Raw genomic sequence first — 142,347 nt, 5'->3', positions numbered from 1 at the left:
TCCACAAGAAGAGGAAGGGGAGGGCAGCTAGGTGGCACAGTAGATAGAGCACTGGGCCTGGATTCAGGAGGACCTGAGTTCAAATCCAGCCTCAGACACTTGACACTAGCTGTGTGACCTTGGGCAAGTCACTTAACCCTCATTGCCCAAACCCCCCCAGAAAAAAGAAGAAGAGGAAGGGGAGAAGGTCATTTAGCCACAGAACCATAAATGAGTGACAAGCTCTTACTCTGTGCTTCTTATCTCCCTCACAGAATGCTGCCGCCATGTGATTTCTTTTGTTGGCCTTGGTATCTATTCCCAGTGCCCAGAAGAGTGCCTGTTCATTGACTAGGAGAGGGTAAGGTTAGAGTTAGAAATGGAACTGGGTGACTGGCAGTGTAGATAGAGAGCCAGCTGGGCCTGGAGTCTGGAAGAAGTAGCCTTAGGCACTTCATGACCAAGAGATCCCAGGGCAAGTCATTTAACCTCTGTAAGTGTCAGTTTCCTCAAATGTAAAATGGAAATGATAATAGGATAATTAGGAGATAATTAAGAAAGGGAGAGCCCTGGAATTAAGAGGATTTAGAGAAAGTTTTCTCTAGAAAATAGGATTTTAGTGGACTCTTAAAGGAAGCTGGGGAGGTCAGTGGAGGGAGCGGAGCAGGGAGAGCCTTTCAGGCTTGGGGGGTAAAACAATCAGAGAAAATGCCCCCAGCCATGGAGTGCTTTGTCTGTAGAACAGCCCGGGGGCAGGTGTCTTTAGATCCTAGAGTCCGGAAGAAGAGGGAGGCCTGAGACTGGAAAGGAAGGAGGGGGCCAGGTTAGGGGCTTTGAACACCAAATAGAAGGTTTTGTATTTGATGCTGGCGGTGACAGGGGTATGCGTGTGTAGGGGGTGGTGCGACATAGTCGGACCTGTGCCTTAGGGAAATTACTTTAGTGTCTGAATGGAGGACGGATTGGACTGGGGAGAGATGAGGCAGGCAGACCCTCAGCAACTATTGCAATGGGCCAGGTGGGAGGTGATGAGGGTCTGCACGAGGGCGGGGAAGGGCGCCTATGGGAGAGATTTTTTTTTTTTTTAGTGAGGCAATGGGGGTTAAGTGACTTGCCCAGGGTCACACAGCTAGTAAGTGTTAAGTGTCTGAGGCCAGATTTGAACTCAGGTACTCCTGATTCCAGGTCCGGTGCTCTATCCAGGGAGAGATGTTGTAAAGGTGAAATGGAAAGGCTTTGGCAACATCTTAGCTATGGAGGGTGAGAGAGTGAGGAGTTCAGAATGACTCCTGGGCTGGTAGCCTGAAGGACTGGGGGAGATGGGGCTGCCTCTATTGTAAAAGGGAAGGGGGCAGCTAGGTGGCACAGTGGATAGAGCACCTGGATTCAGGAGGACATGAGTTCAAATCCAGCCCCAGACACTTGACACTTACTAGCTGTGTGACCCTGGGCAAGTCACTTAACTCCAATTGCCTCATCAAAAAACAAAAGGGAATGTAAGACAAAGGAGAGTTGGGGGGGGGGGAATAAGGAGCTCTTTTTTTGGACATGTTGAGTTCAAGATGTCTACTGGATGTCCTCTTCACCTGGTTGTATCCAGTTCTTGGCCTTTAGAGCTGGAAGACACCTTGGCAGTCACAGAAGCAGATCCCCCTATTTTACAAATGGGGAAACTGAGGCCCAGAGAGGGAAAGTGACTTGTCCCTGGTGAGTCACAATTCAAATCCTTCAACTCTAGGCTTCTTTGATCCAGCCGCCATCTTGCATTACCTATTTTACTTGGTTTGTCTCACCAGGAACCAGCATTTCTTTGGTTTTTGAAGCCAGAGGGGACTTTTTAGATCATCTCGGCCATTCCTTTCATTTCCCTGGGAAACTGAGCCCCAGAGAAGGGAAGAGATTTACTTTTTCTGGGTCTCAGTTTTGCTAATTATAAAATGAAAGGTTTGGCCTACACAGTCTCTGAGGTCCTTTCCAGCCCTGACATCCTATGATTCTAGAATGGCTGAGAAATTGGGGAAAAGGAAATGCTTAATGTCAGCTTGGAATTTTAAGCAAAATTCTTCAAATGATCCAATTGTGTGTAACTGAGAGGTGACTGTACAGGATACAAATATACTTCTGGCTCTTTGACTGACTCACCGAGTGACCATGGGCAAATCTGGCCTTCCATACACGTTTCCCATTTATAGAATGAGAGGCTCAGACTAGAAGATCTCAGAGGATCTTTCTGACTCTAATATTCCCTGTTCTAAGCTCCCTCCCAGCTCTGACATTCTCTGTTCTAAGCTCCCTCCCAGCTCTGACATTCTCTGTTCTAAGCTCCCTCCCAGCTCTAAACATTCTCTGTTTTAATATTCCTCCTAGTTTTATCATCCTATTCTAAGACCCTCCTTTCTTCTAACAGTCTAGGCCTTCCCAGCATTCTCTGTTATGTTTCCTCCTAGCTCTGACATTCTATGATTCACTATTCCTTGGTCACAGACGGGGGCTCAAACATTTTCATTTTATGAAAAATTGTATATTATATATGAGGCAGCACAGTGGTTACAAGCCCTGGACTTGGAGGACCTGAGTTCAAATGTAACCTCAGACACTAGCTATGTTACCCTGGCCAAATCATTTTACATCTCTTTGGTTCCTCATCTGTAAAAAATGGGTTGTTGTGATAGTGGCAAATAGCTTCAAAAACTTGATTCCTGGAATTGCTTTGTGTGTGTGTGTGTGTGTGTGTGTGTGTGTGTGTGTGTGAATGAGTGTTAAGTGACTTGCCCAGGGTCATATAGCTAGTAAGTGTCAAGTGTCTAAGGCTGGGTTTGAACTCAGGTCTTCCTGAATCCAGGGCCAGTGCTTTATCCACTGCACCACTAGCTGCCCCCCAGAATTGCCTCTTGCAGAAGGCTCCTCCAAAGAGGGAAAAGGGCTGCAGTCTTGTGAAGGCCCCAGGCCCAGGGGGGTGGCATTTAGGGGGCAGGGGGTGGCTTTGCTGCTGCATCCCTGAGAGCCAAGCCTGGAAAAAACCTTCCATGTTTGTGTGAGTCTTCCCACACCATTCTGATACAAGCAAAGTCCCCATCCTTTTCTTTTTTTTTTTTTGGTGAAGCAACTGGGGTTAAGTTACTTGCCTGGGGTCACACAGTTAGTAAGTGTTAGGTGTCTGAGGCCAGATTTGAACTCAGGTACTCCTGAATCCAGGGCCGGTGCTTTATCCACTGAACCACCTAGCTGCCCCCTCCCCATCCTTTTCAAAGAAGAAACCCCAAAGGAAGGAGAGCTGAGAGCAGAAGTGCCCCTGTCAGCAGCCATATCATCCAAGCAGGTTCCAGGCTCACCCAGAACATGACCCAGCTCCACAGCTTTGTGTCAAGCAGCTGTCATATTTCATCGCTTTGCTCTCCCTCCTGTCTGAGATATGGGCTTACTGCCCAGCTGGGGAACGTTTCCTCCTAGGCCCTCCCAGGACCCAAAATGCTTTCTGCTTCCGAGCAGCACAGAAGCCTTGATTAACCCCTTTGTGGGGCCAATGGTCTCTGCCCTGGGTCAGGAAGCCAGCCTCTCTCTCTCCCCATCACTATCTCTGAGATCTGAAGTCACAGTGGGAAGAGAGATTTGGACTCAGGAGAAACTCTCTGAGGCAGTGTGGTTCTATAGCTTGTTTTTTTTTTTTTTTCAATGAGGGTTAAGTGACTTGCCCAGGGTCACAGAGCTAGTAAGTGTCAAGTGTCTGAGGCTGGATTTGAACTCAGGTCCTCCTGAATCCAGGGCCGGTGCTTTATTCACTGCACCCCCTAGCTGCCCTGGTTCTATAGCTTTGGAACCAGAAGACCTGGGTCCTAATGACCCAGGGTGATCTGGGGTAAATCACTTCCTTTCCCCAAGCCTCAATTTCCTCAGTTGTAAAATGGGAAGAGTGAGGTTTGTACTCCCTACTTTGTGTGTGTGTGTGTGTGTGTGAGAGAGAGAGAGACAGAGAAACAGAGACAGAGACAGACAGACAGACAAAGAGAGAAAGAGAAAGACAGAGACAGACAGACAGACAGAAAGAGAGAGACAGACAGACAGAAAGAGAGAGACAGAGAGACAGAGAGAGAAGTGCTTTGAGAACCTGGCAGCATTACAGGCCACCACTCTGCTCTCCTCAGAAAGATGGGTTACTGAGCTAGAGTTCGATCTATCTGTTCCCTTAAATATTACTAGCTTATAATGTGCTAGTGTGACATGATTGCACATGTATAATCTATATCTGATTGCTTACCATCTCAGGGAGGAGAGGGAGGGAGGGATAGAATTTGGAACTCCAAAATTAAAAAAGGTAAAAATTTGTTTGAACATTTAATTGGGGAAAAATAAAGTAGATATGTACAAATTAAAAATATGAAATGAGGGCAGCTAGGTGGTGCAGTGGATAGAGCACCGGCTCTGGAGTCAGGAGTACCTGAGTTCAAATTCGGCCTCAGACACTTAACAGTTACTAGCTGTGTGACCCTGGGCAAGTCACTTAACCCCAATTGCCTCACTAAAAAAAAAAAAAAAAGAAAGAAATGAAATATTCCTGGTTTAGGGAATAATGTTGAGTTCAAGCTAACTTTTGGTGGCTTTGTCATTTGGGGGAGGCCTAAGCTCTATATCCAAGGCTAGACCCCTTTCCCATCAAATACCGGTTCCACAAGGAATGCACACAGAGAATAGCCCAAATTACAGCAAAACAGAAATCAGTGAAGGTACGTACACATAGGAGACTATACAGACTGAAGGCAAGAGAACTCAACCGAGAGAGAGAGTTCTAGATCTCACCCAAGGGGAAATTCCCCAGAGGCTCGACTGTAGCAAGCTGGGGGTTGGGAGACAATGGAGACTTCTGCCTCTTCTCAAGTCTTCCCAGAATTGTTTCCTTTAGCAACCTGAAGTGGGGCTGGTCTCTTCCATCTTCCTTCTTGGAGCTGAAAGTCAGAAGTACCCTAAGCGACCCAGTGCTGGAGAATCTCCCAAGGGGACCCGTGAAGGTCGGCTCTCTCTCCCTCTCCCCAACTCTGCCCCCCCCCTCCACAAAGGAGAGGGCATTCATCTCCACCAACAAGGACAAGGATTACATGACCCCACAGGATTTGGATTGAGATTAGAGGAGATGACCTTTGGAGTCCCTTTCAAATCTGGGAGTAGTCTGGGGGGTGGAGGGAAAGTTCTAAGGTTAAGGAGGATCGGGGAGGGTTTCTTGCAGAAGGGGAGTCTTGGGCTAAGACTGTAGGGAAGCCAAGAGGCAGAAGTGAGTTCCAGACATGGTAAAGGGCCAGTGAAAATGCATCGAGTTGGAAGTTGGGACTATCTTGTTCAAGGAACAGCCAGTAGGCCAGTGTCGCTGGATGGAAGAGTACAGACTGAAGAGTAAGAAGACTTGGGAAGGGGTGGGGGCTAGGTTACGAAGGGCTTTGAATGCCAAACAAAGGATGTTGATTTGATCCTAGAGGTTATAGGGAGTCATTGAATAAGATGTTGATCCAGGCAGACCCATGATTGAGAAGATCAAATCTGGCCACTGAGCGGAGGATGCATTGGAATGGGAAGAAACTTGGGGCAGGCTGACCAGCCAACAGTCCACTGCAATAGTCCACATGAGAAGATGAGAACCCACACCAGGCTGGTGGTGGTGTCAGAGGAGAGAAGGGGAGTGCAGGAGAGAGATCCCTGGGAAGTTAGAAGCAACAGGACCAGGCAGCTGATTGTATATGGGGGGGAGAGAAAGGAAGGTGTTCAGAATGACACCTAGGCTTGGAGCCTGGATGCCTTGACAGAAATAGGGAAAGTAGGAAGAAGGGAAGGGGTTTTTTGGAGAGGAGGGGGAATAATGGGTTCAGTTTGGGACATGTTGAATTGAAGATGTCTATGGGACATCAAGTTTGAGATGTCCAGTAGGCGGTTGGAGATGAAACCGATGGTCAGATGAAAGGAGATCTGAGAGTCATCTGCACAGAGATGACAGAGGAGGACATCAAGTGAAATAGTGTAAAGGTTAGAGCCAGGAGGAAGCCTACACCCCCTCTTCTCTGTTCCCAGGTCTGGTATTCTATGTTCTAGCATTTTGAGTCTTTCCCAATTTTAAGGGTCTATGTTTGAAGATCTTCCCAGTTCCAATATTTTTTTGTTCTAAGGCCCCATTCAGGTTCTGACATTCTCTATTCTAAGGTCCCTCCCGGCTCTGACATCCCCTGTCACTCAGGCCATTTCCAGTCTATGTTGGGAGGCCACATGGCCCAATTCATGGGTTCTAAACATTTCTTGCATTATGAACCCAACTAGCAGTCAGTTGAAGACTGGATGCCTTCTCAGGGTAGTGGTTTAATTTCCTAGGTTCATAATGGAGGGAAATGCAAAATTTCAGTTAGAGTTTTGTGAAAATGTTTATTTTTTCCATCCAAATTCACGTACCCCTTGAAATGTGTCTACAAGCCCAAATCAAGAGTCCCTAGCCCACTGGATGTTCCACTGACTGGTTCGAATTGTTCTTGTGTGATCATGGCCAAGTGGTTTGTCTTGTCTAAGCCTCAGTTTCCTACTCTGCAACACGGGAGTAACATTACTTGCACTACATTACCACTCTGCCAAACAGCTGTGAGGAGTGGGGGGCTTTGCCACTTCAGGGAGCCAGGGAAATGGGAGTGGCTGGGCTCCCTGCACCTGTGTGCTGCTCCCACTGGGACTCTCAGGTTTTCCCCTGGTGCTCAGGTGACCTGGAAGTCAGCAGTATAGACAGAAGTCTATGGAGACAGTGGTGTAAAGTCAGAGCCTTGCCTGCCACCACCCCCACATTTCCATCTAGAGCGTTTCTGTGTTTGGAGAGAGAATCAAGAGGATGCGAATGGGGCATGGCACGTGGAAGCCCTGTCCAATGTGAATGGAAGCTTCCAATAGAAAGAGAAGACAAGCCTGTTGTGAGGAAGCGTGAGAAGAGGGAACCCAACAGGCTGCTTGCCTTTCCCTGGTTTCCTGTTTATAAGACGGCTGCAACCTCTGCCTCTGGATGTTTTCAAACCAGCAGCTGAACCATATATATACATGAAGGAGAGTCCTGAATTCTGGCTGGGGCTGGTTGGAGGAAGGATCCAGGACTGGGGGGGCTCTCTGTCCCCTTCCTCCCTGCCTTCTTCTCTTCTCCCAGCCTTCTGACCATGGCCCCTTGGTTTTTTGTTTGGATGGAGAGAGAGAGAGAGAGAGAGAAGGAGGGAGAGAGAGAAAGAGAGAGAGGGAGGGAGGGAGAGAGAGCAAGAGAGAGAGAGAGAGAGAGGGAGGGAGGGAGGGAGGGAAGGAGGGAGAGAGAAAGAGAGAGAGGGAGGGAGAGAGAGAAAGAGAGAGAGAGAGAGGGAGGGAGGGAGGGAGGGAGGGAAGGAGGGAGAGAGAGAGAAAGAAAGAGAGGGAGGGAGGGAGAGAGAGAAAGAGAGAGAGAGACCCCTATAGTATAGAATTTTTTTTTATTAAGCACAGAGAGACACAGCAATCTGCTTGTAGATACTGTATGTGCATAATTAATAAAATCTCATTATTTATTTATAAAGAGATACATGAACTGAAGAATTAGGGATATCCCCATTATGCATAATGGGGGGGGGAGCACGGCAAAGACTTTGGGAAGCTAGATCCTTCTTAGGGTAGGGAAAAGAAATTGCACTGTGGCCAGTGTTTGCGGCCAGCAGGGAGCAAGGAGCAGGAACCAGAGCCTGCCCAGGGCCGAGCACCGGCATTCAGTTCTGGGGGCTCCTGGTAGCGCAGTTTTCCCGCTTTCCGCACTCTGGGAATGCAATGATGGCGGAAAGCAGATCCCTAACCCCTTCTGTCTGGGGGCTGTGACCCAAGAGAAAGCAAACTTCAGGCTTCAAGAAGCCCCATCTTGGGAGCGTCTTTTTTTCATACTAAATTAGTGACGTAGGTAATAGAGCCATAGCGCATAGAACCGGAACGAGGTGGAACGCAGAATATGCGAACTGGAGGGGGGGGGCTCAGAGCAGAGAAAGCTGTGGGTTCTAGGTCCGGGGGAGGCAGAGAGACCTTAGAACCCAGAATGTTGCAGCTGGAATGGGGCCTCAGCATACAGAATGGTGCAGCAAGAAGTCAGTTGGAAGGACAGAGCCCAAAAAAACAGTGTGCAGAATGTCCGATCCAGAAGAGACCTTAGAAAACTGATGCTAGAACATAGACTGTTTATGAGAGTTGCAAGGGATCTCCAAACTCATCTGGTCCACACTCCCCATCTCACCTTCCCAAGGCCCGCCGAGAAGCTAAGTTATTTGCCCAAGGTTACCAGAGCTAGACAGAGGCTGGGGTGAGGGTGCGGGGGTGGGGTCGGGTGAAGAGCCCAAGTCTCATCTCTCAAGCAAACTGCACAATTAATCTGGGGGTCCAATGGTTGGCAATGCAAGTTTTGCCCTTGGATACAGCAAAGTCGGCCACCTGGGGGGGGGTAGTGCTAATTGACAGCATCAGTAACGACCTCTTTATATCTTTATATCAGGAGACCAGCGAATCTGGGGGCCGAGGTGGGGGTGGTGCCACGGTTAGACTTCAAGCTTGGCTTCTTCTCCCCCCCGTCCCCGCCCCCCTTCTATTCTTTATACAGGACTTTAAAAGAGTAAACAAGCTTTTTTAAAACAGCCCCCATCCACCCCCACCCGGGCTGGGAAAAGAAGGGCTCTTTATTTTGCCAAGAAGTGCAGAGTTGCGCCCGCCGGCGCCGGGGGGTGGGGGGCTGCGGAGGCGCGATCGGGGGCCCGCCGGGGGCTGGGGGGGGGCGTCTCTGCGGTGCGTGGAGCCCCAAATGATTTCAGCAGCTCTCGTCTCGCAGCGGAGCCGAGCAGAGCCCAGCGAGGCAGGGGAGGGAGGGCGGGCGTGCGGGCGGCAGCGAGGGATGGGATGGAGGGGGAGGGGGGTGGCGGGGAGGCGAAGGGGCATCTTGAAACCGCCCGCGGGCCGCTGCTGATTGGCCGAGCGCGCGGTCTCGGCGTTCCATCCAGGCTGCCCCCCTCCCCCCGGCGCGGTCCACCCCGGAAGGAATTTCCTGCTCTTGCGGCCCCATTGTTGTCCATCCCCACCGCCTCCTCCTCCTCCTCCTCCTCCTCTCCTCTTCTTCTTCCTCCTCCTCCTCCTCCTTCTCCTCCCCCTCCTCCTCTTTCACGTCTTCGTCCTCCTCCTCCTCCTCCTCCTCCTCCTCCTCCGTCTCCTTCCCCCTCCCCCTCTATCTCCATCCTCTCCCTCCTCCTCCATCCTCCTCCATCCTTTTCTCCCCTCCCCCTCCCTCTCCTCCTCCTTCCTTTTCTTCCCTCCTCTTCCCCCCTCCTCTGATCGAGTAACCATAGTATCCAAACGGGGTCCGGGCGCGCACCTCCCTCTCCCCCTAGCCGGGCGCCCCCTCCCCTCTCGCCCGCCCCAGCCATGTGTCTGCAGCCAGCGGAGCGATCATGACTTCATCGGACACAGGGGAACGGGCAGGAGGCGGGGGGGGGGGGGGGGGGGGGGGGGGGGGGGGAGGGGGGCCAGGGTCTGGGGAGCTTCTGGCGGCCCCCGAGCCGAGATGTTTTCAATTACACGGGGAGGGGGCGGCGCAGATGAGGAGGGAGTGAGCGTGTGTGCGTGTGTGTGTGTGTGTGTGTGTGTGTGTGTGTGTGTGAGAGTGAGTGAGGTGGGCAGGGGGGCTTGAACATCTTTTCTATTCGAGGCTGACAAAACTTCACCAGGGTTCCTCCCTCCCCCTAATGCAAGTTTGTTGCTTATAACTGGGGAGGGGGCGGCTGACAGAACGCATTCTCTCTCTCTCTGTTCCCCACTTCGACCAAGGACAGAACTCTCTGTACCTTGTCCATAGCTAGAGAGAGAGAGGGAGGGAGGGAGAGAGCGAGAGAGAGAGAGAGAGAGCGAGAGAGAGAGAGCGAGAGAGAGAGAGAGAGAGAGAGAGAGAGAGAGAGAGAGAGAGAGAGAGAGCGAGAGCGAGAGAGCGCGAGAGCATTAGCTCTGTGCTGGGGTGTTTCTGTGAGTGTACTGGGGTGTGTGCCTTCCCCAGAGCACTATTGAAGGGCTCTTTTCCTCCCCTCATCTTCCTGCTCCTTCCCGCAGTCAGAACTCCTCCTGTCCCCCCCCCCATATAAAGCTCCTTCCTCCCCAAAGCATTAGCTGAGTCTTCTCCCTAAAGGGCAGAACTGCCGGCTTCTGGCCTCTCCAAACAGCGGAACCACGTCCACCTCCCCGTCAACAGCAGAACCCCCAGAACTCCCTACATCTCCCCTCCACCGAGGCAGAACTTTCCGTGCCCTCCTCCCCCCTCCCCAGGGCGCAGACTGGTGCCTCCTCCGTGGCCCAGCTCTCTAGGTCTTCTTGTCCCCCAACCTAAGAATTCGTTGTCCCTTGCCCCCAGCTGCTTAGCTGCCACAACCCCGTGTGCTCTCTCCAAATCAATGAACGCCTTGAGTCTCTGCTCCCCCGCCCCTGACTCTCAGTGTCCCCCAGCTCCCCAGCAGGACACCTGGAGTCGTTTGTCTCCCGTCCCTGAAGCAGGACACCCGGTCTCTGCGGCGCTTCCCCAGCCGGACACTTCGTGTGTACTAATTCCAGGAGCAAATGTGCCAACGTGCCACCCCCAACAACGTACAGTTGCCCAACCCCAGGATCTGCAGAACAATTCTCCCCGTGTTTCTTCCTCTCAGCCTACCCAGCAATGAATGCCCCAAATGTGTCCCTTCCCGGCGGCAGAACACTGTCCCCCTCCCCAGCCCCAACAGTGGGAGCCGAGCCCCTCGTCTCTATCCCCATGCCAGCAACAGAAGCCTGTTGTGTGGAGCTCCTTCCCCCCTCACCCCAGCAGCTGCGGGGACAGTCCCTGAGCTAGGAGAGGAGACAGACCGAGACTCCTACGGTGGACTGGGGCACCGGGGTCCCCCAGTGCTGGCCCCCTTGGGAGTCTCTCAAGCCCCTTAGATCCATGCGGAGTACAAGATTCCCCTGCCAGGGCACTCTGTGTGTGGTGGGGAGTCTCAGATCCTTCTGAGGAAGATGCAAGAGGATGGCCCTGAGCTGGACAGTGTGGAGGGAATCTGGCTGGGAGGAAGCTATCTCAGACCAAGGAGAGGGAAAGAGAGGGCAGCTTCCTTCCTCCTTCCTCCTTCCTCGTTCTCCACTCCTACTCCCTTCCCTAGGGCTTTACCCAGAGAGGTTGGGAGGCTAAGCAGCTAAGGACACTGGGTTGGCCAAAAGCTGCTTCTGTCCTAGTGTGGGCTCTCACAGAAGAGCTTAAGTAGCCTTGGGATGCTGAAGGGGGTGAGGGGTATGTGGGGCTGGTGGCAAGAAAGAGAAGTCCAGGGCTGAGAAACCTCAGAGCAACAACGCCCCCTGGAGGCAGGCCGGGACAAAGCCGGCTCTGCAGGGTCGGGGTGGGGTGGGGTGGGGTGATGGGGAGGAAGTCAGTGGCTCTCTCAGGCGGAGAGAAGACTTGAGGATTTTGAACTGGAGGGAACTTGGGAAATCATCTAGCCCAACCACTTCATTTGACGGTAGAGGAGACTGAGGTCCGTTAAGGGCACAATGACTTGGCCAAAGGTAGAGCTGGAACTCGTGGATCCTCTCCTGCTGGACAAGTGTCCCTCTTTGCCCCCGAAGCCACAGAGCTTGGGGAAATACCCTGACCACCTCCTTCTGCAAACCAGCACGTGAGCTGGAAGTGACCTTCAGGGTCAGTCTCCTCCAAGAACCTCATTCGGCTGGGATCCAAATCCAGATTCTGACTAAATCCGCAGCACTAGATGCATTGGAGGGGGCTTGAAGCCCAGGCATGCTCCAGAATCTGTTCCAGCCCAGGAATGGCTGCATTGCCAACCTCTTGAGGCTGGATTGCCATGGTATATATAATAGACAAGTTGTCCTGGATTAGGGGTCAACAGATCTGGGTTCAAATCCTGCCTTTGCCCCTAGTACCCGTGTGACTTGAAGTGAATCGCTACTTCATTCTTGGCCTTGGTTTCCTCCTTTGTCAAATGAGGGAATTGGAACAGATGATCCCTGAGGTCTCTTCCCTAAACCCTCTGATCTTCCTTTCTTTCTCCCTTTCTGGCGTGGGTTCCTGTTGGCTTCCCTCCTCTCTCTCAGCCCCCTCCACCCCAGTCTCAGATGGCCTGCCTCCCCACCCCTCCTTGTTTCCTAGGCTCTCACAGCCTGCCCCTCCCTGCTCAAGGCCAGGCTTCTAGCCGACTGACTTCAGGGAGCTCCTCGGAGCTGAGCCAGCCAAGCAGAGAGGAGAGCTGGTCCCCTGGGAGCAGGGAGGGAGGGGACTTGGGGGGAGCTGCTGATCCTGCCTGGTAGCTGAGGCTGTTGTCTCCCCTCGGCTACCTTCCCTGGCTCAGAATCCTCCACCTTTCTCTTCATATCGTTTGGAGGCTTTGCTAGAAAATGCTATCTCCTGGGCTGGGGGTGGGGGGTGGGGCGGGGAAGGGGGTACCAGGTGACTGAGGATGCTTGTGGGGGCTGGGATGTGATCCCAAGTTTTCCCCTAGCCCTCCCCCCCAAAATCCCTTGGGTATCAGTTTCTTGTTTGGAAACTAGATGCTGCCTAAGGTCTCTCCCAGCTATGTTAGTCTTAAGTCTCTTTATGCCTCAGACCCTCCATGGGCCTAGATTTCCCCATATCAAGTGTGAGGGGATTGGTCTAGATGAAGGATACTTCCCCCCAGGGTGCATAGAGCCAAATGGATCTCAGGGGCTCCATGAAATTGGATGGGGGAAAATGACAGCTTTGTTTTCACTAACTTCTAACTGAAAGTTAGCATTTCCTCCAATTGTTTAGAATCATGCTTCTGAGAAGGGGCCCATGGACTTCCCCAGACTGACTGCCAAAGGTTGTCTAAGATGCAAAAAAAAAAAAGAGTAAAGAATACCTGCTCTAAATGATCTCTTGAATCTTTTCTCTTCCCTTGGTATAGAAGGGAAGGTTATATCTTCCACCTGGGGTGTATCCTCAGTCTTATCTTCTATGAGAGAACCTGGATCCTGTTCCCAGCTGCCTCAGTTTACCTACCTGGGAAATAAGAGATGAAAGTTTTCTCCAGGGGAAAAAGAAGTATCGTGCTTTGAGATCCTTCTTATCCTTAAACCTTCACTTGGCCCTTCATCCTTTATATTCCTCCCTCTCCTTTTACAGCAAATGTCCTAGAAAAAAGCTCTCCACAGTCTTTCCCTCTTCTTCTTTACACCACCATTTCCTGACCCCTTGTAATCTGATTTCTGTTCTCATCACTCAGATGAAACAGCTTTCTCCAAGGCCATCAGTGATCTCTTTATTGCTAAATCCAATGGCCTTGTACACTCTTGCATTATTGGTGGAGCTGTGAATTAGTTCGGCCACTCTGGAAAGCAATTTTATAACCATGTCTCAAAAGACATTAAATTACACATACCACCATTAAATCAAAGAAAGAGAAAGTGCCCATATGGTCAAAAATATTTAGAGCATCGCTTTTTGGATTGGCAAAGTTACTAGAAGTTTAAGGAGCACCCATCGATTGGGGAACATCTGAACAAGGGTATATGAATGTAATGGGATATGACTGTTGTAAGAAATGATGAAGAGGACTCCGAGTTGCAGAGCAACCTGGGATGTCTTGTGTGATAGAATGCAGAAGGAAGTGAACAGAATCAGGAAGGAGATCAGTTCATCCATACAATAACAACATTAGAAGGACAAACAACTTAGAAAGTCTCTTATAAGAATTCTGATGAATGCAGTGACCAACCAGGATTCTAAAGGACCAATGATGAAGCATATCCTTCATCTCCCAACGGAAAGGCGATGGACTCAAGCTACAGGATGAAGCATTTTCTTTTTTCTTTTTCAAGTTAGGAAGGGTGGGGTACAGATAGGAATATGAGAGAAAGAAAAGAAAGAAGGAAGAAAAAGGAAGGAAAAAGATTGAAAAGAGTCATTGAAACATTGTTGTTGTTGGTGGTGGTTTTGTTGTTGTTGTTGTTGTTTTTGGTTTTGGTTTTGCATGGGGCAATGAGGGTTAAGTGACTTGCCCAGGGTCACACAGCTAGTAAGTGTCAAGTGTCTGAGGCTGGATTTGAACTCAGGTTCTCCTGGATCTAGGGCCGGTTCTTTATATCCATTGCCCCACCTAGCTGCCCCCCAAACATTGCTTTTAAAATATACAGAAGAGAAGGAATCACAGACCAGCAGAATAGCTTTGAAAATTATAGGTTGAATTTATTATACACTTAAAAAGAAAGTCAAGCATCTGGACCTTCATGTATGACTGCTACTATGTACATGAAATTTTAAATTTTATTTGGCATTTAAGTTCAGGATAAAAAAAATTAAAACTAGGGGTCAGCTAGGTGGTGCAGTGGATAAAGTAGCAGCCCTGGCAAAAGTAAATAAATTTTAAAAATTAAAACTAAGAAAACCATAAAACCCAATGTCCTTTTCTTTTTTCTTTCTTTCTTTCTTTCTTCATTCATTTCTTCATTTGTTTATTTTTTTTTTCCCCAATGTCCTTTTCTTAGTCCTCATCTTTCTCTGCAGTATTTCTCACTGTCGACTGCCCTTTGGTCTTGGACACTTACCTCTCTGGGTCTCTTGATTCTGCTTTCTTGGGGTTTTCTTCTTACCCATCGCCCAGTTCTTCCCTGGTCCCTTTGAAGGTTCACTGTCCATGTCCCCTCATCCTCCATTCATGGGTGTGCCCCAGGACTCTGGCTGTGTCCATTCCCCTGTCTGAGAAACCCTAGTGGCTCCCATTGTTTTTTAGGGTCAAATACAAAGTCCCCTGTTCAATGGCTAAGTCATCTTCTAGCCTGACCCCACGCCCCTTTCTGGGATGCTCCTGCTTTGACACTCTATGCCCTAACCAAACTCCAGTGCTTGGTGGTTCTCATAACATAGCATTTCATTTCCTCTCTGATTTTGCTCTCCCGTCTCTGCTTCTTGGAACCCCTGGATCCCTTCAAGACTCAGCTCAAGGGTCCCCTCCTTCAAGAGGATCTTCCTTGATTGCCAAAGTTGTTAATTCCATCCCTCCCTGTCACTGTATATTCTGTGAATAGCATCTTTATTTGTTCATATCGGATTGTAGATTTAGAACTGGAGAAAACCTTGGAAGCCATCAAGTGGAACCCTTTTACAGATAAGGAAACTGAGGCACAGCCATTCAGTGACATACTCAGGGTCATGCAGCTAGTGTGTCTGAATCAGACCTCTTGATGCCAAGTCCCCTGTCCTGTTCTCCATTGCACAATTCCTTTCTAGCACGTTTTAGCCCTAGAGTAGAATATAAATGGGGCAAGCATTCAACAGGTACCACTTTCTACCCCAAGGCCCCTCCCAGTTCCCTTCCACCCCTAATATTCTGTGCTCTAAGGTCCCTCCCAACTCTGACATTTTATATGGTGAGTTTATGTTCTACCCTTTCCCAGCTCTGATCTTGTACTTTTGGTTGATCTTGAGCTTGGCAACGGAAAGGATAATTAGCCGGCATACATACCCCGAGCTCCCTGGGTTCTGGCAAACAGGGCTTGGGTCACTGTGGCCCAGTCCAGAGCTCTGTGACTGACCACTGTGAGGCTGAAGTACACCCTCTGAAAAGCTTGTCCAGAATCCAGGGCTGCCAGGTGCCCGGGGTGGTGAGCCAGGCCCAGTTTGGGTAGGCAGGCGGGAGTTATCAGAGGTGTGAGTGGGAGGGCAGAAAGGGGGCAGAGGGTTCAGCTAGGGGTGAGGGGATAGTGAGGCTGGGAGCTGGTAGAGCTTCCTTCTGAGGGGAGAGCACAGAAGGACCCAGGGGAAAAGAACAGCTTTTGTTGATAGGTCGATAGGATCAGATATAGAGCCGGTGTGGGGCTAGGCAGTGTCAGAAAAAGCAAGTTACACTCCCAGTGGAGGGGATGAACTGACTGATGGAAGAGAGAAGGTCACCTCTCACTGCACATAGATAAGTGCAATCGAAGGAGGGGCTGTGGAGAGCCCCCCTCCCCACCCCCCAGTGGAATGTAAGCTCTTAGAGGGCAGGCACTGACTTTTTCTTTGTTTGTTTTAGTCTTGTCAGCAGAGCCGGGCCTGTACCTAGTCCAGAATTTAATAAATGCTGATTGGATTAGATTCTGTTGGAGTCAGAAGTCTGGAGCTGGAATCTCTGCTCTGCCTCTTATTAGATTTATGAGTCACTCCCAGTCCAGGCCTCAGTTTCCTCTTCTGAAAAGTTAGCACTGGGTGACCTTTCTGAGCTCCCTGATTCTTTCTGAGCCTTTTTTCTTTTCTCCAACAATGAGGATAATTATCCAGACCTGCCACCCTCACTGGGTCATCCTAAGGACTAGGCATATGGGTGGGTGCTATCATTATTTCATTTAAGTTTTGCTCCATCGTACATACTGGTTTCACCCAGGAAGTCGGTGGCTCTGGGGTCCCAGTGCAGGGGCTCATCACCTCACCCCTGCTTGGTCTATCCATCCTCCATTCAGCTGCCAAATTATCTTCATGTCTGACCGCATCTCCTTCTTGGCTTGCCAGTTGTTTTTTTTTTGGGGGGGGGGCGGGATAATGAGGGTTAAGTGACTTGCTCAGGGTCACACAGCTAGTAAGTGTCAAGTGTCTGAGGCTGGATTTGAACTCAGGTGACTCCAGGGCCGGTGCTCTATCCACTGCACCACCTAGCTGCTAGTCTTCTTATGCCTCACTGCCCACCATGTCCTCTTCCGCCCAGAGACCCTTACTCCTGGCCATGTGACTTGAACAAGACACTCCATCTCCTGCCTCTTGGCATTTGCCCTGGTTGTGTCCTCTGCCTGGAGCGCTCTTCCTCCTCATCTCCACCTCCCAGCTAAAATCCCATCTGCTACAAAAAGCCTTTTCAGATTTTCCGTTAATGTCCGTGCCTTCCCTCTGTGATTATCTCCCATTACCCTATCCAGCTCTTGTTTGTACCGCATGCTATACATGCTGTGTCCCTGAGAGCAGGGACTATTTTTGCCTGTTTTTGTGTCTCCAGCACTTCATACATACAGTGACTGGCGCATAACGCATACTTAGTAAATGCCTGTTGACTGACTGATTGAAGGCTCTTCCCGAATCATGAAGCCCTGCGATCCCACCAAGCTGTACAGGCTTGTGGTCCTGTGCCTGGATCTGTGTGCTCCGGGGGTCCGAGGCATAGCTGGGTTAAGCAGGGTTGGCCCCTGGGGGAATGATGTTTTTAGCTATAGCTGCTCCTGATGTCTGTGTGAGAAGGTGTAGGGGTGGGGGTGGCTGGGAGCCTCACTGGTGTGGGGCAGGGGGCGTCCAGGGGCATCAACTCTAGCCTCTCCCTGCGCGTGGCAGTCAGTCTCTGAATACCTCCCAGGACGGACAGCTCTCTCCCTCTGGAGGCAGCACAAGGCAGCTGGCCACAGCTCCCATGGAAGGGGGGTCTCAAGCCTCAGTTGGTCTTTTGTCATCTTTTCCCCAATTGCTCCCCATTGTTCTGTCCCTCGGGGCCAATCAGGACCAAGCTTCCCCACCTGACAGTCCTTCAGATGATCATGGAAGACTTGATCTCATCCTTCCTAAACATTTTCTGCTCCACCCTGACTCACCCCAGTTCTTTCAATGACCCCTGGGCTGGCATGACCCCTGGGCTTCCATTAACCCCGAGTTTTCTCTCTTTCTCCCACTGGATTTGGCTGGTGCCCCAGCTCCCTTCCATGGTTTCCTGTTCTTTCCATCTCCCCTCTCTCTTTTCCTCTCCCCTCCTCTTTCCTTCCTTCCCCTCTTCTCTTCTCCCTCTCCTAACCTCTTCCTCTCTTCTCCCTTCATCTCCTTTCGATTCCCTCTCCTCCCTTCTCCCCCTCTCCTTCTCTCCCCTCCCCTCCTTTTCTTCTCTCTCTTTCCTCTCCCCTCCTCTCTTTTCCCTCTTCCTTATCTGTTTTCCTCCTCTCCTCACTCCTTCTCCTCTCTAATGTCTCCTTCCCTCCTCTCCTTCCTCTTCCTCTTCCCTCTCTAAAACCCTCTCCCTCCCCCTCACCCCCTCCCTTCTCTCTTCCTTTCCTCCTCTAACCTTCCCTCCCCTCCATCCTCCCCTCCCCTCCTTGCCTTTCCTCCTCTCTTCTCTTCCTCTCCTTCCCTCTCTCTTTCCCCCCTCCTTCCCCTTCCCTTTCCCTTTCTCCCTCCCCCTCTTTTCCCCAGCCCTGAGCCTGGGTAGGTGCCTTTTCTCTCAGGGCCATCCCCCCAATTAGAGCTGAGGGAAGGGGGAGGGAGGAGGGCTTCCTCTGGGGGCCGCAGAGCAGGCTGGGTGGGTGTCGTGCCTGTCTGGGGTTGCCTCCTCTCCCTAGCCTTGCTCCCAACTCCACAGCTTCCGAGCTTGCTGGGTGGGCTCTCCTGCCCAGCCATGGGCCTGGAAGCTTCTGAGGCTGCTTCCCCTCCCTCAGTCTCCCACAGGAGCTGCCTGCCTCCCCAGCTCCCTTGGACGTGGTGTCTGAATTGAGGAAATTAGGTAAATACTGAGGGCGGAGTTGACAAATAGATGACTTGGTAATTGAATTTGTTTCCCCCTGGCTTCCCTGGTAGAGAGAAGGAGAAATGAGCCCCCAGCAGCCAGGCTGGGGCCTCCTTGCAGGGATTCATCCAAAGGGATGAGGAACTGCCGCCCCCCCCCCCCAGCCCCCAGCAGGTGTCCACAGGTGGACTGTGCTTTGGGGGCCAGTTCTCAGACGGAGACCAGAGGGCTTCTCTCACGATGGAAGTGGCATAGTGCCCTGCGTGCTGCCCCTCCCCTTCCCTCCTCCCTTCTAGCTTCTCCTTTTTCTTCTGGTGTGCCCCCAGCTCACCCCCTCCCCATCCTGAGCTCTACTCCAGGGCTTTGGCTGTTAGCTGATCCCTATGAAGGAGTGAGTTGATCCCCATCCACTGTTGCCCTTCCCAGCAAAGGGAGGTGGGATTGAGCAATTTGGAGTCTCAGGTCCTGGGTTTGAATCTGGATCCTGTCTCTGTGACCTTGGCCAAGTCATTTGTTCACTCAGATGACCTTGGAGCTTCCTTCTAGTTCTTGCTCTATGATCTGTACCCTCTAGGGATCTGTTTTCTCATCTGTAAAATGATGAGTTTGGGCCCCCTCCTGCCCTAAATGCTGTGGTCCACACCCTCTTCAACATCCTTGGTCCCACTCCAGGACCTTGCCCTCAGAGAGTGGTCAGCTAATCTCAATGAAATAGGGAGGTGATCTTTGCCATAAGCTGAGACCTCTTCCAAGGAGATGGTAGAAGACTGAGAAAAGGATCATGGGATTTAGGGCAGGAAAGGGGCCTAAGAGGAGCCTCAGGGATTTAGATTTAGATTTATTCTTTTTTTTTTTTTTGTGGGGCAATGAGGGTTAAATGACTTGCTCAGGGTCACACAGCTAGGAAGTGTCAAGTGTCTGAGGTCGGATTTGAACTCAGGTCCTCCTGAATCTAGGGCCGGTGCTTTATCCACTGTACCACCTAGCTGCCTTTTTTTTTTGGCCTCAGGGATTCTTCACCTTGGCTGTACCCTGGACCTGTGGGCTGGAAGGCTGGGGACCCCTTCTCAGAACAAGGTTTCAAAATACATAAGATAAAATGTGCAGGATTGTGAAAGAAGCCAATTGTACAGAAATTCAGAAATTGAAATGTTTTTTAGAAGCCAAGTTAAGTCCCAGGTTAAGACCATCTAGTGGGCATTTACAGATGAGGAAAAGGAGGTCCTTCCCCAAGGTCACAGGTAGTAAGTGGCAGAGCAGAGAGCCACACCCATATTCTCTTATTTAAGATCCAAGACAGTTTTCATACACCAGGACACTTTCAAGACTAAAAAGAATTCATGTCCAGCAGTAAAATTTCAGCTCTTCTTGGTGGTATATCTGTGTGGAGTAGGGGGCTCCTCACTCACTGTCTGACCTTGGGTAAGCAGGTCATCCTTTCTGATGCCCCCTCAGTATAATGAAAGGGTTACACTGGGTGATCTTTAAGGTCATTTTAATGACAGCCTTCTAGAGGTGGCTTGTCAGCTCCTAGGGGAGAGAGGGATTGGAAATATGCCATGAAAGGCAGGAGAGTGCCTTGTTTATTTGAATATCTCCCTGACATCAGCCTTCTGGAAGTTCTAGGAGAGCTACCTCCCCTGGTGTGGAGGGTAACCTCATGCAGACTTTCATATCAATCAATCACTGAGCATTTTAAAAATGCCTACTGTGTGTCAGGCACCGTGCTAAGTGCTTTACAAATATTATCTTGTTCAATCCTCACAGGTCCTGTTATCATCCTTGTTTACAGTTGAAGAAACTGAGGCAAACAGAGGTGAAATGACTTGTCCTCAGGTCACATCTCTAGTAAGTATCCGAGACCAGATCTGAACTCAGGGTTTCTTGACTTCAGGCCCAGAGCTCTATTTACTGTGTCACCTAAGGGGCAGCTAGGTGGTGCAGTGGATAGAGCACCGGCCCTGGATTCAGGAGGACCTGAGTTCAAATCTGGCCTCAGACACTTAACACTTACTAGCTGTGTGACCCTGGGCAAGTCACTTAACCCCCATTGCCCCCCCCCCTCACAAAAAAATACTGTGTCACCTAGTTGAACAAAAATAGTAAAAATATCAGACTGGACCAGATTTACATAGAGATTGGCACTGGAGGAAATATGATTGTGAGGTAATTGAGGGTTCAATATATGACATTTGAAGGAGTGGAAGAGACCAAAGACATGGAAGCAATCTTGGATCTTTTTTTTTCCTTTGGTGAGGCAATTGGGGTTAAGTGACTTGCCCAGGGTCACACAGCTAGTAAGTGTTAAGTGGCTAAGGCTGGATTTGAACTCAGGTCCTCCTGACTCCAGGGCCGGTGCTCTATCCACTGCGCCACCTAGCCGCCCCGGATCTTTTAATGAACAAAACAAAAGTCTAGAGAAAACATCAACAACCATCACCTGGAATGCCAACTCTCCAGAATATTTGTGCAAGTCACTTGTACAATTGGGCTGTCATAATTGCTGTTCAATAATGGACTGCGTCTTAACTATTGCTCAATTGACTGCAAATAAGCATAGAGAAAATAAAATGACATCATGCCCACTGCTCATGGATGATGAGAAAGTGTTTGATTGGTTAAGCAGAGTATCCCTTTAGGACACCCTTCCAAGAAGGTTCCTCCCATCTATATATTGAAGCCAGTCGGGATTCCTTGGAGGATATAATGACAAAAATAATCCTAATCAATGACCTTCTGCTCATAAATGTCAAATGAGGCAGAAAACAGGGAGATGTGTGCTGGCCAAAGGCATTTGACACATAGTGATAAGAGATCCAACAAAGAGTCTAGATTGAAAGGGGATGCTCTGTGGATGGGGCAGTCCTCCTGGTATTCCTTTTTTGTAGATGACATGGTACTGATTGCATCAAATCCCAGAAGAGATCTGTCACCTTTCAAAAGAGTTTGGCCTGACCACCCACACAGGAAAGATCAAGTGGATGAAGAATGTCCGTTACTCAGATTATACAACACATTTGGACGGACAGGCTGTAGAGTTCACCCTTCAGTATGAATATCTACTGCATATACATACTGTAACGTACTGAGACAGTAAAGGAGGCCTAGAATTGAACAGCAGCAGGAGGGAATGGATTGGATTTCCTTAAGGAAACTGCCAACTGTTTTGAGGATCTCAAACTTCCCATGGAAACAAAGGGTAGATAAATGGAAGAGGGACATGGAGTACAACAGTCTCTGAGAAACTGAAAAATTAATATGACACAAAGGACAATGGAGAGATACCCGGTGGGTGTGAGCTGGCTATAACACGGAGCTAATGAGGATCTTCAAAGAAGTAAAAATGTTATTAGGGAAATGTATGACTGGATGAAAAGATACATTGGTTTTGTGGTAAGAATGAGTCATGACAGAAATGTTAGGAGAAAGAGAAGAAGGTCTCCTGCATATTGGGTGGACCCCATTGGAGGCTCTACATGAAGACCTAGACGAGAATCACTCAGGATGAGAGGACCGGGATGGTTGGTGATCTAGAATGTTGGAGGGAATGCCCACCCCACCCCCACCCCCACTATCCAGACCTGGGCTTTCATTGCTATAGGGAATATCTGGTGTGGAAATTCCCTCTATCAGTGCAACTCTGCCCTTCATAGTCAGACAGTGACTTGTAGCACTGAGAGAGAGGCTGAATGACTGGCTCAGGCCACACAGCCCGAGTGTGTCAGACTTTGGACACAGTACTTGGCCCCAGCTCTTCCTGACTCTGAGGACCTTTCTCTCTGCATTATTTCATGCTACCTCTCATCATCATCGCAATAATTTTCATATCATTGCAATCATCTTATTGATGTGAGTTATTATTATTATTTTTTTTAATTTATTTTATTTTTTTTTGGTGAGGCAATTGGGGTTAAGTGACTTGCCCAGGGTCACACAGCTAGTAGGTGTCAAGTGTCTGAGACTGGATTTGAACTCAGGTCCTCCTGAATCCAGGGCCAGTGCTCTATCCACTGCGCCACCTAGCTGCCCCCCCCGAGTTATTATTATTACTACTATTGTTTTGAGGTGACTCATCCCAAAGTGAATTGGGTGCTGGAGGTTCTTCCTCTCTCTAGTGGGGTCCCGACCACTTGGTGATGATGCTGTTGAAGGGATTCTTGGCCAGGGTTAGGTTAGATGACATGGAGTCCCTTCCAATTCTGAGGCTCTGTGATGCTGTGTACTGATGAAACATGGGCATTAGATGGTTGATGCTTAAAAAAATGGGTGGCAGATTTGGCCTCAGTAGAAGGAATAAGCCTTCTAATAATTAGAGTTGTCCTATAATGGGATAGAGTTCCTTGGAAGATAGTGAGCTTCCTGTTGTTAGAAGTATTCAAGGTGAGGCTCGATGGTCATTTTTGGTCATTTTTGATTCCTGTATTGGGTTTCACTAGATGAACTATGTGACCTTGAACATGTTACTTAAATGTCATGACCTGTTTCTATTCTGTACAATGTCTGATAGGATCAGAGGCATTGATTAGCATTGGAAATGATCTTGTAGATCATAAAATTTCAACTTCTCCTTTTCTAGACAAGGAAATAAGGGATAGAGAGATGAAGGGACTTGACCCAGGTAACATAGGCAGTAAGCAGGTGAGCCAGGATTTGAACCCAGGTCCTGTGACTCCAAATCTAACTGTATTGTCAATATAAGAGGCTGCTCTCTATGTGCTCTGTGTCCTGGGGTCCTGAGAGACCTCTGACAGCTCTGATTCTGAGATTCTAGGATGCTATGGATGAATTTAGTTACAATGGAGATGTATGGATCTATGTTAGGACCCAGGAAGAGCCTGACCCCAGTGTCCACTCAAGGGTAGTGATGTCCCATGGACTCAGTTGGATAGACAGACTTTTGAGAGAGGCAGTGTAGCATGGTGGATAGAGCTCTGGACTTGGAGTTAGGAGGACCTGTGCTTAAATCCAGGCACTTTGTGGCTGTGTGGCCCTGGGCAAGTCACTTCCCCAGGCTGTTTCCTCATCTGTGAAATGGGGACAGTAATAGCACCCATACATACCCCTTACAGGGTTATGGTGAAAGGCCACTGAGACGTGTGTAATGTACCTCTCCTCACTCCATCTTCAAGGTTTCCGATGCCATTGTGTCATTGCCTAGAGGGGCTCGGCCCACTGTTACCACCGGCTAATTGAAGGGATGAAGGCTTGGAGGGGGAGCTGGGCCCCTGTCAGCTCAAGGCCAACTTTGCCAGGAGGCTTCCTTCTTCAGCCCCAGCAGACCAGGTGCTGCCAGGGTGTGGGCCTCCATCCCCACTGATGCTTAGCTAATGCTGCTGACTCCCTAGCCGGGTGATTTATTAGGCTAATGTTCTCGCACATTTTTTACTCTTTCCTAATGACTCTTTTCCACCAGGGGATGCCTGGGAAATGCTTCTTATTCTTGCTCATTGGGGAGGGCCGGGAGGCATGCTGGGAGGTTCCCTAGGTTGGGGAGATGGGATGGTGGCCTCTCTCTCTCTCTCTCTCTCTCTGCCTCTGTCTCTCTCTGTCTGTCTCTTTCCCCCCTCTCTTTCTCTATCTCTTCTCTTTCTCCTCCCTCTCTCTCTCCCTCTTGCTCTCTCTTTCTCTCTCTCTCTCTTTCTCTCATCTCTCTCTCTCTCTCTCTCTCTCTCTCTCCCCCCTCTCTTTATCTATCTCTTCTCTCTCTCTCTTTCTCTCTCTCTTATCTCTTCCTCTCCCTCTCTCTCTCTCTCTCTCTCTCTCTCTCTCTCTCTCTCTCTCTCTCTCTCTCTCTCTTTCCCCCTCCCTCCCAGAGAGGGCCAGGGACCCAGGGTGGGTGGGAGCTGGTGCCTGATGGGAAGGGGCTGGAGGGAGGTCAGCCCCAGTTGAGCAGGAAATATAAAAGGAAGGCCCCAGGCAGGCCCCATATGGTCCTGTTTAACCATCACCCCCTTCTGGGTGATGGGTGGGAGGGAAGGAAGCAAAGCAAGATGACGGACACAGAATGACCTAATTGCAGGCTTCCTGAGTCGGGCCTAGGAGAGAGGCTCCTGGGGAGGAAGTAGCAGCTTTCAGGTTGGGGCAGGGAGGGGGGAGGGGGGAGACTGGCTCCAGTCTTGGGGGAAGGGAGCAGAGATGAAGTCTTTGCCTGACCCCTTCCCTAACTGTCTAAACATCTGGATGCTCTTAGGGAGGCAGGTTGGGGTTCCACCCTCCCCCCCCCCCCCGCCCCAGGGGCTGCAAGAGGAGAGAGAAAGTCCCTGGGGAACGGGAAGGACATTGAACTTGGGGCTGGATCTGATGTGGGCCAGCCGTGGGACTCTGGGAAGGCACCAGGACTCAGTTTTCTCAGCAGTAAAATGAAAGGGACAGTCGGGGCATTCTCTAGGGCTGAAGAACCAGCAGCATGTTGGGCAGAAGGGCCCTGACCTGGCCTGGGAGTAGGGACATCTGGGCTTGAGTTCTGGCTCTAGCACTGAAGAACTTGGCTGTGTGACCTTAGACAAGTCATTTTCCTTTTCTAGGCCTCAGTTTCCCCATCTCTGGGGGATCTTTAGGGTCTCCTCCAGCACTAATGTTGTCCCAGGCCTTGCCTCCTTTCCTAGCCTATGAGCTGTTTGAGGGTTTTGTCTAATCAGGGCACTTTGGCTTGCAGGGGATGGGGGAGGGGGTGTAGACAGACCCAAGTTACCTTCCTGAGGCCTGAGAAGTTCTGACTTCTCTTCTTGTCTGACCCCCTGAGCTCCCCCAACCCCCTCCCCTCCAAGAATCAGTCTGAACCTAGAACTAGAACGTAAGCTCCCTGAGGACCAGTATTGTTTTTGCTCTTTCTTTGCCTTGAACAGTGCCTGGCACACAGCGGTTGTTTGTCCTTCATTCTCAAAAAGGACCATGACAGATGTCATGATTTGCACTGAATTGGATTTAAGGGAGGCAGGGCTATGCAGGGCCACCAGCCTCACTCTCTCCTCTGGAGCCATCTGGGTCCAGGGGCAAGATATACATCAGGACGACTGGAGATGGCCCCAGATGTTTAAGGCAATTGGGGTTAGGTGACTTGCCCAGGGTCACACAGCTGGTAAGTGCCTGAGGTCAGATTTGAACTCAGGCCCTCCAAACTTCAGGTCCAGTGCTCTATCCACTGTGCCACCTAGCTGCCCCAGCCTGGCACACATAAACTTGGGGAGGAGGGGAATGAGGACAATAAGAGCCTGAGTCCATGCCCCACAAAGGGTGGGTTGTTTTAAGGTCTCTGCAAGGTTTGGCACACCCTGATAAGACCTGGTGCCCCCGGGGCACAGCCACCTCCTCCAACGGTAGCCTCACCATGGTGGTGGAGTGAGTCTGTTTGGAAAGTTGACCTTCCCTAGCTGGATAAGAACTCTAACACCATCTAGAGCAGGAGGCCATGGCTGGAAACTCCCCAAATACCCACAGAGGCCACCATAAGGCCTTTGAGATTTTTTTTTCAACAAACATTTGTTTTATTTTTTTCCAGTTACATGTAAGGGTAGTTTTCAACATTCATTTTCTTCTTTTTTTTGTTTTTTGTTTTGTTTTTTAGTGAGGCAGTTGGGGTTAAGTGACTTGCCCAGGGTCACACAGCTAGTAAAGTGTTAAGTGTTTGATCCTGAATTTGAACTCAGGTACTCCTGACTCCAGGGTCAGTGCTCTATCCACTGTGCCACCTAGCTGCCCCATAACATTCGTTTTCTTTTCTTTTTTCTTTCTTTCTTTCTTTCTTTCTTTCTTTCTTTCTTTCTTTCTTTCTTTCTTTCTTTCTTTCTTTCTTTCTTTCTTTCTTTTTTGCGTGGGGCAATGGGGGTCAAGTGACTTGCCCAGGGTCACACAGCTAGGAAGTGTCAAGTGTCTGAGGCCGGATTTGAATTCAGGTCCTCCTGACTCCAGGACCGGTGCTTTATCCACTGTGCCACCTAGCTGCCCCAACATTCATTTTCATAAGATTTAGAGTTCCAAATTTTTCTCCCTCCCTCCCTTTCCTTCCCCCTCCACAAGACAGCAAGCAGTCTGGTATAGGTTATATATGTTCAATGCACAAGTGCTCTTCTCAGTTCTTTCTATGGGGGTGGATAGTAAGCTTCATCATTAGTCCCTTGGGATTGTCTTGGATCATTGCATTGCTGAGAGTAGTCATTTACCATGAGCACATCGAACAATACTGCTGTCACTATGCACAATGTCCTCCCAGCTCTGCTCATTTCACTATACATCAGTTCATATGAGTCTTTCCAGGTTTTTCTGGGATCATCCTGTTTGTCATTTCCTATAGCACAATACCATTCCACTACAATCATATACCACAGCTTCTTCAGTCATTCCTCAACTGATGGACATTCCCTTGATTCCCACTTCTTAGCCACCACAAAGAGATGCTATAAATATTTTTTGTACAATTTTCCCCCTTTTCTCTTTTTCTTTTTGGTGAGGCAATTGGGGTTAAGTGACTTGTCCAGGGTCACACAGTTGGATTTGAACTCAGGTCCTCCTGACTCCAGGGCCGGTGCTCTATCCACTGTGCCACCTAGTTGCCCCCCCCCTTTTCTCTTTTTCACGATTTACTGTTGTTAACTGTTTCCCTCCATCCTATTCCCTTCCCCATGATATTGACTCTATTATCTGTCTTCTTTCACCCTATCCCCATGAGGGGGTTTTTAATGTTCCCCCAAGTTAATGCTCTAAGCCTTCACCAGTCTTGCATTAGGCATCTGGGCCCTTGAATGCCCTGGCCTTGGACACAGTGCACCTGGGCTCAGATCACAGACAGGCCAGGAGCCTCCTGCCTTTGGGACCTTTGGCAATCAGCCAGTCAGATTCCTGTGCTACACTGTGCTAAGTGCTGGGGATACAAGATAGACTCGGCCTCTGAGCTCTTTGCTCCTCTGTAAAAAGAGGCATCTGGACTGTTCAGCCTCTGGGGCCCCTTCCCCCGTAGATCTAGGAACTGAGGGGGTTTGGCTTGGAAAAGAGAAGTCCCAGGGGGGCAACATCACAGCTGTCTTTGAGAATCTCAAGGGGGCAGGGAAGGAAACAAGTATTTCTATAACACCTACTATGTGCCAAGCCCTGGGCTAAGTGATTTTTTTTTTTTGCAGGGCAATGGGGGTTAAATGACTTGCCCAGGGTCACACAGCCAGTAAGTGTCAAGTGTCTGAGGCTGGATTTGAACTCAGGTCCTCCTGAATCCAGGGCTGGTGCTTTATCCACTGTGCCACCTAGCTGCCCCCTGCTAAGTGCTTTTTTAATCTTCACAATGGGGGGGGGGCCGAGGAGAGAGGTGTTAATTATTATCCCCATTTCACAGTTGAGGAAACTGAGGCAAACAGAAGTTAAATGACTTGGCCAAGGTCACACAGCTAGTGTCTGAGGCCCCATTTGAACTCTGGCTCCACAGGGTAGGATTAGGAACAATGAGGGAAAATTAATGATAATTTAGTGCCAGGAAAAGCTTGCTAACAGTTAGAAGTTCCCACAAGGGGAATGGTATGCCTTGAGAGGCACTGGCTTTCTTCTCACTGGAGATCTTGGTGGAAAGTCTGGTGGTTGGGGCGGTCATAGAGAGGATTCCTTTGCAGTTATTGGTTAGGCTTGAGACTCCAGGGCTGTTTTCTTCTCCAGGGTGAGGCTCTGGGGATTCTCTCTGCCTCTGTTTCCGTCTTTTTTTCTCTGTCTGCCTCAATCTCTCTCATTCTCTCTTCTTCCTCCTTCTCTCATTGTTTCTGGTCAAAGAAGCTCCTTCCCTCTCCCTTCTGGCTTTTCTCTCCTTGCTCCTCCTTTCTCTATTCTCTGTCTCTCTTTGTGTGTCTCTTTGTCTCTCTCTGCTTCTGTCTTTGACCCTCTCTGTCTCTGTGTCTCTCCCTCCTCCTTTCTCTTACTTAGAAATCCAAACAATTATTCAGGCATATAGGTTGGGGAAGAGGGAGGATGTCTGAGGCTGAGTCCTAGTCTGGTGCTGCAGAGGGGTAGGGGATCAGAGGGAGAATGGGGAACTAGGCAGGACAGTGGGAAGGGAAGGGAAAAGAGGCATCTGTGGATCAGGTGACAAGGACTTGGGCAATGAATGGGTGCATCCCAGGGAGCCCCATGGCAGACAGGGAGCTGGTAGGGGAAACGCTCCTATTCTTCAGCCTCTCCCCAGTAGCCAATTGGATGATCAGTTGTCTGAGTCAAGAACACTCTGCCAGGAAAGGGCTCCCTCTCCTGACTGCTCCCCAAAGACCTGCCCTCTGTCACTGGTGCTCACCAGACATGGGACAGGGTCCTGGCACCTCTCCCTGGGTACTGGGCAGGAACACCGGGAGCCACAGGATGCTAGGTCTAGAGCTTGAATGGGCCTTAAAGGGTGTCTTGTTTCCCCCCCTCCTCATTTTTATAGTTAAGGAAACTGAGGCCCATAGAGGGTGACATAGTTTCTGGGTAAGATTTGAACCTGGGTCTTTCTGACTCCAGGTCCAGCCCTCAGCCTCCTCTACTGTGCTATACTCATCTGTCACTTGGCTCACTTGAGGCATCTCCCTCCCAGCCTTCAGAAGGGCCCTCTTTGGGAGGGTGAGACTCTCCACAACACACTTGCTTTTCTCCTTAGAATGGGAGCTTCTTTTGTTTTTCTATTTTATTTTTATTTTTAATTTTTCTCAATTACATGAAAAGATATTTTTTGAGTTCCAAATTTTTATCTCACCTTTCCTTCCCTCTGCCCTCCTAAGGCCAGCAAGTAATTTGATATGTTATACATTACAATCATGTTAAACATATTTCCACATTAATCAGAACAAAAGGGGAAAAAATGCAAGAAAGAATAAACAAGAACAATAACAAAAAAGCAACAACTAAAGTGAAAATAGTATGCTTCAGTCTGCATTCAGACTCCATAGTTCTTTTTCTGAATGTGGAGATCATTTTCCACCATAAGTCTTTTGGCATTGTCTTGGATCATTGCACTGCTGAGAAGAGCTAAGTCTATCACAGTTCATCATTACACAACATTGCTGTTACTGTGTACAATGTTCTCTTGGTTCTGCTTACTTCACTCAGCATCAGTCCACTTAAATCTTTTCAGGTTTTTCTGAAATCTGCCTGCTCATCATTTCTTATAGCATGATAGTATTCCATCACAGTCACATACCACAACTCATTCAGCCATTCCGCAGTTGATGAGCATCCCCTCAATTTCTAATTCTTTGACAACATGAAAAGAGTAGCTATAAATATTTTTGTACATGTGGGTCCTTTTCCCTTTTTTATGATCTCTTTGGGATATAGACCTAGTAGTGGTATTATTGGGTCAAATGGTATGCACAGTTTTAAAGCCTTTTGGGTATGGTTCCAAATTGCTCTCCAGAATGGTTGGATCAGTTCACAGCTCCACCAACAGTGCCTTAGTGTTCCAATTTCCCCACATCTTCTCCAACATTTATCATTTTCCTTTTTTTTTTTGTCATATTACAAATATGAGGTGGTACCTCAGAGTAGTTTTTTTTAGGTTATATATGTACAATCACATTAAACACATTTCTGCATTAGTCATCTTGTGAAAGAAGAATCAGAGCATAAGGGAAAAACCTCAAAAAAGAAGGGAAAGGGGCGGCTAGGTGGTGCAGTGGATAGAGCACCGGCCCTGGATTCAGGAGTACCTGAGTTCAAATCCAGCCTCAGACACTTAATACTTACTAGCTGTGTGACCCTGGGCAAGTCACTTAACCCCCATTGTCTCACTAAAAAAAAAAACAAAAAAAACCAAACAAGCCCCAAAGTAGAAATAGTATGGTTCAATCTGCATTCATAATCCACAGTTCTTTTTTCTGGATGTTGAGAACATTTTCTATCATGAGTTCTTTGAAACGGTTTTGGATCATTGCACTGCTGGGAAGAGCCAAGTCTATCCCCATTGTTCATCACAGTCATTACAAAGCATTTCCCCCAATAGCAGGTGTACACTCCCCTCTCTACAATGTCAGTCCCTGGGAGAATGGGCTCTGACTTAATTCAGATTGGTTACTCTAAAGCATTGCCCTTGCTTGATAGACAAGCCATTTGTCTAGGTTGGGCTATCTCTGGAGCCCAGTGTAGACAATGGCAAACTTCAGTGTGGACACCAGTTCCTGGTTCTCCCAGGACTCCCTATTTCAATGTCTTAAGGCTCAGAGGTGTAGAGATTTACAATGCTCTTTGACATAAGAGGAGGAAAAATAAAGAGGCAAACCCCAGCCATCTCTGTATTTATAGTCACGAGCCAGTCAGGAGGTTGGGGAGAGTGGCTGCTGCAGCTGTGGATACCTCTCTCCCACCTGGAGGCTGACAGAAGTTATTGCCTAATCACCCCCAGGAAAACGAGAGACTTCTTGGCTCCCATTGTATATATGCCCAATGCCGTCTCAGCAGCCAAATGAAAACTCTTTCCTCACATTCAATAAGCAGAAAGGAGACAGTCACAGAATACCTATATGTGCCCTGGATTTGGGGGCAAGGACCTTCTATCACGTCTCATCATGTATTATTTTTTAAATCTCACTTGATCTCCACTACCACCTTACATCTATTTGTTCCTTCTTAATTGTTGTTGTTGAGTCGTTTCAGTCACGTCTGACTCTTGATGATCCCACCTTGGGTTTTCTTGGCAAAGATGCTGGAGGGGTTGGCCATTTCCTTTTCCAGCACCACCCCCCCTTTTTTTTGCGGGGCAATGAGGGTTAAGTGACTTGCCCAGGGTCACACAGCTAGTAAGTGTCAAGTGTCTGAGGCCAGATTTGAACTCAGGTCCTCCTGAATCCAGGGCCAGTGCTTTCTCCACTGTGCCACCTAGCTGCCCCTCTCTAGCCCATTTTACAGATGAGTAAACTGAGGCAGACAGGGTGAAGTGACTTGCCCAGGGTCACACAGGTAGTAAATGTCTGAAGCCAGATTTGAACTCAGGATGATGAGTCTTCCTAGCTGCCTCCTTTAAGAAGCAGACTCACTGTGCTATGTGGGGATTTCATGAGCCTTGTGCTCACAAGGACTGGGTTTTCATTTGTGGCTCTCCTTCCTGTTTAAAACATTTTCCATCCTTGGGAAATCAGTCAGGGTGCGTTTGGGGCACATTGTCTATCTCCCAATCCAGAACATATCTCTCAGGTCCCGGGGAGGTTTAAACATTATCCCTTCTCTTGCCTTCCCAGTGCCACACAGGAGAGAGTCTCAGACAATTAATATGGCACAAATACACAAAGAAAATCCTTTCTATTGGATTCCTATATGAAACCTGGTCTCCAGAGAGCCTCCCAGGCCACCAAGAGCTTTCCATGAAGAGATATAAGGTCACCTAGGGTCATTTCTGGCTCAGGTGTTTGCAAACCAGCTCCAGGTCCTGGGGGTGGGGGTGGGGGGTGGTGCTGGAACATTTCACCCTCTCCTCCTCCCATCTCTGCGTCCCACCACTCACCTCCTGGGTCAGTCCATTCCACTTTTGAAGACCTCTAATTGTTAACCCAGATTTGCTTCTCTACGACTCTTTCCCCACCCCCACCCTGCCTATAGCTATAGCTGGTCCCCCCCACTCCCCAACCTTCTCTTTCCAGGCTAAATTTCCTCGGGTCATAGACTTCATTTAGTCTGACTCCCTCATTTTACAGAAGAGGAAACTGAGGCCCAGAGAGGACAAGTCGTTGTCTTTGTTTCTCTTTTGCCCTTGAATTCCCCACACTTAGCACCAGTGCCTGCCTGGTATATACTAGGTGCTTAATAAATGCTTCTTGATTGTGCAGTATGGCATGTCATAATTGTGTTTCAAAAATAGCTCTCGGGGCAGCTAGGTGGCACAGTGGATAGAGCACCGGCCCTGGATTCAGGAGGACCTGAGTTCAAATCCGGTATCAGACACTTAACACTTACTAGCTGTGTGACCCTGAGCAAGCCACTTAACCCCAATTGCCTCACTTAAAAAAAAAAATAGCTCTCCTGTTCTCTCTGAGTCTTCTCTTCTCCAGGATAACCATCTCCAGGCCACAGAGATCCTTGAGACCCTTGAGTCCAATCTTATTTGACAGCTGAGGAAACCAAAGAACAGGGAGGTTCAGTGACTTGCTTGGGGTCACAGGGCTAGTAGGTCTTTAAAGTAGAATCTGAACCCAGGTCTTTCTGAATCCAAGTCCAGCGCCCTACTCCCTCCACCATGCTGTTTCACTTTCCCTGAACCTTCTCTCCTCCAGGCTAAACATTTCTTGTCTCTTCAACAGGGATTGTTCCACATCTACTCTGGTCCAGACAAACTGTCCTTTTTGTTGTTCTTCTGCAGTGACCCTTCATTTCCCACCTCCATACTTTTTTTCAGGCTGTTCCCCTGTCTGGAATGGGCTCACTCCTCACCTCCACCTCCTGGAACCCATGGTTCCCTTTCATTCCCACCCCTACCCCCATCAACTCCCTTTTCACTTCCAAATTCTCTCTCCTTTCAGCCCCTCCCCCACTCATTGAGAAGACAAGAAATGAGACAAATGGTTTCCTCTAAGACTCAGCTCAGCTGCCTTCTACGTGAAACCTCTCCTGATCCCTCCCGCTGCCCATGCCCTGACCCTCCTTGGGTTTATTTTGCATGTACTTTTGTGATAGACTTGTAAGTACCTGTTGCCTCCCGCAATGAAATGTAAGCCCTTTGAGGCCAGGGACTGTTCAATATTTGTCTTTGTATTCCCATCGCCTAGCACAGGGCCTGGCTGTGTTTGTTGTTACTAAGTGTTTGTTGATTGGTTTACTCTCCATGCAATATGTTATTTCTTCTTTCTTCATGTTACAGGCTCTTGTGACACATTTGTTGCTGCTGTTGCATTGTCTATAAAACTTGAAATTAAAGGGTGTGAATGAAATGTTCTCTCTGTGCTCTTCATTCCATAAGCCTTTGGATAGAGTAGAAAGAACACAGGCATCAGCAGCTCTGATTTAAAGCTGGAGGAGACACACTTACCAGTCCAAACTCACCTCGAGGCCACTTTCCCAACTCTCCCTGGATTCTATTGAGTAACCACGAGGGTCTAGGTTTTTCGTCCCTTCATTCATGAACCCCCATCAGTGTGTTTTCCATGAATATCAGTCAGTCAGACTTCAGTAAGCTGTTGAAAAAGGGTATTTTACCAAGAACAGAACTTACAAAAACATTCTCCCTTTACGTGGGTTTACTCTCTCCCCTAGTACACAGGAGGGCTTGGGGAAATTGAGCTTAAGCTCATTATGCCAGTGGGGCACACATGTCACGAAAATGTGTGGCCAAAGAGCAAATTCACAATTCCTGGTGCATTATGGATCGGAAGTCCTTTCTTGAGAACATAGCTTTCACTTTTCTCAGGTCACATTCCTCGAAGCAACTCATTCCCTTTGTTAGCTATACTTTTGGATCTGTGTTTGTTTGGTTTCTGTGTATCTCTCTGCTTCCAGGTATAGTCTCTTCTTTCTCAGTTGTTAGCCCTAAGTATGTCTCTCAGCTTGAGAGTTGTTTTTATTTGTTTGTTTTTTGGTGGGGCAATGAGGGTTAAGTGACTTGCTCAGGGTCACACAACTAGTAAGTGTCAAGTGTGTGAGGCTGGATTTGAACTCAGGTCTTCCCGAATCCAGGGTCAGTGTATCCACTGTACCACCTAGCTGCCCCCTCAGCTTGAGAGTTGGATATCATCTTTCCTTCTCACCCTTTCTTTCCAGTGACAGTCAGTGGAGGTGGAGGGAAGGAGAGGGAGATAGTTTATCTCCCATCCCTTTCCTATACTTTATCAGGATCTGGAACCTTGAGCCCTTTACCACTGCACTGAATAACTCCTAAAATTTCTCTCAATATTTCTTTTCTTTTCTTTTTTTGCAGGGCAATGAGGGTTAAGTGACTTGCCCAGGGTCACACAGCTAGTAAGTGTCAAATGTCTGAGGCCAGATTTGAACTCAGGTCCTCCTGAATCCAGGGCCAGTGCTTTATCCACTGCGCCATCTAGCTGCCTCTTCTCTCAATATTTAAAGCCCTCAAGGATATGGTTAGCTTATTTGATTAGCCAATCACCCTGTTCCTTTTTTTTTTTTTTTGGTGAGGCAATGGGGGTTAAGTGATTTGCCCAGGGTCACACAGCCAGTAAGTGTTAAGTGTCTGAAGGTCAGATTTGAACTTGGGTCCTCCTGACTCGAGGGCCGGTGCTTTATCCACTGTGTCATCTAGCTGTCCTGTACCCTGCTCCCTTGATCCAATTAAAGAGGAGTTCCCATCTGATAAAGGGTTCACAAGGTCTAGACAATCTTACTGACACATTTAAAAAACCTGGTTCTGTATGTTGATTGATTGAAGTAAGGGTTTGGAATCCCCTTTCTTATGTTCCCTCCCCAGATAAACATTTGCCATCCCCAGTAAATCAACTGGAGTGCATTTGGCAAAGTCTATAGTCCCAAACCCTAAATAGGTCTCTAATGACTTAAAAAGCTTTATGCATGATTCTCATAAGAGATCTCATAACAATCCATATGGCACAGTTCACAAACAATTGGGAAATTAATCTTCTTCCATACTTCCAAAATAGAGGGTGACACAACTTAACAAACAGATATCATTTTATAAAATTCTCATAGGTTACTGGCTGCTTTGGTGCTTGCAAAGGCTTTCCCCATTAAAAAAAAATTGGAGAAAGAAAAAGCAAAAGATAATCAATTCTCCTTCCTTAGAACAAAAGGCTGGTCCCTGCAGAGCTCCCAGAACAGTTGGGGCCCTTCCCTTAGGGATTAAGGAGCTGGGGTCAACTGGAAGTCACTCTCTGACTCTTCAGGTGAGAAACTAAACCAATGGGGATTGATGTTTATGTAGCCACCCTGATCCACTGGCATGAGGCTGGGAAGCTCCTCTGTCTGGGCTTCATTGAGGATCCAGGGCTACAATAAATCAGCATTAGGTCTAGGGGTAATGGGAACACTTTCTTTCTCCCTCTTATACTAAAAGACTCTCTCATTCTCTGGACTCACATTCACAGACTAGTTCAATCATAGAAAAATTTCTTTGTATCCTAGCAACACAGGACACCCCAAATTTCTCCAGGAATCCAACTAGAGGTCCAAATTTATCCTGCACTAGGACTAGTAAACCAGCAGAAAAAGAAAACATACATAGAAAAGTCTCAAAGAAGTTTGTGTGTCGTGGTGTGCTGGAGCCAGCTGGTAAGAGAGCCGGTAGTTAAATTTTCAGTGTGAGCATTTCTAAGTCAAAAATTGGCAGACTACAAATTGGGGTTTGATTTATTGTTTTGTTGTTTGTCTAGACCAGGGAAGGCAAACTATAGCCTAAGGCTAAATATAATTGCTGTCTCTTTCTGTACAACCCTGGAGCCAAGAATAGTCTTTATTCATGATTTCATTTTATTCTTGATACTAGGGGCCTCACTTTTCTTAAGGGTTGTACAAGGGCTGGATTTGGCCCATGAGCCATAGTTTGCCGACCCTTGGTTGGTGGTAGAAAAAATGTTAATAATATGATTAAAGTGTGTCCTGTGTAAAAAAACAAAATTAGAGAGCTAGTTGTTAAACATTTGCTATCAGATCTAAAAAAGATATAGCACTTGGGGCTGATTACTCTGGGTTTGTAAGTCAGCAGGCATACCTTACCCTGTTGTCTACAAGGACCTTATGTACCCATATCACAATAAGGGGAGCAGTCTAGATTCTCTTCAAAGAAAAAGAAGAACATTTATGTGCTCTGTGCAGCTAAATTAAATGGTTGGGTGATCTTGAACAAATGGTTTCCATAATACAATAAATATTAACATTTAAGGATTCAAACAAAAAAAAAAGTTATCCTAAAGAAACTGGTCTGACTTGTAAGAAAACACGCAGGAAAGCAGAGTGTCCAATTATAGTCTAAAATAAAAGAGAAAAGAACGTTCATTTCCCCGTAATGGCTCCCTCTCTAAAACTAGAGTATCAAGAACAAGTGTGCTTGATGGAGAGCCTTTCCAATGGGTCCTCTCTCTACATCATCTCAGAAGGTGCAACGTTTCTCTGGGCTCCTTCCTTAATTCTCACTCATAATGGCGGGTTGGGTCCTCAGAGGGATGACTCCCTTGGGTTCTCAGGTAAGGTTGGTTTGGGTGTGTTGGGTTGGATTTGTGTGTAGGGTGGTTGCCTGCCTATGACAAGAATAAAAGAATAAAAAAGGAGAAGAAAAAAACATATTGAAGAAGTTTGACATTATATGTAGTGTTGCTCACCCTTAGTCCTCCACCTCTGTAGAGAAATTGGAGATAGGCCAGGAAAATGCTTTGTAAACCTTAGAGCACATGGGAGTTTATACTCGTTTTAATGGGGGAGGGGGTACTCTATAAAGAGAAGCAGATAGTCCCTGGGAGAGCAGGTTTGATAGGAAGAGATCCCTGTGCTAAGATGAGGAAGTCCTTCTCTCCCTTTGTCAAGTCCTCATGAAGTCCCCTTAGGTGTAGCTCTCTCCTGGGCCCTGAGGGTCAATGCCTCTGTAGGGTCCACAGACAGTGCTTCCCTTTACTGATGTTGTTGTTCAGTCGTTTCAGTCCTGTCTGACTCTCTGACCCCACTTGGGGTTTATTTGGCAAATATACTAGTGTAGTTTGCCATTTCCTTTTCCAGCTCATTTTACAGATAAGGAAACTGAGGCAAATAGGGTGAAGTGACTTGCGCAAGGTCACACAGCTGAAGCTGGATTTGAACACGTGAAGACTTCAGGCCTGGTACTCTATGCACTATAGCGCCACCTAGCTGCCCTCTCTTTACCATATGATTCTGGTAATGGTCATGTGGTAGTCTACGTTGGAAAACCACCCGTTAGCTAATCAATAGTCCAAGACTCCTTGGGATCTGGGCAGGACGGATCAGTTCACTTTGATCAGCCCAGCAGACTACACACACACACACACACACACACACACACACACACACACACACACACACCCCTTTCCTTTCTTCTCTGGTATCATGACTGTATGGGCTATTGGACCCAGTGCAGATACCATTAACCCATAGCTTCTAGAGATTGTCTCTGAGGTCTGCAGAACTCTCCTGGTCAGGCATCAATGAGCTGGATCTCAAGAGGTGCTCTGTGGGCACATTCCACATCCCATTTATACAATGAGAAAACAAGTGTCCTTGAGCTGAACTTCCTGCCTCAACTGTCTCCTGGAACTGGGGAATGCCCCAGGTCAAATTTCCCGGGATCCATTTTGGAGGTTGAGGAGAGTGTGCTCCCAGGTCATCAGCCAATGCCAGCCTCCATGTGGGTGGGGTAGGGGGGCACTTACTGGTGCTCCATTTGAATGAGGAAACTGAGTCAGACAGGTAGTGAGTGGAAGAGCCTGTATTCAAATCCAGGCCTTGTGACTACAGGTGTCACCCATACTGCGCCTGACTCTGATACTTCCTAGTCAAGGGGCCCTGAGAAAGCCACTTCTCTCTAAGCCTTAGTTTACTTATGTGTGAAATGAGGATAAACATACTTCTATTCTTGGCTGTCCTGATGGTTAAGAACCCACCCTATCTAGCAGGGCCCAGACAGGAACATTCTTTGTCAGTTCTCCTCCCCTACTTCGGGAACCGAGATCAGATCTGTTATGGGCACTGTCCCTTTTATAGGCTTTTTTTTTTTTTTTTGCAGGGCAATTGGGGTTAAGTGACTTGCCCAGGGTCACACAGCTAGTAAGTGTTAAGTGTCTGAGGCCGGATTTGAATTCAGGTCCTCCTGACTCCAGGGCCAGTGCTCTATCCACTGCACCATCTAGCTGCCCCTTTTATAGGCTATATTGAACAGGATGCTCTATTAACCAATCTTACCCTGACCATCGAGAGACTCTCGAATGAAACAGCAGCTGGGCTAGAAGATTTACAAGAATCCCTTGATACCCCAGCTGAAGGTAGGGTGTGTATGGTTCAGAATACATCTTGCTGTGTATATATTAACAATTCAAGGAAAGTTGAGACCAAATGCAGAATCTCCATGATGTCTCTCACTGGAGGAAGGACACTCGTGGACAGCTTTTCACTCCTCAATCGGGCTTCTGGGGTTCTTGGCTCTTTTCTTGGTTAACCCCCTTTATTTTGATAGTGTTATTAGTCCTTGTTCTTTTAATTTTTGGTCCTTGTCTTTTTAACCTCTTTCTAAAGTTTGTCTCAAGCAGACTCAAGACTTTTAACCTCATGGCAGCTACTACTCCTGCTTACACGCCTCTGCACCCCCTGGACCAGGCCCATAAAGACTTCTACTCTGCACCCACTGAGCTAGGGACAGCTCTACAACCATGTTCAGCCTGAAGCAGTTACAGAAGATAGACCTTTGACCCCTTTCCTTAGATATAGAGAAGTGGGGAATGTTATGGGCCTGGGGTACCCCAGAAGTTTTCTGAGGGAAATCAAGGACCCTTCCTTGAAACTAAACTAAAAGGGCAGCTAGGTGGTATAGTGGATAGAGCACTGGCCCTGGAGTCAGGAGGACCCGAGTTCAAATCTGGCCTCAGACACTTGACACTTACTAGCTGTGTGACCTTGGGCAAGTCACATAACCCCAATTGCCTCACAAAAAAAAAAAAAAAGAAAAAGAAAAAAAAGAAACTAAACTAAAGGACAGACACACCTAGAGAGATAAGCAGCACTGGATCTGGACTGAGAAAACTCCAGGACCACCCCCCTTCATTCCAGTCTCCCCCACCCCTCAATGAGATAATCCTGTTAGGTGTGGGACAGAACAACCGCCCCTCACCAGACTTCTTCCAACCCACCACCCAATAAGGGACATTTCACCCTCACTCGGGTGCTTGCGCCATCTAGGGCCTATAAAAGGGTATTCCCCAGTCTGGTTGGGGGAGGAAAAAGTTTTAAACTTTCCTCCCAGACAGTTTCTCTTGTACCAAATAAAATTGTTCTTTTATTTCTAACTAGGATGTGCATGAGAGTATAATTCTTTCAGTAAATCTCATCAACATATTGAAAAAGTCCAACATTATATGTAGTGTTGCTCACCCATAATCCCCCACCTCTGCAGAAAAATAGGAGACAGGCCAGGAAAATGCTTTGTAAACCTTAGAGCACAATAGAAATGGGAGCTATAATTAAAACTTCAGCAAACACTTAGCAAGACAGCAGACCCTCGTTTAAGGCCTGTGCTGGGCCCTTGAGGGAGATGCGAAGTTAGGGAAGACAAAGTCTTTACCTTGTCAGAATCTGGGTTTTTTTTTTTTTTGGTGGGGCATTGAGGGTTAAGTGACTTGCCCAGGGTCACACAGCTAGTAGGTATCAAGTGTCTGAGGCTGGATTTGAACTCAGGTTCTCCTGAATCCAGGGCCAGTGCTTTATCCACTGTGCCACCTAGCTGCCCTACGTTGTCAGAATCTTGCAGAGAGTACAGCACACTCCCATGGACACTTCTTGGTTCTCTCTGGTCCAGGCTCCTAAGATGGGGGAGTGAGGAGAGAGATTCAGTGTGTGGGTTGCCATGTTGCTAACAGGCCTTGGAAAATGCAGATGGCCAACAGTCTGTGCAGGAAGGTAATGAATGGCCTTCCTCGCCCCTGCCATGACATCATTAGGCTACAATGGCCCCTGGGCCCCGTGCCCGCTGATAGATCAGGGTAGCAGACTGGTGGACATGGTGCTTCTGGGAAATCATTGCCATTTGTCAGCCTTCGGAGGACAGCATCCCGTGGGCTCGGGCCCAGTCCTCGGCTCCTCCAGTTTGAGGGCATGACAGATTCAGAGGTGTTGGCTACAGTCCCAAGGCCCGGGTCTGGGTGGAGGGGGGAAGGAGGGGGTTAAGCACTGTCCTCTGGACACTTCTTTTACTTATTACCTTGGCCGGTGGGGAAAACCAGCCCCAGCCCCCTTGTTTGGGAAGCCGCCAAGAGGATAATGGATCCTGAGGCCCATGCCTCTGGTGTGCTGGAAAAGGGGGTGGGTGGGTATGTCCAACAGGGCTCTTGAGAAGGCCAGGATGACCGGCTGGATGGCATCGAAATAACCCAACACTAATACCAAAGCCCAAGAGCCCTGAGATCCAGTTCCCTCACTACCACTAATTTACCGCGTGACTTCGACAACATCACTGGTGGCATGGCAGACTGGGCCAAGGGCAGATAAGAGGAAAGCTCACCTGCCAGAGCTTGGGGACCCAGAGATAGAGTCCAAATTTCTGATGGGGTAGAGATGGTTGAGAGGACAGATGTGGTGAGGAGGCTACTTAATACATTTTGTTTTGTTTTTTTGCAGGGCAATGGGGGTTAAGTGACTTGCCCAGGGTCACACAGCTAGTAAGTGTCAAGTGTCTGAGGACGGATTTGAACTCAGGTCCTCCTGAATCCAGGGCCGGTGCTTTATCCACTGCACCACCTAGCCGTCCCCCTTAGTAAATATTTGCTTGACTTTTGCCAAAGGCAGGGTGTTGCCCCTGGATTTGGAGGGAGAAGTCATAAATTCAAATCCTGCCTTTGTTAATTACTGTGTGACCTTGGGCAAGGCACTTGAGCTCCCTGGTCCTCACACTCCTTAGATATGTAAAAGGCTATAACTATGCTGCCCTTTTTCGTTCTAACATCCATATTCCAAGGTCCCCACCTTCCCAATGTCTACTACTTTCTCTCCTCTCACTCTCTTTTTAACCCCTTACAATCCTGCTTCTGATCTTATCATTCCCCCAAAATGGCTCTCTCCAAAGTTATTTTAGCTGCCAGATCCAATGGTCTTTTCTCAATCCTCATTCTCCTTGACCTCTCTGAAGCCTTTGACACTGTCAATCACTCTCTCCTCCTGAATACCCTCTTCTCTTTAGATTTTCAGGACACCCTCTCTCCTGGTTCTCCTCCAACTTCTTCAACTGCTCCTTCTCTGTCCTCTTTGCTGGATCCTTCACCAGCTCACACCCTCTAACCATAGGTGTCCCTCAGGGCTCTGGGGTCCTCTTCTCTTCTCCTTAAATACCACTTCACTTGGTGATCTCATCAGTTCCCATGGATTTAATTCTCATTTCTATGAAAATTTACCTTTCCAGCTCTAACCTTTCTGCTGACTTCTCATCTCCGATTGCCTTTCAACCATCTTAAAGAGATGGCCACTAGACACCTTTTTTTTTGTTTTTGTTTGGTGAGGCAGTTGGGGTTAAGTGACTTGCCCAGGGTCACCCAGCTAGTAAACGTTAAGTGTCTGAGGCCGAATTTGAACTCAGGTCCTCCTGACTCCAGGGCCAGTGCTCTATCCGCTGCGCCACCTAGCTGCCCTTTCACTAGATATCTTAAAGGCAACATGTCCAAAACCAAACTCATTATTCCCCCCCTCCCCCCCAACTCTTCTCCACCTCCTACTTTTTTTTTTAAATCCGTAGAAGGAAGCACCATCCTCCCATACCCTCAGGCTCACAACTCAGGAGTCCTCCTGGACTGCTCACTATCTCTCACCCTCCACCCTCATATCCAAGCTGTAGCCACTGCTTGTTGATGTTATCTTTGCAGCATTTCTCCAATATGCTTCTTTCCCTCCTCTGACACTGTTACCACCCTCAAATTGGACCACTGTGATAGCCTGATGGTGGGCCTACCTGCCTCAGTCTCTCCCCACTCCAGTCTATCCTCCATTTAGCCCCAACATGATTTTCCTAAAGCACACATTCAACCATGAAGTTTCCCTACTCAATAAGCTCCAATGGCTTTCTATCACATTCAGCCCTTCCCAGTCTACCTCCCCAGTCTTCTTATACCTTACTCCCCAACACATACTCTTCGATCTAGTGATGCTGGCTCTTGGTTGTTCCACCAAGATGAAACATCTTTGGGCATTTTCTCTGGTCAACCCCGAAGCCTACAGTTCTCTCTTATGCACTGACTACTGCCTTGCTTCCTTTAAGTCTCAACTAAAATCCCACCTTCTTCAACAAGCTTCTGCATTTCTAGAGTCCAGAATAAGCCCTTCTCCCCTCATGGCTCAAACTGTCTGAAACCGCTGCTTTCCTTGGGTGGTTGTCTTTCCAATCAATCCTCGGATGCTTCTTTTCTGTTGGCTGCCATCATTCCAGTGGCCATTCCTCCCACCTCTGGTTGGACCACACCACTGATTCTAGTTGCTGGTGGCTCCATTGATGGCTCTGATGGATCTCACCACCTTCAAAGTCACCTCCTGGAGAATCCCATCTCTGAATACTCATTCATTTAAGATCAAGAAAGGATATTCATAAAATTATCAGAGGCACCATGGGTTCAGGAGAACATTGGCAGCCTGGTGGAGGGATGCAGATTGCTGCAACTCACTCACCTGGAACCCTTCTTAACTCTGTCACTTTCGGGAAGGAAGGAAAGTGAGGAGGGCAGATCCTTTTTATGCTGTTGGTTCTTCTAGCTCTGTAGCCAACTGTGAGCACACTGTACCAGTCCCTCAATCACATGCGGCAGGAAAGTGGCTTCTCAAAGTTCCTCATTTGGGATTGTGACCACCAGGAAATATCCATGCACGTTCCTTATAAGCCCATGGAGGGCAAAACTAAGCGCGGCCAAGGATGGGGCCCTTCTTGGTCACCCCGCCCCAAGCTGTTTTACTTTGTTATAAGGCAGGGTTCAATATGGGCTGGGGGAAGTGCTCTTTTTCCAGAATTGACTCTAACAAACAGCCCAAAGGCATCAGTAAACTGTATTTTAAAAGTAAACACAATGCACCCCTGGGTCTTAAGCTCATTATGTGTTTTTTTTTTTCAAATGGCTGACAATGGAGGCCTCTCAAGGCAGGGTCTTTGACCCAGAAAGGCACAGTGTGGGTTACTGAAGAAGAAATCTGAAGAAGGGGACCCACTGCCAAATGAGATGGGCCCTTCAAGTGGCTCTGTGGTAGGCAGGGTCTGTTCTGTGAAGAGCCAACTAGGCTTCTCCAGAAACTACTCAGGAGCCAGCAACACAGGCTGGAGGAAAGCAGATTCCACTGAAGCATGGCCAAGGTCATGAGGGGACAGCCCATGAATGGGGCCTAAGATCGAGGACCAGGGAGAAGAGACAAGGGAGAACATGCTCGGCATCCGAGGCTAGGGAGGCGGCCACCATGTGGATAAGGGAGACAGTGACTCTGCCCAACAACCCAAGAGGGTTGAGCTCAGCCCTGAGAGGAGCATCTGGCTCTTCAGAAGAGCAGCAGGATGGGTAATGAAAGCAGCTTGGGCTGGGATCAGAGGGCAGGAATGGAATAGAATGAAGGAAGGAGCTTCAATTGGACGGACACATAAGAAGCGTTCACCTTGTGCCCAGCACCACGAGGGTGTAAGGAGCAGGAGATGCAAAGGTGACAATGAAAGGACCTTGGTCTTCCCGGGACTCACCTTCTCCCAGGGGCTTCCAACAGGCTTCCAGTGAAGGAGGACCAGCAGTGTTGCTCAGTGGTTAGAGAGCCAGCGTCAGAGTCCAAGTCCTGGGTTTTAGGCCTGCCTCTGATGCAGGCAGTCTCTTCTTCTCCCAGCCCCTTGGACACCTTGCAGGGCAGGTTTTGATCTGTGTTATCATCTAGTTATTAGGACCTCCCTGCAGCAGTGATATTCGAGGTCCCAACAACAAAAAGATGGAGAAGGGAGAGAGTGTGGGCAAGTCACAACCTCTCTGGGCCTCAGTTTCCTCGTCTGCAAAGTGGAAATTATATCTATCGGGCAACTAACCTTTATTAAGCTCCTCCTCTGGGCCAGTGACATCTGTGATAGAATCTAAGGCCCCCAAGAGCAGGGACTGTTTCTTTTTGGTGCTCGGGTCTCTGGTAGGTGCTAAATAAATGCCTATGGATGGATAAACTGACTGCCTGCCTCCTGAAATTGTCATGATGCTCAATGAGATGATGCGTGTGAAGGGCTTTGCAAAACTTAAAGTCTTATAGAAATGCCATTTACTATCATTAACATTAATTTATCGTTAGTCATATTAATTGGTGGCATGAATTAACTGAGCTTTGAAGGAAAATCATACTGTGGGAGCCTACGTCTAGAGCCATAAGGAACCTCATGGACAACTAGGTGGTGCAGGAGGGAGAATACAAGGACTAGAGTCAGGAAGACCTGAGTTCAAATCTGACCTCAGACACTCACTAGCTGTGTATGGCCCTGGGCAAGTCACTTTACCCTGTTTGCCTCAGTTTCCTCATCTGTAAAATGGGCTGGAGAAGGAAATGGCAAACCCCTCTGGTGTCTCTGCCAATAAAACCACAAATGAGGTCACGGGGAGTCAGACACAATTGAAAAGATTGAACAACAATGAGTCTTCAGAGGACATGAGTCCAACCCCCTCATTTTACATAAAAGGAAACTGAGGCTTAGGGAGGTTGTAACATGCCCAAGGTCACAGGGGAGCAATTATCAGAAGTGAAATTTGAAGCAGATCTTTTGACTTCAAAGCCTCTACTTTTTCATAGATTCATAGGTCTTGAGCTGAGCCAGAAAGGACTGGAGAGCCCCTTGTGAGGGAAAAATCCATCCTCTTTTCAATAATTCTCAGGAACTCAGCAGCGAGGTGACAAAGGCTTTATTTTCTTCTCATGAGAAGGAGGCACCCTAGTGTGCAGCTAGTGGGTGCCCCAAAAGGGGGCTCGCAGGCCCTGTTTTATACCCTAGTCCCTAACTCGAATGGACCTTCCCCTTTTTCATCACTGGTGGGGTTACAATCTAGCTAATCGGAATGCAGTATTCCCACCCCTCTTCCTTGTATGGGCATGACTCAGGAGTGGACCTTATACTTCCTTATATGGACACAACTCTGGAGCGGACCTTATTGAGACCAGGGCTCCTTGAACCATGTGACCTTGCTAACCTGAGGGGGAGGAGGGGATCTGAGACCTTTGTCCTACAAACAGGTCAGGGGAGTATGACTGACTGTTATGTCCACATTGAGAAGAGACAACTACCCATTTCTCACACCCCTCAACTCCAACCTCTTCATTTTACAGATGAAGAAATCGAGGCATGAAGAAGTTAAGGGACTTGATTAAGGTCACATAGCTAGGAGGTATCTGAGGCAGAATTTGAACCCAGGTTCTCTTGACTCCATGTCCAGTACCCTAGGCACTACTTCCTGTTGCCTCTTTCCACTTAATCACACTGAGATAAAGATCCTTAGGAATGAAGATGGAGATGAAGAGGGAGTGCACATTTGGGGGGGGGGCTCATGGAAATGCATGACAGTAGGAGATGGTCTGTGGGGTTTAGGGAAGGGCTCATCCTGCAGGGAGCAAGAGGAAGTAATATGAAATAAGGCTGGAAAGGGAGGTGGGAGCCTGATTGTTGAGGGCTTCCTATATCAGCCTGAAGAGCCCATGTTTTATCCTGCAGGTCAAAGGGAGCCAGTGAAGGCTTTGGAGCAGAGGAGTAACACAATCAACTCTGTATCATGGGAAGATTATTTTGGTAGCTGTGTGTCAGATGACCTGGAGAAGGGAGAGAGGCAGGAAGGCTAATTAGATGATTATTGCAATCACCAGGCCTTGTGAGTGCAGAGAAGGGGACAGATGGCCTCACATCTACAGGGTTTGGTAGTAGATTGACTATAAGGGAGAGAAGGGTTAAGGATGACCCTGAGGTGGGGAAATGCTGATATTCTCAGCAGAATAGGGAAGTCTGAAGGAGGGAAGGGTTTCTGAGGAAGACAACACGTTGACTTTGGGATCCCTATGGGACATCTACCTAGTGATTTCCAACAGGTAATTTGTGGTGTAGTGTTGGAGCTCAGGAGAGAGATTGGAGCTGGATGTAGGATCATTATGCATTCTGCTGCAGAGAGAAGATAATTGAACCCATGGAGACCCGGTGAGATGACTAAGGGAGAGTGAGCCCAGGAGAGAGCCTTGGGGCACACCCACTCTTAAGGGATAAGAAATGGATAATGATCCAGCAAAGGAGACTGAGGAGGAGCCATCACAGGGGTAATTGGGGAACAAAGTCAAGAAAGGTATGTCCAGGAGGAGAGGGTGGTCAGCAGCATCAAAAGCAAGAAAGAAGAGGACTGAGAAAAGGCTTTTGTACTGAACAGTTAAAAGATCACTGGTGCGATGAAAAAATTCTTTCCACCTCTAGAGAGTGAAAGGAGGAACTCTGAGTGCAAACTGAAGTATGATTTTTCTCACTTTTTATATTTTTCTTGCCTTTTTTGGCAATATGGCTAATATAGAAATATGTTTTGCATGATTTCACATGTAAAATTGATATTATATTGCTTGTCTTCTCAGTGGATGGTAGAGGAGTAGGAGGGAGGGAGAGAATTTGGAATTCACAATTTAAAAAGAATGTTTAAAATTAGTATTCAATTAAAAAGAAAAAAAAATTGATCAATTTGATTAATTTCACTTGAGTGATAGGATTGGACCAGACCACAAAGGGTTGAAGAGCCATGGGTGTTGAAGTAGAATAGACATGGGGGAGGGGCAGTTAGGTGGTGCAGTGGGTAGAGCACCAGCCCTGGAGTCAGGAGGACCTGAGTTCAAATCCGACCTCAGACACTTAATGCTTACTAGCTGTGTGACCTTGGGCAAGTCACTTAACCCCAATTGTCCCACCAAAACAAAACAGAAACAAAAAGAATAGACATGGGGGAGCTTGAGAGAATGGGCGGGGGTTTCCAATGAATACTTGAACCTGTGGTTATACCTGTCAGGCTTTGTAAGCTATTGGGAAGGCTAGAGAGTGTGAGAATATTATTAGAGAGCATGGGTTCCAGCATCCAGAAGTTACCTCACAATTCATGGACTGCCTTCAAGTCATGTCAATCAATGGACTTGAATGCTACCAGCCAATTAGCTTGGAGCTGTGTGTGGGAACCTCCCTTCTTCCTGTCCTACAGGGGGCTTCTGCTTGAGGAGACTCAGGATCACACTCTTTCATTTGGGAACAAGCTCATGGTGACAGAAGAAGCAGGCCAGGGTAGACAGGTTTTCTCTCTCTCTTCCACATAGGTCTGGTCTAGGGCTTTTCCATTCTTTCAGAGACATGTGCTCTCTCTCTCTCTCTTTATCAACTTCTAATATACTTTAATAAATGCTTAAAAGCCTAAACTGTTGCTGAATTTATAAGTAAACCTTAGCTAGTTCTGCCCCCACACTTGGTGGGGTGGGCAGGTAAGGACACACACATTAGATTTTACTCATCACCATAGTAAGAGGTTGAAGATGAGAAAATAGAGTTGATCAATAGGGCAAACTCTGGGGGGAGAAGGAAGGAAAGGCCCAAGGAGAAGGGCCTTGGAACAAAGGAGATGAGGACAGAAAATTGTATAGGTTGTCTTTGAGAGGGTGTTCACTGTGAACGGCCTTGTTCTTGATATTAACAGAGGAAGTGAAGTCTTCAGAGGGGGTGTGCTGGTGGAAGCTAGGGGAGAAGGTTTGGAACAGTTGTTGCAGAGAATGTAAAGAACTGAATGAATACAGAGAAGTGTGGGAAGACTTATGTGATCTGATGCAAAATGAAGTAAGCAGAGCCAAGCATACACAACTACAATGATGTAAATGGGAAAGAATGACCTCAAAGCAATCCTGCTAGAATGCAGCAGAATTACTGCGGTCAAGCCTGGTCCCAAAGAAGAGGGATGAGATGGCACCTCCCCAACTTAGCAGCAGGAGTAGGAACTCATGGGTGTGGAGCATTGCATAAAATGTCAGATTTTTCTGGACATGTTGATTAGTTGTTTTTTGGGGGAGGCGGGACAATGAGGGTTAAGTGACTTGCCCAAGGTCACACGGCTAGTAAGTGTCAAGTGTCTGAGGTCGGATTTGAACTCAAGTCCTCCTGCTTTATCCACTGCGCCACCTAGCTTCTCCCATGTTGATTAGTTTTGCTATTTTTTTCTTTGTTGTAAAGGATGGTGCTCTCAAAGGTGTACCTTGGGAAATGTAGGTGATGTAAAAGCAAAAGATATCAATAAAAAATATTTTTAAAAAACCAACCATGGAAGACTGAAAAAGGGATTGCCATGCAATAGTGAGGGCCCAGATGAAATTAGGCAGCATATGTTTGCACAATTGCTTACCTTCTAGCAGCCGCACTCAGCAGCAAATGAATAGGAGTGGGGAAGGTAGAAGGTAGGATTGATCCAGGGCTCAGCACTGGCTAGGCAAGAGAGGCCTTTGGATAAGGGAACAGATGTTTCCAGAGTAGAGGGCACAGTGAGGTTGAACTGGTCAACAGTAGTGTCAAAACAACGAAGAGAAGAAAGTGAAGCAAAAACAGGGGTCTTGGACTAGGAGGAGAGGGAGGGATGGTGGGACTGGAAGTTGTGGTGAAAGTGAAAAATAGATTTAGGAGAAATGAATCAGAGGGAGAGCTGGAAGGAAAGGTGAGACTAGATGTCCTCTGAGGTCTCTTCCAGCTCCTTTCTGGTCCTCCAAGACTCCTCTGCCTCTGTAATCCCAAGTGATTAGGCCAAAAGAGAGAATCTCAGAGCCCATGATTGTGCAAATGGAAAATGAAAGAAATACAAATAAACTGTTATTTGTATGATGCTCTAATACTTTGTATGTATCTCATTTGATCTGCACAATATACGTGGGGTAGGCGGTATAAGTATTGGACCCATTTTGCAGATGAAAAAACTAAGATTGAGTCAATTTGATTATGAGTCCCATAATATGGTAGAAGTACTAGAGGCAGGATTTGAATGCAGATCTCTGTGAAACTCAAGCCCACTGGTCTGTCCCTAACACCATGAGCCTTGGGTGATGGTGAAGTCTAGGCGCTGCCTGCTACACTGTGGGTAAGCCAAGATGGACATTTTGAGTTTTAAGGGGGTTGATAAATTTTTTTTTTATTTTTGTTTTGTTTTCAGGGCAATGGGGGTTAAGTGACTTGCCCAGGGTCACACAGCTAGTAAGTGTCAAGTGTCTGAGGCCGGATTTGAACTCAGGTACTCCTGAATCTAGGGCCGGTGCTTTATCCACTGCGCCACCTAGATGCCCCCCCCCCCGGGTTGATAAATTATTAAAGGAGGCTGGGGTATTTGAAGGGATGTCAGTGTGTGTTTTGAAGTCCCCAAGAAGGAAGACAGGGGCTGGGGTGGGGAGGAAGACTTGGATCCTGGTCCTGAACAATTTGAGGTAGGAAAGAATGTGACCCAAGAGCTGACAGCTCCCTTGAGCCAGGATCCGAGTTAGGCCGTGTAGGTAGATGGAGTAAACTTCCCAGGTGGAAATGTTCCTCAGTGGTGACAATGGGGGTGACAGGGTAGGGTCTGGCAGGGGCCTTGGGGAGCAAGGTGGGCTGTTGGATCTTCCTTCTGGTCCCATGTTTCCCCTGGCCTGCATGGGGGAGGGTAGATCCTTTGGAGGGAGCCAGTTTTACATGAGCCATGGAATTCCAAGGCCTTGGAGGGGCCCGTTACGGACTGTGGCTCTGCAGTTGGGCAAGATCTCGGCATTATTCTGGGCCAAGGCTGGTTCAAGCCAGCCTGGTGATTCAGCTTAGGATGGGAATGCTATGAAATGCTGGTGGACCATGAAATGCAATAAAAATAACTCCACTTGTCATAAAAAAGGATGCACTTTACTAAAAACAAGTGCAGCTCTCCTCATCCATGTTTGCCAAGGCAGCAACCTGATCCCCAGGCAATAAGAAACCCTGCCCAAACTCCCCATAGGCTGGTCTTTTTATAGCCAACCAAGTCCCTAGGACTTCCTCCTTACCTCCTTAAAGGGAAACCACCCCGGCCCATGGAAAAGACAGACTATGTCTACCACAAAAGGTGGTCTAGTTCATCTTCTCCTTTAGAGAAAAAACAGACCTACCCAAGGTCACTCATGGGATGAAAGATTTGAACCCAGATCTTCTGACTCCATATTTCTGCTCTGGGATGCTGCCTCCTGTCGGGAGACCTGGTCCTGGAGCCTGACTCCCAGGCTGCCTCGATGCTGGACAAGTCACCTTCCCAAACCCTGATGCTAATCCTCTTACAGTTGTAAACTTTTTGCAAGGTGGATGGGACGTTAACTCCTGGAAAGCAGGGGCAATTTCATCTTTGCCTTTGTGTTGGCACCACCTGACACTGATCCCGGGCTCACAGAAGGAATTTAACAAAAGTTTGTTGATTGACTGAGTGTCACATCCATGCATGTCTCTCCAGAGTCCAGCACAGGGCTTTGGATGCGGTAACTGAATGTGAGAACTGAATGGAAAAGATGAATAGAGGCTGCACTAGGTGGCCTCCAAGACTGTGCTTCCCCATCTTGTTCAGTTGATTTTCTGAAACCAAACAAAAGACTTGACCTTGATCTCTGTGACATTTCATCTTCATTTGACTGGCCACTCTAGCTTCTCCTCCATCTTTTAAAGTCCTAATTGTCATCTAGGCTGTGGTCTGTAGAACCCTAGGTGCACCTTGAGCAAATCTTAATCCTCTGCTAGTTGCTTCTACCCTGGTTGTGCAAATTAGCCTGGGCTACTGCTTGTAACTCTCCAAATGGGAGAAGGGAGCGACAAGTAATGACTCCTGTTGGCTCCTCTGACTGTTTACAAAGAGACCTTTCCTTTCATCTAAGTTGTTGATTTAAAAAACAACAACCTGTTCAAGAATGATTGCTTGCCATTTGGACTGAATCTACCTCTGCCGCCATCTTTGTTTTTTGTTTCATAGTAATCCAAGAGTGGGATGGGACCTGAGCACAGTCCCTACCTGAAGTGTTGTTTTTGTTCCCCTCTTCCTATTCTCAAAGAATTCGTCTTCAATCTCTCACAATGGAGTAGAAAGGATGCTGGATTCAACATTAAGAAACCCTTGGCTCTAATCACAGTTTTGCTATCTACTTGCTCTGTGTGACCTTGGGTAAATCCCTCCTCAATCCCTCTGAACCAGTTTCTCCATCTCCAAAATGGGATTTTGTCTCAAAAGACTCTCCTAACTCCAGTTCTGTGATCATGGTTTTTTTCTTTTTTAGGACCCATGAGGGTGTTTGTCATTGAGAAAGGAGGCACAAGAGGCAGCAGTGAGGTTGGGAAAAGAGTATTCTCTGGATCTGTGGAAATCCCATCTCTACCTTGAACTGCTGTGTGATCCAGGGTAAGTTACTCTCCTTTTCTGAGTCTACCTCCCCTTATTCATAAAATGGGGATGATAATGCTTACACTGTCTACTTCATAAGGCTGTTGTAAGGCTCAAATGAGATAATGTGTGTGAAGGACTCTCTGTGAGCTGTAAAACTATAGAAACACCAGCTGTGATTACTTGAAAGAGGCTCCCTAGAAATGCTTGGGGAGCAGATTGCTTCTTAAGGCCCCCTCCCAGCCCATCCCCAATCTCTCTGCAGGAAGCACTTCTGAGACTTGACCCACCCAGGGCACCGCCTCCAGGGAGATGGAGGAAAGGCAGGATTTTTTTTTTTTTTTTTTGGTGGGGCTAGTGTCTGGGTGTTGGCTGTCCCCCTTGGGCTTTGCTTAGGGACTAATGCTTGTGACTTCAAGCTCCATTAGCACAGAGCTCTGATGGGGGCTCCCAGGGGGTGTATTTCCCAGCTCTCACACTGAGGGACTCCATTCGTTCATCTGGGGGTATGGCAGCCAGTGCTGGCTCGATGAGCACAGCCGGGCATGATGCCTCCTGCACCAACACACAGCTCCCTTCCTGGTGCTCATCCATCACCGTATGTCTGTGTCTTTTACAGTTCTTTGGTGCATGGTGCTCAGAGGGTGGATAATTAGCTAAATGAATTAATTGACATTCATACTTGTAATTAGTAAATGGTTACAAGCAGCTATTCTCCTTGGGATGCCTAAAATTTCTAGGGGAGGAATGTTAAAATACTGGAAGATCATTAGGAATCAATAAGGAGTAGCTAGCATTTAGATAGTGCTTTGAAGGCTTACAAAGCCCTTTACAGATGTTATCTTGTTGGGTCTTCATAGCTAATAAGGAAGAGGGAAGGCAGAGTCTCAGCTTAGAGGCTTAGAGGTCAGTTTGTCCAATTCCTCCTTCCTTTCCCACACTCCCTTCCTCATCCTCCACCCTTCCTTTGGTTTCCCATGCCTTTTCTCTGCTCTGCCTTCTCTCTTTTATTTCCTGATTTCTCTCCCTCTTTTCATTTCTTTTCCCTCCCTCCCTTTACTCCCCCTATATCTCCCTCTCTCCCTCCCTCCTTCCTTCCTTCCTTCCTTCCTTCCTTCCTTCCTTCCTTCCTTCCTTCCTTCCTTCCTTCCTTCCTTCCTTCCTTCCTTCCTTCCTTCCTTCCTTCCCTCCTTCCTTCCTCTTTCTTTCCTTCCTTCCTCTCTTTCTTCGCTCCCTCCCTTCCTCCCTCCCTCCCTCCCTCCCTTCCTCCCTTCCTTCCTTCCTTCCTTCCTTCCTTCCTTCCTTCCTTCCTTCCTTCCTTCCTTCCTTCCTTCCTTCCTTCCTTCCTTCCCTCTCTTTTCCTTCCATTCCAGGTTCCCACACATCTCTGATACCAATGGCCACTTCCTAGATTCAGTGTGCTGTTTTAGGTGAGCATTTATTTAAGTGTGGATTGAGTCTCCACCAATGGTTCGTCATCCCAGACCATACCAAATGACATGAATTCAAAAGTTAAAAGACATTTAATTTAAACAGGACAGCATAGTAAATAGCAAGGAACTAAAGCAGTAAACAATCCTTATATCTAAATACAAAGAGTGGTTGCCACTCTCCATTATATCCAGGGGATGGTGATGCTTTTAAAAAAAATCTTTTTTTTTTTTCCATTTTTAAAGATTCTGAACTTAACAAATACTAAATTAAATGCACATTTCCATGTACATTGGTCAAAAGGAGATTTTATATATAGAACTACAAATAACTGTTATTTATGCTTGTTTTTCTTTTAAGGAATGTTACAAATTCAACATGTAACTTTCAAAGCTGTCTTGCTTGTTTGTGATTCCTTCTGTTATTTTATTTTTTTTTTGGTGGGGGAGGGAGATTGAGAACCCTATCACTGACACTCCTCACCCTCCCACTTCTTCCCTCTCAGTGAAAAGAAAAGAAAAACCAAACTCCTTGTAAGAAAATTACAGAGTCAAGGAAACAAAATCCCCAAATTTTCTATGCACAAAAATGCATGTCTTATTCTGTGACTTGAGTCTCTCACCCCTCTGTTAAGATACTTTATCATTGGTACTTTTGAATTGTGGTTGGTTATTGTGCTGATCACAATTCTTATATGAGTGTTTCAAAATTGTTTGTCTTTACAATGTTACAATTTTCTTTTCTTATTACAATTGTTCTCCTGGTTTTACTCACTTCACTTTGCATCAGTTCATTTAAGACTCCTAAGGTTTTTCTGAAACCATCATGCCTTTTAAAATTTCTCACAGTGCAATAATATTTTATTACATTCATATACTATAATTTGTTCAGAAAATCCCCAATTGATGGGCACTCCCTTCATTTACAATTCTTTGCAACTACAAGAGTCACTATAAATATTTTTGTATGGTTGGATCCTTTTTCTTTTTTCTGATTCCCTTGGAATATAGGATCATTAGTGGTGTTGCTAAGTGAACAGTTTAGTAACTTTGAATGGTTTAAAATTGCTTTCTAGAATGGCTGAACCAATTCAAGCTCTACTAACAGTGCATTGATATGCCTGTTCTCCCAGAGTCTCTCCAACAATTGCTTTCTTTTTGTTATTTTTGCCAATCTAATAGTGTGAAGTAGAACTTCAAAGGTATGATGTTTCATTTATCTAATTAGGTATGATTTGGAGCATTTTTTAAAAAAGCATGGTCATTGATAGTTTGTGTTTCCTTCTATAATCCAACAAGTATCTATGAAATAAACACCTGTTATGTGCCATGCTAGATGTGTTAGTTGTTGGAAACACAAAGACAAAGATGAAACAGTTCCTGCCTTCAAAAAGCTTACATTCTATTGGGAGAGACAAGCATATGCATATATAGGCATAAACAAAATATATACAAGGTAATTCTTTATCAGGAGGGGGTGGGGGTGGGAGGTCAGGGAAGACCTGATGGAAAAGGTGGTTCTTGAATTTATTCTTGAAGGAAATCAGGAATGCTAAAGCAAGGGTGAAGAAGAAATCTATTCCAAGCATTGGGGGTAGGGAGGGGGCACAGCTAGAAGCAAAAGCATGGAAATGCTTATTATATTTGGAATGTCCTCAAAATGCAATGAAGCCAGCCTATGCTACCCCCTCAGTGCCTTCACTCATGTCCCATCTTGGACACCATTCCCCCAGTCCCTCAGGCTCATAGGATAGGGGTCATTCTGGACTCTCCCCTATATCCAAGATTTGCCAAAGCCTTTCACTTCTACATTTCTCACAGCCTCCTCTCTTCTGATGCTGCCACTACCTTGGTGCATCACCTCACCCTTTTACTATTCCAACAGCTACTGATGGGTCTGTTTGCCTCCAGTGTCTCCCCACTCCAAACCATCCTCCACTCAGCCACCAAAGTGATTTCCTTAAATCACAATCCAATCATGTCACTTCCCTTCTCAGCAAACTTCCTATGGCCTCGGGCTTCAAATACAAAGTTTTGTTTGGCCTTCAAAGCCTTTCCTAACCTGGCCCCTCCTACCTTTCTAGTCTTCTTATACTTTACTCCGGGCAGGCAGTCTCTCTTCTATCCGGAATCAGCCTCCTGGCTCTTCTACAAACCCTCCATCTCCAGGCTTTGGCCGTTCTCTCTCCCTGTCCCTCATGCCTGGAATGCTCCCCCTCCTGCTCTCTGACCACCGTTATCTGTGGCTTCTAAGTCCCAACTAAAACGATCCTCTTCGCCAAGCCTTTCTCAACCCCTCTTAATTATTTCCTATTCATCTTGTATATAACTTGTTTGCATGTTGTCTTCCCCATTAAATTGTAAGCTCCTTGAGGGCAGCAATGGGCTTTTGCCTCTTTTTATATCCCCTGGCGCATAGTAGGCACTTAATGAATAATTATCAACTGATTGATTGAAAGATGGGAGATCGAATGCCATGTATGACAAACAAGATGATCAGTTTTTGTGAAAAGTAGAAGGAAGGAAAGGGAATAATGTGTCACAAGGCACAAGTTGGAGCCAGGTTATGAAGAGCTTTGAACAACCAAAAGGACAGTTTATAGTTGGTGATGGAGGTGATGGGGAGCCACTGTAGGTAAATTGTGGACTTGGGGTTATTATCTGTGCTTTGGCAGCTGTGTCCAAGCATGGATTGGGATGGGGAGAACTTTGAGACAGGAGGACTAGGAAGCTATAAGGCTCACACCTGGGGTTGAGGTAATGAGAGCCTGACCTAGGGTGGTGCCTGTGAAGACAAAGAGGAGGGGCTAGTTTCAGTCAATGCTGTGGAGGTAGAAATGATAAGATGGGCTATGGGGGTGAGTGAGAGTGAGGAGTTGGGGATGGTGCTCTTGGTTGATTAAGAGTATGGTGGTACTCTCATCAGTAACAGGGAAGCATGGAAGAGGGAGGTGTTGGGGGAAAGAGGATGAGCTCTGTTTTGGTCATGTTGGGTCTGAGATGTCCAAAGGACACCCAGTTGGACGTGTCCAGTAAGCAATTATTTGGTGATGTGGGACTGATGCTCAACGGGAGACTGGGATGGATATGGGAGCCATACTGGAGATGATCATTGAGGACCCTGGAGATGAGGAGGTCATCAAGAGACTAAGAGAGAGGGGGCAGCTAGGTGGCACAGTGGATAAAACACCGGCCCTGGATTCAGGAGGACCTGAGTTCAAATCCGGCCTCAAACACTTGACACTTACTAGCTGTGTGACCCTGGGCAAGTCACTTAACCCTCATTGCCCTGCAAAAAAATAAAAAGAGAGACTAAGAGAAAGGTCTAGGGCAGAGCCTCAGGTGAAAGCTGAAGCCTATTCTCCTAGGACCCAGTATGTGGGGGATCAGTAATGCTAGAAGCAGGCATTTACATAGCACTTGAAGGTCTGTAGTCACTTGAGGTATATTATCTCTTCTGATGCTCAGGGTAACCCTGTGAGGTCAGTACTATAAATATTATTATATCCACTTAATAGATTAGGAAACCGAGGGCTCACCCAAAAAAGGGGCTCACCTACAGTCTGAACTTCCACTCCCAAGATTCCAAGTCTTTGGCTTTGAAGCAGGCTCTGGAGTTGGAAGGGACCTTGAAGGACATTCAGTCCAACCCTCTCATTTTTTTAAAAAGTATTTTATGGGGGCAGCTAGGTGGTGCAGTGGATAAAGCACCAGCCCTGGATTCAGGAGGACCTGAGTTCAAATCTGGCCTCAGACACTTGACACTTACTAGCTGTGTGACCCTGGGCAAGTCACTGAACCCTCATTGCCCTGCCCCCCCCAAAAGTATTTTATTATTTTCCAGTTACATATAAGGATAGTTTTCAACATTTGTTTTCACAGGATTTTTAGTTCCAATTTTTTTCTCCCACCCTCCCTTCCCTCCCTCCTCCCCAAGATGGAAAGCAGTCTGACATAGGTTGTATATGTACAATCACATTAAACATATTTCTACATTAGTTATCTTGTGAAAGAAGAATCAGAGCACAAAGGAAAAACCTCAAAAAAAGAAGTGTAAGGGCTAAAATTCTAGTTGTACTATCTAAAATCTAATGAGTGGTTGCCAATAAATTATAAGCTTTAGCAAGAGTATTTAAGTGTTTAGGTATTTATTAAAGAACATTAGGATCAGAGAGAAAGGTAAAAATCTAACTATTTCCAAGAGACCCTGTCATCCAACCTGTCACGGCGAGGTCAGGAACCAAAAGAGGAAGAAGCCCTCCGCCAGCATCTGCTTCCTACTTCGTGTGTCCTCCTCCCAGAAACGGGAGGCTCCTCAAGTTGATTGGCTGGTAGCTTTGATAGGCAGTACCCACAAGGAAATGTCACTTCCTGACGCCAAGGAACTGACCACATGGCTTGCCCTCAGATGCCTTCTCCTCATGGTGGAGCTTTCCTACAGTAGCTCTCCAGCAGGTGGTGTCACTCTAGTCATTACAGAAGGAACAAAAAACCAGTCCAAAAGTAGAAACAGTATGGTTCATTTTGCTTTCATAATTCACAATCCTTTTTTTCTGGATGTTGAGAACATTTTCTATCATGAGTTCTTTGAAACTGCTTTGGATCACTGCACTGCTGAGAAGAGCCAAATCTATCCCCATTGCTCATCACACAATGTTGCTGTTACTGTGTACAGTGTTCTCCTGGTTCTGCTCCTCTCAGTCAGCATTAGTTCATGTAAGTCCTTCCAGGTTTCTCTAAATTCCTCCTGCTCATCATTTCTTATAGCACGATAGTATTCTATTACATTCATATACCACAACTTGTTTAGCTATTCCCCTATTGATGGGCATTCTCTCGATTTCCAATTCTTTGCTACCACAAAGAGAGCTGCTATAAATATTTTTGTATATGTGGGTCCTTTATCCTTTTCTATGGTCTCTTTGGGATACAGACCTAGCAGTGGTACCACTGGGTCAAAGGATATGAACAGTCCTATAGCCCTTTGGGCATAGTTACAAATTGCTCTCCATAATGGTTGGATCAGTTCACAGCTCCACCAACAGTGCATTAGTGTTCCAATTTTTCAACAGCTTCTCCAACATTTATTATTTTTCTTTTTTGTCATATTAGCCAACTGATAGGTGTCAGGTGGTATTTAATTTGCATTTCTCTGATCAATAGTGATTTAGAGCATTTTTTCATATGGCAATAGAAAGCTTTGACTCCTTCATCAGAAAACTGCCTGTTCATATCCTTTGACCATTTCTCAATTGGGGAATGACTTGCATCCTTATAAATTTGATTTAGTTCCTGATATATTTTAGAAATGAGGCCTTTATCAGAAATGCTGGCTGTAAGAATTGTTTCCCAGTTTCCTGCCTCCCTTCTAATTTTGGCTGCATTGCTTCTGTTTGTACAAAAACTTTTAAATTTAATGCAATCAAAGTCTTCCATCTTGAACTTCATAATATTCTCTATCTCTTGTTTAGTCATAAATTGTTTTCCTCTCCATGGATCTGAGAGGATAAACTATTCCTTCCTCTCCTAATTTATCTATGGTATCACCCTTTGTGTCTAAGTCTTGAACCCATTTTGACCTTATTTTTGTATAAGGTGTAAGGTGCAACCCTCTCATTTTTCAGAGGAGGAAACTGAGGCACAGAGGATCACACAGGTAAGTGACAGAGGTAAGTTCACATCTTACTACTCCCCAGTCCAGCACTGTATAGATACTCTTAGTGGCAACTTGTGGTGAAGTAGATGGAGCCCTGGGCCTGGAGACAGGAAGACCAGAGTTCAAATCCAGCCTCAAACACTCACTAGCTGTAAGTCACTTCACCCTGTTTGCCTCAGTTTCCCTATCTGTGAAATGGGCAAAATAATAGCATCTATCTCACAGGGTTGTCATGGTGATTACAAAAAGAGCACTCAGACCTCAGTGTCTTTTCCGAATACACAATCCATTCTTTGTTGTTGTTCACTCATTTCAGTTGGGTCTAACTCTCTGTGACACCATTTGGGACGGTCAGTCTCCAGCTCATTTTACACAGGAGGAAACTGAGGCAAACAGGGGGAAGTGACTTTTCCAGGGTCACACAGCTAGTGAGTGTCTGAGGCGAGATTTGAACTCAGGAAGATGAGTCTTCCTGACTCCAGGCCCTGGTCTCTGTGCACTCTGGCGCCCCCTAGCCGCCCTGCATTATTGGACAGTTCCAATTGTTAAGAAGCCTCGGGTTCATATTTGGCCTCTGTTATTTGCTTGTTGTCTTGCATCTATCTAAGTCTGTTTCTTCCCCTATAAAATGGATATCATAGCAACTGTTGTACCTCCTCTGTTGGGTTGTTTTGGGCTTCACATGAGATAACTATAAAGTATTTTTCTTTTTTTTGTTTTTGTGTGAGGCAATTGGGGTTAAGTGACTTGCCCAAGGTCACACAGCTAGTAAGTGTCAAGTGTCTGAGGCTGGATTTGAACTCAGGTCCTCCTGACTCCAGGGCAGGTGCTCTATTCACTGCGCCACTTAGCTGCCCCTAAAGTTTTTTTCTAACATGTAAGCGCCAGAGAAATGTCAGTTATTGTTATAATGATGAGCCCAAATTTGCTTCCCAGGATTTTTCTCTGTTTCCCTCCTACCCTTCCCCCATGGGCCCTCTGCTCCCTCCACCACCTCATGCCCCTCTAAGATCGCTTCCAGGGGGCTGCTAGGTGGCTCAGTGGATAAAGAACTCAGGTCCTCCTGACTCCAGGGCTGATGCTCTATCCCCTGTGCCACCTAGCTGCCCCCCAGGTATATGGTTTTGTTTTTTAAATTAATGGATTTCCTTTGTTTTTACATTATTTACAATTCTCAGAGACAGCCATCCCAAGGTGAAACAACATAACCAGCCAAAGGATTGGGAAAAATCTCACATTCTTTTCAGGTTCCAGTCATTGTAGTTCCTCCCTCTGCAAAGAAGCAGAGGCACAGGGGCAGCTAGGTGGTGCAGTGGATAGAGCACCGGTCCTGGAGTTAGGAGGACCTGAGTTCAAATCTAGCCTTAGACACTTAACACTTACTAGCTGTGTGACCTTGGGCAAGTCACTTAACCCCAATTGCCCTGCAAAAAAAAAAGAAAGAAAAAAAAAGCAGCAGAGGTAACTTCTCAAGTTTTGGTTTTGGGCCAATTCTGCAACATCAGTTTTGTTCTTTTTGTTTTCATTGTGTCTGTTTCTTTGCCCTGCTCACTTCCCTCTGCATCTGTTCAGAGGAGTCTTTCCATGCTTCTCTATGCCCTCATCGTCATTGTTTCTCATAGAACAATATATTCTGTTACATTCACATACAACAGCTGGTCTCGCCATCCCCTAGGTGATGACCATCTACTTCCCCCCCCCCATGTTTCTCCTACTACAAAAAGGGCTGCTATAAATATTTTTGCTGTGTGTGTGACCTTTCTTTTTTATCGTTGACCTCCTTGAAGTACATGCCTAGCAGTTTCTTCCCTTAATTCCAAAATGCTTCCCTGCTAAACAAATATCAGCCAGGACAGCTCAGATGAGGCCCCAGGCAGATGGGTGTACGCTGGCTTCCTATAAATCTGGGAGTGCCGGTGGTCCCTGCTGCCTTCCAAATAAAATGTAAAACTCTCTCTCTTGATGACAGTCAAGCTGACTTTGTCTAGACATGCCTCTCTGGGCTTCCCACACATTACAGCCCTTCATGAACTCTGCATTCTAGCCAAACCACCCCAATTTCTGTTTCTCTCATACATTTCCCAACTTCGTACCTATGCACGAGTTGTCTCCTTTGCCTGATGTGCCCTCCCTCCTCACCTCTGTTATTTAGAGTACCTGGCTTTCCTCAAAGCTCAGCTCAAGTGCTATCCCTTATAGGAAGCCCATATTGATCAAACTCGGATGCTGGTGCTCCACCCTGGGAAATTACTTGTAAATATTTTGTGGGCTTGTTCTCTGTGTGTGTATATGTTGCACATTGTGCCCCCCACCCAACATAAGCTCCTTGAGGTCAGGGACTGTTTTGTTTTTGTCTTTGTGTGCTCATCAACTTTTAAATTGCCTGGTGATATTAATCACCAAGCATTTATTGATCACCTACTATGTGTCAGGCACTGTTAAGCACTAGCTATACAAAGACCAAAACAGGATGGGTCCTGTCTTTGGGATATTTTCATAAATCCCTCTCCCCACTCTCCACTAAGGTCATACAGGGAGCAACAGACAGAGCTAGGCTAGGAAGCCAGCAGTTGATTGATGCCAAGTCCAGATTCTCTCGCCTGCCCTAGGCTGGCTCTGAGCCAAGGGGCTGGGCTCTTCACAGAGGGCTAAATCAAGCCCTGGTGAGTGAACCAGACCTTCCCTTGTCTGATCTCCAATACGAATCCCCATGTACCCCATGGCAAAGATGCCCTCCCTCCCCCTCCCTTCCTCTTCCTGTAGCCTCTTGTCTGACTGCCAGCCCTAGTCTGGCCACCCGGTTGTCAGTTGGGTGAAGGATGAACTACTCAGAGAATCCAAAGATAGAAGAAGGGGCATGGGAGACCCTTGTCCAACAAGAACTCATACCCTTTGGTTGGAGATCTCTTGGGTGAGGGGGGCAGGGCACCTCCCAAGGTATCCTATCCGGCTCTGGGAGAGCTGTGCTCACCTTTCCCACATCAGTGGTGCCATCCCCACCCCACTTTGCTGTCCCCCTCCCCCCCAACCAAGGTGAAGAAGTTGGACTCCTATTTCATGTGCTGGCTCTTGGGATACTTTAAGACAGCCAACTAGTCCTCCCCTCGCCGCTCCAATCTTCTCTTCCTCGGGTCCTTCAATCAGCCCTGGAATCCCCTGGCCCCCCTGCAGAGAGGCTGGGGGGCTGCAGAAGGGCAGGTCTAGTGAGTGCCAGGGACCGGTGACTGTCTAATGAGTTGCTGGTGGATGGATTTCCAAAGTGCCTCCTTAAGAAAAGTTGAGTTCTCTGTTCTCAGGAAGTGAGGGGGTGTGCCCCTGTCTGGGAGCCAGTTGGCTGTAGGCTGCCTGGGGCCCCAAGGGAGGGAGAGCTAGAGCCCTCTCGGGTGAAGGGGACTGGCAGGTGGGTCCGGCGCCCGTTCCTCTGTCCCTCCCTCCCTCCCCCCTGAGGCTGGCTCCTCCAGCCGGCCTCGGTCCGACCCCTGGTGGGGGGAATGCTCCCATGAAGGCTGCCCTCGGCCGGACGTGCCCGGTGCCCAGCCACTGTGCCCAGCGGGTGGAGCTGCCACGTGGCTCCGCCCCTGACCGGGCAGAGGTTTGGCTCTCTCCTGGTTCGGCGGGGTCCGGGCGACCCTGCTGGAACGAGTCCAGAAGAGTGGGCTGCGGGGGTGGAGAAGGAGCTACCCCGAGACTGGGAGGAAGCTCAGGACAGTCTGGCTTCGTTGGGGGGTGGCGTGGGGGAGGATGGCACTGGGAAGGAAGGGGTTGAGAGAAGGTGAAGGAGGAAGGGTCGGGGGGGGAGGGGTGGGGGGGGGAGGGTGGAGTGGAGAGCACGGCTTCATTTAAAGCCCTGAGCCGGGAACGCCACTCAGGTGACGCGAATATCACTGAAGAGGGTCAGTCAGTTACCGGAGCTCCCAGGCTAACGGTCGTGCCTACGGTCTGCAAGCACAGGGCAGCCCATCAGCGAAAATGCAGAACATTGGCACCCAGCTCCGGCGGGTAGGGAGCGTGTCGGGGTGGGGGGACGTCCTGAGTGGCGGGAGGGGGGGTGTTGGGGCTGCAGCTGGGGCACGGGGAGGATGACTGCATAGCCTCTCCGGCCTCAGTTTCCTCCTTTGTCAAATGAGGGGGCTGCGTTAGATGACCTCTAAGGTCACTTCCAGCTAGAATCTGATCCTCCGAAGTTTAGCAAGTCTCGTCTACCTTGAGCTCGGCCCCCTCTCCTTTTCCCTCCCGGGGTGTGGGGGAGGGGGAACCCCCAAACCAAAAAACCTCTGCAAACCTTCCCCTTCTCTCGACCCCCTCCCCCGCGGTTTGCTGGGCTGGCTGGCTGCCCGAGCCGGAGGGGGTTGCTGGTGGTGGTGGGAGTGGAAATGTCCCGGTAACTTTGGGTTTTTTGCGGCTGGAATTCCGAGAGTGTCTGGGTTCTGCTCCCAGAGTTCTCTGCAGAGCCCTCCAGTCTAAATTTCACCTCCCTCGCTCGTAGCTCTGTGGAGTTAATTCCGAGGATGCTTGCGTGCTGGCGTTCCAGTCAGATGTTCTCTCAGCAGTGGCCCAGACAACTTTTCTATGTTTGGGGGTGGAGGGCCTAGGGACTTGGGAGACGGAGGGATTGAGCAGATCTTTTAATAAATGCTCCCTGATGGACAGAATGAAGGAGCTCTAGACTTGGAGTCAGAACACCTGGGTTAGAATCCTCCCTGTAGCCACTGCTTCCTACCTGGAATGACCTTGGGCAAATACATCCCTTTATCTCGTTGTAACTTGTTTTCCTCATCTGTAAAATGGAGGGGGCACTAGATGGCCACTAAGGTCTCTTCCAGCGTCTGATCCACGATCCTATAAACTCCGGACTAGGGACTATGGAAAAAGAAACCTAGGAAGATGACCTCTACCAACCGTCACCAAGAGAAACCCTGGAGCCGGGACTTTGGAGCTGAGATTAGATACCAGAGAACTGAAGCCGACCCTGGGGAGACTGTAGAGAGGCAGGTCCAACGGCTGCACCTAAGGAAAACTTCCCAAGGGACCCAGCTCTCCCACGGTGGAATTGCAGGAGGAGGTGGGGGGCAAATTCAGGCTTGATTTTAGGGAAGAACTTCCTAATGATTGGGGAGTTCCTAAAGTGGAACTCAATGCCTCCTGGAGGGGGTGGGTTTCTTTTCCTTGGTGTCTTCAGAGGCTAGAAGTCCACTCCTTATATTTCTGTAAAAGGGATGCTTTCTTTGGTAGGGAGTGGGTAATATGGATGCTAGGTTCTCTTCCAACTCAAGAGATTCTATGGTTGTGTGAAGGGGTGAGTTTGTGGCCACTGGAAGTTTGCAATCAGAGGATCAATGAGTGGGAATGTTCACAGGTTAGATTCCTGTTCAGGTAAGGGTTGTACCTGAACAGGTGTGGTCTTTGAGATCCCTTTAATAATAATAATTTAAATATATTATATAACACCTTAAGGGTCACAAAGCATTTTCTCTGACATTCAAACACTTTCCAAAACTTGGTATGCCTACTCTAGCTTCCACTCAAGCCTTTTTTGGTCCAGACCTGGGGTGGGCATCATGCACCAATTCTTGAAGTAGAGATATCTTCTGTTGGTACAAGATGACAACTCCTTGATAATTTCTGGCCTTCTGGTGTTGCCTGAAATACTGAGAGGGATTGAGTCAATCAAAACAAATTTCTGCATTGGTCATTTCCAAAAATACCCCCACCCCCCCAGCTAGATGGCTCAGTGGATAGAGCACTGAATCTGGATTCAGGAAGACCTGAATTCAAATTTGACCTCAGACACTCACTAGCTGTGTGACCCAGGGGAAGTCACTTAACCCTGTTTGCCTCAGTTCCTCATCTATAAAATGAGCTGGAGAAGGAAACAGCAGACCACTCCAGGACCTTTGCCAAGAAAACCCCAAATGGGGTCACGGAGAGTCAGACATGACTGAAAATGACTGAATAACAACAAGACCATTTATCTCATCCTGGATCCTTAATCCTTCACCTCTTTATCAGAAGCTAGGTAACGGGCTTTCTCATTCGCCCTCTGGAATCCTGCTTGGTTATTGTGCAGATAAGAATTCATGGCGACTATATTGGGTCACATTTATATACCATAACTTCTTCAGCCATTCCTCAATTTATGAGTACCCCCAGGGATTTCCATTCTTTGCCACCTCAAAATGAGTTAGAAATATATTTGTATATCCTTAGAATTTGTTTTGTTTAGGATGAATCTCTCCTAATTCTTCCTCCTTCTGCTTTCCTTCCTATTTCCCTGTTGAGGGAAACACATTCCTATACCCAACTCTATCTGTGTTTTCTTCCTTATTTTGACCAGTTCAGCTGAGATTGAGGTTCAAGTATTAGTCATAACCCACCAGCCTCTCCTTCTTGTTTGTGTAGATACCTATTTGTGTACTGTTTATGTGAATAGTTTTCTCTAAACTTTCTTTCCCTTCCCCCCATCCCATTCCCAAATGTATTCCTCTTACCCTCTCTTTCCATTCTTTTATTAAGATTATCACGACATAGAAGAACTACCTCCATGTCTTATCCAATTGGACCTCTTCATCATTGTTCATTCATTCTTCTCTTTACTTCTGTATGTACTTCAAAGTTTCTCCAGAGTTCTGATCTGTTGTTCATGCTTGGAATTCCTCTATTTCATTAAAGGTCCATTTCTACCCCGCCCCGAACCCCCCCATATTCAGTTTTGCTGGTAAGTTATTCTTGGCTGTAAGTTCACCTCCTTTGCCTTATGGGAGACCATGTTCCAAGTTTTCTGCTCCTTTATAGTGGGGGCTGCTAAATTGTATGTGATCCTGACTGTGGCTCCTTGGTATTTGGATTCTTTCTTGTCAACCACTTGCAGTATATTTTCTTTGACCTGGAAACTCTGGATTTTGGCTCTGATGATACTAGAAGTTTTCATTTGAGGGTCTCTTTCAGGAGGTTTTTAAGTTTCTTTTAATGTTTCATGAACTGTGATGTCTAGGCTCTCTCTCTCTCTTTTTTAGTCATAGTGTTCAGAAGGTTCAGCGATTCTTAAATTTTTTCTCCTTGATCTGTTTTCTAGGTCAGTTGTTTTTACTATGAGATATCTTACATTTTTTTTAGTCTTTTGTCTTTGTTTTGATATTTCTAGTTTCATCATGAATTTGGCTCCTATTTGGTCCATTTTAATTTTCAGGAAGTTTGTTGTTTGGACAAGGTTTAGTGCCTCTTGTGCCAAGCTGTTAATTCACTTTCCAATTCTTTCTTCTCATAGCTCTCATTTCTTTTCTAATTTTTTCCTCAAGTGTTCTCATTCCATTTATTAAAAGTTTAAAATTTTTTTTTTAACTCTCGCTTCTTGACTTATAGGAATTCTAGTTGAGGTTGTACCTAAGTTGTGTTTTTCTTTGGGGTCCTCTGCCATCATGATAGCTCATTATGGTGGGTTGTTTTTTTTTTAGTTCACTTTTCTAGCCTGATTCCTCACTTCAAACTTGATGTTAAAGCCTTCTCTGGAGAGAAGGTCTGGTCTGGTCCTATTACTACTTTCTTGGGGTATAAAGTATTGTAGTATGCCAGCATCTCTCAGGGATAAGCTGGAGACTTGCAGGTTTTCCGTGCTCTCAAAGTGATCTGATCCAGGGCAAAGTCTAATAGCTGCCCACCTCCCCACCCCCACCCCCAGCCCCCTGCCTTCTGTAAGTTCCTAACTTGGGTTTAGGTCTGAGTATGAGGATTCTGCTAGACTTAGTCCCTATCAGCCACCGAGAAAGCTCTTTTGGTTCAGAGTGGCAGAACTGCAGGCTCTCTTTGGTGTGGGATTCCTGCCCTGGTTATTCCTCTGCAGGCTGGTCTGGAGACTGGTAGTGAGACCTTGTTCTGAGTCTGGGGTCGGAGCCAAACTGAAGCTGCTACTGGCTTCTGAACACCTTCCTTTCTCAGCAGATGTGTCCAGAGCCTCCTTACCTGGGAACTCCCCACCTCTCCTCCCATGAAGGTCCTCTTCTCACTTCTCCCTAGATCTGGGACCCAGCACTGGATGGTGGGTGCCTGAGTTGCCAGCCTGCAGAGACCTGGTGTGGGTTTGGGGGTCTCCCAGTAGGGATCGGGGACCTGCTCTTGCCCTTGTGTGCAGTCTCTCCCTGGGAGCTGTCATAGCCAAGTTTGATGGGCTATTCTAATAGTCCCCTAGTTGGACTCAAACTTCCATTCCTTACAGCTGCTAAAATAATCTTCCTAAGAGAGCAAAGAGAGTCAGTGAGGAAAAGTGGCATAGAGACCAAGCCTTGGAGCCAGGCAGACCTGGGTTTGAGACCTGTCTTTGACATACAACTTTCTTCATCTGTCCTCATCTATTTACAGTGGCTGGCACATAGTAAATGCTTAATAAATGCTTGACTGACAGTGTGACCCTAGGCAAATCACCTCCCCTCTCAGGGCCCTCAGGCAGCTACAAATTGCAGAGCTAGAGTGACTCTGAACTGGTAGAGGGAGTGTCCACACCAGGAGATCTCTACACAGGTGAAATCACAGATCTGTACCAAATAAAAGATTATTATCAGGCAGCTAGGTGGCGCAATGGATAAAGCACCGGCCCTGGATTCAGGAGGATCTGAGTTCAAATCTGACCTCAGACACTTGACACTTACAAGCTGTGTGACCCTGGGCAAGTCACTTAACCCTCGTTGCCCCCCCCCCCCAATTATCCCCATTTCACAGATGAGGAAACTGACATTAGGAAGAGCTAATGTGGAGAGAAAGTGGGGTATAGCAACAAAGCACAGAATCAGGATTTCTGAGCTGGAAGGAGCCAGTGGTCCCCAGGAATGAGGTTTAGGCTCTTTCCCTTCTCCTGGAGAGCCCCTGGGCTATGCATTGAGGCCCTACTCAGGGGCCGCCTCTTCCATGAAGCCTTCCCTAATTCCTTCCCAGCTGGAGGCTCTCTCTGAATTGCCCAACACCCCACCATAACCCATTGTTTAGGTCTTTCTTATGGTCTCTAGCCCATTCTGTTATTTCACTCCTTGTATGATCTGTTCTTTCAGTATCGATGAAAGTGCTTGTTCTGTGCAGGGCCTTGGGCTCAATGCCAGGGCTACAGGGAATCCTCTCTACAGCATGTCTTCCTTTAGCCTCCATTGGAAGATCCCATTCTCTCCCCGGGGGGGAGATGTTGGTCCTGCCTTCAGGGAACTTCCAGTCTAATAAGAGGGGAACCTATTATTTCCTTGAGATCATAAGATAAAACCAAATGTAGGTCTTGCCCACCAAAAACTTATACTCTGATTGGGGAAGATACCCCATTATCTCCCAGGGATGTTAGGATGAAACCAAATGTTTGTCCTGTCCTCAAGGAGTTTATAGTCCAATGGTGGGGGAAGGCGAAAGGAGTGAATAAGACGACTTCACAAAGTGTGGGTAGAACATAGGATTTGAGGTCTAATCCTGGCTCTTCAATTTGCTGGGTGAAGTTTGGCAATTTAATTCATATCATTGAACCTTAGTTTTTTCCTCTGTCAAAAGACAGAGATTGGATTGGATGATTTCAAAGATTCCTTCCAGCTCTGATGTTCTGTGATTCTGTGACTTGCTGCTATATCCCACTTCAGCTCTACTTCAGTTCTCTGAATCTCATTCTTCTTATCTGAAAGATAGGATAAAAACTCTACCACTTTAAAAAAATGAATATTTTCTTTTTCCTACTTACATATAAAATAATTTTTAACATTCTTTTTTTTGTTTTGTTTTTGTTTGTTTTTGGCAATGAGGGTTAAGTGACTTGCCCCGGGTCACACAGCTAGTAAGTGTCAAGTGTCTGAGGTGGAATTTGAACTCAGGTCCTTCTGAATCCAGAGCCAGTATTTTATCCACTGCAGCACCTAGCTGCCCCCTTAACATTCATTTTAAAATTTTTGAGTTCTAAATTCTCTCTCCCTCCTCCCTGCATCCTGAGACAGTAAGCAATTTTATATAGGTCATACATGTGCAATCATATTTCCATATTAGTCATTTTGTGAAAGAAAACACAGAACAAAAAAATCACGAAAAAAATAAAGTGAAAAATAGTATGTGTTCAGACTCCATTAGGTTTTTTTCTCTGGAGGTAGATAAGCATTTTTCATCATGAGTCCTTTGAAATTGTCTTAAATCATTGCATTGCTGAGAATAGCTATGTCATTCGCAGTAAATTATCATACAATGTTGCTGTTACTGTGAACAATGTTTTCCTGTTTCTGCTCACTTTACTTTGCATCAGTTCATGTAAGTCTTTCCAAGTTTTTCTGAAATCAGTAAGCTCATCACTTCTTATAGCACAACAGTTTTCATTACAATCATATGCCACAACTTGTTCAGCCATTCTCCAAATTAATGGTCATCCCCATAATTTCCAATTCTTTGCTAGCACAAAAAGAATTGCTATAAATATTTTTGTACAAAAATTATTTTTGTACAAATTGACCCTTTCCCACTTTCTTCCATTTCTTTGGTATACAGACCTAGCAGTGGTATAACTGGGTCAAAAGGTATGCATGATTTTATTGCCCTTTGGGCATAGTTCCAAATTGCTCTCCAGAATGATTTGATCAGTTTACAACTCTACCAATGATGCATTCATGTCCTAATTTTCCCACATCCCCTCCAACATTTATCATTTTTCTTTCCTGTCATATTAGTCAATTTGATAGGTATGGGGTGGTACTTCAGAGTTGTTTTAATTTGTTTTTCTCTAATCAATAGTGATTAAGAACACTTTTCATATGGCTATAGATTCTTTTAATTTCTTTGTCTAAAAACTACCTATTCATATCCTTTGACCGTTTATTAATTGGGGAATGACATATTCTTATAAATTTGACCCAGTTGTCTAAATATTTGAGAAATGAGCCCTTTATCAGAGACATTTGCTGTAAAAAGTTTCCTCCAGCTTTTTACTTTCTTTCTAATCTTGGTTGCATTGGTTTTGTTTGTGAAAAAACTTTTTAATTTAATATAATCAAAATGATCCACTTTACAGCTTGTAATTCTCTCTATTTCTTGTTTGGTCATAAAGTCTTCCCTTATCCATAGATTTGACAAGTAAACTATTCTATGCTTCCCTAATTTGCCCATACTATCACCCTTTATGTCTAAATTATGTACCCATTTTGACCATATCTTGGTGTATAGTGTAAGATGTTGGTCTATGCCTAGTTTATGCCAAACTGATTTTTAGTTTTCTCAGCAGTTTTTGTCAAATAGCAAGTTCTTGGGGGCAGTTAGGTGGCATAGTGGATAAAGCACCGGCCCTGGATTCAGGAGTACCTGAGTTCAAATCCGGCCTCAGACACTTGACAATTAACTAGCTATGTGACCCTGGGCAAGTCACTTAACCCTCATTGCCCTGCAAAACAAAACAAAACAAAACAAAACAAATAGCAAGTTCTTGTCCCAAAAGATGGGGCTTTTGGGTTTTATCAAACACTGGATTACTGTGGTCATTTACTACTGTGTACTGTGTACCTAATTTATTTCACTGATCCACCAGTCTATTTTCTTAGCCAGTATCAGATTGTTTTAATGATTACTGCTTTGTGCTATAGTTTGAGATCTGGTACTGCTAGGCCACTTTCATTCATATTAAAAAAAAAATTATTATCTTGATATTCTTGACCTTTTGTTCTTCCAGATGAATTTGTTATTATTTTTTCTAGTTCTATAAAACAATACTTTATTAATTTGATCAGTATGAAATTAAATAAGTGAATTAACTTAAGTAGAGTTATCATTTTTTCTTATATTGGCTCAGCCTATCCATGAGCAATTGATATTTTTTTTAAGCAATTGATATTTTTCCATTTGTTTATATCTAATATTTACATCCAATTATTTAGATCTGTATTTTTGTGAAAAGTTATAAACACTACCTCTTAAGGGGTGGGGAGAGACTCAGATGTGACAATATACTTTGTTTGTTTATTTATTTATTTTTTAGTGAGGCAATTGGGGTTAAGTGACTTGCCCAGGGTCACACAGCTAGTAAGTGTTAAGTGTCTAAGGCCGGATTTGAACTCAGGTACTCCTGACTCCAGGGCCGGTGCTCTATCCACTGCGCCACCTAGCTGCCCCTGACAATATACTTTGAAAACCTTAGGGCTCAATAGAAGCATCAGTTGTTGGTGTTATTGCAGAAGGCGAGGCTTATTAGGGCAAAAGAGAAGAGGTAAAGTCTTCCAGAAGCAGGGACAGAAAGCATCTCATTCAACTCCAAAGGGACTTTGGTCTCCTCCTTTGCCCTCATTATGTGCTGCCTCCTGTAGTAATTAGTAATAAAGACAACTTATATTGGCCAGGCACAGGGCAGGAGCTCTATTACTGTTTACTGAAGGGAGGTTGCCCAGCATGAGATTTCTTGCCATCCAAAGCTTCTCCTATTGGATTTAAGGCCCAGAACCCAAGTCCTGTTGCTTCCCTTCTGAGGCCAGGTTAGCAGAATTCATTAATTATCTACTGAGACACCAAGAAAAGCCAAAACAATGGTCTTTACCCTCTCAGAGTTTACAAATAGGGGAGACAACATGCACACTAGATACAAACAAGACAGAGACAGAATGACTTAGAGGGGATTTTTAGCATTACTCTGAGTTTCCTCCTGTGTAAAATAAGTGGATGAGACTCGAGGATCTGCAATCAGTCAATGAGCATTTATTAAGTACCTTCTAAATGCCAGGCACCAGGTGTGGGGACACAAAGACAGAAGTCCCTGCCCTCAGGGAGCTTATAGTCTAGCCAGGGGGAGGTAACAGGGATGTAGGTAGGTATATACAAAAGAGAAGTGTGTGTGTGGGTGGAGGCTTTAGCAGCTGGGGGAATTTGCAAGGGTCCTTGCATAGGAGAGGGTGATTACACCATCTCAGTGAGCTGGTGAGCCTTTGAAATGAGGATGTCAGAGCTGGGAGAGATCTTGGAAACAATATCAGAGCCTGGAATGGCTTCCCTACTCAAGTAGTTCAGCCTTCTGAATTTCCAGTTGAGAACAAGAGAGGTAAAGGGTGTGATCTCCTTAGTGGCAGGGCAATGGGTACCTTTGACTCAAGGACCCCAGGATGGGCTTCTCCTGAGACCTCGCCCCCGTCCAACAAAACTGCCAGGCCAGGCCAGGCCAGGCCAGGTGAGTTTCACCTGGTGGGATAGCCCACTCCCACATAAGGAGCATCGAACTTGACATCAGAAAACTTAGTTCAAATCCCAGCTCTGCTGCCTCTCTGGGCTGTGGTAAGGAAGGATGGTCCAGGGAGACTGTCTAGTCTAACTCCCTCATTTACGGAGGAGGAAACGAAAGTCCTGAGGCGGGGAAGGGACTCACCCCACATGAGTCCACAGTGAGTGGCAGGGCTGGGGAAGCCAGGGCTTGGAGGGGGCCCTTGGCATGGGCCCTTTTCTAGGACTGACTGTTCTCTGGGGAGTCAGGCATCAATAGCAAGACATCTTGTTCCCATAGAGTTCAAGAATACTGCTTTCCTGGGTGGGGGAATGCACATTTTGGGGGCCCAGAGTTGTTCTTTGCAGTAAAGTAAGGCCACTGACTGTCCCATGCCTGGGACCAAGTCTTTGTTTAGTGGGCAATGTGAAAAGTGCTTCAGGGTGTCCAGTCTTATGCTCTGTGCTGGTGGGTGGGCTGAGACTTGAGTAAAATGCAAAACTTCATTGCCTGCCCAAGCAACTTCCCCAAGGTCACACGGACAGGAGGTGTCAGAGTCAGGATTAGAACCCAGGCGTCCCTTGATTGCATCCAGGGCTTCATCCACCATACCAGACAACAAGAGTGTGAGGCAGATCATGTGTTATTAACCTTGTTTGACAGATGAAGAAACTGAGGAAGAGTGATGAATCCAACCAGAGCCTTCTGATTCCTATTCAGGGCTCTCTCTCTACTAGTTCCCACAAGATTGAGAGACAGACAGAGAGACAGATACAGCATGACTAGAGAAAGAATCAGAGACAGAGAGGGACAGAGAGATGGAGAATGACACACAGAGAGAGACAGAGAGAGACAGAGAGAAGAGAGACAGAGACAATGTGTGTGTGTGTGTGTGTGTGTGTGTGTGTGTTTGGGGAGTGGGAGAAGCTGGTGAGGAAAACACTACTGTTTAATTGATTTCTCCTGTCCTCTCCCTCCTGCCCCCACCTCTGACACTTCAGTGATGAAATCATATAAAAAGCATATAGCAGACACCGCATCTTTGTGTTAATGTCTTAAAGGAAGTGCAAAGGGTTTTCACTTTCTGGCCCCTTTAAGAGGCATGACCTTCACTTTGATGGAATTAGAAGAGCAGCTTGCCAGTGGCTTGCTGAGGATTATGGACATGGGGTAGCCTTTAAAAATCCAATGTGCCAGTTCTGAACATTCCAGGAAATATCATGGTTCTTGGAAATCTAAAGAAGCCTATTGTGGAAGAAGAACCCATCTCCTGAGAGAGGAATCATTCTTTCCCTTTCTCTTTGAGAGAAGATCTTTCTCTCTCTCTCCTTGCTCTCTTCTACCCCCCCCCCCACCCCATCAGCCATGGCATCTTGCAGTTTAGGTAGGAGACAATACACCTAGAAGAGCATAAGTCAGTTGTGGCAGTCCGGAGTAGAGCGACCCCTGGCAACAGAGAAGAGAGCTAGCTATGAGTTCCAAGGAGAATTGGTCCTTAAGTCTGCAGCATGGCATCTTTAAGTAGCCACAGCTAGATAGGGGCTAGGGACTCTTTCCAAGGTGACAGTCTGTATTCTTTAGCAGCTGGTTACTCTGGAAACAATTAAATGTAAATTTTATTTTTCTCCCATACCCATCTAAGCTCAGGAAAGAGGCAGGAACCAGGACTTCTACTCAAATAGAAGAGAACAGAAACAAGTGAAGCCTTAGCTGGTGGGGAAACTGATAAGTAGGGAATAAATGCTCTGAAAAGGCTTTGGCATATATGAGTGAGCATAGGAGAGGGTGATTACACCATCTCATGACTGTTTCCTCCTTCTGCTTTGTCCTGAAATGAGACAGAATATGAGGAAGTCAAAGATAACACAATGAGGGGGGGCTTTTGCTGACCAGGAAAGCCAGCTCAGGCTGTCCTTGTTATCAGCTCCTCAGTCTCGGCAGAATCCATAGACTAGACAAGACCTTCTCTTCTCTCGGCCTCAGTTTCTTCATCTGTAAAAAAAGAGGGGATTGATGGTCTTTAAGGACTCATTCAGCTCTAAATCTAAGAACTTCTCTGGGCCTGTTTCTATACTACCCCTATCACACACACTGTTATTGTGTAGACTCATTGAGGTCCTTCCTGCTTGGGGAGTGAATGCTTTGTCTAAGTGATCACCAAGCACATCGTAGACATTGAAAAACCAGTGATTAAATTGAATGGAACAACTACATCTAGAGACAGCCCAGGGTATTGGATAGTCCTGCGCTTGGAGTTGGGTTCAAATCTTCTCTAGAACACTCAGGGACTACATGACCCCAGGAAAAGTAATGTAATTTCTGACAGCCTCAAAGAGCTCCCAGGGACTGTGGTTCCCAACGTTTTTTGTTCTTCAGTCCCCCTTCAACAACAACAAAAATGTGTTATGAGCCCTGAGGGTGATTTAATATACTACTCATAATATTCTGCAATTATTCACTGCTTAAGATGTCATGAAATTTTTTTTTAGCGTGAACCTCTTGTTCCGCCATCATAAACCAACCCAGTGAATGGGAACCACTGCTCTAGCAGTTTTATATTCACTAAGTCACATAGATGGTCATGTGATGCTCATTGGTTGGAACATGGGGTTTGGCCCCATGGGGCCGAGCTAGAAGAAATGAATGGGAGTTGCTAAGAAGCCAACTTAAGTCTGTTGTCAGATAGATAAACGTAGATAGATGAGACATTCATTAAGTTCAAACTCTATGCCAGGCGTGGAGTTGAGTAGGGAAACAATTGCTAACAATGAGTGGAAGGGGCCATCTCAAGACTTGTTGGGCTCCCCCTCCCTGGATATCTCCTGGAAAAGTCCAATAGAGGGGATCCCCCATGAATTGGGGGTTTGGTGGGCTAGGTAGCATCCAACTCAGAGACTCCAACATCCTTTAAATTGAATTAAGATCCAGGGATCGTAGATGTAGTGTTAGAGGGAACCTCAGAGGTCGTCTAGCTCCCTCCCCCTCTCATTTTACAGACGAGGACACTGAGGCCCAGAGGGGAAATGACCAGTTTAAGGTCACACAGGGCCTCTGATTTCAGAGCTGGGGCTTCCCACTTTCTCTAAATGCCACAATTACATGTGAACTGATGAATTATAAAGACTTCAGATGTCCATAGCTTTGAGGCTAAGTACTGCACCTTCATTGGGGGCTGGGAGAGGTCACAGGGGGATTTCACCTCTACCCTCCTCCCTTCCTCTTTCCTCTCCCTCCCAACCCAAAGCAAAGTAAACACTGACTTGGCCCCTGGGGTCTCTGGGATGGCTTAGTCATCTGAGGATAGGGGCAGCTGTGGATGAGGGAGTGGGGTGTTGTCTTTGTGGGCTGGGAACTCTGTGTACCTTGCAGGACTTCAGCTCTGACCTGGGTGGGGGACCTCCAGCTGGGAGCTCAGGGCCCCTTTGTTCCAGCCGGAAGCTGGGCTGTTTATTCTGCTTTTTCTGAGGAGTTGTGTGGGGCTGTGGGCAGAATGTCAGTTGTGGTTAAAGCCAGCTATACATGAATGAATGAATCACCGGGAACTCAGGCCCCACAGGAGAGCCCTGCCCTACTCCCCCCCCCCCACCTGATCCTTCCCCAACCCCTTCCCAGCTCCTAGCACCCTTCACACTCAGAGCTTCTAGATGATGCTGATCCAGCACTTTCAAATTGACAAAATTCTCTCCTAGAAATAAGCCTGGGAGGTGGGTCTTCCCCATTTTACAGAAGAGGGAACTGAGGTTCAACAGAGAATGACATTCCAAAGTTGCAAGGTCAAGGAGTAGAATCCAGGTCTGTTCCACCTTAGCTGCCATTAGCTGCAGTGCGATCGTTAGGGGAGAGGGATAGCAAATAGAATCCCAGATTTGGAGGCAAGTAGAGCTGGGTTCGAATCCTCCCTGGGATGTTTACCAATTGGAGTAAAGTACCCACTAGCCCAAGTCACTTAATTTGGCTGGGCCTTGGTTTCCTCTAAGATCTGGCCCGGTTCTGAGGCTGGGCTCCTCTGTAAGATCTGAGTTCGAATTTAAAGACCTCTAATACATCTACTCTCTGGACTTGAGTTTCCACGTGGGTAAAATCAGTCAGTCAACAAATCCCAATTACTGCCAGGCACTGTGCTAAATGCTGGGGATGCAAAGAAAGACTAAGACAGTCATGGTCCCTGCCCTCAGGGAGTTTGCAGTCTAATTAGGGAGAGGGTTATGGAGATACAGAGCCATGGGAGCCAATAAACTCCATATAAACCATTTGGTCTCAACAAACCATAGGATGTGACAAAGGCCCCCAAAGGATGACAAACTCATTACTACAGGGTGGGCCAAAAGTTATGGTGTTTTGGTAACTTTAAAAACTTCTTTTTCTTGATTTTTTTTTTTCAGGGCAATGGGGATTAAGTGACTTGCCCAGGGTCACACAGCTAGTGTCAAGTATCTGAGGCCAGATTTGAACTCAGGTCTTCCTGAATCCAGGGCCAGTGCTTTATCTACTGCACCACCTAGCTGCCCCCTTTTTCTTGATTTTTTGCCATTTATGAGTTAATTTTTCACACGTAATATAAATTCATTTTCTACATATGCTGTATTGCCACCATGGTATTGTAAAGTCAAAACAAAAGTAAAGGAGTTATTAAATATTGAACCCCCTTTGTGACTTTTGACCCTCCCTATACCAATGATGGTGATGGTGAGGATAGCATGTATCTAACGCTTTACAAATATTATCTCATTTGATCCTTATAAGAACCCTGGGAAGTAAGTGCAATTATTATCTCCATTTTACATTTGAGTTAGCTGAGGCAGCGGTTAAGTGACTTGCCCAGGGTCACACAGCTAGTAAGTGTCAAGTGTCCGAGGCCGGATTTGAACTCAGGTCCTCCTGAATCCAGGGCCAGTGCTTTATCCACTGTGCCACCTAGCTGCCCCCCTCCCTCCTTTTCTTTTCTTTTTTTTTGGTTTGTTTGTTTTTGGTGGGGCAATAAGGGTTAAGTGACTTGCCCAAGGTCACACAGCTAGTAAGTGTCAAGTGTCTGAAGTTGGATTTGAACTCAGGTCCTCCTGAATCCAGGGCCAGTACTTTATCCACTGTACCACCTGGCTGCCCCCTCCCTCCTTTTCAAGGAGTTCAGCCCCTGTTCTTTCCTTCTTCTCCAAGTACTGACCTCCTTGAAAAACATGGCTTGCCAGGCAGCAGGTAGGTCACCTCTGCCTACCTTACTTCACCTCTGAACTGAAGTTAGATCAAATCAGGGGATTAGATTAGATTATCTCTAAAGTCCCTTCATAATGAGTCAGTCAACAAACACTGATAATGTGCCATGCACTGTGCTAAATGTTGGGGATACCAGGAAAGGTAAATATGCCACCCTGACCCTCCAGGATGACAGAGTCTAATGGAAGAGACAACAAACAATATTTTCTTACTTACTGAGTAAGTGTTAATTTGCCCAAACAGAATACAGGTCTCAGGGTGGGGGTGGGGGGGCAGAGACTGCCTGGCTTTTATCTTAGCATTTAATAAGTGCTCGTTGGATGAGAGCTTGGTGTGCTGAGTGACAGGCAGAGTGAGGGGCATAGAGCCCCAGCCCTGCCGTCCGCTCCTTCTGTGACTTGGAGCCAGAGCCTTCCCTTGGCCTCACCTGAAATCACTAGCTAGCTTTGGTGACCTAGAGTGCCCCTCCAGCCGGCACATTTTGCAGCTGGGCAGTGCCCCGAGGCCGAGGCTGGACACACACAGGGCCACTGTAAGTGTTCGGCGAGGCTGGCCCTGAGGAGAGAAGAGAGCTCTCTACCAGGTGGCTTCTGAGCTCTCACGCCGGGCAACAGGCCTCAGCCTCCCACGGCTGCCTGTCCCTCTGTCCTTGGCCTGGGCTGACCCCAGGGTAGTTGCTGGGGAACAGTGACCTCCCCTCTTCTCTGAATCTTACTGGTTCATAGAATCCAAGGGGACAGAACGTCCTGCCAGGCTGGTCCCTGGCCAGGGTCCTGGGCCAGAAGCCTCCTGCCTCCCCTTCCCTCCCTTCCCCCCAGACTCCAAAGGCCTCTGCCCTCTGTCAGTGCTGGGCAGACGAGACAGCAGAGAGCAGAAAAGACCCCTCCCTGGGAGAAGGGAAGGACTTGAGTCAGGAGACCTGGGTCTTACTTCTAATTATGATTATTATTAATAATGATAATAATAGCAACCACTGTACACAGCCACTGGGGTCCTTGGTGATTTAGGGAAGAATAATAGGTGATGGTTCTAGAGGGCTTTCATTTTTTTTGCAGAGAGCCTTGCATCCATTATCTCATTGGAAGCTCATAATGACTTTGCTATTATCCCCATCTTACAGAGGAAACAGGGAGAAGGGAGAAGGGAGTTGCCCAGAGTCACACAAAGCATGGGTGCAGCATAGCTGGGATTTGGACCAGGGCTTCTGGCTCCCAGACCAGCAATCCCAACACCCCCTGCGTCGCCTGCTTTGGGGTGAGCATTGGAGCAGGAGGGCCCTCCCAGTCCCTCACCCCTATTCCAACATAGGCATCGTTCTCAACTTTCATTCAGTGAGCACTGATTTTTTTTATTTCAGGGAAATGGGGGTTAAGTGACTTGCCCAGGGTCACACAGCTAGTAAGTATCAAGTGTCTGAGGCTGGATTTGAACTCAGGTACTCCTGAATCCAGGGCTGGTGCTTTATCCACTGCGCCACCTAGCTGCCCTGAGCATTGATTTAACATCAGTTTTGGAAACATTGTTTTTTATGTCACCGGCATTTCCCACTGTACATGTGTCCTTTCCTCTTTCCCCTCCCAGAGAGTCATCCCTTATAATAATAGATTTAGAGGTTTACAAAGTGTTTGTTATTTGTTATCTCATTTGTTCTTAAAATAAGGAATAAAAAAGAAGGGAAGAAAACAGTTCAACAAAACTAACCAACACATTGAAAAAAATAACCTGTGTTTGTATGCCGTGTTCCAGACCCATAGCCCCCTACCTCTGCCAAGCAGCAGGAGGAGGTGTCTTCTCCTAGTTCTTCTTTGGGGCCAAGCTTGGACACTAGAATTCTGAAGCATTTAGGCATTGGGAAAATGGTTAAAAATAAAGCACTCCCTGGCCGGGGTAACAGCCTCATCATCTTTATCTATCCTTCCCTCTCCCCCGCCCCCATTTCTCTAATGCTTCCCTCACAATTGCCTTTCCAGGTAGAGTGTGCAAGTGTTATTATGCTCATTTTACAGATCGGGAAACTGAGGCCCATCACTGGCAAAGCGATTCGCCCCCTGTCACCCAACTAGGAAGTTTCAGAGTCCAGCCTCCAAGCAATAATTCTGACTCAGATGCTAAAACTCTTAGTTCAAGCCCTGACTCCCAGGGATGTTTGAAACCTCCCTTCCCACCTTCTTCCTGGGAGAGGCCCCAGCCAGTAGGAAAGCCTCCCCAGGGGGAGGGGCCAGGCGTAGGATTTTGCTGTCTAAGGTGACCTGGTCGCCTGGGTGAGCCTTTGAACAGGGGGCAGAGGGCCAGGTGAGGCCCCTCCCAAAGCCATAACTCGGCTGCTGTTCTCGTGACTGCTGTGGTCTGGTTCTGGAGTAGGGGCTCTGGCCCTGGACGCCCCCCCCCACCCCCACAAAGGGGTCTGTGAGCTCAGGAGCAGTAGCACCAGGTGGGTCAGAAGGTAACTTTCTTCTCACACCTGCACTCAGACCTCCCCAGTCGGCTCTTTCTGTTCTTCAAGGCTGTCAAGGGCATTTCTGACTGGTTCTGGTTCAGTGGAATGAGCCCTGGGCTGGGAGCCAGGGGACACGGGTTTGGATTTCAGCTCTGCCACTTATGGCTACGGTGACCTCGCACAAATAACCTTGTCTCTGAGAGCCTCAGTTTCCTCATCCAGAAAATGGTCTGGACTTGATAATCTCTTAGGGTCTTTCCTGGTCTAATCCCATGATCTTAAAAAACAACAACAACAAAACCCCAACTGTGGGTTCTTGTTCTTTTGTGAGGTTTGCTTAGCCCAGGCTCATACAGCTTGTCCTCAGAGCCCAGGAGTTGGGCCAGATCTTCTCTCCACCAGGGACTCTCTGGGGGTCTCCGGGCTCCCCAATTTCCAGTCCTTGGGTTCAGCCCCTGACTGCTGTCAGAGCAGTGATGAGGTGGGCATGGATGCTACTGGTTATTGAATAGAAAACCCGAGGGCTCAGAAAGGACTTGGTGGCTCTTCCCAGGGAAAGAGAAGGCCCTTGTCTTAGAACCCACATGCTCTTACCCTTTTACCTCTTCCAGGAAGTCTTCCCTGCTTGCTTCAGCTCTCAGGACTGCATGGCCCTGGCCTTGGAGTTAGGATGAGCTGGGTTCAGATCTTGCCTTGGATACTTATTTGCTAACAGCATGACCCTGGGGGAGTGGATTCGCCTTTCTATGCCTTGGTTTGCTAATCTGTAAAATGAGAGGGATTGGGTTGGATGATCTTTAAGATCCCCCTCTTGCTCTATCTCAACCATCTTCTTTGTCCACCAAGAGAGCTCCTAGCCCTGACAGCCGATCTTCTGATTGAGTGGTGTCTCCATTAGCTGCTTTGTAAATTACTCGAGGGGAGGGCCCTGTCTTTAGGTCTGGGTGAAACTCCACCCTGGAGGCTTAGAATGGGATGGGGGTCCCCAGCAGGAGCCCTCTGTGTTCCGAGGTTCTTGGATGTTCCCGGCTTGCTTTGTTCTCCTTCTCAGCATCCGCCACAGAAAGGACCTGAGAACTGGCATTCTGTAATCTGCCAGAACTGGAAAGGATGAGCGAGCATAGATCACGCATGCAGAATGGCAGAGGTGGGAGGGACCTGACTCCTGAGAAGTGCTGTATTTGGAGTCAGATGTAGATTCAAATCCTGACTGTGTTACTTACTGCCTGTGAAAGGTAGCTAGGTGTCACAGTGGTTACTGGGCGTGGAGTCTTGAAGACCTGAGTTCAAATTCAGTCACAGATACTATGTGACTTTGGGTGAGTCACTTAACTTCTACCTGCCTCAGTTTCTTCAACAGTTAAATGGGAACACAATAGCACCCACCTCTCAGGGTTGTTATGAGGCTGAAATGAGATAATATTTGTAAAGTGCTTAGCATGCTACTTGGCACTTAGTAGGTACTTTGTTACCTTCCTCTCCTCTCCATGTGACCTTGACTTTTCTGGGCCTCCTTTCTTCCTTTGTAAGAAGCTGGCCTTGCTCTAAATCTAGGTCCTATGATCATTAGTCCAAACCTCTCATCTTAGAGAGGAGCCCAGAGAGGGGAAGGGACTTCCCCAAGGAGTCAGAGAGCTGAGTCTGGGATCCAGGACCCAGCTCTAGTGATGGGTTTGGACTTCCAGAGATAAGCATGCCCCAACCAGGTGCAGTGATTTCTCATGGGCCTGGATGGTAGCCCAGGGAGGTCTCCAGGCTAGATGGCTCGGGTGATGTTCTGATTGGAGGTTTCTCAGGGCGGCAGGTGCCGGGAAGATGAGGACCTGGCAAGGGAGGTGAGGAGGAGCCCTAAATGAAAGGGATCCTCGTGCCCAGCCCCCGGAGCTCTCCTCTGCCCCTACCTGCCCCTTGGCCCATGCCTGCTGCAGTTTTCACCTGGGCAGAAAATCAAAGATTTGGCCAACTTCTTTCCTCTGCTAACAGCTTGTGATCTCAGAAGGCTGATGAGTCGCCCTGCTCTGGGGGCCATGGAAATGTACCCAGTGGATGGGAACACAGAAAAGGCATGATGGGCTTGGCCTTCTCTTTCTTTTCTCCTCTCCTCCTTTTTTCTTCCTTCTTTCCCTTTCTCTCTCTCCCCTTCTCTTCTTTCATCTCCCCTTTCTCTTTTTCTTTCTCTCCTTTTCTCCTCCCTCCTCTCACTTCTCTTCCCCTTTTCTCTTTCTACCTCTATATCCTCCTCTTTGCCTTCTCTTTCTCTCTTCTTTCCCACTCTCTCTTTCTCTTTCTCTTCTCTCTTCCCCTCTCTCCTCATTCATATTTCCCTCCTCTCCCTATTCACTTTTTTTTCTTTCTCTGGTGGTACGTTCCTTCCTTCCTTTTCTCCCCATGTGTGTTTCTCCTCTCCTTTCTTTCTCATCCCTCTCATTCTTTCTCTCAACCTCTGTTCTTTTCCCCCCGTTTCCTCTCCTGTGAACCTTCTCATTTTCCTGGCAGGTTCTCCTTCCCACCTTGTGGGTTATTAGCCCCAGAACAGAGACTGTGATGATGACAAATGATATATTTGACTTTTAAGGTGCTTTTTAAAAAAAAAAACCCCTCCCCCAACCCCTGCTCCCCTGGCCCAGAAGTGGGTCACTTGCGGGGTGATGGTGAGCGGGCTGCCGTCGCGAGGTAATGCATCTGGTTGCCATGGGGACCCAGAGGCAGCATCCGTCAACAGCCTTAAAAATTTGACAGCTGAGTGAGACTGAAGATTTTTAATGAGGCCAGACACTTAGTTCCTTTCAGTCCCCTAATATTCTAAAAATACTCCATCCATCTTGTTAATATTTCCAGGGTCTCCAGGGTGTAAATTAACGTGGATAACTGAGGCACGGCCCTTGGGGGGTTTGACACCTGAGAGGCTTTGTCTGAGAGGGTGGTGTTGCCAGTGGGTGGGCTGGCGCACAGTGGGGGCACCAGCATTACCCTGTGGCACGTGCCTGTCACCAGCCAGCTCTCCTGCCCCCTCCTCCCACTGAGCCAGGCCCGCCTTTCTTGGAGGGGCGAGGGAAGAGAGGAAGAAAGGAATCAGGGGAGAGGTAGAAAGGAGAGGGGAGAAGAGGAGGAAAGCGGGAGGGAGAGAAGAGGGGAGAAAGAGAAAAGGAAAGGGGAGAAAAGAATGAGTGGAGGGGAAATAAAAGGAGGGAAAAGAGGACGGTGACAAAAGGGATCATTCTATCTGGGGCTGGAAGGGAAGGAAATTTAGGGTTAATCTAATCCAATCCCCTTGTTTGAAAGGTATGGAAATGGAGCCCCAGAGAGGGAAAGTGACTTGCCCTGGGTCAGTAGTGAGGAGGGAGAGTGAAAGGGGAGGGCTCATTCTAATTCTAAGGGGCGCTGGGGAAGCTCCTCCCCACCTAAGCTTCCCTTCCAGCCCCTAGATCCAAGGCCAGCTCTCCATTTAACTTCCCTGGTAGAGAAATATTGTTAGGCACGACCGGCTACAGGGTTGATTTGTAAGCCCTGGGAGGGCAGGAGACGTTTCATTTTGCTCTATATCCCCCATGCCTGGCCCACAGCCAGCACTTAATCGATGCTGATGGTTGAATGGCTTGTTCCTGGGGATGGTTCTTTTGTGGGAGGGGTCATTGGGAAGGAGGTGATATGGCGGAGAGAGAAGGGAGAGAGGAGGAGAAGAATACAGATGGGAATTGGGGTAGAACAGGGAGGAGAGAGTGAAGAATTTAGAAGAGGGGAGGAGAGAATAGCAACAGACATTTACTAAGGCCTCTCTGTGCTGCTGGGATAGGTTGATCAATCAAAAAGCATTTATCAAGTGTCTACCATGTGCCGAGCACTGTGCTGGTCTCAGGGGATACAAAAATAAAAAAGGGAATTAGTCTCTGCCCTCAAAGAGCTCATATTCTATTAGGAGAGACAACAAATACATATCTAAGTATGTAGAGAAAAATAGTCCACAAGCATTTATCAAGCCAGGCACTGTGCTAAGAGCTAAAATTACAAAGGAAGAAAAAAACCCACCTAGAGTTCCTGCCCTCAAGGAGCTTACATTCTAATGTGAGAGACGAAATTCAAACAACCAAGTTTCTACAAGATGTAACTTGCTAACAAGATAGAACTACACAGTTGTAAGATAACAATAAGCAATGATATAATATTAATAGAAAATACTAGGATATAAAATATTTAATTGTAACATTGTACATAATCATAACATATAATGTAATATGTAGCATAATAGGATATATAATATGTAAGTAATAATGATAAGTAATAAGATATAACAAGGCATAACTACAGAGTTGTTATAGAAGATTGATGCCGAGGGAAGGCACTGATAGAAGACTACACCTGTGATTTCATTGACATAGGAAGTTTCCTGATGAGGACCCAATGCAGGATAATACCTTTTCTGCAGATTCATTTTAAAGAGTTCCCTAGACCCCAAGGAAGTTGTGACTTGCCCAGGGTCTTGGACATCCCTGTTTCACCCCTGATCTTATTGGGAAGGCCTCTAACTTAACTCCATTACGTATAATGCTTGCTGATGGTTTTAGGTAGATACTGCTTATTATTTTAAGGAAAGCACCACCCATTCCTAAGCTTTCTAGTATTGCCCAGGGTCTTACAGCCAGTGTCAGGCAGAGGTGAGATTTGAATCTGGGTCTTCCTGCCCCAAATCTTTCCCCTGACCCTAACTTCGGGGCACCCCCTCCCGACCCCGTCCCCCTGCCCTTCCCCACCATCTTCCCCTCAGCTGTCAAAGTGATCTTCCTAAATTGCAGGTCTGATGAAGTCACTCCCCTGCTCAGTAACCTCTGGGGGCTCCCTATGGCCCCCAGGATTAAATCTACAACCCTCTGCTATGGAGCTCCCATGTTCCATACACCCTCCACTTGCTCTTCCATTCAACACTAGCCTCCTTCTTGTTCCTAGTATGACTCTGCCTCTCAGCTCTGGGCATTTTCCCTGGCCCTCGCTCCTCATCTCTGCCTCCTGGACTCCCTGGTTTCCCTCAATCCCTAATTCAAATCCCTTCTTCTGCAGGAAACCTTCCCCAGACACTTAATTCTAGTGGCTTCTCTCTGTTGATTATTTCCAATTTGTACTGTCTATAGCTCGTTTGTCCACGGTTATTTACATGTGGTCTCCCCCAGGAGACTGTGCATTTCTTGGGAGTAGGGACTGGCTTTTGCTCATATCCATAGTTCTTAGGCCAGTACCTGGCACATAGGAGATGTCAAATGTTTATTGACTGACTGAGTGACTGACTCAGGGGTGGACTCTCCATCTACTACAATAAATTAAACCAAAGTTGAGACAACACAGTTTTTGTTCTCTTGGAGAGCAGAGTGGGGGTGGGTGGGTGTGCTGATGGTGGCAGTGGGAGAGAAGGAGAGAGGACTGAGAGCTCCTTCGTTCCCTTCCCCCCACCCTGGTCCTGCCCCACCCCCCACCTGGACTTTCTAGAATGGAAGTAATAACAGCTGACATTGACATAGCACCTTAAGGTTTACAAAGCACTTAATATCCATTATCTCATTGGATCAAATGAAATCTCGTATGTAAAACACTTTAAGGTTTACAAAGAGGCTTTATAAATCATCATTATTGATATCATTGTTATTAATACATTGAATTGAATCAGGCAGGGCAGAGAGGATTGTGTCCAGTTCTTACTTTTAAATTTTTATTTTTTTTAAATTTTTCAAGTATTTAAAAAATTAATCTAAGCCTCTCACCACCTTCCTTAAGCAAATTAAATTTAATGACAAAACCCCCCCAAACCAAATCCCTCCATACGTAGCTGTATATAAACCCCCACATCAGCTATGTCCAAAGGTGTATGTCTCCTGCATCTCAAGTTCATTGCCTTTCTGTCAGGAGGGGAGCAGCCTGTTCTATCTTCATTCTTCTGTGTGTGCTTGTGGTTTCTCATTTCATTGATCAGAGAGCTAAAGGCTTTCAAACTTGTTTTTCTCTAAAATGCCATTGTTGTTTAGTTGTTTCAGTTGTGTCCAACTCTTCATGCCCTCATTTGGGATTTTCTTGGCAGAGATACTGGAGTGGTTTGCCATGTCCTTTTCCAGCTCATTTTACAAATGGGGAAACTGAGAGAAACAGGGTGAAGTGACTTACTCAGGGTCACACAGCTAGGAAGTGTCTGAGGCTACATTGGAACTCAGAAAGATGACTCAAGTCCTGGTACTCTATCTACTGTTCCACCTAACTGCCCCAAATGTTATCATGGTGTATATTGTTCTCTGGGTTCTGCTCATTTCACTCTGCATCAATTCATGGAGGTCTTCCAAATGTCCTCTGAAATTACCCATTTCTTTCTTTCTTCTTCTTTTTTTTTAAAGTTCAGAATTGGATACTATCAATGGACTGGATTCAATGCAAAGTATGAGCCAATCCTTTCTTTTTTTTCTTTTTTTTTCTTTTGCAGGGCAAAGAGGGTTAAGCGACTTGCTCAGGGTCACACAGCTAGTTAAGTGTCAAGCGTCTGAGGTCAAATTTGAACTCAGGTCCTCCTGAATCCAGGGCCAGTGCTTTATCCAGTGCGCCACCTAGCTGCCCCCTTGAAATTGCCCGTTTCATCATTTCTTATGGAACAATACTATTCCATCACATTCCTATACCTTAATTTGCTCAGCTATTTCCCAATAGAAGAATAGTCCCTCAGTTTCCAATTTTTGACTGCCTTGAAAAGAGTTGCTATAAATATTTTGTACACACTGGTCCTTCTCTTGTTTCTTTAATCTCTTTAGACTATGTAGTGATTTCTCTGTAGTGGTAGTAGTAGTGGGAGGAGGAAGAGGAAGAGGGGGACGAGTAATAGTAGCATTATCTCAAGGTTAAAAGGTTTGCACTGTTTGGTAATTTTTTCTGGGTAGTTGCAAATTGCTTTGCAGCATTGTTCCCATTTAAAAGGCTATGAAACAGACACAGAGATATTGTCAGAGCCAGGATCCCATCCCTAGGTAGCTAGGTAGTTAAAGCACTGGGTCCTGGAGTCAGGAAGACTCATCTTCATGAGTTGAAATCCAGCCTGGGTGACCCTGGGCAAGTCACCTAATCACTGTTTGCCCCAGTTTCCTGAATTGTAAAATGGGGATTATAATAATACCTACCTCTCAGGTAGCATTAAAAACATTAATATTTGTAAAGTGCTTAGGCCAGTGCCTGACACACAGCAGACACTATATCAGTGCTAGCCAGTTATTATCATGCATCATCTAACCTCAAATCTGGTGCTCTTTCTAATCTAGCTCGTATGTTAGGATCTGGGTTTATACCTACTGCAGAGCAAACAGGACTTTGCTCTTGGGTGTGGACACGGGAAGGGGAATAATTCCCAGACTTGATTTGAGCTTCTGGGCTCATTGCTAGGCTGCTCTTTCCTCCCCAAACCTCACGTACTTGCTAACTGTTCTCTCTTCTCACTTCCCCCCACCCCCAAAAGAATTTGCCTCTGGCACAAGAATTCCCAGGTGAGACTCTAGGGAAGGCCTTGTTCTTTCTCTCTCTCTCTCTCTTTTTTTTTTGCTGGGACTCAATGGTCCAGAGCCCAGCCAGTACCTGCTGGGTTAGCCAATAATGGAGAGCCCAGCCCTCCCTGGCCCTAGAGCTTTCTGTCATGTTCACTGGTGGCTCATCCAGTGAGCACATCTGATCAGGGATGAATGAAATCCAAAATTCCAGGGTGGGACACAGCTGGAAATCAAAATTATTTCCAGAAAGAGACAGAGACAGAGAAAGTCAGAGACAGAGAGCTACAGAGACAAAGAGACACAGAGAAAGACACACACACACACACACACACACACACACACACAGACACGGAGAGACAAAGAGACTGAGATTTGTATACTTTCATAAATGCCCATCTTTCCTAGGTTATCAGGGAAATGGGCATGTTTGCTGGATGTTCCCTCACATTTGAGTCTGGTCAGTTGAAGACTTTGGGAGACCTAACAGGTGTAATAGATCAAAACCCGGGCTCAAGGTCCTGGGCTCTGTTTGCATCCTGCCCTGGACATTTGGGTTTAGAGCTGGTGATCTAGTCTAACTCTTGCTGTGGTTAATGGGGAGAGGGAGGCCAGGGAGGTTCAAAGACTGCTAATGATTTCCAGAGGTGGGGCTTGATTCCCGTAGCCACTGAACCAACTTCAGCATTTTCTCCATTGCCTTATTCACTTGCTAGGTAACCAAGGGCAAAACATAAGTTCTCAGAGCCTCAGTTTCTTTACCTATAAGATGGGAGTCATATCATCATTGCCAGATTTATGGTTGATGTGGCATCCAGGTGGCACAGAGGATAGAGCACTGGCCTTCAAGTCAGGAAGAACCAAGTTTGAATCAGATCTTAGCCTCTTACCAGCTATACGTGACCTTGGGCAAGTCACTTACTCACTCTCAGCTTCAGTTTCTTCATCTGCCAAATGGGGATGGTAAAAGCACCTACCACTCTATGAATTGATGGAGAGTGAATTGAGCAGAATGCAGAGAACAATGTAGCCTATGATAACAACATTTGGGGCACCTGTGTGGAGCAGTGGATAAGAGCATTGGATCTGGAGTCAAGAATACTCATCTTCCTGAGTTCAAATCTGACCTCGGATACTTACTTGCTGTGTGAACCTGGAAAAATCACTTCACCCTGTTTGCTTCAGTTTCCTTATCTGTAACATGAGTTGGAAAAAGAAATGGTGAATCGCTCCAGCATCTTTGCCAAGAAAACCCAGAATGGGGTCATGGAGAATTGGACATGACTAATCAACCGAAGAACAAAATAAAACAAAACATGTCTATGTTAACACATGTAAAGTGCTTTGCAAATCTTAAAGCACCATGTAAATGCCATTGTTATTGTGACTGTGATTGAGCACCTCTTGTAGGCTAGCTCATCCAGAGTGATGAGCAAACCACCAACATAGGCTTTTAAGTAGAAGATAGATAACCTCACTGTCAGAGACAGTGTAGATATGATTCCTGGCCAGGGCTACACATTGGACTGTCTGCCCTCTGAGGACTGGTCCAGCTCTGTGATATTTGAGAGAACAACTCTACCCATCCATCCCTCCATCCCTCCATCCCTCCATTGCTCTCTCTATGGATGTAGTAGTCTGAGATTTTGAAGGGAAGTCACAAGGAAGAAGGATGAGATTTATTGTGCTTGGTCCCAGAGAGCAGAATCAGGAGCAATGGGAAAATTACAGAGGCCACTTGAGGTTTGACATCAAGAAGCACTTCCTCACCAATGAGAACTGCCCCAAAGTTGCCTGGGCTGCCTTGGGGAAGTAGTGAGCTGCCTGTCCTTGGAGGGAACCTCCAAGCTGAGGCTGAATGGCCACTGATCAGGCAAGTCATAGAGGGCATTCTTGTTCAGGGACAGCTTGGACCCTTGGGGTCCCTTCTAACTCTTAGCTTCCCTTTTGTGTTTGAAAATTTGTGTCCCCCTTGCATTACTGAGCCCTAGAGACTCAGAGCCATTTCTATAACACATACAACTAGGTGTAGAATAAAATAACCCCCTTTGTGTCTTAGAAGGTGGAGTTCTCAGGCATTTAAAATATGTGAATCCATTAGAGGCAGGGTCATACAATGAAAAGAGAACTGAGGCCTGAGACTTCCTTTGGGCTTGCAACTTAGCTCAGTTTCCTCATCTGCTCCATAAGAAGGTTGGACTCAGAATCCACTGAGCTCCCTTCCAGCCCTAAGACCTTGCTACCTTCTTCTATCCTCGGGAGCCTGAAATGCATTCCCTCCTCACCTCCATCTTCTGGAAGTCCTCCTCTGTCTTCTAGCCACAGCCTAGGTGCCACCTCCTCACTGAAGCCTTCCCTGATCTCCTTTCCTCTCATTTGGCTGGAAGTGTTTTCATGGTCCTCAAGATTTCCCAAGCACTTTGGATCCCTCTTTTGACTCATGTTGAACATAATAGATCCCTCTTCCTGATTAGATGGTAAGCTTCTTGAGGGCAGACACTTCATCTTTGTATCCCCAGCATCTAGCACAATGCCTTACGTGCCTTCCTTCCTTCTTTCCTTCTCTTTCTTTCCATCCTTCTTTCTTTCTTTCTTTCTTTCTTTCTTTCTTTCTTTCTTTCTTTCTTTCTTTCTTTCTTTCTTTCTTTCTTTCCTTCTTTCCTTCTTTCCTTCTTTCCTTCCTTCCTTCCTTCCTTCTTTCCTTCTCTTTCTTTTCATCCTTCTCCTTTCTTTCTTTCTTTCTTTCTTTCTTTCTTTCTTTCTTTCTTTCTTTCTTTCTTTCTTTCTTTCTTTCTTTCTTTCTTTCTTTCTTTCCTCTCTTTCTCATTCATTCATAGGATGCTAGAAGGGAAGTAATATTAGATAAGGCTAGCTAAGAAGAGTAGTGGTAGGTCACAGGGACATTGATTGCCATGTCTATGAGTTAGGACTTTATTTTGTGGGTCAGGAGATGCTGAAGGGTCTTCAGTAGAGGAAGGACATGGCTAGTGACAACCATCTCTCTTTGGGGTGGCTGTTTGGAGAGCTCCAAGTTGGAAAGAAAAATAAATGTTGACTCTACTCCTTCTGGGAAGTTTATTGGGGAATTCCTCTCACTCCCCCAGTTACAAAGTGCAGGGCTTGATGTCAGTCAGACTGTCAGTGAGAAAGAGCCTCCTGGAGGGAATGGGGAGCCACTGAAGTTTCTTGAGCAGGGGAGCAGCATCCATGGTCAAACCCATGCTTTAGGAAGATATGGTTGGCTGCTAGATGTAGATGCCTGGACTATAAGTCAAGTGCCCTCATCCTCGACCCACCCCTGCCACCAGATGTCATTGTGACCTTGGCTGAGAGAAGAGTGCCAATAGGTTAACTTCCCACGGATGCCATGTTTGGCCTGATAACCAGGTGGAGCTTGGTCCTTTGTGCCGCATGGGGTTATGTTAGGTCAGGGACCGGATGACAGATTGGAATTGGAGCCAAGAGAAACAGATGTTTCACAGACTTCATTGATGGTTTTCTCTTCTCCCTTCTGGAGATAATTCCCTCAGGTAACTGCTGTGGGTCATAGGGTTAAAGCTGGGAGTAATCTTGGGAGACACATGGGGCATTTTATAGATGAGCAAACTAAGGCCCAGAGAGGTTCAACTATTTGTTCAAAGTCACAAGTCAGTCAATAAACATTTATTAAGCACCTACTATGTGCTAGGCACTGTGCTAAGCATTGGGAATACAAAAAAGGGAGCAAAAGACAGTCCCTGCTCTCAAAGAGCTTACAATCTAATGAAGAAGACAACATGCAGACATATATACACAGCATGCTATGGACAGGATAAATAAGAGAGGGAAGTCACTGGAATTAAGAGGAGACAATGAAAGTTTCCAGCAGAATATGGGATTTTAGTTGGGACTTACTAGAAGCCAAGGGAAGCCAATAGGTAGAAAGGAAGAGGGAGAGTGCTTCAGGCATGGGGACAGCCAGAGAAGATGCCTGGAGCTGACCCATGGAGGGTCTGCTCTGTAGGTCAGCCAGGAGGTCGGGGTCACTGCATGGAAGAATGCCTGCTGGGGAGGAAGGTGTGAGAAGACTAGAAAGGGAGGAGGAGGCTGGGTTATGAAGGGCTTTGAAGGCCACAAGCAGGATTTTGTGTTTGACCCTGGAGGGAATAGGGAGCCATTGGAGTTTACTGAGTGGGCGTGGGTAACATGGTGGCTGTTGTTGGGTTGTTTCTGTCGTGTCTGACTCTTGTACTCATTTGGGGGTTTTCTTGTCAAGGATCCTGGAGGGATTTGTCCATTTCCTTCTCTAGCTCATTTTACATATGAGGAAACTGAGGCGAACAGGGTGAAGGGACTTGCCTGGGGTCCCGCGTTTGGGGTTTTCTTGACAAAGATGCTAGAGTGGTTTGGCCAAGCTGGAATGGGAAGCCCGTTCTTCTGAGTGGAGTCTATTACTACATGCTCTGGGGGTGGGAGGTGGCGCCCTACAGGGTGGGACAATGTTCTCCATTAGATTTCGTTGGATCACAGCTTAGCGGATGTTATTGCCATCTGGGTCTTCTTGGGGAATCTGGGCAGGCACACCCATCGGAACCCCTGGGCCATCAGTGCCAGCCGGCCGTTAGCTCCCTCAGTAAGACCTGTGCTCTCTGACCCGTTCCTTGAAGGCGGAAGGTGGGGCTGATTCCTTCTCATCCTGTTTTTGAGGGGTGTTATTCATGGATGTCGTATTGGAGTTCTGAGGGGCTTTGAAATGGGAAGAAACCCCTTTTGCAGCAGCCACAGGGCTGTATAGAGTCATACACAGAGCCCAGAATGGCCCGGTTGGGAAAGAACTTAGAGCATATCTGAGCTGGGAGGAACCCTTTAATCTAAGCCCCTAAGAAACTGAGGCTGAAAGTGCTTGTATCACACAGCTAGTCAAGCTCTGAGGCGGGACTTGAAGCTTGGTTTTGAGTCTTGTAGTTGTCCCCATGCATCATCAGTCAACAAGCATTTACTTATTAAGCACTTGTGATTTGCCAGGCATTGAGCTAAGAGCCAGGGATTCGAAAGGGGGCAAAAAACAAATAAAAAAACCAGTCTCTGCCCTTCAGGAGGCTCCCAGTCTAAAGGGGGAGTATACCCCTTTGTTAACCCATGAGATAGACAGGGTAAGTTAGATGTAACCTACCTAGGGAAGGTACTAGAGGTGGAAGAGGCTTCCTGACCATAGGAAGTGGGGGTGAGGCAGGGTGAGCCAGAGATGAGGAGGGAGAGCAGTCCAGGCATTGGGGAAAGGCAGGGTCAATCGTTGGGGTTGGGATGTGGAGAGCTGTGTTTGAGGATGGGCAGAGGGGAAAGTCTCCGCCATTTCATGGATGTAAATCATCTTCTTCTGAACAAGAGAGAACTCTAGAGGACAGGCACCAGTTTTTCCATCTCCCCCAAAGTACCTAGAACAGTGTTGAGCTGAACTTGTTGGCTTCTAAGGTTCTCTAGATCCACTGGACTTGTAGCTGCATGATGGTGGGCCAGTCATGACCCTCTCTGAGTCTCAGTTTCCCCATCTGTAAAATTGGGATAATAATACTCGAGGTTGCAAGGGAAGTGCTTTGGAAATATCAGTGTTTTAGAAATGGAAATGGAGAAGATGGGGAGGAGATTGGAATGAAATACACTAATGACATCAGTGGGGTTGCTGCCTGTGCTTGCTTCAGAAATCAGGGGTGAAATGACACCCCTTGCAAGGGGCCTTGGGAAGCATTTCATGTCTAGCATGGAGAGACTGTTTTGTATGGAAGCCCTGTGGGGCAGGGGAAAAGCACTGGAGGGGGACCAGAAGGCCCTGGGCTCAGGTCTAGCTATGACATGGCCCTGCTGGGAGACCTTGTGCAAGTCCTTTCCCCTCTATAAACTGCAGTTTCTCTATCTGTAAAATGGAGGAGGAGGGGAGGGAAACACTTTGAAGGGCTAGAGAGAGGGATCCTGGGGTTATGCCCTCCCCCATTGGCCTAAGGTGGCACCTTTGCAGGCTGGGATACTTGGTGCTACTCAGGAGCCTAGGAGGCTGGGCAGAAGGAGGGACCGGCTGACCCTTTGGCTGCAGTCCCGGTAATGAGGATGGGGATGGTGAGGCCCCAGGGCCTCTCTGGCTCCTCAATGTGTGTGGGGGAAGGGTGGGCTAGTTTCTGTTCAGGGCAGTCCCTTCTGCTCAGTCTTTTGTGTCCCGGGAGCCTGGGCCCCTCTGGACAATGAGACCATTGAAGGGGAACAGCTGTGAGTTTCTCTGGCCCAGAGAGGGACCAGTACCTTCTGCAAGTGCTGCAGAGAGTGGGAGGTGTGAGTGTATGAGTGTGTGAGTGTGTGTGTGTGTGTGTGTGTGTGTGTGTATGTGTGTGTGTGTGTGTGTGTGTGTGTGACTAGCCATGTAAGAGAGGTGATGATAAAACTTTGGAGCCCCCTCCCGTGGGGTGACAGAGAGCAGCAGATGGTCTGTTACAACAGCAGAGAAGCCTGGAAACTCAGAATGTCAGAGCTGGGAGGGGCCTTAGAACAGGGAATGTTAGAGCTGGGAGGGGCCTTAGAACAGGGAATGTTAGAGCTGGGAGGGGTCTTAGAACAGGGAATGTCAGAGCTGGGAGGGATCTTAGAATAGGGAATGTTGGGGGCAGTTCAGTGGCACAGTGGATAGAGCACCGGCCCTGCATTCAGGAGGACCTGAGTTCAAATCCGGCCTCAGACACTTAACACTTACCAGCTGTGTGACCCTGGGCAAGTCACTTAACCCCAATTGCCTCACTAGGGAAAAAAAAAAAAGAATAGGGAATGTCAGAGCTGGGAGAGGGTCTTAGAACAAGGAATGTCAGAACCGTGACAATCAGTGATGAAGAGAAAAGAGAAAAAGACTTGCTAAGAGGGTATCCTGGTAGTTCCCTTAGACAGTAATGAGGTCCTAGACCATGAAGAGAAGAGGGGACAAATTCAAGAGCAATTTTAGAGCTAGAATAATATACATTGAGGTGCCAGAAAGAGGATCAGGAGCCAGCAAAGAGGCAATTAGAAGGTCACTTGTGATGCAGGAGGGGTGGGGTGCTCTGATGGCCTCTTAGAAGAGATGATCAGCAGCGTCAGGAGCCACTGGCCTGGAGGGAAACCCTGGAATTTGGTCAATGGTGACCAGCAGCAGTGACAGCAGAGTCAGAGAGTAGGGAAGCGGAAGTGCAGACCTCAGGTGCAGGTGGCTTTTTCAAGAAGTCTTTGCCTAGAGTATACCCTCAAGCTAGGCTGATGCTGTGGTTGAGGGAGCCAGTGTTTCAGCAAGAGCTGGACAGGCAGGAGCGCTGGCTGAACCCCCTAGATAAATGTCAAGCCTTACGCAGGCTCAAGAAATCAACCTCTCAAGTACAAGGAGGCAGAAGCACGGTGCAGCAATAGTTTCTCTAAAGAAGATCAGGGAGTGAGTTAATGGTGTGATGGGGAGGCCATGACAGCTAATGAATGGAGTTGTGGACCACAGCAGGAGAGGCCTGGCTCCTGAGAATAAAAAGGCGGTTGGCCTGGGCCAACATCTGAAGCATAGCGTGATTGGTTCTGGGTGCTGCTATTCAAGGAAGGTCATTGATCCAAAGGAGACTGTTCAAAGGGGTGGGGGGGCAGTGACAATAGTGACTCTCATTTGAGGATCAGTTCTAGCCTGATAGACTCTTTTTTTGTTTTGTTTTGTTTTGGGGGGCAATGAGGGTTAAGTGACTTGCCCAGGGTCACACAGCTAGGAAGTATCAAGTGACTGAGGCAGGATTTGAACTCAGGTCCACCTGAATCCAGGCTGGTGCTTTATCCACTGTACCACCTAGCTGCCCCTAGTCTGGGAGACTCTTCAAGCCTTGGGAAGAGATTCAGCTTGTTTTGTTTGTCCCCACCCTCCCCTCCACGAGGCTGTTTTTTGTTTGATATTGGGATGAAGTTCTCAACCATGAAGGGGGTCCCCCAAATGGAATGGGGGCTGCCTTGGGAGGGGGTGGGAACCCCCCTCTGGAGACCCCTCTAATAGAGGCCTGGACCTCTTGTCCAGTACATTGTTTTATGGACCTGGATTGGCCTAGATGCCCCCTCCGAAGGACATTCCAACTCTAAAATTCTATGAAAAGGGAGGAGAGATAGGGCAGTAGCTGAATCTTCAAGAGAAGACTTTCTTAGGATTAGGGAGAGCTGGGACTATTTGTTGGGAGATAAAAAGAAGCTGGGGTAGAAGATGCTCGAGGGTAGGGGCAGTCTAGGGGGATAGATAGATCTGAAGAGTGGAGGGAGGGGCTTGTCACATTTCCAATGCCATATCCAATAGGGTGCCCTACTTAGATTTAGGAAGACTTGCCTCTGATACATTCAAACTAGGTGATCCTGAGAGAGTCACCCTCCTACCTGGGAAATGAAAGGATTGGACTTGATGACCTTTGAAGTTCCTACCAGCTGTGAATCTATTATCCTATAGTATCATTTTACAGATAAGGAAACTGAGGCCCAGATAGAAGGGGAAATATCCCCTAGTAAGGAACGGTACAGGGGTAATGGGGCACACCATGTGCTGCTGTTGAGGCCTGTGGTCTCCCTTTCACACATCCCCTGAGGCTGGGCTCTCAGGAGCAGAAGCCTCAGAGCCTGGGACCATGGTTTCCACTTGGCATCTCCACCAAATGCCCTGATGTGATCTCAAGGCATCTTCCCACCCAAACAAGATCCCGTGACTGGCCTTGGTGGGGGGAGTCGGGATGGGGAGTGGCTGGCTTTCCCAGTACCATTGGCCTTTGGCTGGGGGCCTGCCCCCGGGCTCAGCCAGTGTGTTCTCTGGCCTCCCACTGTCCCCCAGCTGGTTCTCCCAGAAAAAGGGAGGGCAAGCTTCGTCATCCCAGCTGGGAAGCAGCTGCCTCTCCTTGGCTGGGCCAGGAGCTTCCCATATAAGGAGCGGGGAGCCAGGCCATGCTCTGACACCCCCTTTGTCTATTCTCCCCGTCCCCTCACCGCTGTGGTGTGGCTGCTCACTCTGGGTGAGGAGGGGTTGGAGGGAGCTAAAAATAGGTTCCTGCCCCTGGCAGTGGAGCCTCCTGCCTACTCAGAGGCAATAAAAAGGCCAGGCTGGGCAGCATGGGCCCAATGGGGTGGGAGAGGGGGCAGCCTGGGGCAAGGATGGCAAGCCAGAAAGATGGAGAAGCACTGGGGTGGGCTCTCTAGAACCTGGTTTGTGGGCTCATATTTACTGTCTCTGTGGCTGTGGGCAAAGCACTCTTGCTGGGACTTAGTTTCCTCGTCTGTCAAATGGTGATTAATCTGATTTACCCGGACGATTACGGGGGAGCGTTTTGTAAGCTTTTGTCCTGGATCCTGGATCCAGAGCTGGGAGGGACCTTAGCACCCTTGGAGTCTAACCCCTCATTTTGTTTTTTGTTTTTTTAATTTTAGTGAGGCAATTGGGGTTAAGTGACTTGCCCAGGGTCACACAGCTAGTAAGTGTTAAGTGTCTGAGGCCAGATTTGAACTCAGGTCCTCCTGAATCCAGGGCCAGTGCTCTATCCACTGCGCCACCTAGCTGCCTTAACCCCTCATTTTAAGGGTGAGGTCACTGAGGCCCAGACAAAGGGTGACTTTCTTGGGCTCATACAGTAAGTGGGATTGGGACCCAGAGTTAAAATGGATCTCGGGGGCCTTTGAGTCTGGTCCTCTCATGTTACAGAGGAGAAAACTGAGGCACAGCAAGGCTGAAGGGACTTGTTTAAGGTCATACAGGGAGGAAGTGGCAGAGAAGATGGGGCTGGGGGCTGGGAGCTATCTTCAAGGATCTTAAGGACTTTGACCTGGAGGAGGGATTTAGATTTGTTCTGCTGGGCCCCAGAGAGCAGAACCAGGTGCTATGGAAGAGGGGGAAACCAGACAGCCAGATGGACAGACAGGCAAGGCAGAGACAGAGAGAGGCAGAGAGACAGAAAGTGACAGAGACAGCAAAAGAGGAGAGAGATGGAGACAGAAAGAGAAAGAGAGAAGAGAGAGACAGAGATGGAAGAAAAATAGAGACAAAAACACAAAGTGAGACGGAGATAGAGACAGACAAACAGAGAGGAGAGAAATACAGACAGGAGAGATAGACAAAGAGAAACAGAGATGGGAAAGAGAGAGGGGGAGAGACAAAGAGACAGACAGAAGAGAGACAGAGAGAAGAGAGATAGACAAGAAAGATAAAGACAAAGAGAGATGGGGAGAAAGGAGGGAGACAGAGACAGAAGAAAGAGACAAAGACAGAGACAGGCAGAGACAGACAGGAGAGAAGGAAACAGGGACACAGATGGAGAGAGAAACAGAGAGAGATGGGGGAGAGGAAGAGAGGGGTAAGGGATCAGGGAAAGGAAGAAAAGAGAAAGAGAGGGGGGAGGGAGAGAGCAAAGAAAAACACAGAGAGACAGAGTGGGGAGAGAAAGGAGAGAGACACAGAGGAGAGAAAGACAGAAAAAGAGAGACAAATGGAAAGATAGATAAACAGTGAAATATGGGGAGAGAGGAAGAGGGGGAAAGGGAGTGGAGAGAGGAAGAAGAGAGAGAGAGAATTTTTTCTCAGTATAAGCAAGTTTCCTCACAGTGCCCATGAGTGGAATATGCTGCCAGGGGAGGTAGTGGCCGCCCCATAACTGGTCTTCCTGGTATGGAGGGGATTCTGTCCATGTATGACCTCTGAGGTTCTGTCCAACTCAGAGATTCTGGGCCAGACCCATGTGTACCCCCCCTTTTTCTTTCAGGGCAGTGGGGGTTAAGTGACTTGCCCAGGGTCACACAGCTAGTAAGTGTCAAGTGTCTGAGGTCAGATTTGAACTCAGGTCCTCCTGAATCCAGGGCTGGTACTCTATCCACTGCACCACCTAGCTGCTCCCCCCTGTGTACCCTTAACTGTCTGCTTTTTACACACATGTTAACACCATCCCCATAGACAGACAGACAGATCCTCATAGATGCACACGCATGAATGCACTTCACTCTCTCTCTCTACTCCCCCTGCCCCGTCCCCCACCCTTCACCACAGCCAGGAGCTGCCCAATATCTCCCACTCTTTGCATCAGTTTTTTTCCCCCAGTAGGTTTTTCCCCTTGCCAAGGGGTGTGTGTGTGTGTGTGTGTGTGTGTGTGTGTGTGTTTCCAATTTTAACACTGGCTCTCTTGCATGATGTTATGCATCTCTCTCTCTCTCTCTCTCTAGTTTGCTAACCCGAGGCGCGTGACAGCCCGGGAACGCCTGGCACTTGTCACCATGGTAACAGGCTGGTGGTGGGCTAGCTCACTCACTTGGAATGTGGGCCCCAGGAAGGCTGGCTCTGGGGGAAGTGGGAGGGGGGCTCCACCAAGCAGTCTCTCGCAAAGGTGGGAGAGAATGAGAGAGGATTGAGGGACAGAACCTTGAGGCGAAGTCTGGAGCCAGGGCATTGGGAAGATAGGGAAGCTTGGAATCAGGTTTCCGGGTCTGGTGCCTCTCTCTACTGCTAACTTGCTGGGTGGTCTTGGGGAAGACCCTCCCCTTCTCAGCCTCAGTTTCTTTCCTTTTAAAAGGAAGAGATTGGACTGGACAACCTCTTCAGGTCTTCCCAGCTCCTCTTGTGTGAGGCTTCTTCCCCAGGCTGCTCCTGGCTCTGCTTCCAGGAGTCTGTCAGGGCACAAGTGGGAGAAGCCCCTGGGGGTCTGCTGCATGCCTGTCACACCTGTGGGGGGCCCAAAGCCAGGCAGGGGAGGGGGTCAGGACTGCCCTAGAGCTTGGGAAAAGGTCTGAACTACAAAGAGGATGGGCCTCAGATCCCGTGCCTCCAAGAAGATAGGATTTAATAAAAATAAACAAAGTCTTATGTGGGGGTTAAAAAAAATGAACTCCATGAGTTAGATGGGGGATGTGTGGCTAACAAACTCCCTTTCTATGAAAAAGATCTCAGACCAGTGATCAATGCCAAGGTGGGCTCTCTATTCTCTCCTTACTATTTGATGGAAATCAGAGGTCAGAACTTTAGAACAGGGGATGTCAGAGCTGAGAGGACCCTTAGAACAGGGAATGCAGAGCTAGGAGGGGCCTTAGAACACAGAATGTCAGAGTTAGGAGGGGCCTTAGAACAAGGGATATCAGAACTGAGAGGACCCTTAGAACAGGGGATGTCAGAGCTGGGAAGGGTCTTAGAATAGGGAATGTCAAAGTTGGAGGGGACTTAGAACAGGGGATGTCAGAGCTGGGAGAGAAGTATCTTAGAACAGGGAATGTCAGGGCTGGGAGGGGCCTGAGAACACAGAATGTCAGCACTAGGAGGGCTTTAGAACAGGGAATGTCCGAGCTGGGAGGGACCTTAGAACAGGGGATGTCAGATCTGGGAGGGACCTTAGAACAGGGAATGTCAAGGCTGGGAGGGATTTCTTAGCACACCGAGCCAAGCCTCATTTAACTGGTGAGAAAAATGGGTTCAGTGATTTGCCCAGGGTCACCCAGTGCTCTAATCAGGAGTAGAAGCCCTGTCTCCTTATCTCCCTTCAGTGTTGTCTCCACTAAGCAGCACCTTCTAGACTAACCTGACCAGGGCCCTAAGGATGTCTAGAACAGCCTCTAAATCTGCTACCCAAAATGCCTGACAGAACTAGTCAACACTAAGTAAATTAAACTCCTCGAAGGAAGGAAACATTTATTAAGTGATGACTGTATGCTCGGTGCTCTACTAAGCACTTTTTACAAATGTGATCTCATTCCATCCTCAGAACAACCCTGGGCAGTGGGTGCTATTCTCATTCCCATTTTACAGGTGAGGAAACCGAGGAAGAAAAGCAGCCAGTGACTTGTCCAAGGACACATGGTTCATGTCTGAGCCTGTGTTTGAAACGAGGTCCAGGCTCAGCAGTCTAACCATTGTCCCACCTAGTTCGCTTGGCATATAAAAGGCACCTTGCAAATACTTGTTGGGTTGAACCAGACCTTTTATGTGTCATGGGCCAGCCTTGGGCTGTCTGGGGGAAATCTGTGGAGCCCTTCTCAGAATCAGGTTGTTGTTCTTTTAATTCATTCATCAAAGGCAATGCTAAATCTCACTTAGTAAAAATAGAGATATAATTGTTACCCCTGCATGGGTGCCAACCCTCGGTTACCGTCCTGCCCCATGCAGCCTGGCTTCCTAAACTGGGGCCCCACATATGGGGTTGTGTAGCTGAATGTGGGGGTCATGACAAATTTGGCCACAGTTCATATTCTGTAGACCTATTTTATAGATCTATGCACCTGGGTCAGGTAAAAATAAATATGTCTGGGGAAGAGGGGTCATGGAGAAAGTGGAGGAAGCCCTGCTTCAGAGTGTAAGCTATTTGAGGGAAGGGGCTGTTTGTCTTTATGATCTTAGTGCCCGAGGCAGTGCCTGGAGCCTCTTGTAGTAAATGCTGGTTAGGCCATGGGTCCTTCCCATCAGATGCAGCTGGAACCTTCCATAGCCGCTCTCCCTGTTAGAATGGGGGCCACTGGGGCAGGAAGGGCCTGACTTTTCTGTCTGGACTTATGAATGGCTCTTAAAATAACTAATGAATTGAACTGATGATTGACCAGACTGGATCGGTACAGACAATGGAGGGTTGCCGGGCCGGGCCGGCTGTAACTTAGCATGGTGATCAGTCTGAGCCTGGGGCTGGGAGCTGCTCAGGCATGGGGGAGCAGAGAAGAGGCCAGCTAATGGGGTAATGGTGGGGGGGCACACAAACCTTGTGTTGGGGAGCCCGTGGGTCTGAGTTACAGTGTTGGGGGCCAGGGTGGGGGGCCTTTGGTGAGGCTCTGGTTCCATGGGCCAGGATGGTGTGAGGAAGGAGGTGACCCTCCAAGTCTGAGATCGGGGAGCAGTTGGAGCAGGGGTTAGTTCGCTCTGTGCCCTTCCCTCCTGGGGCATGGATGGTGCCTGATCCAGAGCCGGTGTGGATTTTTTTTTTTTTTTTGCTAGTGTTGAGAGGCTTGGGAAGCCTGGGAACTTGGGTCAGCAGGGAACTGAGGCCAAGTGGATGAGAACGGACTGTGGTTGGCGATTAAACAGGATTTTCTCTCTCTCCCTCTCATTCTTTGCCTCTCTCTATTTCTCCCCCTTTTCCTCTCTTTGTCTTTTATGATCTTTTTCTGTTCTCTTTTTTGTTGCCTCTTTCTTTCCTTCCTTTCCTTCTTCCTTCTCTGTCTTTCCCCTCTCTGTTCTTTTCTCTTTCTGGTCTCTCCTTTTCTCTTACTCTTTCTCCTTCTTCTTCCTCCTCTCCTCTTTGCTCTCTGGGACTGTCTTTCTGTCTGCCCTAGGGCCTTACCTCCATCTTCTCGGGCCGGGCGTCCCGGAAGCAGGCTGCCCGAGCCCAGGACCCAGCTGACACCATGGAGACCTATAGGAACCCAACAGAGGTGCAGATGAGCCAGCTGGTGCTGCTATGCCACACAAACCACCGAGGGGAGCTGAGCGTGGGGCAGCTGCTGAAGTGGATTGACATAGCCGCCTGTCTCTCAGGTAAAGTCCAAACTCCTTGGCTTGGCATTCGAAGTATCGCACCACTGGGATTTAGGCTATCTTTGTAACTTCATCACACACTGCTTTCCTCTGTACTCTGTGGCCAAATGGAACTTGGTGCCATTTCCTGTACACTCATTTTCCCACCTCTATACCTTTGCTTGTGCTGTTCCAGACACCAGGCATGCTGTCTAATAGCAACAATGGTGATGACGACTCATGATTCCAGGCCATTTTAGAGTTTAGGCTGCTTCTTTTTTTGGGGGGGGGGGCAGGGCAATGGGGGTTAAGTGACTTGCCCAGGGTCACACAGCTAGTAAGTGTCAAGTGTCTGAGGCCGGATTTGAACTCAGGTCCTTCTGAATCCAGGGCAGGTGCTTTATCCACTGCGCCTCCTAGCTGCCCTAGGCTGCATTTTAATCTTAACAGCACTATGAGAAAAGTATTGTAGAATCTCAGGGATCTTGATGTCATCTCATCCAACTCATACTTGGAATCCACAGATGACCTGAGCAAGGGTCATTGAGTCTCTAACTGAAGACCTCCCAGGAGGGAAAGCTCCCTCCCTCCCAGTCTCAGATGGCTCATTGCCAGAGAGCTCATGCTGACATCTGACTTCCTGGGCTCCTTGTTCTGTTCCCTGGGGTCAAGCAGAAAGTCTAATTACTTCTCCCTGGACAATTCTTCAGATACTTGAAGAAGGATTCCTTGCACTCCTATTTATTATTTGCATGAATCAGTCATTAAGCATTTATTAAGCACCTACTGTTTGCCAGGATACAAAGAAAGCGGAAGACAGTCCCTGCCCTCAAGGAGCTCACAGTCTAATGGGGGGGGGGCACAATGTTAAAAAGGTGAAAAGCAGAGGGGTGGCAGTAGGGGAGGCCTGGGGGGGGTGCCCAGAACAGGGTATAATAAAATTGTGCTGCCCGGGTGGGAAATGACCCGAGGAGGTGTGAGTCACAGAGTTGACTTCATTTTGCAGAATGATCGTTCTGGAGAGTAGGAGATCCAGGAGAGTGGTGGGGGGATGAGGGGAATTCCCCAAGTACCCTTGTTGAATGGTGGGTGATCTGGGAGGAGCCCCCACCTGTCTGCCTTCCCCTCCATCCAACCAGAGAGAGCAGGGGATGACCTTAGGCAAGTCACATCCTTTGTCTAAGCTTCAGTTCTTTCTCCAAAAAATGATGCTGTCTAAAGCCCCTCCTGGCTCTATAGTCTTTTCTCTCTCCCTCCTCGGTTCTTTCCCATTGCCTCATCTGGAGCAGTAGAAACAGTGCTAGGTTTAGGGTCAGGGCACCTTTGCCACTTATGACCCATGTGACCTTTGATTTGAGCCTCAGTTTCTCCATCTCTAAAATGGGCATCAAACTCCTTGAGCTAGCCCAGCTGTCAGAGGAGCCATGAGGACAATGTTCATCTACAAGGATGAACACCGTTTCGTTCTTTTTTTTTGTTTTTTTTTTTTTTGGGGTGGGGGTTTCGGTGAGGCAATTGGGGTTAACTGACTTGCCCAGGGTCACACAGCTAGTAAGTGTCAAGTGTCTGAATCTGGATTTGAACTCAGGTCCTCCTGAATCCAGGGCCGGTACTCTATCCACTGCGCCACCTAGCTGCCCCACCGTTTAGTTCTTAACGGGATCTTCTTTCTGGTTTTGTGTCCTGAGCCCATTCATCTCCCCTTCCCTCGTTCCAGCTAGCCTGGAGGCACGGAGCTGTGGGATGTCAGAGGAGCTGGGCTTTTCCTGCTTATGAGCTGGGCGAGTCACCGTGTCCCTCAGGGGCTCAGTTTCCTCACGTGTAAAATGAACTAGATGAACCCCAGCGTCCCTTCCAGCCCTAAATCTGTGGTGCTTTGGATGTGGCTGGTGGTGTTTGAAAACTTGGCTCCCAAATCCAACGACTTGGGACTTTTTAAAGAGAACAAGGTTTCCCCAGGGGCTCTTGGAAGAGCAGCCAACCAAATGGTGGTTTATGGAGCAAGAATTCAGTGGGAGGCCTGTGCCTCCTGAAGGTCCTTTCTGTTCCAAAAAGGTGTGTCTGCCCTTGGCCTTGTTTAAAGAAAGACACAAAGCCTCCCGTTCCTTTCCCCCTGCCTGGCTGCACAAACAAAGCCAGCCTCCCTCAGTGACCACCTGGGATGGAGCCAATTCAGTGCAGTAAGCACCCAGTAGATACCTACTGTGTGCCAGGCTCTGGGGTTTATTTTGAGGGCCGGGGACATATGATGAAGAAGGAAACATTGGCCCCTAACAGTCAAGGGCAGCCCACCCGGGGAGGAGAGGGTGGCTTCAGGCTGGTAACAAGCCATCCATTGTCCCAGGGGCTTGGCAGGTGGGGTGGAGGGAAGTACTGACAAGCCTCTGGCAGTGAGAGCAGGGGCCCAGCCCGAGTCGTGCCTGCCTGCCTGAGCCTCCAGCCTGAGTCAGGGAGGGGTAGAAGGTAAGGCCCCCTGCTGGGGACGCTCGATCAAGTGATGGAGTAGGTGGTTTTTTGGTTGGGGCAGCCCCCAGAGCTGTGGGGGGAGGGAGGGTCCTAGAATGTGAGGCAGAAGAACCTCAGAGCCTTGAATGTCGAACAGTGCATGTGAAATGTGAGAGCAGGAAGGGAGCAGCTTAGAACCCAGGGCATTGGAGAAGGACGGAATGTTAGAATGCAGAACCTAGAACATGAGAACACAGAACCTATAGTATTAGAGCAGGAAGAGATCTCAGAGCACAGAATTATTAGAATACTGGACATAGCACACAGTATTAGATCACAAAACAGGATACTTTAAAAACAGCTTTTTATTGGTATCTCTTCTCCTCTGTATCCCTCCCCCTCTCCTCTCTGAGAGAGCCATCTCTTATCACAAAGAAATTTTTAAAAGAGAAAAAGAACAAGAGGAAGAAGAGAGGCATACAGTGTTGCAGCAGGAAAAGATCTTGGAACCTAGAACATAAATGGTTAGAACTGGTAGATACCTCGGTATGTGTGCTTTTAGAACCTAGAACATTAGGCCAGGAAGCTATCCAAGAACATAGACTCTTATTCTGTGAGCTCCTCAATTAGCTCATCAATAAGCACTGTATTAAGTGTTATTGTTCAGTTCTTTAGTCATATCCAACTCTTTGTGACCTCCTGGACCATGTCCTTGGGCCTTTCTTGGCAAGGATGCTGGAGCAATTTGCAATTTCCTTCTCCAGTGTGTTACCATTTTACAGATGAGGAACTGGGGTAAATCAGGGTTAAATGGCTTGCCCAGGGTCACACAGCTAGTAAGTGTCTGAGGTTGGATTTGAACTCAGGTCCTCCTGACTCCAGGCCCAGTCTTCTGTGCACCTCAGTGTCCCCTGGTCTCCAGAATCATCTTTGTAAGAGCTTAAGATAAAATACAGAAGATTACTAAGGAAACCACTTGCACTAGAGGACAATTACCTAGTTGTTTTTAAAAAAGCAAGTTCAGGGGCAGCTAGGTGGCTCAGTGGATAGAGCACCAGCCCTGGATTCAGGAGGATCTGAGTTCAAATCTGGCCTCAGACACTTGACACTAGCTGTGTGATCCTGGGCAAGTCACTTAATCCCAATTGCCTTACCCCCCCCCCCCCAAAAAAAAAAAAAGCAAGTTCAAATCTGGCCTCAGACACTTAACACTTACTAGCTGTGTGACCCTGGGCAAGTCACTTAACCCCAACTGCCTCACTAAAAAAAAAAAAAAAGCAAGTTCACAGATCCCTGAACTAGGAGGGTCTGGGACCAGGAAGAAAAGCGCAGGTGGCCAGTCCAGTCAGCCAGGTACATTGGACAGCGCCCAGGGCTGGGAGTTAGGATGCCTGGTTTTGAGGCCTGCCCCTGCGGGACCCAGAATGGAAGCTCTTTGCAAGTAGGCATGGTCTCCTTCTTTGTACCCCCAGAGTACAGAGTCGAAGCTTAATGAATGCTGGTTGATTGGATTTAAAGTTCAGACAACCTGGGTCCTCTTGCTTATCTGCATAAGGTTAGCAGGTCCCTTCTTTTCCAGCCTCAGTTTCCAAATCTTTAAAATGGGGAGGGTGAAGTGGGTGAGCTCTGGGGGCCCTCAGAGCTCCAAATATGTGCTCTTGTGACTTCACTGGCCGTGTGACCTTGGGCAAGGTGCTTCTTCTCTCTGGGCCTGTCTCCTCAGCCCTTGGTGTGCCTGGGTGCGTGTTCCTGGCAGGAGCCCAGAGTGGGGATGGTTGGGACAAGCTGTGCCAGCAGCTCTCCCTTCTCTTCCTTCCCGCCCACGAGCCCGGGGCCTTGAGCCAGGGGAGCTGCCTCATAGGTGGGGGTGGGGATGGGGGTGGGGAGGGAAGGAGTAAAGACCTCCAGGGTGGAGTCACCGAGCTCGCCTTCCCTGCCACACCACAGGGAGCCAATGTATTAAATTCATTTTTTTAATTTATAAAGTCTCCCCAGCGGTTTCTTGTAGGGGAAAGATAATCAATGCAGCTTAGGGTGCACACACAATAGCATTAAGGAGCTAATTAAATTTTGCAATTAGATGTTGCTACCCTGGTTTTTTAAGTCTTGGTTGGCTCAAAAAAATATGGTGTTTTTTTTAAAGGCAAAAGCCTTGATCTCGTCCCAGTGGCCGTCCTGGGGAAGAGGGGTTGGCTCAGGCTCAGAGGGCAGAACAAGGGGCAGTGGGATGGGCTGGGGGGCAGATTTTGACTGGATGTCAGGGTGGAATGAGCTGCCTTGGCAGGGGGTGGGTTCTCCCTCCTTGGAAGTCTTCAGGCAGAGAGCCCGAAGGGAGGCAGGCACTGAGGGCATGCCACACCAGCAGGGTTGACTTTAAGGAAAGCCAATGACAAGCTAGTGTCCAGAGGATGACTGGGCCACCGAGGGAGGGACCAAAGATCATGAAGGCTGGGGGGAGGGGAGGGTTGGAACCTGGGAGTTAGCTGGGCGGCCTCGATTGGAGCCAGGCCCTCTGGGCAGAAGTCTCAGAGGGCAGTTTGAGGCTGCCCCAGCGTGTCCTCAGGAGCCAGGCCCACTTTACCCTAAGGCCCAGCTGGGCCTTTGCCCTAAGGCCTACCTGGGATTCTTGTTCAGGGCAGGATCTCAGAGGTCCTGAACAGCTCCAGACTTGATTCTGGGGAGGGGGCATTGGGTGACTCTGGGGGCACTTGCCCCCTTCTCTTTGCTTGTGTTTAGCTGAGAGACACGCAGGCTGCCCGTGTGTAACAGCTTCGGTGGACGACATCTATTTTGAGCACACCATTAGGTGAGTGACCGACGGCTGCATCTGCTCTGTTCTCCTCTTCCCCAGTGAGGGCTGAGCCCCCTCCCCTATCCCAGCGACCCCTGCCCTTGCCCTGCCTCCAAATTAGGTCCTGCAGGTCCAGGTTGGAATCCCGTGTATTTAGCCCTAGAGAAGAGAAGGCTTGGGGAGAATACAATGAGCCTGACCTGTGAGGGTCTGAAGGCTGTCGGGGAGGAGGGGGCTCGTTCTTCTCGGCCTCAGAAGGCAGAGCTGGGACAAGCCCTATTTTAGGGTGGCAGCTGAGTGTGGGGGAAAGAAGCCGGATGCTGACCTGGGTTTGAATTCCACGCTGACACCTGCTGCCTGTTTCTTCTGTCTCTGGAACTCAGTTTTCCCATCTGTAAAATGAGGAGGAGCCTCTGGGCTCCCTTCCAGCTATGGAGATGCTTTCAGACAAGGAGGGCTGTGCAACAAGGGGCTGGGTCAACTGTGTGTGGTGGTGAGCTCCCTGTCGTCACCAGAGGTCAGGCTCACAGTAGAGGCTGACCCGGAAAGGCCCCTGCTTGAATCCTGGCTCCCGGCCCGAGCGGACGTGTGACCTTGGGCAAGTCACTTCTCTCAAAAGTGGCCAAAGGGCCCCTGGGGCTCAGTTTTACAGAAGAGAAAACAAAGTCTCCGAGAGAGGAAGCAAGTTAGCTTGAGACCCTGAGGAGACTGGAAGGAATGTCCTAGACAGACAGGTTGAAGATGCTGGGTGTTTAGCCTAAAGCAGAGAAGTGGTCATTCAGTCATTTTTAGGTTGTGTCCCACTCTGTGACCTTGTCTGGAGTTTTCTTGGCAGAGATGCTGACATGGTTTGCCATTTCCTTCTCCAGCTCATTTTACAGTTGGGGAAACTGAGGCAAACAGGGTGAAGTGACTGCCCAGGGTCACACAGCTGGTAAGAGTCTGAGGCAAGATTTGAACTGAGAAAGAAGAATCTTGCTGTTTCCTAGCCCAGCGCTCTATCCACTGCACCACCTCGCTGCCCCCAAGAAAAGTCTTAAGGAGGTGATAATAATGGCCTTCAAGTATTTGAAGGGCTGTGTTGGGGAAGGCAGAACCAGGCATCATAGACAGAAGGTGCAGGGTGTTGGTTTTGGCTCAGCATAAACTGGCTGATGGTCACAGCTGGGCCCCAGTGGCGTGGGTGGCCACCCTGGCTCGGGGCAGGCAGCTACCCAGAGGCCCCATTCACTGAGCTCTTTCTCTGTGCTGAGGGCCAGGCTTACAAATGTGAGCAGGTGAAGTCGTCTCTGTCCTCAAGGAGCTACGGGGTGTCTGGAGAGGTTCAAGTGGTCACTGGTCTGGGCTGTCCTAGAAGAGTCTGGGTATGTCTGGGCAGGGCCCTCCTGAAGTGGGTTGGGCTGGTTTGGTGCAGGGGGGTGTGGGCTGGAGGTTGCAGCAGCCCCACCGAAGGAAGCTGTTCTGCTAGGGCACAGAGAGAGGGCCTGGCTCTCCTGAGGAGTCTCCCTGCCAAGGGGGACTTGTTCCCTCTTGTCTCCATTGGATGGCACCTCTGCAGGATGCTGGCGGGCACCCACGCCTTGCTGTGCCGAGTGCTTCTGACGCATCCAGGCAAGGAGTTTGCTGGTCCCGTGCCCAGGGCTGTGAGTAAGTGTGTGTGTGTGTGTGTGTGTGTGTGTGTGTGTGTGTGTGAGAGAGAGAGAGAGAGAGAGAGAGAGAGAGAGAGAGAGAGAGAGAGAGAGCGAGCGAGCGCTAGTGCTTGTTTATGCCTGGTGGGTTGTGACACAGGCATATTGGGAACGAATGTGGCAAACCCTTCCAGCCCTGCTGCCCCAGGGAGGCCAGGGAAGGCGTGTGGGGCAATGGATGAATGAGTCGACAAGGTCAGGGGTAGGGCAGAGCATTCCCAGGCATCCTGGCTGGGTCGGGCCCAGGGAGAGGCGCTATTGAGCTGGGCCTCAGCCACAACGGTCAGCCCCCTGGCACTGAGGCCGTGGCAGAGGTCTTGACCAGGCCTGCGTCCATGGAAACAGTGACTGTGGGATGGGGGACCGAGGCTAGGGGCTGCGGCTAGGAAAAGCTGAGAAGGCTCAGAGCTGAAAAGAGACGACTATACGGAACATTCAAGCCAACCCTCTCTTCTAGAAAAGATGACCGAAGGGCAGGGACTCAGGCAGCCGGCTGCAAGAGCTGAGATTCGGACCAGGGGCCTCAGCCCCTGCTTTCCCCTGGTGGGCCAAATGACTCTTTTCCAGGTAGACCACACAGAGTCCCAGCATCTCTCTCAGGGCTGGATGGGGCCTTTCTGCGTATTCCTAGCCAGGGAGGCCAATCTATGGGCACACCCCAGAGTCTTGGCTACTTCTGTAAAAAATGGGAGAAGGCAGGAGATCCCTCACTGTGTTCCCCAAGGGCAATGGGGGAGGATTATGGGAAATACTGGCTGGAGGAGCCAGGGAGAGGAGGGAAACTCCCTGCCTCAGGGAGAGAAGAGCGAGATTCTGGGAGAAATGAAAGGAGACCTTTCTCAGGGCCTGGCCCCAGCTTTACAGGAGCAGGCCCCGATGGGGGGTGGGGGGGCCAAGGTGAGGTCGTCGGCAAACTCCAGTGTCTCCCAGTCACCTCCAGGGTCAAATACAAAATGCTCCGTTTGGCCTTCAAAGCCCTTCCCACCCTGGCCCCCTCCCACCTTGCCAGTCTCCTCAGACCCCATGCCCTGAATGTGCAGCCTTCAGTGCAGGGACGCTGACCTCCTGGCTGATCCACAAACCAGGCCCTGCGCGTCCAGATACTAGGCCTTTCCTCTGGCTGGGCCCCAGGCCTGGAGGGCTCCCCTGACTCAGTGCCTGGCACATAGTAGGAACTTAATATTTACTGACCGACAGGGCCTCTGGTGGAGGTGTCCGAGGGAGCAGGCTCGTTGCTTTCTCCACGAGTCACGTATCTTGGGAGGCTTTTCACTAGGTACCAACTTCTACCCCCCAGAGTATTTGACCATAATTTAAGTTCTCCAACAAAAGAATTGGCATTGTGTCTCCAAGCTCCCCCCTGCCCCCCAAAAAAGATTGAAGCACAAAGAGGTTGTCATTTGCCCCACACAGCAGGTTAATGGGGCAGCTGAGAAAAGCATGGTCATTCCCCACACTTTGTAAGTACCATAACATCCTCGGCTTTGGCTGGTTGATCGGAACCTTCATAGATCTCCTAACCCAAGGGTCTGCGGCCCAGCAGCCCCGCAGACCGTGGCCACATTCTGAAGTTTGCTGACCCTGAACCAGCCCAACTCCCCTTCCTGAGGAAGGGAGAAATAGAGGCCTCTGCGGGGAGTGACCTCCCAAGGGCACACCTGTGCTAAAGGACTTGAACCTGGATCTTCTGACTTCTGATCAGGCGCTCTTTCAAATGTAATACAGTGGCCCACGTGATGTCATAGCTGGGAGGGGCCTGAAAATGGTAGAGCTCAAGATGGTCTTCTTAGAACAGTCATAGAGCACCTTCTCCCTCCCTCCCTCCCTCCCTCCGATTTCTCAGCTGATATTTTATAAGGTTTGCGGTTTTGAGGCTTGCAAAGCACTTTATATATACACTTTATATATACTTTATATATACATTTGATCTTCACAACAATGCTGGCTGGTAGGTGCTAGAGGGATTCTTATCCCCATTTTCCAGATAGGGAAACTGAGGCTGGGAGAGATGTTAGTGACTTGCCTTTGGGCACTCACCTAGGAAGGTGAAAGAGGTTGGATTTGAACCCAGGTCACTCCTGAATCCAGAGCCTGTGCTCTTTTTATCCCAGTAATCTGCCTTTTGCCAGACCTATGCCCCAATTTACCTTTACCATAAGACAACAACTTTAGAGTTGGAGGGAACCTCAGAGGAAATCCTGTCCAACCCTCTCATTTCACAGATGAGTAAACTGAGGCCCGGGGATGTTCAGTGACTTGGCCAGAGTTACGGCTGGTAAATGGCCAGGCTGGGATCTGAACTTGGGTCATCTGACTCTTCTGCCCCAGCACGTCTCCATCTCCCTACCAGACGATAGCAAAGTGAATGGTGTTCTCCCAACCCCATTGATCATGAGCTCAGTGAGGGTAGGGCCTGTGGTGGTTTTCGTTGGTATTCCTAGTGCCAAACTCAGTGTTCTTTCACATTAGGAAGTTAATAAATGTTTGCTGAATGAATAAGTGAATGAATGATGTTGGAAATCAGACTGTAATGCAAGAGAGCACTTAATCAATTAACATGCATTCATTAAGCACCTTCCACTCGAGTGCCTGGGATACTCTTACAGAAAGGAAACCACCCCTGCTTCCATTCTAATCTGGGGAGAGGACAGGGAGAGGGGAGGAAGGGAGTCCCAGAGATGATGAGTCCATCTCTACAGCACCCAGTCCGGTAGCAATGGCTGGGTAGATTCCATTGCTTGATACTTGTTCCCAAAGCAAGAGCCAGAGGTAGACTGTGGTTGAAGGAGGCTGGGGGTAGGGAAAAGCCCACTAGAAGAGGCCTGTGCTGGGGACAGCCTAGTGTCCTGGGCGGGGCAGAAGCCTTATCTGAATGGGGCAGGGACCATAAGGCAAGGCACAGAGACATTATGGCTGTAGGAGTGAGATGGGGAAGATATCACTGTAGGCTTCAGGGTGAATCAGGGGAGGCTTCCTGGAGGTGGTGGTGGTAGTGGGTGGGGGGACCTGAGTTAGGCTTTGAAGGATAGACTAGATTGTCTGAAACCAGATAGAACAGAAAGGAGGGGACACTGTAGTCAGGGGAGATAGGAAAGAGAGGAAGGTAAGGGGGTCTTCAGGGGCTATGGGTCTAGAGCTGGAAGGCCTTTGAGCTGAGGCAGCTGAGGTTCACAGGGATCAGGCGGCTTGCCCATGCTCAGTAAGTACCAGAGGTGACCTTCAGCCTCAGGCCCCTTGTCCCCCACATCCAGCACCCTCTTTTGTTTGGCCCTGCCACCCCTTGGGCTCCATGGGACCCTAAGCAAGTGACAAAGGCAGACATCATTCCTTTTTTTTTTTTTTGGTTTTGCAGGGCAATGAGGGTTAAGTGACTTGCCCAGGGTCACATAGCTAGTAAGCGTCAAGTGCCTGAGGCTGGATTTGAACTCCTGTCCTCCTGAATCCACTGTGCTACCTTGCAGCCCCCCAAAGGCAGGCTTCAAAGTCAAGGTGCTCGGCTTTCCCAGCAGCACATTTCCCACAGTGCCCAGCTTTCTCCAGGCCTTCACTGATCCCCTTCTTTCCCCCAGTCATGTGATGGTCATCCCAAGATGCTTGGTCAGGGCTCCTCCACAAGCACTCCTCGGTACCTCCAGGGGAGGGTGGGCACCAATGGCAAGATGAGAACCCTCTGCAAGCATTGGTGATACTGGGCCTGGACATGGGGCCTGGTCCCGAAGTACTGGACAGTGTCAGAAAGAAGAGAGATTAGGTCCCAGGGGATGGAACAAAGACAGGGAATTACAGGAGGGCAAGGGAGGGCGTGGCCTAAAGTAAAACCTGAATGGCCAGAGCTGTTCCACAGGGGACTGGCCTGTCTTGGGGCCACAGGCCTCCTCCTCTGGTCTCTTTCCCTTCTCTCCTTTCTCCTGGATAACTCGGTATCACAGGACCCAGAGCTGTAAGGCTCTTGGAGACCGTCCTTCCAGCTCCCTCATTCCTTACATCAGGCAGCGGCAGCTTAGAGTTATCCAAGGTCATACAAGGAGGAAGCAGCTTGGCCAGGATTTGAACCCAGGGCCTCTTGGGCCAGTATGGCTGTGAGCATTATACTTCTTCTTCTCTCCCCAGAACGGGACAAGTGGTCAACATAAAAGCCAAGGTGAACCGGGCCTTCAACTCCAGCATGGAGGTAGGCTAGAAGCCAGGTGTGTGTATGGAACCTGGGGAGAGGCGAGTTGTGCCAGGGGGGTAAGGTGTGCATGTGTGCGTGTGTGTGTGTGTGTGTGTGTGTGTGTGTGTGTGTGTGTGTGTGCGCGTGAGCCTGGGGGGGGCAGGTGTCTATATGGGGTTGGTCTAGGGGGGTAGGTATGTTGGGGGGCTGAAGCCTGGATAGGCAGCTGTGTAGGGGTGGTGGGGTCGAGCCCTTAAGTCGACATTTGGGAGTACAAGTTCAAGTTCGTCCCCCCATTAGGGTGTCCCCCTCCCGCTGATCACTCTTGGTTCTTGACTTCTATTTCTGGTCATTCTTGCCAAACATTAGGACCAGCTCACATTTCTTTTGTGTTCTGGGGGTTTACAAAGCCCATGAAGAAAGTTATTTACTATAAGGACTCTTTATCCAAATTTGCTGACGAAGAAGCTCAGGCCCACAAAAGGGAAATGAATTACCCAAGATCACTAAGCTAGGAACTGGAATCTAAATGTGAGTCCCAGGCCAGTGTTCTTTGCCCTGGGGCTATCCAAGTATTTAGGCAGTGTGGTGCGGTAAGCAGGGCTCTGGACTGGGAATCAGGAGTCCTGGGTTCCAGTCCTCTCTATTCCTCTTAACCGGCCCAAGTGACCCTGAACGAACCCCTCTCCTCACTGCCCACTTCTAGCCTACCTTGGCCTGGCTCTGGCAGGCTTTGGGCAGCAGCCCCACTGCAGGCGCATGTCCCTCTCCAGAGGTTTGGCCAGCAAGGAGTAAATAAAAACGTTGGTTTTGGACCGTAGCAACAATTAAAGTCCATTATCTAAGGCCAGGAAGATTATCCCAAGAAAATCTGAAATGAAGGCTCCTTAAAGAAGAGGGATGTTCCCCTGGCCCCAGACAACTCTCTCGGACTCAAGAACTTGAGGCAGGTGGTGACCTGCATTAGTACAGGGAGCTTCCTCCCCAGGAGCTTCTTGTCAATCACCAATCTCCAAATTTATCATCACCATCCTGATCCCACTGGGACCCCATGGAATCTCCCTTGCCACTGGGATGGGTCAACCTCCACAAGGCGAGGTGGGCCGTTTCCCATGAGGCCGGGTCTCTGGGCAGGGTAAGCTCAGGAATACTAGAAAGCCAAGGTCTGGCCACCTTTCGGGCTGTTGGAGAGGCCCCATTGCCTCCTGCACGGGTCCCACAGGGCTCCCTTTCACCCCTTCCTTGCAGCCACGGCCTCCTCCAAGCCCTCAGGCCCTAGCATCTCACAGCACATTCAGGATCTAGGCTGGGCTTCTTCCCAGCCCTGGCCTCCAAGGTTCAAGGGGTGACTTCTTTCCAGTTAGGTCTGGACAAGTAGATTCATATATGGCTAATGCATGAAGAACCAGGGCGTTGGGAGCCCTCAGGGAGGCTGACGGGAGCCCTGAGCACCTGCTGCTGAGCCTCCTCAAATCTGGATGTCTCTACCCTTGCAGGTGGGCATCCAGGTGACCTCAGAGGACCTGTGCACTGAGAAGCAGTGGAACGTGTGCAAAGCTCTGGCCACATTTGTGGCCCAGCGAGACTCTTTCAAGGTAGGCAGAGGGCTGCCATCGCCGTTCTGATCCGCCTAGTGACCGGCTCTCCTGGGTCCAGGGTTTTCCTGTCAGTCATGTTTGTAGACTGAGGTGACCGGGCCAGCAGGAGGCTCAGCTCCCCTGAGGCAGGGAGGGCAGCCAAGAGCCTGTGGTCCCAGCTGAGTCCAGCAAATGTCCATGAAGTGGCCAGACTGGCTAGCACACTTGTAGGATTTACAGGACCCTGGAATGCACAGAGTGTGTTTAGGGAATCACAGTCCATAGAACCAGGAAGTACAGAGATGACATCAGAGAAATCCTTCCCTGTTGCAGTTGTCCCAGGGTAGGGCGGGTTGCCTCCTCAGTGAGCATACTCCTCTATCCCTCAAGCAGAGGCAGGACGATCTCTTGTCTGGTACGCTGTAATAGTCCCTTGCCCCCCATCAATTCATCTTTCAATTATTCAGCCCCTTCCATATACCAGGCACTGTCCTAGGTGCTGAGGATACAGACACAACGAATAAAACTCTCCCTCCTCCCAAAGGGGTCATCTAGTCTAATTCTCCTTTTACAGAGAAAACAGAGATTGGGAATTGACTTTCCCAATGTGTCAGAGGGACTAAATCGTACTCTAATGCATTTTGAGGCAGCCAGGTGATGCACTGGAGAGACCATTGGACCTGGAGCCAGGAAGACCCAGAGTTCTAATGCTGCCTCAGACACTTACTTACCCTATGACCCCGGCAAGTCACTTAACCCCTGTCTGTCTCTCTTTCCTCATCTACAGAGTGAGGATAATAACAATACTTCCACCCCAGGGTTGTCCTGAGGATAAAATAAGATAACATTTGTAAAGTGCTTTGTAAACCTTAGTGTCATTATTATTTGAACTCAGGTCCTCCTGAATCCAGGGCTGGCGTTCTATCCACTGTACCACCGAGCCGCCCCCAGAGGTGACTCTTGAACTGTCCCTTGTATGATTTGAATTGGTGGGGAGTTGATGGAAGGTATTGAAGCACAGTCTTTGGCAGAAAAGGGAATGGGGCAGAGGTGAAACCTACTTGTGTTCAGGGATGGCCTGGAACCTGGGCTGGCTGGGGCTGAGTACATGAGTCTTAGGAAATCGCATAGGTAAGGAATGTAATTGCTTTGATAATTAAACTATATTCTCTGGCTCAGTTAATCATTCCTGGGGGAAGCATCGGGTCTGAACCACAATGCCATAACCTATACTGTTATTATAATTACTACCATCAACCTGCTGCTGATACTACTACTACTACTACTACTACTTCTAAATAGCCAGCATTTACATAGAGCTTTAAGGGTTGTGAAATGCTTTATGCAGATTATCTCATCTGATCCTTGCAACAACCCTGTGAGGCAGATGATATTGTCTCCATTTTACAGATGAGGATACTGAAGCTTAGAGATTCCAACTCAGATATCTTTGATTCCAAGTCCAGTGCACCACCGTGCCACCCAACACCCTCCAAATGAAGGGTTTGGTGCCCGGGAGCAGATCACTCTGTGTGACGATTTCTCTGGAGAGCTAGCTGTATATTTCCTGGTCTTCAATGACATGGCAAGGATATTGGACTTCGACTGATAAAAACTTGGGAACTGTTGTAGGCTCCAGCCAGGAAATTGAAATCAATTAATCAATCAATGAGTAGGGAGCTGGATGCACCTAGAGTCAGAAAGCCCTAAATTCAACTCCTTCAGTTACTTACTAGCTGTATGACCCTGGGCAAGTCATTTAACTTTGTCTGCCTCAGTTTCCTTCTGTAAAATGAGAATAATAAATAATAGCATCCACCTCACAGATTCCTTGTGAGGATCAAACAGGATATTTGTGAAGTGCTTTGCATACCTCAAAGCACTATATAAATGTGAATTATTATTATAATATTACTATTTATTGACAGAACAAAAATGGAGTTTAATATTCTCCTCTCAAGCTGAAACACTTCCCTTCCTAAGGCATTGCCTTGTTCATTTTCCATATCATTACCCCAGTTTCCAGATGTGAACATTTGAGCTATTCCTGATTTGTAGAAGGGGCATAGACTAGATAATCGCTAAAGTCCTTTCTGACTGTGCTATTCTGTAATTCTGTTATATAGTGGATTTGGGGTCAGAGAACCTTGGTTCAAATTCTGGGTCTCCCCCCAACAAATGGACTTGCTTTTATTTTACATTTAATTTTAATTTTATTTTTCTCAATTAAACCTAAACAAACATTTTAAGCATTCATCTAAAATTTTTTTGAGTTCCATGTTCTTTCCTTCCCTCCTTTCTTCCCTCCCTCTCGTGCCCCCTCCTTGAGAAGGCAGGAAATTTGATATTGATTATGCCTGTGCAGTCATTGCATTAATTTTCTGTCTTCTTTTTTTTTTTTTAGATGGGGCAATAAGGGTTAAGTGACTTGCCCAGGGTCTCACAGCTAGGAAGTGTCAAATCTCTGAGGCCGGATTTGAACTCAGGTCCTGCAGAATCCAGGGCAGGTGCTTTATCCACTGCACCACCTAGCTGCCCCCCATTGCATTTATTTTATATGTATTCAGTATATGCCTATCTAAGTATATACTATCTCCCTTTATAGAATATTAGCTCTCTGAGGGCAGGCATTGTTTCATCTTGGTCTTTGAACCTCCAAACACTTGGTACCATGCTGGGAACTTAGTAGGTACTTAACAAATACTTTGTTGATTCCAGAAGAGCCCCTGGCAGACTGGATGAGACCAGAGGAAGGTTCTAGGTTGCTGGTCTTTCTTTAGGGAAGAGTGCATCGGAGTTTAGCAAACTACTTGTTGACTCTGGCTCCAGTTTTCAGGACACCCCCTCCCCCTCCCTTGGTTCTCCTCTGTGACCATTGGAGTGACTCCACTTGCTGGAGAGTTACTGTAGGAAAGCTCCGCCATGAGGAGAAGGCATCTGAGGGCAAGCCATGCGGCTTCTCCTTGGTGTCAGGAAGTAACATTTGCTCGTGGGTACTGTCTATCAAAGCTAGCAGCCAATTAGCTTGGAGCTGTGTGTGCGTGTGGATAGGATGTTCCCAGTTTCACAGAAGGCTTGTGGGAGGAAGAAGGGGTGAGGCTGGCTCTCTTGCTCTCTTTTGTCAGGACTCTCATGGAGAGTGGAATAGAAATGCGGGCTTCCTGAGATAGATAGCTGAATCTAGGCCTCTTTCTCTCTCTCTTCACCAAATTCTTTTTTTTTTTTTTTTTAGTGAGGCAGTTGGGGTTAAGTGACTTGGCCAGGGTCACACAGCTAGTAAGTGTTAAGTGTCTGAGGCTAGATTTGAACTCAGGTACTCCTGACTCCAGGGCCAGTGCTCTATCCACTGCGCCATCTAGTTGCCCCTCTTCACCAAATTCTTATTCTCCTTAATAAATGCTTAAAAGTCTAACTCTTGCTAAAGCTTATAATTTATTGGCGACCACTCATTAGATATTTTAGATAGACTAGCTAGAATTTTAGCCTCTTACAGATGCCCCCCTTTGTTTCTTCAAGGAACACAGAGTGTTTCCTTGATGAAACACCTCCTACCTCTCTGACCATGCCTTCTCAGTTTTCTTTGTTGGATCCTTCTCCAGGGCAGGCCAGCTAGCAGTGGGGGTCCCCAACGCTCTGTCCCACACACTGTTCTCTTCTCCTTGGATACTACTTCACTCGTTGACCTCACCAATTCCCATGATTTCAACGATCTCTTTGCAGATGGCTCTTAGATCTAGTTCTCAGGTCCTTACCTCTCCCAGCCTCCAATTTCACATTCCCAACTACCTTTTATCCACCTTGAACCATAGACATCTTAAACTCAACAAGTCCAAAACTGAACTCGCTTTAAGCCAACCTCCCCTTCTCCCTAATTATTCTATTACTGTCAAGGGAACCACCATCCTCACAGATACCTTCCAACCTAGGTGTCATCTTCGACTTGTCGCTCTCTCTCAGCCACTTGCCATATCCAATCAGTGGTCAAATCGCATCATTTCTACACATGCAACTTTTCTCCTTCTGCCCCCTTCTCTCCTTTGGCACTGCTACCATCTTGGTATGGGTTCTCATCCCCGATACCCTAGACTATTGCAATAACCTGCTAGCTGTACCCCCTATCTTAAGTCTCTCCCCTACCCCGACTCCAATCCATTCGACCTGCAGCTGTGATATTGATTATCCCATAAGGATAGTTTTCAACATTTGTTTTTATAGGATTTTCAGTTCCAGATTTTTCTCCCACCCTCCCTTCCCTCCCTCCCCAGGACAGCAAGCAATCTATAGGTTATATATGTGCAATCATATTAAACATATTTCTGCAATAGTCATATTGTGACAGAAGAGTCAGAGCACAAGGGAAATAACACACAAAAAGAATTTTTAAAAAATAGCCCCAAAGTAGAAATAGTATGGTTCAATCTGCATTCCTAAACCACAGTTCTTTTTTTCTGGATGTTAAGAACATTTTCTATTATGAAGTTCTTTGAAATTGTTTTGGACCATTGTGCTCCTGAGAAGAGCCAAGTCTGTCACCATTGTTTATCACACAATGCTGCTGTTACTGTATACGATGCTCTCCTGGTTCTGCTCCTCTCAGTCAGCATCAGTTCATGTAAGTCCTTCCTCAAGTATGGTTCTGATCACATCATGCCTGTCCCCACTCAACCAACTTCAGTGGCTCCCTATCACCTCAGATATCAAATGTCACATCATTCAAAGCCCTTCATAACCTGGTTTCATACCCTTGACCCCCCTTTCTAGTCCTCTGATCTCTTATGCATCTTCCCACCTTTTGGGCTCTGTGATCCAGTGACATTGACCTCTACGCTCCTCTAGGCTCTGGGGATTTTCACTGGCTATCCCCCGTAATCCCTCCTCGTCTTTTCCTCCTGGCTTCTTTCGAGTCCCAGAAAAATTCCTGATGCAGATCCTCCCCTTTGTTAGTGCCCCTTCATGCTAGTGCCTTCCTGCTGGTGATTATCTCTAGTTTATCCTATCTGTAGCTTTTTGGTAAAGAGTCGTTTGTGTGTTGTCTTCCCCATCAGACTTTGAGGGCAGCGACTAGTTTTTGCCTTTCTTTGTGTTCCCAGTGCTTACCACAGTGCCTGGCACAGAGTAGGTGCTTTATAAGTGCTAGTTGACTGACTGTTGGTTGAGCATCTCTGTTGCTAGATACTATGGCTAGTGGAGGCAAGGAGGTAAAAAACCAACACCCCCTGCCCCAACCCTACCACCCCTGCCACTGCTACTCTCTGTTGCCATCACAGGGATCACACTCCACATACCTGCTCTTGGGCTGAGCCTGAAACTCTCAAGATGAATCATTGACTCTAGGGAATGGCCACCTTTAGCTATTTAAAGGTGTCTCAGGGTAGGGCCAGTCTTCAGCCAGCAAACCCCAAGTTCCCCTTCCAATTCAATCAGAAAAACTTTGTAAGGGGACTTAGGGGGCTGAAACAACTTTGCAATTAGTTTAATACCTTTTAAACATATGAATGCTTTATTACATCTGTGATGAGGCCTCTGCTTTCTGTGACTGCATCACTCAACACAAGTGAACCAAGTGGTCAAAGACCAGCTGCCCCTCTTTCCTTAGGTATCTATCTATGTGCTGTCTCCTCTCAGAGAATGGAAGCTCTCTGAGGGCAGGACATGTTTTTTCTCTTTTTGTCTTTGTAACTTCAGTACCCAGTACAGTGCTTGACATGTAGCATTGTTGTTCAGTCACTTTCAGCCACATCTAACTCTTTGCGATCCCATTTGGGGTTTTCTTGGCAAAGATTCCGGAGTGGTTTGTCATTTACTTCTCCAGCTTATTTTACAGATAAGGAAACTGAGGAAAACAAGGTTAAGTGACTTGCCCAGGGTCACACAGCTAATTTCTGAAGCCAGATTTGAACTTACAAAAATGAATCTTGCTGAATCCAAGCCCAGCACTCTATCCGCTGCACATAGTGGGCAATGCTCAATAAATGCTTGTTGCTTGATGCTGGCTGAGCCCCTGGTAAACTGGTTATTAGGGGAAAGAGCCAGGTCTTACCTTAGAGAAGAATTAATATTATAGTCTATTACATTATATTAATTATAATATTAAAGTCTATAATATACCATATGATAAACATATGTAGTAATGGTAGCAACCTAAGAGCAAGAAGATGCCTTAGCATTTATAACCCAAGCAGCAAAGTCCTGCCAACATTTATTGTATACCCAGTATGTGTGGGGATCTGTTGAGACCATAGGATTTAGAGCTAAAATCAGCCAATCAACAAATATTCGTCAAATGTCTACCAAGAGCCAGGCATCAGGATGACAAATATAAAAATGCCATCAGGAGCTGACGTTCTATGGGGTAAGGGTGGGGAGGACCACCTGGTTACATATATAATAACAGATATCCCCGCTGGGCTCAGGGGACCAGGACCACTTGCCTTCTCCCACTAAGGGGCCCCTAGCTCTGGACTTATGTATAGCCTGGGTTCAGTCCTGAAGGAGCCTGACCTCTAAATGAGAGGGGTCAGTTTCTTTCTCATACTCTGGTTCTTGATGTCCCCTCCTCAGAGCCTTGTGGGAAATCACTAAAAGCTTAGATTCGACTCATTTCTAGGATTTCCCCCAAAGGGTATAGAAAGTACTCACTGTCAAGCAGGTATAGGAAAGTTATTTATGTCATCTACTATGAAAGAAGTGCTGAGAACACTAAAGACTAATAAGTATGTGCTGACAAAAACTCAGAACTGGATCCAGTAACCAATAACTTCTATCGGACTCTCCCAGGAGGTTGACACTTAAAACATTAAAATGTGAGACATGGGGCAGCTAGGTGGTGCAGTGATTAAAGCACTGGCCTTGGATTCAGGAGGACCTGAGTTCAAATCTGGCCTCAGACACTTGACACTTACTAGCTGTGTGACCTTGGGCAAGTCAGTTAACCCTCATTGCCCAACCAAAAAATAAATAAAATAAAATGTGAGATATTTGGTGGGGCAGTGGAATTGGCATTTTACCTTCACTTCAACTCTACATTGTCCAAACAACTCCCTTAAGGGCAATGTCTTCTGGGGAACCAGGACGGTGCTTGGGTTTCTCCTCTGGTCATTGGACATCTTCTCTAGAAACTGTTTATAGTAGCACCTGACTGAGGGACTCAGAGGCTGCTGACTCATGAAATCACCTTGAAGTCTAGAAACATCTAGACTCCTGATTAGGGAAAGAAATACAGAAATGAGGAGGCTGACAGGGGCCCACCTAGGCAGCACATGATTTAGCTGCTATGTGTAAGCCTGTTGCTGGACAACATGCAGGGGGAAGTGCAGGGGGTATGTGGCAAGATGCCTTTCCCTCCCTGTCATGGGATTTCCCAAATAGAGAATTCCATACTGCATATTCCAGGAAGAGGAAGAAGAGAGTGAGTGGAACTTATCTCTTTCAAATTTAGTGTAGGGCATTTGGTCAGAGAGGTCAGGGTGGGGGGGTGGTATAAGGGGAAGAATGCAGAGTCTTAAAGGCCAGTGGCAGAGAGATCTTTGGGAAGAAAGATGCTGTAGAGTTGCCCAAGCTCATCTTCCCAAGGATGCACCCTTTCTCCCCCTGATGCATGGGTCATTCCATGATATAAATGGACACACTTTTTGTTGATTTCAATCTCTTCTTCCCTCGTTCTTTCCCCCCCTCTGCATGTCAGGTAAAGCTAAAACAGATCTTGCCACTGACAGAGGAGGAAAAGGTGGAGTACAGTGTGGCTGCAGAGCGTCGAAGGATGAGGCTGGTGTACACAGAAACCATCCAGGACCTCCTGGCCAACAGCGTCATTCAGGATGGTAAGGCGCCCCTGCAGGACCCAGTGTGGGAGCAGACCATAGGGTGGGCAGAGAGAAATGGGCTGGGATTGAAGTCCAGAGAACAGTGGATGAAAAACAAGCTAGGTAAGGATGGATAGAGGGAATGAGAGATAACCCAGAGATGAGAAGACTCAGGCGGTACGTAAGAGCCATTGTCAAGAATTTGAAGGTCTGTGTGGAAAAGGGATTATTAGACTTACTTAGCTTGACCCTGGGGAGGCAGAACAATGGGTGAAAGCTGCAAGGAATGGGCCTTTGCATCCTTCCTCACATTCCCCTCTGACCGCTCTGACCACTTCTCTTTGCTTTCATCTGTACAATGAAAGCTTCCCTAACAATTAGAGAGAGGCTGCTGGCTCCGGACCTTGGTTTACTCCTTTGTAAAATGAAAGCATTAGAATACGTGACCTCTGAGTTCTCTTTCTGTTTTCATGTTCTAGGAACCCAATAATTATCTTGTACATGGGTATTTCTATTTAAAAAAAATATGAAATTGGCCTTTTTATCTTGTCTGTGAGAAACTTGGTCAGATGCTTTGCTAAAACTTCAGCCAACTGTATCCGTAGTATTTCACTGATCTTTGAGTCACTAACCCTGGCAAAAAAGAAAATTGGGCTAGTCTGGCATACCCATTCTTGATGAAGCTGTCCTGGCTCTTGGTGATCACTGCTTCCTTTTCTAGATGTTCTCTCACCATCCTTTTAATTATATGTCTTAGAATTGTGTCTAGAGGGACAGCTAGGTGGTGCAGTGGATAGAGCACCAGCCCTGGATTCAAGAAGACCTGAGTTCAAATCTGGCCTCAGACACTTGACACTTACTAGCTGTGTGACCCTGGGCAAATCACTTAACCCCAATTGCCTCACATGCAAAAAAAAAAAAAAGAATTTTATCTAGAGTAAAAAGCAAACACACTGACCTATAGTTTACAGATTCTGCCCCCTGCCCTTTTTTAGAAAATCAGGATAATATCTGTCCTTTCCCAATCCAGTAGCACTATTCCTGTTCTTGCTGATTCCCCAAAGCTGAACAATAGGCTCAGCAATCACTTAGGCCCATTCATTCAATGCCTAGGAATGTATGTAGTTCATCCGGGCCTTGTGACTTAATCTCATTCAGGGCACTTGCTCTCTCCTTGCTCATCCTAAGCATCGCCTCCTTGTCAGCCAGTTTTTGTTGTGTCCTTTTCAATCCTCAGCAAAGAATATAGAAGCAAAATAGGGATTGAGCATCAAGCATTTTGTTGTGACTTTCTATCATCATGTCCACCCCAAGCAAAGGTTTGATCCCTTCTGTGACTTTCTTTCTCCCACTTGTACTTTTAAATCCCCTTTTTGTTGACCTTAGCTCACTCTAAACTTCAGCATTCCTGACCCTATTTTTGCTGGACTGTGCTAGGCTGTTATATCCATTGTCTGTTACCTGACCTCACTTCCATCTTTTGTACATTTCTTCTTTTTTTTTAAAATCATAAAAATATTTTATTATTTTCTAGTTACATGTAGAGGTATTTTTCAACATTTATTTTTATAAGATTTCTAGTTCCAAATTTTTCTCCCTCCCTCCCTTCCCTCCCCCTCCCCAAGACAGCAAGATATCTGATATAGGTTATATATGTACAGTCACATTAAACATATTTCTGCATTAGTCATGTGGTGAAAGAAGAATCAGAGCAAAAAGGGAAAAATCTCAAAAAAGAAAAACAAAAAAAATAGAAACAGTATGGTTCAATCTGCATCTAGATTCCACAGTTCTTTTTTCTGGATTTGGAGAGCATTTTCCATCATGAGTCCTTTGGAATTATTCTGTACCATTGCATTGCTGAGAAGAGTTAAGTCTATCACAGCTGATCAATACACAATGTTGTTGATACTGTTTGTACATTTATTCTTTTTTTTTTTTTTTTTGGTGAGGCAATTGGGGTTAAGTGACTTGCCCAGGGTCACACAGCTAGTAAGTGTTAAGTGTCTGATGCCGGATTTGAACTCAGGTCCTCCTGAATCCAGGGCCGGTGCTTTATCCACTGCACCACCTAGCTGCCCCTGTACATTTATTCTTTTTTTTGTTTTGTTTTGTTTTTTGGTGGGGCAATGGGGATTAAGTGACTTGCCCAAGGTCACACAGCTAGTGTCAAGTGCCTGAGGCTGGCTTTGAACTCAGGTCTTTCTGAATCCAGGGCCAGTGCTCTATCCACTGTGCCACCTAGCTGCCCCTGTACATTTATTCTTAAATTATAAGTTGGTCAATAAGTCATCTACATATCCACATCAGTCTCTCTGGGCAACTCCACATTTTATTAGCATTCTAGACCCATCAAGTTGAATTCCTTTGGAGGACCTCTCCTTGATGGAGGAAACTTTGGAGATCATCCAGCTCCATTTTATTTATTTATTTATTTATTTATTTATTTATTTTTAATTTTTTTTTTTTTAAGTGAGGCAATCGGGGTTAAGTGACTTGCTCAGGGTCACACAGCTAGTAAGTGTCAAGGGTCTGAGGTCAGATTTGAACTCAGGTCCTTCTGACTCCAGGGTCAATGCTTTATCCACTGTACCACCTAGCTGCCCCATCCAGCTCCATTTTAAAGCCAAGAACCTCAGGTCTGAGGAGCAGAGAAGTGACTTAACCACAGTCATGCATTAAGTGTCAAAGATGGGTTTTGAACTTCCTAGGATCATAGATCTGGAGCTGGGGCTTCAGAAAACATCTGGTCTAACCTTCTTATTTTCCAAATGAGGCCCAGGGGCTTGTCCAAATGGCTTGCCCAAGGTCATATAAGTAACGATAATAAGAGGCTGGATTTGAATTCAGGTCCTCTGATTCCCAGTCCAGTGCTCTTTCCACTCTGTACCTCTTTCCTTGTGGGTTGTTGGCACATCATGGACACCATTATATGACGGTACCCTGGGGAAAGAGTGTAATCCCTTAAGCTTCTGGGAGAGAATTCAAAAGAGAGTTTATTCATATTCAGTGGCTTTGGTTACCTCTTGATTTAGGTATGTTCTAGCATAGATTTAAAAACAACAACAAGGAAGCTCATGAGCTAAGAACCGGTAAGATTAGTCTATAAAAAGCACAAGGGACCCGGAGAAAGTGTTGTATGGCCTTAGTCTCCGAGCCTCAGGGTAGATGGTTTCCCTATCTGACAAATGGGGATGATGATAATACTTATCTTCCAGGGTTGTTCTGAGGATCAAACAAGTAATATTTGTAAAGCATTGAACACAGTACATGGCATATAGTAACCACTATATAAATGCTAGCTACAATAAGAATAACTTATTATTATTATTAATTATTACCACCAGAAGGGAGGGGCCAGTTTTAGAGCAAATGAAAGGTCATATCTATTTCCCTCACTAGGCTTGGTGGGTCAAGCTGAAGAGAGAAACAAATGAAGGAAGGATTAAGAAATCCCTGGCTGAAAGAGCCACAATGAGCTTTTTTTTTTTTTTTTGGGTAGTCAGGGTTAAGTGACTTGCCCAGGGTCGCACAGCTAGTAATTTCTGAGGCTGGATTTGAACTCATGTCCTGCTGACTCCAGGGCTTGTGCTCTCTCTATTATAGCACCACCTAGCTGCTCTTACCATGGATTATTTTTTTTTTAATTATTTTTTTTTTTTAGTGAGGCAATTAGGGTTAAGCGACTTGCCCAGGGTCACACAGCTAGTAAGTATTAAGTGTCTGAGGCTGGATTTGAACTCAGGTACTCCTGAATCCAGGGCCGTTGCTCTATCCACTGCGCCATCTAGCTGCCCCTCTTACCATGGATTATTAAGCGAGGCTGAAGATATCTTTGAGGCTCCCAGAATCTCAGAGCCTGAGGGGACTGTAGAGCAAGGGACCTTAGAGCAAGGCTTCTTTGTGTGTGTGTGTGTGTGTGTGTGTGTGCGTGTGTGAGAGGCAATGGGGGTTAAGTGACTTGACCAGGGTCACACAGCTAGTAAGTGTTAAGTGTCTGAGGCCAGATTTGAATTCAGGTCCTCCTGAATCCAGGGCCAGTGTTCTATCCACTGCAGAGCAAGGCTTCTTTAACTCTTTCCCCTTGCCTGATAAATTTTTATGTGACCCCAGACATACAGGTACATAAAATAGATCTACCGAACCTTTTACTGTTGCCAAATTTTTCACGACCCCCACATTCAGTTACATGTCCCCAAATGGGGTCCTGACCCACATTTTAAGAAGCTGGGCTTTAGAGGTCAGTCATGTCTGGGACCGCGGAAGAATCCTGGGTTAGGAGACTGGAGAGCCTGGGTTCAAATCTTGCCTCTGTTACTTACTAGTTCCGTGCCCCGGGCTGCTCTTCCCCCTCTATGAGCCTCAGTTTCCTCATCTGTCCAATAGGGCACTACCTACTTCATGGGGTTGTTGAAAGGAAATCGATGGGTCCACCTTCAAATGCTATAGAAATGCAATTGATTATGATGCCATTCATTAATTGGTTGATTGATAGATAATGCTATGCATGATCCTCATCATCTAGTCCAACCTCTTTCCAGATAGAATGATCCTAACAGTAGCTGGCATTTCTGTAGCATTTTAAGGTTTGCAAAGCCCAGGTTTAGGTGACTCCCTAATGATTTGAAGTTGACTCGAAGGAAGGAAAGCACGGTTCTCTCACCACATAGAATGGGAGATGGGCCGGCCCCTGGGGTCCTGGGAGAGGTTTTGAGCGCAGATACCGCTCAGTTCCTGTTCCCATGGAGCTTATATGGGGGATAAAGCAGACGCTAACCTAAGATGCTCGAGTTAGACAGATGTGGATAGAGTGCCCTCTGGGGTCTGAGTGAGAAAGGTCATTCATGGCCAGGGGAGGAAGATACATTTGTGTTGGGCCATGGAGGACAGGTTTTGTCTTTGTATGCCAAGGACTTAACACAGCGACTGGCACGTAGTAGGAACTCAATAAATGCTTATTGATTGATGGGTAGAAGTTCACAGAATCACAGAATTTTAGAGCCAAAAGGGCCCAAATGGCCACACTGTTCTGAAGCATCCTTGAGAGAGAATCCTCCAGTCTTTGTCCAAAGACCTCCAGGCAGCTGATCCCCTTTGTCATGACCAGGAAGCTTCTCCTGACATCGAGCCTCCATTTGCCTCTTTGTCATTTCTGCTGCTTGCTCCTGGTTCTGCTCCCGGGCGGGGGGGGGGGGGAGCAGAACAGGTATGATTCCTCTCCCGGGTGTCAGCCCTATTCCCTGAGGGTTCCCTCTCCCATCCTGAACATGCCCAGTCCTTGTAACCGATCCTCAAATGACTCCAAAGGCTCTAGGCCCATCACTATCCAGATTACCCTCCTCTGGGCACTCTCCAGCCTATAAATGTTCTTCCTCAAATGTGATACCTAGAACTGATCACTCCGGATATGGTCTGACCAATCAACATTAATTAAGTACCTACTGTATGCCAGGCACTGCCTTAGGTGCTGGGGATAAAAAGACAGAAAACCAATAGTTGTGTGTTTGTGTTTGCTCATCCATTAAGTTAGCCAGAATGCTGAGGGCAGCCTCCTGGCTACCAGGGGGCCCTCAGCCTCCTCCCTTGTTTGTTGTCAGATCTGGAGAGCAGAGACTGCAGCAGGATGGTACCCGCTGAGAAGACCCGAGTGGAGAGTGTGGAGTTGGTGCTGCCTCCCCATGCCAACCACCAGGGCAACACCTTTGGTGGACAAATCATGGCTTGGATGGAGAATGTGGCCACCATCGCAGCCAGGTGAGGCCTAGCTGAATAACCCTCCTCCCCTATTTCTCCTTTCCCCAATTTTTCTGGGGTTCCATGACCATCTAGCAGGCTTCCCTGACCCATGGCCTTCACCCCAAGGTTGGCTCTTAGGACAGAAGCTGGCTTGTTGAGCCTCGACTCGATGGATAATCTTCCCCTCCATTGGATTTGAGCATTGGGAGCTCATTAGTGTCTGGAGAGAGTAGTTTTGGTTGAACGATAAGGTAGGCAAGCAGACTGCAGAGACTTAAGGAGAGAGGCACCTGTTGTGAAGTCTAGCCACAGACGGGAGGAGAGATATGGGAAGCAGGCATGGAAGGATCACGGGTGAGCTTTTACATGAGCATATTTGTAGGCAGTTGGGAGAGATTGAAGATAAGTGAGTGAATAGAGATGACAAAGAACACTCTGCCGAGGAGACAGGACGGAATGGGATTACTTGTATAGGTGGAGGGCCTTGTCTTGGTGAGGAGAAGAGCCTCTTCATCTGAGACCTATGAAGGAGGGCATTATGGCAGAAGGCATCTGGGAGACAAGAGAGAAGAGGAGGCTCTCTTCAAATGCCTTCAGTCTTCTCAGTGAAATATGAGGCCAAGTTCTCCACTAAGGAGCTGGGGAGAAGGGGACAATGGGAAGCTTGAGGTGAGATTACAAGGTTTAGAAGAGCCACGATGGGTGGACTAATGAGTTAATTAAGGGAGTGGCCAGCTGAGGTCATGGAACATCAATTTGTTCCTTGGACCCAGGCAGCATGGTCTTGTGATTTTTCACCAGCTTCTTTTGGCAATGCACAGCTAGGAGTCAAGGTAGAAGAGGGTGGGTGTGATCCAAGGCTGAAGCTTGGCTGGGCACAGTTGGTGGTAGGATGAAAGGGCCAAGAACTCAAGAGACGAGGATGGGGTAAAATTGGACTCATTCACTGTGAGGTCAAAATGGGGAAAAAAGGAGAGAGCAATTAATGGAGGGGCGATGGCCTGGGAGAGAACTTGGGGTTGAGAGACTGGTGGTCAAGGTGTGGATGAAGAGTTAGGTCTTGGTAAGGGAAGACAGAGGGAGAGTTGGGAAGCCAATAGATGATGGCGAGATAAGGGGATTTTGGAATTCTTGTACACCGGGTGGTACGTCTATGGGTGATGGAAAGATCAGGTGTTTGAGCATCTTTGTGTGTGGTGGAGGTAGGGTGGAGGAGTGGGTCAGGGTTAGCATTGGGATGGGGTGCGTGTTCTAGGCAGGAATATTCCTGACCTCAGGAATAAAGGGTGGAGTAAGACTGAGCTGGGGATGGGGGTGACTGGGAGTCAAGGTCCTCCACAGATAATCTTCACCCCAGTTGTTCACTCCTCTTCCCTGCTCAGCCTACATAAGCCTTTACTACCCTTCAATGCCTCCACCTTGCTCTAGGAGATCACAGCCAACCCCCCAGCTGGGATGTGCCTAGAGGGCCTGGTGAGCCCAGGTCTGGCCAGGTTGCTGCCCTGGGGACACCTTTGATATCCTTCCTCTTCTCCCACCACCTCAGCCGCCTGTGCCAAGCCCATCCCACCCTGAAGACGATCGAGATGTTCCACTTTCGGGGCCCATCCCAGGTTGGGGACCGGCTGGTGCTCAAGGCCATTGTCAACAATGCTTTTAAGAACAGGTGAGACTGGACCCTCCTCGGCATAGGAGTGAGATGGGATGGATGGGTCTGTGTTGGGGAGGGGAGAGCCAGGATTTACCACAAACCGAAAAGGAAAACCCCTAAAAGCTGACTCCACAGAAATTCATAGACGGTGACAACTCAGGCTTCAAGAGGGAGGGAGGAAAGAAAAACAGGAAATGTCAGAGCTGGGAGGGACCTTGAGAGATCATCTACCTCCATCTCATCATTTTAGAGATAACGACAATAACAACAACAATCAAGCCAGCATTTCCATGGCGCGTTAAGGTTTCCCAGTGGAATTCTAGTGACAAGAGCCAGGCAGCTGAGGGATTTCTTGGAAGGGCTGATTGGGGGGTGGGGGAGGGGGCGGCTTTACCTTTGCCGCTGATGTGTCTCTGCAGCATGGAGGTCGGGGTGTGTGTGGAAGCTTACCGGCAGGAGATGGAGTCTTATCCGAGGCACCTCAACAGCGCCTTCATGACCTTTGTCGTGTTGGATGGAGATGACCAGCCCATAACCCTGCCCTGGATTCAGCCGCAAGGCCGGGTGAGAAGAAGCCTTTGTTAGGCTCTCCCTGTGTGCCTAGCACTGGGCCAGGCACTGGAGAAGCAAAGACCAAAAGAGCAAATAGTCCCTCCTCTCTGGGAGCTTGCATTCTCTCGGCAGCAGGGTATGGACCCTGCCCCTTGACCTAAGTTCTGCTGTGGGGTCAATCCCCCTTGGGATCCTGTGGTGACCTCAGGAGTCTGGTTGCCTTCCCCACACAGGGATCCTCCAAGGGAGCCAAGATGAGGGATGGATGGCTTGGTGAGGGATGGGTGGCGTAGTAAGGCTCCATCCCCTCTTCTGGGAGCAATAGCTCACCGTGTGCTCCCTTGGGTTGGTGGGGCTGTTTATCATCTGCAAAGTTCTGTCCTATCTGTGATCCAGTTTGGGAGGGGGAAACAGACAAAGTAAGAGGCAGGAAGGATGAAAGAGATTTCCTCCTCACCCCCCATCCCAAGGTTTTTCAGGAGGGAGACTAACTTTTTATTTATTTAGATTTTTTTTTTATGAGACTTACTTTTATCAATCAGGTACCAGGAGGCCAGTGAGGGAGGCCATGTTTGGAGAGGCCATGGCCCGTATTAGGGTGAGGGGGTAAGAGATGCCCCCTTCCTACCTAACCAGCCCTGCTTGAGCATGGTCCTCCTAAAGGTATCCGTGCCCTTCTCTCTGGGCACTTGGGGGGCCTAGCTGATTGCGCATCAAGGACTTATCTCTGCTTTTCTGTCTCCTCCAGGAAGGTGAGCGTCGATACAGGGAGGCCAGTGCTAGAAAGAAGATGAGACTGGACAGGTGAGTGAGGGCCCGAGGCGGGCACCCTGGTCTTTGGGAGTCACAACCCCCTCTTCTCATCCCCAACCTCTTGCTTCTATCCCAGCTCCCTGGAGCTGGACCCAGACTCAGCCAGCGCCATGTTGGCTTTGAGCCCTGGTTCATTGGGTGCTGAGGAGACAAATATTGGGTTGTGATGAGCCTATGAAACTTTCTCTCTTTAAATTTTTAGTTTTCATTCATTCATTCATCATCTATCTGTCTATTTTTTTGCAGGGCAATGGGCCAGTGCTCTATCCACTGTGCCACCTAGCTGCCCCTTTTTTCTTTTGAAAGAGATTGTCTCAACATCCCCCTATTGATTACCTTCATATTCCTGCAGAGCTCTTTTACCCCAACCCCCCCTTTCCCACTTGAGTCTCCATTTTCTCGTCTGTGAAATGGGGTTAATAACACCAGGGGTATGAGCCACCCAGGATTGTCACGAAGATTGGAAAAGAGAATGACTATAAAGCGCTTTGCAATCCTGAAAGCACCATGTGAATGCCAGCAGCTATCATTTAACCTTGTTTTTCTTCTGTTCATACATGTATCCCTGAATCTCTCATCTCTGGCTAATTGTCCTCTTTATTAGGATGTAAGTGTCTGGGGAGGGATGGTTTCCTTCTTTGGCTTTCTATCCCCAGTGGCCGGCAAACAATAGGTGCTTAATGAATACTTGTTTCTGATATTCCATGCAGTATCTTTGTGAGACTGCCCATTCATTGGTCTGTGCTTCAGGCCACTACATTAGTGACTTGAACTGTGTCTAACTGTGTTAAACTACATTAAAAACAATGGTCAGAAAGGATAGGTCTTCCTCCATGGAGGCTCATTTCCAGCTTGTCTGCCCTTTGGCAGATTGTCATTTCATTCAGTTCAACAAGTGTTTGTATTAAACACCTACTAAGTGCAGGGTGACACACAGACACAAAATAAGAATTCCCAAGAGCTTATATGATACCGGAGAGGGTCCAGAATGTATAGACATCAAGAAATGCAAACTGGATAAGAAATAAATGGTGGAAAGAGGAGAATGCTGACCCCTGGGGAGGGTGAAATCAGGGAGGGCTGCATGGAGGAGGTAGCCCTTGAGCTGAGCCTTGTAGAAAGCCAGGAATTTCCAAGAGGCAGAGGTTAGGAAGGAGAACACACCAGACATGGGGCAGAAGAGGCAGATGTCATGTCATGCCTGGGGAATGGTTCACCTGAACTATAGAGAGCCTGAAAGGGAATGATAGGAAGTGAGCGTGGAAAGATGAGCTGACTTGGGACTGAAAGGGATTCCGTACCAGGCTGAGGAATTGATATTTGGTCATAGCAGTAACAAGGAGCCACTGAAGACTCTTGAGGAGCAGAGTGATAGGGAGAGATGGAGAGATCAGGAGCAGAAGACCTTGTAGGAGGTTACTTCGAGGGTCTAGGCAGGGGCCGAGAAGGTCTTGACCGAGGGTAATGACCTCACGAGGGGAGAGAAGGTGTCTTGGGAAAATGTTGCTGGGGTAAAATCAGCTAAATGTGGCAAGTGACTCAATATGGGGAATGACTGGAAGGGCGTGGGCCCCTTTGTCAGGACAGGGGCTGACAGAAGGTGGGATGGCCCTGGGGGCCTAGCCCAACCTGTCTTCCTCCTGCCCAAGGTTCCCAGGCCAGCAGGGGACAAGACAACAGGGATTGCTGTGGCACGAAGCAGAACAGCTACGGGCCCTAAGAGGTGTCTGGGGCCTTACGGGAGCCCTTAGGTAGAGATGAAGCCTTTATGAAGCACCTACTAGATGCCAGGCCCTGTCTAAACTCTGAGGCGAGATAGGCCTGCCCGTTTGAACGGGGAAGACACCCCACAAAGGGGAGCTGGGAGCAGGGGGAGAGATATGTGCTTTGGTGGCACGGCCGAGACGTGCAGGAAGTGCTGAGGAGACCCCGGTCCAGTGGAGAGAAGACCCAGCTGGTCTGTCAGAGCCCAGGTTGGGTCCCAAGAGCAGAGTGTGAGGTGCTGGGGGAAATGAGTGTGGAGGCTATAAATGAGAGGAGGGAATGAAGAGCCACAGTCAGCTTCAGAGTGAGAGAAGGTAGAATTATAAAGGGCTTCATGGGGGAGGTGACACAGTCTGTTTCCTGAGCACAAGAATAATCATTCCAGGGTTCCTTAAAAAATCGCTTCAGGGGGGCAGTGAGGTGGCACAGTGGATAGAGCACCAGCCCTGGATTCAGGAGGACCTGAGTTCAAATATGACCTTAGACATTTAACACTTACTAGCTGTGTGACCCTGGGCAAGTCACTTAACCCCAATTGCCTCACCAAAAAAAAAAAAAAGGTATAAAAAAAATTGCTTCAGGGACAGCTAATTGGCACAGTGGATAGAACACTAGCCTTGGAGTCAGGAGGACCTGAGTTCAAATCCAGCCTCAGACACTAACTAGCTGTGTGACCCTGGGCAAGTTACTTAACTCTGATTACCTCCCCCTGCCCCCCCCCAAAGAAAGAAACAAAGAACTTTATCTTTTGTTCTGCCCACACTCCAGCCTGCATCTAGAAAACACGGCCATGTCTAGTCATGTACGTGTCCTCATTTGTTTCATGTGTTTGTGGGGAGGAAGGGGGTCTCTCCATCCCCTGCCCTCCCTGAGGTGCCCAGCACTGGGCTGAGGGCACCGTGAGCAGGCACTCCATAACACATTCCCACCTGCTCTCCCCAGGAAGTACATCGTGTCGTGTAAGCAGGCTGAGGTCCCTGTCTCTGTTCCCTGGGACCCAAGTAACCAGGTAAGTCCACTTCATCCTGTAGCCTCCCAGGAGACCTCTAGTGCATACCTCTGAAGGGTCTGCAGGATGCTTTTTGGGGGAAGGAGCTAAAGGTAGAGAGATGGAGAAAGAGAGTCAGGGAGCTACTTGCTCTTAGTCACCTGGGCCTGGCTCATGAGGAGGTGAGACCTGTGCCACCCCATCCTGTTCTTCTTCCTCCTTTACCACCTGGCCCCAAACTACTGTTCCAGCCTGTAAACTCTGATATCCTGTCAGAACTGTGGCTCCTCTTAACATTTCCCATCTCCATGCCTTTGCATCAGTTGTCCCTCATGCCTGCCAGACACTCCCTCCCTAATTTCCTTCAAAGCTAGGCTCAATCCCCCAGTGCCTCATTTCTTTTTTGTGTCTGTTTTGTATTTGTCTGTATTTGTACGTGTCATCTCCACTGACAGGACAAAAGCTTTGTTTTGTTTTTATGGTTCTTTCTCCAATGCCCGGCACACAGTAGAGCTTAATTATTGTTTACTGATTGAGCTTTTTCCTGATGATTATCCTATGGCCCCTAGGAAGCTGTTACATCAATCCTCATATATGGAGGATTCCCATGATCCTTCTTACAGCCTGGCCAGGGCGGGAGGGGGGTGGACAGGGAACTCCCACCTCTCCCCTTCCTCCCATTGCTTAGTTCCTGGGAGACTCTTCTCAACCCCCCTGAGGCTTGGGATCTGAAGCAGGTGTGGTAGGCACAGGGAGGCCTATGCTGGAGTGCCTGGTGCCTGGCTCACAGGGTAGGTTGGCCTTGCATTCAGTCTGGCCTGGCCCATGTGGCTGCTTCCTGCCTCCCCACCTGGATCAGGGGATGTTGATGTTCCTGGGCGTTCCTCCTGTCCAGGTGTATCTGAGCTACAATAATGTCTCCTCGCTGAAGATGCTCATGGCCAAGAACACCTGGGTCCTTACTTCAGAGATCAATAAGGTAGATGGCTTCTCTTCATGAAGTGTGTGTGTGTGTGTGTGTGTGTTGTTGTGTGTATGCGACAGAGTCCCTAATGTGTGCACATGCACCTTCATGTGTGGATGCTCTTTAGAGACGTCTGGCAACCAATCAGCCCTCCCCCAGGCTCTAGTTTTCCCACTGAGTCTGAAGGAGAGCTTATCGGTGGTCTGCAGATCGGTCCGTGCTGTGTAACGTCCCATAGAATGTGGCCCTGACCAATGGGGCTAGTGAGCATTTCTTCTGAAAAAGACCTGTGGACTTCAGTGGACTACAAGCTCACTAGAAGATGGTGGCCGAGAAGGCTCGTGCGATCTTAGGCTGCTTTAAGAAGAGCATGGGCATCTGGGCTGGGGTGATTTAGCTCCTCTGCCCCCTGCCCTGAGTTCTGTGCTCATTTCTGGGGTTTGGAAGGGACATGAAAAGCCCTTGGCCAAGAAGGCAGGATTCAAGGGCTGGGGCTGGGGACTGAATCCCAATGTGTTCAGATGCTGTTTTGATGCGGGCTGCCATGGGGCGCCTACAGTCTCTGCTCCCTCCCTCAGATCAAACTCTACACCCTGGAGGATGACAAATTCCTGTCTTTCCACCTGGAGATGACCGTCTACACGGACACAGCTCAAGCCTTTCTCCTCCTCTCAGACCTGGGCCGTAGGCCTGAGTGGGACAAGCACTACCAGTGAGCCCTGGCTGGTGGTGGGGAGAGGGAGGAGAGATGTTACTGGAGCAGGGAACCATGCTTGTTTGATCTCTCTTTGACTCTCCCATTCAACTCAACATATATCCATTAAGCCTTCCCCCTGATTCTTGGGGCCAATCCTAGTGAGTTCAGAGGACACTAGGTAGGCAGCTCAGTGCCTCCGTGCATAAAGTGCTAAGCTTGGAGTCAGAAAGACCTGAGTGTGAATCCTGACTCAGACATTTGCTAGCTGTGTGACGTCAGGCAAATTACTTAACCTCTCCCATCCTCAAACACCTTATAAATTCAGAAGTGTTAGCTAAATGCTAGCTCTTGTGATAATGAAGATTCAATGAGAGAGTATACTCTATAACTCTTGAAAACCTTTAAGTGTTATCATTATTTCTGATTCTGGTCCAGACTTTTCTGTTCTTGAGGCCAGGGGTAGAGTGAAATATACTGGGCCCAGTCAACTTTAGGGGTAAACTGGAGGTCCTGGGTTTGAATCATGGCTATGGCTTGCCTCCAGTCTCTCCTCTCTGGGCCTCAGGTGCCTTACATGCAAAGGGAGGGGCTGAAGCAGGGCCTAGGAGTGGAGTGGGAGGGGAGAGGCAGGGTCTTCTCTGAAAGATGCTGACTTAAACTTCACTGGACCAGGCCTTGGAGACCCTGGGGGGAGGAAGAGGGGGAAGAGGAAGGCGTGGCTCCAACCCGGGGACTGGCAGGTTTGGAGGAAGCTTAATGGAAAGGCGATGAGCTGTTTCTGGGATGCCACCGGGTTTGGGGGGGTCAGTCGGGTGGTCAGGTAGAGATGCCCAGCACGCAGTGGAACTGCAGTTCAGAGGGGAGATTAAGGAAAAGGTTTTTCAACGATGACTTAGATCACAGACTTTGGACACCATTAAATCTATTTGTTGTTCAGTCATTTCCGTCGTGTCTGACTGTATCAGTCTGTGACCCCCTTTGGGGTTTTCTTGGCAGAGACACTGGAGGGGTTTGCCATTTCCTTCTCTGGCACATTTTACAGATGAGGAAACTGAGGCAAACAGGGTGAAGTGACTTGCCCAGGGTCACACAGCTACCAAGTACCAGATTTGAAGCCTGATTCCAAGCCCAGTGTACTATCTACTGCACCACCCAGCCACCTCCATTAAGTCTACCCCCTCCTTTTTACAGAGTAGGAAACATAAGCCCTGAAAGGGGAAGTGATTTTTTCTACAGTTATATAGCAAGAAAGTCCCCAGGTCAGGATTCAAACTCAGGTCCTCTGACTCCAAATTCCACTTCCTTTTTCCTATTCTAAGATGTCTCAATGTATTTCTTAAGCCTAAAAGACAAGTAGGAATTGGAGAAGAGAAAGGAGGGAGGGGCTGGAGAGGGAGGTATGCAAGCTAAAAGGAATCCTCAGATGGAGAGGATGGGAGACCTAAGGGAGGCCTCTCCTTGGAGGAAGGGGAGGAGTGACTTAAAGGACAAATCAGCATGATCCAATGGAGAGCACACCAGTCACATGGGAAGGTGACATAAAGACCCTCGTTGTCTCCACAAATAAATCACTGTATCCCCTAGGCTGGTCACTTGTCTCCCTGGGGACTCAGTTTTCCCATCTGTACAATGAAGTGATTGACTAAATGATCTCTAAGATCCCTCCCAGCTCTGACATCCCCTGTTCTAAGGCCCCTCCCAGCTCTGACATCCCCTGTTCTGAGGCCCCTCCCAGATCTGACATCCCCTGTTCTAAGGCCCCTCCCAGCTCTGACATCCCCTGTTCTGAGGCCCCTCCCAGATCTGACATTCTGTGTTCTAAGATTCCTTTCATTTCTGACATTCTGTGTTCTAAGGTTCCTTTCATCTCTAACATTCCCGGTTCTAAGGCCCCTCCCAGCCCTGACATTCCCTGTTCTAAGGCCCCCCTCAGCTTTGATATTCCAAGGTTCTTTGAGCTCTTCCCAGCTTGCCTTGCATGCTGGGCATGTGCAAGGGGCCATGGTTTCCAGCCAGCAATGTTGCTTCTCGTGAATAATAGATGGGCAAATGAAATATTCAGTGCCAGGCCGCCCAGGGCCGCCCAGGGCTGTGGAGCAGCCGGGGCTGGGAATCGATCCTGCCCTCCCACCATGCACGTTCTTCCTCGCAGGAGCGTGGAGCTTGTGCAGCAGGTAGACGAAGATGATTCCATCTACCATATCATCAGCCCTGTTTTTGGCGGTGCCAATGGCAAGCCCCAGGACTTTGTCATCCTGGCCTCGAAGAGGAAGCCGTGTGACACTGGGTGAGTGGCCCTCGGGTAGGGGGGGTGGGCAGCCTCTCCCTGCCACCTCCGAGGCTGCTTTGTTGGCCTGCCCCTCGGTTTATAGATGAAGCCCACCAGGCGAAATGAGCTGGGGGCCACCCAGGTCATAAACTCAGGTGCACTAAGTACCTCTCCGCTGTGCTGTGTCACAGATGGACTGTGTGACCTTGGCCAGGTCCCCTTCCTTCCTGTTTCTCTGGCTATTCAAGGAAAAGACTCCTGACCGGGGAGGGGAAAATTAAGTGCCAAATAGGGGGTGTCCTGTCTAAGGCCTCTCCAAGCTGGTCTGGCCCTGGGCTTCCCCAGGGCAGCAGAAATTGGGGGGGGGGCTCCCCCTTCCCATCTCCATATCACCTCCCTCCGCTCCTGTTTTAGGGAGCCCTATGTCATCGCCTTGAGGTCAGTCACTCTGCCCACACACCCAGAGACCCCCGAGCGCACCCGAGGGGAGACGCTCTGCTCTGGCTTCTGTCTCTGGAGGGAAGGGGATCAGCAAACTAAGGTAAGGTTCAGGTGCCCCTGCCCAATGGGGGCCCTGCCCCTCTCCTCTGTGACTGTCTCCTCCCCTGCCCAGACCCTCTCCTCTCCCATACCCCAGGTGGCAAATGTCTTTTTTTCCTATTCAGTTTTCAGTTCCAAATTCTCTTCCTCTCCCCACACATCTCCCAAGAAATGCAAACCCCATTACAAACAGGAAGTCATTCCAAACAGGTTTCTGCCACATGGCACATACGGTGAGAGGAGAATCAGTCAGGAGTGAGAAGAAAAACCCATATTCCTCAAGCACCTCACTTCTGCTGTCTCCCCAGTTTACAGATGGAAAAACTGAGGCTCACAGGGAATTGGCTTGGCCATATAGCCAGGACGTGGCCAAGCCAGGACTTCAACAGAGAAGAGTTTTAGTTACATTTTTATTGCTGTTTTTTGTTTTCACATGACCTCTGTTTCCCAGCATACCTTACCTAGAGAACCATCTCCTAGAACAAAGAACAAAAGTGTCGTTTGACCTCTTTGCCTCAGTTTCCTCTTCTGCAAAATGAATGTCATTATAGTACCTACCTCACAGGGTCTTAGTGAGGCTCGAATGAGATAAACCTTAAAGTACTAAGTAAATGCCAGATAGTGGAATTTTTTTTTTGGTGGAACAATGAGAGTTAAGTGACTTGCCCAGGGTCACGCAGCTAGTAAGTGTCAAGTGTCTGAGGCCAGATTTGAACTCAGGTCCTCCTGAATCCAGAGCCAGTGCTTTATCCACTGCGCCACCTAGCTACCCCCAGATAGTCTTTTTTTGAAAAAGAGGGGGAGGGACAGCTAGGTGGCGCAGTGGATAAAGCACCGGCCTTGTATTCAGGAAGACCTGAGTTCAAATGTGAACTCAGACACTTGACACTTACTAGCTGTGTGACCCTGGGCAAGTCACTTAATCCCCACTGCCCTGCAAAAAAAAAAAAAAAAGAAGGGGAAAAGACCCCAGCAAAGCCAGCCTCCAGGCCAGGGCAGACTCCTCCTGATGGGAGGCCCCATGCCAGTTACTAGAGAGCACCTGGGCTTGATGACCTCCTGCATCCCTCCCACCTCTGTGATTCTGTCCCCTGGGCTTGGGGCCCCACTCTGCCCCTTTGCTGGCTGTGTGACCCCAGGCAAGTCACTTGACCTCTCTGAGACTCAGTTTCCCCTTCTATAAAATCACTCGCCACTTGTTGGGGAGTTTGGGGAGGGGGCTTCATGGTCAGGTATGGGCTGAACCAGATCCATTGAGCTCTAGTGTTCTGAGGTGACGGTCTCTCCTCTGCGTCCTTCCCAAGGTTGCTTGAGGATCAAAGGAGGTCATGCCTGGGAACAGTGAGTGTAAACTGTCCATGGTGGGGGTTTGCTTTTGGGTGTGCAGTTTCCTGACTCTGGGAATCTGGGACTTGGTTCTCTGCGTGTCACGCATCCCTGTCCCCACAGCTCATAGACACTCAAAGATTGGATGGACCCTCTGGGAAATAGGGATGGATGGGCAGAGAGCGGAAGGCGTGCATTTAGACCCGCAAGACACTTTAGAGGTCATTCTTCCAGTTTACAGATGGGAGTCAAGTGACTGGCCCAAGGTTTCACGCAGCATCAGAGGTAGTCCCTGAAGCCAGGGCACGGCTCTGCCTGGCCTTGCCAACCACAGACGATTAGGAAAGAACAGGGGAGTTTGTCAGGGTGAGATCCCTCCCTTCCACACCTGAAGCTAAGGAGGCTGCAGATCGAGGTTAACCCCTTGTGCGTCTAATGCCACCCACCTTCCACAAGAGGCCTTCCCTCTGCTAATTATCTGTAGTTTATCCTCTATCTTATTGGTGTGTAGCTTTTTACGAGTCATCTCTCATTAGATTGTCAGCTCCTTGAGGACAGGGCTATTTTTGTTTGTACAGTGCCTGGTAGACAGTAGGCACTTAATAAATGCTTGTTGACTCGACTCGATCCAGCCCTGCCTCTCCTGCCCAGGACACTGACTCTTGCCACTCTATCCAGGTATCCTACTACAATCAGGCCACGACCAGTTTCCTGAACTATGTGACCACCAACTTGGCAGGGCTGTCGTCCGAATTCATCACCACCTTCAAGGCCTGTGAGCAGTTTCTTCTGGATAACAAGAATGAGCTGGCCCTCAGTCTCCAAAGCCTTTAGTGCTTCTCCCGGGCCGACCCCAGCACCCATACCGCCTCCCCTGCTCCTCACCACCCCTTGGAGCACGACGGAGCAGAAGGGGGCAGGGGGCTGTGCTGATCCTTATGTCCAAAGGCGCCTTTCCTGGGTCTCCTGATGATGCCTCCTCTCAGGATGTTCCATGAGCCGGGCCTCAAAGATGACCCCTTGCCCAAGCTTAGCTCTCCTGCCTCACCCTTTCCCGACCTCCCTGACTATTAGCAAGGCTGTGCCCGATGGGGCCTGCATAGTTTGGGGGTCTGTCTCCTAGCAGCCTTGGGGCCCCAACCCGTGGACCTGGCGTCCATTTGGAAGAACACAGGGGGTCAGCGCCCTCCGTGCCTTCCCCACCGGCTCCAGCCGGTATCTGAACAGGGAGGTGGGGAGGGGTTGTAGCAGCCCTGTTGTTGGGCCAAATAGAGACCCTGGCGACAGGAAGGATAACGACAACTCCAGGGGCCAAAGGCACCCTGCCTGTGGAGCCAGGTCTCATGAAGTTCTAGGAGACAAGAGGACCCAGAGAGCACAGTGCCTTAGGTCTGGGCAGAGGGGCTTCAGACCCTTCCCAGGCAGGACCTGGGCCGGATGACCAGCCAGAGGCAGATCTGGGTCAGGAGGGCCCCCAGGGAGAACAGGAACAGGCAGGTCCCATAGGGGCTCAGTCAGGTTCTGTTACCTGGAAGTGCCCGAGAGCAGAAGCGCCTCACGGTGCCTTGGGATGACTTAGGGAGGAAGAGGAGGGAGGGAGAGAGGGCAAGAAGGCCCCTGGGGAGGTTGGGAAGAGTTCCTGGTGCCGTCCATCATCAGCTGCTCCATCCCTTTAGATCAAGTGTCTGCTGCATCTGTGCTACACAAAGGAAGGGTTGTAAATATAGCTGTTAATTTGTAAATCGCAATAAATTGCTAACTTGTCTCTAGACTCGCATCTGTCTCTTCACACACTGTCTTCCTGTGCCCCTCCCGAGCCTGCTGCCACACGGCGGCTGAGATCAGGCTGCTGGCAGACTTGGAGGCAGAGCGGTGAGTAGCCGGGAGACCACCAGCCTAGACCGGGACGCTGGAAAATCCCAGATCTCTGAAGTGGAAGAGACTTGGAGCCTGTCCAGTCCAACCCCTACTTGATGAGACCCCTCCCACAACCCTCCTGAGAAGTGTCATCAGCCTCCATGGAAGGTCTCCAGGCAGGGGTGGCCCACCACCTCTCGAGGATGTCCATTCCACACTGGGACAGCTTATCCTCTGGAATGGAAGGTTTTTATTCCTGATGTGAAACCGAACGTTGCCTCTCTTCAGCTGCTTCTGTGGCTCCTGCTTGGTTCACAGTAAGAGCTTAATAAGTGTCTAGTAACTGACACCACTTAAGTCAGCTTCATGGAATGCCCACCCATAGTTCCTTGTTCTGCCATCTGGGACCAAATCTTGTTTGATCAGCCATTTCAGTTGTGTCCAACTCTTCGTGACCCCATTTGGGAGTTTTCTTGGCAGAGATACTGGAGTGGTTTGCCATTTCCTTCTCCAGTTCATTTTACAGATGGGGAAACTGAGGCAAACCGGGTTAAGTGACTTATCCAGGGTCACACAGCTAGTGTCAGACTGGAACTCAGGAAGAAGAGTGACTCCAGGCCCAGCACTCTATGCACTATGGCGCCCCCTAGTGGCCTCTTCCAAATGACAGGTACTCAGATACTTGACAACACTCAGGTCTTCCTTTCTCCAGGATAGTTCCTTCAGTTGGCAAATGTAATTGGTACAGCAGGAAAAAGTGCTGATCTCAAATCAGGAAGACCTGAGTTCAAATCCTTCCTCATATACTTACTAACCTTTCCAGCCTTACTTTCCTCATTTATAAAACGGGCCTAATAATAGCACCTGCCTTCTCAGGTTGTCATGAGGATCCCTAAAGGCAGTCGCTCGACAAACATTTATTGAGCACCTACTATATACCCGGTGCTAAGAATAAAGCAAAAAGACAGTTTGTGCCCTTGAGGAACCCACATCCTAATGGGAAAGGCAACAGATAAAAGGGAGCCGGAAAAGGGCAAGGGTAGGAGAGGAGAGAAAGCGCCTGGCACACAGAGAGTGTGATGGAGAAGTTCAGGAGAAGATGGCCAGGTGGGAAATGTAAAGTGATGTGCAAACCCAAAAGGGGTCTATGAGTTCTAGCCATGGTTGTTATTGCTATTATTATTATTATCATTATAATCATTCATAGACTCAGGGCCCTTCTCCAACCTGAATGTCTTCCTGTGGGAACAGTCCAGCTTTTCATTCCAAGATGGGGGGGGCTCAGAACCAAGCACTAACCATATCTGGCCAGGGTGGAGGGGAGCGGCTCAAAAGATTGGGGTCTCAGAAGAGCAAGGGACTCACTCAAGGGAAATGGCTCATGACAGCCATCTGGAGGCTCGGGGTGGGGGGGATTATTCCAGTTTTGTAAGACGGGAAAC

General features: G+C 48.0%; 1 protein-coding gene across 3 annotated transcripts; it reads left to right on the top strand.

Annotated features, from left to right (window-relative positions):
* The first annotated feature begins 61,844 nt into the window (after positions 1-61,844).
* On the top strand, positions 61,845-140,817 carry ACOT11 (acyl-CoA thioesterase 11). 3 transcript variants are annotated; one of them, XM_043963816.1, is made up of 16 exons: positions 61,845-61,925; positions 101,112-101,313; positions 106,474-106,543; positions 112,327-112,387; positions 113,866-113,964; positions 121,631-121,766; positions 127,346-127,502; positions 129,031-129,150; positions 129,555-129,699; positions 130,436-130,491; positions 133,207-133,273; positions 134,148-134,231; positions 134,795-134,928; positions 137,066-137,200; positions 137,597-137,723; positions 139,727-140,817. In XM_043963816.1, the coding sequence occupies exons 2-16, from the start codon at positions 101,184-101,186 to the stop codon at positions 139,880-139,882; spliced, it is 1,677 nt and encodes a 558-aa protein (XP_043819751.1). In that variant the 5' UTR covers positions 61,845-61,925; positions 101,112-101,183; the 3' UTR covers positions 139,883-140,817. The 3 variants fall into 3 exon arrangements, with proteins under 3 accessions (XP_043819751.1, XP_043819750.1, XP_043819752.1); XM_043963815.1 differs by lacking the exon at positions 61,845-61,925 and adding an exon at positions 62,360-62,524; XM_043963817.1 differs by lacking the exons at positions 61,845-61,925; positions 101,112-101,313; positions 106,474-106,543 and adding an exon at positions 107,874-107,892.
* The last annotated feature ends 1,530 nt before the right edge of the window (positions 140,818-142,347 follow it).

This window comes from Dromiciops gliroides, chromosome 4, assembly GCF_019393635.1.
Source record: "Dromiciops gliroides isolate mDroGli1 chromosome 4, mDroGli1.pri, whole genome shotgun sequence".
NCBI lineage: Eukaryota > Metazoa > Chordata > Mammalia > Microbiotheria > Microbiotheriidae > Dromiciops > Dromiciops gliroides.
This window is presented reverse-complemented; position numbering and strand designations above follow the sequence as displayed.

Coding starts and splice junctions, on each gene's coding strand:
- ACOT11 (XM_043963815.1), top strand. CDS start 62,495: ATGCAGAACATTGGCACCCAGCTCCGGCGG. Junction 121,767..127,345: donor CAACAGCGTCATTCAGGATG/GTAAGGCGCCCC, acceptor GTTTGTTGTCAG/ATCTGGAGAGCAGAGACTGC. Junction 137,201..137,596: donor AGGAAGCCGTGTGACACTGG/GTGAGTGGCCCT, acceptor CTCCTGTTTTAG/GGAGCCCTATGTCATCGCCT.